The sequence below is a fragment of the Neomonachus schauinslandi genome, chromosome 6 (genome assembly GCF_002201575.2).
Source record: "Neomonachus schauinslandi chromosome 6, ASM220157v2, whole genome shotgun sequence".
In the NCBI taxonomy this organism is placed as follows: Eukaryota; Metazoa; Chordata; class Mammalia; order Carnivora; family Phocidae; genus Neomonachus; species Neomonachus schauinslandi.
Genome location: NC_058408.1, coordinates 117,715,307 through 117,859,485, shown reverse-complemented (window position 1 = coordinate 117,859,485; position 144,179 = coordinate 117,715,307). Strand labels below are relative to the sequence as shown.

The following is a 144,179-nucleotide window of genomic DNA, read 5'->3' as shown; positions in this document are numbered from 1 at the left end:
ATTAATACATGTAAAGGGTTGTAGTGAGCTTGAAGATATGTCAATAAAGCCCCATCAAGCAATGGGTCCTTAAAAATAGTTGTCATTTCAGAGTCTCTTATGAGACTTCCTGAAAATTACCTCATAAGAATTTAGGCAAAGATATATTATCAAGTGAGAAAAAAATTTTTATAATTAAAAATAAAATAATAACATAACCCCCAATTACATGAAGCAAAAATGGGTAGAATTGAAGAGAGAAATAGAAAATTCAACAATAGTTGGAGATTTCAATATCCCTCGTCCCATAGTGCATAGAACAATTAGAAGATCAACAAGAAAATAGAAGACCTGAACAACACTATAAACCAAGCAGACTTAACAGACATCTATAAAACACTCCATCTATAAAACACAGGAAGACACTGTAAGACACAGCAGCAGAATGCACCTTCTCCTTCAGAACACATGAAGCCATCTCCAGGATGGACCGCATGCTAGGCCGTTCATCCAGCCTTATTAAGTTTACAAATATTGAAATCATTCTAGTTATGTTCTCTGATGACAGTGGAGTTAAATTAGATATCAATCATAAAAGAAATTTGGGGAATTCACAAATACATGAAAATTAATACACTCCTAAACAATCAGTGCGTCAAAGAAAAAATTACAAAGGAACTCAGAAAATGCTTTGAGATCAATGACAGTGGCAATACAGCCTGTCAAAACTTTATTGGAGGCAGTTGAAGTTGTGCTTAGGGGGAAATTTATGGCTGTAAATATTATTTGTCTATAAAAAGGTGAAGTACGGATGTCTATGATGACATGGACAAACTTTGAAAATATTATGCGGAGTGAAAGAAGACAGTCACAAAAGACCATATGTTCTATGATCCCATTTATATAAAATGTCCAAAATAGGCAAATCTATAGAGACAGAAAGTAGATTAGTGGTTTCCTAGGGCTAGGGATTTGGGAGAAATGAAGAGTTGCTGCTAACAAATATGAGGGTTCTTTTTTTGGGTGATGAAAAATTGATTGAGGTGATGGTTGTACAACTCAACTAGAAATCTTTGAGTTATACACTTTTTTTAAGATTTATATTTATTTGGGAGAGAGCGAGAGCAAGCGCAAGCAGAGGACAGGACAGAGGGAGAGGGAGAATCTCAAGCAGACTCCCCACTGAGCATGGAGCCTGACATGGGACTCGATCCCACAACCCATGAGATCATGACCTGAGCCAAAACCAACCAGCTCAACCGACTGAGCCATCAAGGTGTCCCAAGTTATATACTTTAAAACGCATATGAATTATATTTCAGTAAAACCGTTTTTCAAAAGCAAGTTAAATTTAAAGATTGAAAAAAATCCTTCGAATATTGGACAAAAGTGAAAATGTGTATGTTAATAATTGGATGTTCTTTTTTTAACTTTACTGGTGTCATTTTTAATTTTGTAACATAGTCTACTGTTGTTTTGCTTTTCCACCTTCTTTTCCCTGTACATTTCTTGAATGATCACATTTTTAGACACAATCGCCAAGTGCATTTAGTCAAATTTGTGTGGCCCAAAGTTGACGTGGTGACAGTAGGGACACTGTGATATAAAGGCACATAGCCTCAGCCCCAGTTGTGTAAATTGCTAGGTGTTTGTTTGTTAAACAAATGGATTTCCTTTTTAATTTTTGCAGTTGCAGCTTAAGGAGAGTTTTAAATTTGCCCTCAGGTCATAAAGCAACATGAAAAAAATTGGACCTTTTTTAATATATTGCACTTTCTCTTCTCTCTTCTCATCCCTCCTTCACTCAGTTCAATGAGATTTACTGTTGCTATTTTAGCCAAGTTCGGCATCTGAAGAATTTATGTCATTTGGCTGCCATGACATGGCTAATGAATTATGTCTATTTTAGCACATGCTGTAAGTGAGACAGGTGGATCTTGTGTGTCTTTAAGAGATCTTCTTGTGTATCTTTAAGAGATACCTAAATTTTACTTTTAAAGAAAACTATAAATTCTAAAATAATTGTTTTCCATTAACCACTCAAGTTTATTTACCCTGACATAGTATGTTTTCATAATACGTACTCAGACTGTGTTTTCTAGACTGTTTTCTAGCATTTATGTTGTGTGTGTGTGTGTGCGTGTGTGTGTTGTATATGTGGTGTATGGGGGAAGAGACCCCAAGTTAATCAAACAAGTAATGGATCTGGAGTTCATATTAAAACTGTAATTTTGGCAGAGTATATTTTTTAATTAGATATCTGAATAGTTTGTCAAGTGACACATTATTTTAAATATAGACCAAGAGTGCTTTGTATTGAGCTCCAGAAGTGTGTGGGTTGAAATTAGGCAAGTTATATGCGATTGTGAATTTTAAACAGGAACAGTTTTAAGCATTCTCCTTTGGAGTTTGATTACTATTTATATTGGATTGATAAATTGTCACTCCTGTCTATCTGTTTGTGTGCCAGTGTCAACATTGAATTTATCAAGTAGTTATTTGTGCCATGTTTAGCCAGGCAAAACGGAATGGAGAAAGGAGGCAATTATCTGTAGATCCTACCCACACAACTTACAGCAACTTTGGCAAAAACTGTTTGGTTGTCCAGAACAATTGAGTTTTGTTGGCTCTGCCCTGAACATTTAGTGGATTACACAATTCTTCCTGTCCTTTAGCCTGTGTCTACGGTCCAAGTCCGACCTCCGTTGTTTTGGCAGTCACAGTGATGATGGTGAATTAAGCATGAGGTCTTGTGTGGGCACAATCAGGCTGTAAGGATCTCTGTCCATTATAAAGCTTGTTCTCAGAGATCCCTAAGGGCCATTTCATCTGTGGCATAATCTGTCTTGGTGGCCATTGTGAAAGATGGCTACCAAGAAGTAGCCTCACTTGGATATAAGAAATTAACCTTTTTGAAATGGTAGATGGCATTTAGATTGCTTTTAAAAAGGAAACACCAAACTGCCTAGTTTTGGGATGCCGAGCAAATTCTAAATACGCTGGCATGCAAACTCTAAGATCTAGAGACTTATAAACTTATTATATAATGTTAATTACTGATTAATTACTACTCATGTTCCAATGTCAGCCTGTACTCATTGATTCAGTGCTGCAAAAGAGCTTTAGTGGATGCACTAAGTCTTGCCTTTCAACGCAGGAGAAGTGAACTTTGATCACTCAAATGGTAAATTGCAAAACTATGCTAAAGGCCTTGCCCAAAGCAAGGTTACCAAGTATGAGAAGGGGAATTTAGGCTTTCCACTGTCATTCTAATTTAAAAATTCCTAAGTAAATGCTAAGCAACTGTTTAAAAATATCCCTCAGAAAGGTGCCAGATCATGAGCCTTCTTTGAACTCCCTTAAACTCTTGCAAGGTTCTGACCTGGCTCCAAATGAAGAGGGCGGACTTGGAGCAGAGATGATCTTTAACACCCTCCAAACCTGAGCTTCTGTGATTCGGAGCGCGGGGCACTGGGACTGCCCTTTACAAAGCTATCACATGGGAATAAAAGGTGTTTACGTGGAAAAGAGCTCCTAACAATGACAGCGCTGACAGATGAAGCCTTCCGTGTGCTTGATGCTCCTGCACCCTCCTTGAACCCACCCAGACAGTGAAGGAGGTGGGAGTTCCTACCTTCATTTACCAGGAGAAAAGACCAAGGCTCAAAGAGAAGAGGTAAAGGAACACATCCCTGATCTCGTGCCAATAATCAAGAATCCTGAAACGGCCTTTTGGGGAAACTCAAGGTTTCTTTGGGTCCGAATGATCCAGATGTTTGCTTCCATTCTCCAAAAGGGACTGTGTATAAAGGTAAAGGCCTGACCGTGCAACTCTCCCTCTTACAGTTCATATCATTGAAATTTCTTCACAATTTCACATTGGCTGGTCTGAGGTCCTGGCTCAGGTGCCTTCCTTCCTTGTTGTTCAGTTAATATTAACATTCTTCCGTTTGGCCTTCTCTCTTTTTTCCTTCTTCAGACTTCCAACACGTTCTCCACCAAAAGTGATGCCAGACCTGTACGTTCTAGAGTACTTATAAAAGAAACAACAGGGGTGCCTCGGTGGCTCAGTCGGTTAAGTATCTGCCTTCAGCTCAGGTCATGATCCCAGGGTCCTGGGATCGAGCCGCGCATCGGGCTCCCTGCTCAGTGGGGAGCCTGCTTCTCCCTCTCCCTCTGCCGCTCCCCCTGCCTGTGCTCTCTCTTTCTGACAAATAAATAAATAAAATCTTAAAGAAAAACAAACAACAAACAAAAAAATGTGTTGACTAAACTTCTATGTGGTTAAACTATGTATTTCACCTTGTCCAAGAAAAAATACTTGACTCTACAAAATACTGACCTGTCAATGCGAAGACCCATGCCAAAATTATTTTTGAAAAATGGAATGATTATTGATTTCTGTGTCAATTTTCTCTCTTATGAATTGAAATAGATATTTACTATTTTATTCAATAACTTGGATTTCTTAGCTCTAATGTTACTTTTGAATATTTATATTTTTCATAAAAATCAGTTCATCTTGATGTGATTTCTTTTTTTTTTTTAAAGATTTTATTTATTTATTTGCGAGAGAGAACAAGAGACAGAGAGCACGAGAGGGAAGAGGGTCAGAGGGAGAAGCAGACCCCCCGCTGAGCAGGGAGCCCGATGCGGTACTCGATCCCGGGACTCCAGGATCATGACCTGAGCCGAAGGCAGTCACTTAACCGACTGAGCCACCCAGGCGCCCAAGTGATTTCTTTTTTTTTAACTAATCTTTCCATTATAAGTTTTGGGAGAGAGGTATATAGAAATTATGGTATTTGATTTTTAGTATTTCTCATTAGATTTAAATTTTTGAGTGGTGATGCAATTTTTAGTTTCAGTGAGTAAACCTCTTTTCAATAGCTAATTAATTTTTTAAATGACCTATCATTTTGTCATGATTACAATTTATGTTATAAAGACCTTGTCTTCTAAATGTATTCCCATCCTTAAAAATAGTTTAAAAAAATTTTTTTATTGAATTATGTTTACTCCTGTTCTTTTTTTTTTTTTGGTCCCTAGAAATGATGTAGGCCAAAGATAGTTTTCCTTTTGTAAATCAAATTCTTTGTTCTCAGAACTTAACCCAGCGCAACTGCTTAAGTTATAGTAGCATCTCAGATGTCAGATAGCTTTTACTAAAGAAGATGCGTATAATACAGAGTATCTTAAAGTGTGGTATAAGCCAATAGGACTCAGAATAACCTGGAGAGTTTGCTTAAAGGCCTGTTTGGGGACCGCTCCCAAGACCTTCTAAATCCAAATGTCTGGGAGTGAGGTCCCAGAATGCTTTTTTTTAAGATTTTATTTATTTATTTGAGAGAGAGAGAGAGAGAGCAAGCATGGGGGGAGGGGGAGAGGGAGAGGGAGAAGCAGACTCCCCACTGAGCAGGAAGCCCAACTCCGCTGGATCCCAGGACCAGGAGATCACAACCTGAGCTGAAGACAGATGCTTAACCGACTGAGCCACCCAGACGCCCCCAAGAATGCATTTTTAAAGATCTTATTTATTCATTTGACGGAGAGAGAGAACAAAAGCAAGGGGAGTGGCAGGCAGAGGGAGACGGAGCTCCCTGAACAGGACACTTAACTGACTGAGCCACCCAGGCACCCCCAGAATGCATTTTGAAAAATCTCCTCAGATGACCCTTAAATGCTTAAAATTTGAGAATCACTGTACTAATGGTTATATTGCTACAAGCATTAAAAATGATTTGCACACTTTGCGCAAACCTTCCTGATTCTCTGGCAGGTCACACCCAATTGTGAACACAGTGTCCATCTTGTCAGTTCACACAGAAAAACTAAGACTAGAGGCCGTACAGGCCAAGGAACACACAGGTCTAGGCTCAAGGGAGAGGAATGTCTGCTTACCATTCAAAGGAATCTATAAGACAAGCAGTTAATCAGCACTACCCTAAGGATATAATCACCAGATGTAAAATAAAGATACTGTTCAAATTCCAAGCATTTTGAGATGGAACAGGCCTCCAGGAAACCAGACTAAGTGGCATCAGAAGTTATAAGTAACATCTGCTCACATGACCTCGTGGGCCTCCCATCAACAGGGCCACCTGCTCAGGAGACCCCTGCCCCAAATTTTACCCTTGAAAACCCCCACTGGCGAGCCATTGAGGAGTTCGGTACTTTTGTGTTCCCTTTGTTCTCCTGAGTGGCGCCACACCAATAAATAGCCTATCTTTCTTCACCGCAAAAGCTCAGTGTCTGTTTTTATTGGCCTGCTGCACGTTGGGCGGGTGAACTCCCGTTTGGTTGGGTTACAATTGCCGGAAAGCAGCATTGTTGGATGGCCAACTGCTGATTAAACACACCCAACTGCTGTCTCAATGTTCAAAAAGATGGCACCACCTCAGTGAACCGTGGCTTCTGCGTGATGACCAGCGCTGTGGCAAACAGTACACAAACGTGTCCCCCGCACGATGTGGAAACAGACTTTGCCAGCACACTTGGGTACTCCAGTTTTCACCTTCTGTTCCACTCCCACACTTTTCTAATACCTCCTTTGGCCTCAGAAGGGAATGTCCTCAGTTTAGTGTGCAAGGGAGAAGGAATCTCTTAGCTGGGCAGTTACTCGGCTTCAGATCAAAGTTCACCTTGGACGAGCCGGTACACTCTCTCCAGCTACCGCAGCGACAAAAGACACCTCCACAAGGTCCGCCTGCCCTTAGCGCTGCTATTGTCTCTGATGACTCAGACGTTTGGCATGTTCTAAGCCCTCTGCAAACACCCTGGAAATTTTAGGGACAAGTTGTGTGGAAACTTAAAGATTCCATTTTTTCCCCAAAAAGACCGTTGTCCTGAATCGCAGAGGCAGTGTTGTGGTCTAATTATTTTCGGCTGTGGGAAAACAGCAATCACCTCCTGCAATCATGCAGTCACCCAGGGATCCTCCAAATTTTCTCCAACAACAACAGAAAGAAAAATGATGACCAAAAACTCAGTTTTCTAACAAAGAGCATGTTTGTAAAGGTTCGCATGACAGAAGTTAGGCGAATTCCTGTTTGTTAATCACCATTCCACAAAAGGACTATTAAATTCAACAAGTATTTATTAATCGCTTCTCGTGAGCCAGGCGCTGAGTTTAGTCCCAAAGCTCATCTCTGGGTTGGCACAATCCAAAGATTGAGAGGTATTTTTCCATCTTCTCCAAATTTAAACATAAAAGTAATTGAAATTCATTTCTTTTTTTTAAATAAGTAAGCCACTGTGGAAGACAGTATGGAGGTTCCTCAAAAAATTAAAAATAGAACTACCATATGATCCAGTAATTCCACTACTGGGTATTTACCCAAAGAATATGAAAACACTAATTCGAAAGGATACATGCCCCCTATGTTTATTGCAGTGTTATTTACAATGGCCAAATTATGGAAGCAGCCCAAGTGTCCATCAATAGATGAATGGATAAAAAAGATGTATTATATATATATATATATATATATATATACAATAGAATATTATTCAGCCATAAAAAAGATGAAATCTTGCCAATTGTAACAACATGGATGGCACTGAAGAGTATAGTACAAAGCAAAATAAATCAGTCAGAAAAAGACAAATGCCATATGATTTCACTCCAATATGGAATTTAAGAAACAAAACAAATGAACAAAAAACATATTGTCTTCAACTCTTACTATGAAATTGCTAAAATTTTTCTCCCCAGGGTCTTTTAATTTATCTAGAACTAGAGACATGTGTTGTTTTTTTTTTCTCACTGAGGTGAGGTGATAATGAAGTGAAAATAACAAGAAAATAGAGCCTACTTTTTGTTTTTAGTCTGTAAATGTATGCTGTATTATTCTGAAAGCATAAGTTCCATCATTTTGAAAGCTTAAGCTATATGAAATCATTTCACAGCAAAGACACATACATGTATCTACATCTAGGTTGACATAGCTGTTTCCTGGACTTACAGTGTGAGTTTATAGAGTGCTATCATATCTTATCATTAATAAACATTTACATTATATTAAAAACTTTATTCAAAGTCAGCTTTCCTTAATTGTTGCATTTCATGCAATTATGATCTCCTAAAGCTTCCTTGTTGCACTTCATTCAAGAGTTAACAAAGGGGATTCAAAATCGCAAATGATTTTTGACAATGAACCAATTACATCACTGAAGCCAAGCCTCATTGTTCTTTAGAACCCCTCCCCTTCCTGCTAAGTAGAGGCATTTGTTAAGACTTTTGAGGCACATATTCTGCTTCCAGAAATTTCTCTCCCTTCCTCCCTCCCTCCCTCCTCCCTCTCTCTCTGTCTCACTAGCTTTTTTGTTTGTTTCTTCTCTCTCCCCTCCATTTCTTTATTTCCAGTTATACTTTCCTGAAGGTACTGATACAGAGAATGGGGTATAAGACAGAGACCACTTCTTTCAAAAACGTTTCAAGTTAGTATTTTATTCAATCAAAGGTAGAGACTATAAAGAACATTCTAATCATAGGACTACACCACATTTTGCTGCTTAAATCAAATTGGGGTTATGCTGGTGATTAATAACACACATTGACTAAAAAAGTCAACTGGCGTGATTACAGAAGACAAACTTTTCTGTTTTAGTGAAGAAACAGAATAAGCATATAATTGACCTTGACATTCCATCCTACTGGAAAAGGCTTCCTAGCCTTTAAAAAAAAAAATTATTTCGCTTAGCATAATACCCTCTAGTTCCATCCACATTGCTGCAAATACGCAAACAATGAATCATGGAACACTACATCAAAAACTAATGATGTAATGTATGGTGATTAACATAACATAATAAAATAAAATTTAAAAAAATCTTTATACTTCTGCTACACATCGAATTTGAAAGCTTATGCTTTAAAAATATGCTATTAGCAAAAGTTCATCTTGGCAGCTGGTTCACATATTTATTGAAGAATACGGAGCACTTGGCGTCGCTCCTGATTGAAAACAGATGGTGGCAGGACCCTGGCACTGTGAGTGAATCACCCAAGTAGTCTGAATTTCCTTAACATTTTGCTGCTTTGAAGTTTGAGGGGACATAATTTACCCTCTTTTACTCCATCCTTTGGAGCTCAAAGAAGGTTTAGAATGCCAGCTTGGAAATGACGACTGTGAAGGTGTGTACAGCTGCTCAGGGGGGTGAGGGGAAGTGGCCAATACCCTCAGGATGTTTGCCCCGCCCCCCCCCCCGCCCGGTTCTCCCCCCCCCCTCCCCCCCCCCCCCCCCCCCCGCCCCCGGCCCCTTCCCCTTCTGGCTCACTCACTCTGTCCTCTTGTGGGGACATTATCTTCAGCTTTTGGGTCTTTGGATGTTTAGGAGAGAATTCATTTTCCTCATTAGAGAAGAGTAAGCAAAGGATAGAGGACTGTATAAAGGCAAAATACGTGTTGCCACCATTTCTCTCCACACCTCAGCCATGAAACACCAAAAAGTCCTAATCTTGCTAGAATCTTAATGACTCTAGGGTTCAGCACTGGGTCAGGCACAGAGTAAGTCCTCAGTAAATCTTGCACAAGTGAGTCCTTCCTCCAGTTAGACTTTCCTCAGCTTTTTTGGGCTCCCTGGTAATTTTTGTTATTTGTTCAATATTCCTTCTCCATCCATTCAGCCAAAAGGTATTTCCCAAGAGCCTTCTAAGTGCCCGTGACAATGCAAGGAATTTGACAAGTATTTTGCCTAGACATTTGATTTCTACCCACAAGATTTTATTATAAAAATACACATCATTCAATTTTTCTTTTTTTTTAAGATTTTATTTATTTATTTGTCAGAGAGAGACACAGCGAGAGAGGGAACACAAGCAGAGGGAGAGGGAGAAGCAGGCTTCCCGCAGAGCAGGGAGCCCGATGCGGGACTCTATCCCAGGACCCTGGGATCATGACCTGAGCTGAAGGCAGACGCTTAACTGATTGAGCCACCCAGGCGCCCTAGAACAGCTTTAGATTTAGAGAAAATAAAATGGGAAGATAGGACAGGGCTCCCAAATATAGTGTACTGGTTTTCTCTCTGTTAACATCTTACATTAGCAGGATATATTTGTTACAATAATGAACCAATATTATTAACTAATACTTTATTCAGAGTTGATAGTTTTACTTAATGTTCTTTTTCTGTTCCAGGATCCCATCCAGGATACTACCTTACAGTTTGTTATCATGTCTCCTTAGGCTCTTCTTGGTTGGGACAGATGCCTTGTTTTTGATGACCTTGACAGTTTTAAGTACTGGACAAGCATTATGTACAATGTCCTTTGGTTGGGATTTGTCTGGTGTTTTCCCATGATCGAGCTAGGGTGATGGATTTGGGGAAGACCACAGAGGTAAAGTGCTATTCTTATCACATTATATCACATTATATCAACATGACATTTTATCAACATGACATCACTAATGAGGTTGGCCTCGGTCACCTGGCTCATTGTCAACAGTCTTGGATTAACAGTGGTGTTATTTCTATTTGTTTTCAGTTACATTTAATGTTAGGCATCAAGAAAGATACCTTATTGAGTAAGATCATGAATCAAGACTTACACTGTTCTTAATTTATACTAGGATATTACCACCTCTAACTTTAGCAGAGGATATCTATCAGGAGCTGTTATAGCTTGAAGTGTGTGTGTGTGTGTGTTAAGATTTTATTTATTTATTTGAGAGTGAAATGCACAAGTTGGGGGGAGGGGCAGAGGGGTCATGACCTGAGCCAACTGCAGAAGCTTAACTGACTGAGCCACCCAGGTGCCCCGTAAATTGCTTCTTTTTTTTTTTTAAGATTTTATTTATTTATTTGACAGAGAGAGGCACAGCGAGAGAAGGAACACAAGCAGGGGGAGTGGGAGAAGGAGAAGCAGGCTTCCTGCTGAGCAGAGAGCCCGATGTGGGGCTCGATCCCAGGACCCTGAGATCATGACCTGAGCCAAAGGCAGACGCTTAATGACTGCGCCACCCAGGTGCCCGGTAAATTGCTTTTTAAAAACAGCTTTACTGGGGGCACCTGGGTGGCTCAGTCGGTTGAGCAGCTGCCTTCGGCTCAGGTCGTGATCTCAGGGTCCTTGGATCCAGTCCCATATTGGGCTCCCTGCTCAGTGGGGAGCCTGCTTCTCCCTTTTCCCCTGCTCATGAGCTCTCTCTCACTCACTCACTCACTCACTCTTTCTCTCAAATAAATAAATAAAATCTTTAAAAAAATTTAAAAATAAAAACAGCTTTATTGAGGGTGCCTGGGTGGCTCAGTCGTTAAGCATCTGCTTTTGGCTCAGGTCATGATCCCAGGGTCCCGGGATTGAGTCCCACATCAGACTCCCTACTTGGTGGGGAGCCTGCTTCTCCCTCTCCCGCTCCTCCTGCTTCTGCATGCTCTCTCTCTGTGTCAAATAAATAAATAAAATCTTTAAAAAAATCTTAAAATAAAAAGAGCTTTATTGAGACATAATTTACCAACCATACAGTTTGCCCATTTAAAGTGTGCAATTCAATGGGTGCCTGCCTGGCTCAGTTGGAAGAACATTCAACCCATGATCTTGGAGTCATGAGTTCGAGCCCCATGTCAGTGGTAGAGATTACTTAAATAAATAAGTATATATAAATAAAGAAAGTGTGCGATTCAATGGCTTTTAGTATAATCACAGAGTTGTGTGACCATTATTACAGTCAATTTTAGAACATTTTCATCACGCCCCCTCAAAAACCCATACTATCAACAGTCACTCGCCATTTGTCTCCGACCCCTCTCCTAAGCTCTAGGTAACTGCTAGTTTACTTTCTGTCTCTGTGGAGCTGCCTGTTCTGGACATTTCGTATAAATGGAATCACACAACATGTGGTCCTGTGACTGGCTTTCACATAACATACTGTTTTCAGGATTTGTCCATGTTGTGCCATGATATGACATAGTATTTCATTTTGTTGTTGTTGCTGAATAATATTCCATTGTATGGATGTACCACCTTTTGTTGATCTATATATTATACGATAAACATTTGGGTTCTCTTCACTTTTCCATTATGGTGGATAATGCCGCCATAGACATTCTTGTGCAAGTTTTTTTTTTTAAAAGATTTTATTTATTTATTTGACAGAGAGAGAGAGAGTACAAGCAGGGGAAGCAGCAGGGAGAGGGAGAAGCAGGCTCCCACTGAGCAGACAGCCTGATATGGGGCTCGATCCCAGGACTCTGGGATCATGACCTAAGCCGAAGGCAGATGCTTAACCAACTGAGCCACCCAGGCGCCCCTCTTGTTCAAGTTTTTGTGTGTTCCTGTGCATTTAAGTTACCGACACTATATACCTGTATTATTCTGTGCTATTCTGTATTCTAGCTGTCACATCCGCGGCAATTCTACCATAGGCTTAAGCTATTTTATCTTTGAACGTGATTATGACTATTTACTTGTTGAAACATTCTATATTATAAATTACTGTCTTTTTGTTACTTTGCATTAATTTTAGGGTATTATATAGGGCATTCAGGTTGATTCTTTTAAAATTCTGTTAGGTAAGTTACATCTAAGAATTTTATTTCAGGATGGCCAAAAGTGCATTATAGTTTATTTCTTATTAGGAAGGGGTGTTGGATTTAATAAGACTGGGAACACTGGTCCTTTTCTTTCTCCTAATCAGACTTAGGGATTCCTTACCCTGAGCACCCCTGTATATATTGTCACTAAAGAAAATCATGTGACCATATGATCGTTGTTAACAGATTAGTTCTTCAAAGACTTGAGCCCTTTGTGAGCAAGAATATTGTCTTTTATTTTTATTTTATATTTCCAAGGTTTGGACAGTTTCTGGCCCTCAGTAAATATTTGCTGCGTGATGAATAATGGGGAATAAATGAGATGACCACCCAAAGGCAGCAAGGCAGAAAAAATACTAGGTGGGAAGAAGGAATGACTATTGTGTGCTGACATCCAAGCCTGGGCTCTGCTCCCTCACTTGTGATCTAATTCTCTAAGTTGGCCTGCCCACATCTGGGCTCTGAATCCACCAGGTGGAACTCCCCCAAGCCACCGCCCTTCACCGTCACTTGCCCCAGCTCTGGCTGGCCAGGACTCCACAGTTTGCCCCTCCACCTCTCAGCAATGTGGTGTAGTGGGAGTTCACTTCCAGCCGATGGCCTTGTGCCCTCTAGGTGAGTGCTGCCTTTCGGGATATTAGTGCCTGGATCTCACTGCTAGAACAGGCATCAGCGAGATGCGCGCTGCTGCATTTGCTGGGTTTCATGGCAGCATGTTTAAATTAAAACTGAGGTTCTCCACACCTGTGTGTTGGTTTCCATCAAGCTCCAGCTCTGGAAACTTTCCCAGGGGTCTTTGCTGCATGGCGCCCTGCCTCACCCGCCCCCCCGAAGTGTTGTGCCCTTCTCACCTCCCGTTGACTAGAGCAATCTTCTTTCCTCTCCCTTGTGCCACTTATCACAGTCCACATTCTACTATTGTTATTTGCATGTACGACGCTTCACCACTAAATTGCAACTTTTAAGGACAGAAACTGGGTTACACACCTTCACATTCTCATAACACCTGGAGCATTGCCTCAGTCCACAAATGACAGAACAAATATGGTTTATTATAAGTTTTGTGTAAATACAGCTATTACAAATTAATATGTTTCATACATGTATTTTACTAAAAATACATCTTAATGAAGTGAAATTCACATAACAAAATTAACCATTTTATTTTTTTTTAAGATTTTATTTATTTATTTGACAGAGAGAGACACAGCGAGAGAGGGAACACAAGCAGGGGGAGTGGGAGAGGGAGAAGCAGGCTTCCTGTGGAGCAGGGAGCCAGATGTGGGGCTCAATCCCAGGACCCTGGGACCATGACCTGAGCTGAAGGGAGACGCTTAACATCTGAGCCACCCAGGTGCCCCAAAATTAACCATTTTAAAGCAAGCAATTCAGTGACATTTAGTACACTCACCACCTTATGCATCAACTATCTAGTTCCAAAACATTTTCATCACCCCAAAGGAAAACCCTCTGCCTGCTGTGGGATTACTGCCCATTCTTCCTTTCCCCTAGCCCCAGGCAGGCACTCATCTGTTTTCTGTCTCTATGGATTTACCTATTCCGGATATTTCATATAAATGCAATCATACAGTATGTTGCCTTTAGTGTCTGGGTTCTTTCACTTACCACAACATTTTCAAGATGCATCCATGATGTAGCACTTATCAGTATTTCATTCCTTTTTATGGCTGAATAAATTCTGTATATTTTATTTGCAATTTATTGCAGGTATGTGATATTACCACTAGATAGCACTACTTTCCTAGCAATTTCCTGCTGGTGGTTCATACAAGTTAGTGAAATTATCAAAACAGAAATTATATCAATTCAAGGACTGATTTCATTGCAAAGCCTGATGAATTCGCTATTATGGCTGCTCTGACCATATATCATTCAAAATGTTATGGATCTAGCCATTATATGTTGTTATAAGCAACAGCGGCTTCCACCAAAGTAGATACTACTTTCCAGATCTGTTTAAAGTATCTGTTTCTTATTGAATTATCATAACATAAATCCTTTTATTAAGCTGTCAATGAATAATAATGTCTCTGTCAAGAGTGGAATAACACAATACTATAGAGAAGTTTGAATATCATTGTAAAATCTGTATGATATTTGGCTTGGTTTAGACTCTGGCTCTACCTATTAACTCAAGGATCATGAGCAAACCTTCCTGGGCGTACTTAATCTCCCAGAAAGAAATGAAAGTAAATTAACACCTTCTTTCAGGGGTTTATGAGTATCACATGAAATTCATCTGTGAAAATGCCCCCCCATCTGGGAAGCATTATGCTAATTGTTACTAATTTTGAAGATTTAAAAATTCACACTCATTAGTATTTACATCACACATGAAAATGTTACTCTTTTTCAGGTAGTGTAATTAAGCTCAGAGCTTATCAAGAATTTTAAGAATTTGGGGGTGCCTGGCTGGTTCAGTCGGTAGAGCGTGTGATTTTTTATCTCGGTGTCCTGAGTTCGAGCCCCATGGTGGGTGTAGAGATTACTTTAAAAAAAAAAAAAGAAAAAAAAAGGAATTTTAACAATTTAAAAAGCAATTCCATTTTGAGCATTTCTCTGAGACTACCATCAGAGAGAGTGGTTTGAGATTCTATGAGGTAACTACAGCAATTTTAAGTAAGTGACCTCTGTACTGGAAATTCCTAGTGTGTTTAGTTTGTTTAGATGAGGTAACTTTGACTTGACTAACAATATTTCTTAGTACGAGAAGCATTTGTCCTATCTGGTGATAACAGTTCAAAGCTTCTTTCTACCGTTAGTTTAGTGCCCAACAGAGTTTGACATACAACAAGCCTTAAGTATATAATGGTAAACAAATACATGAGTTCTAGCCCCTATATTTCTCTCTTATTTGACTAGGATTCTTTCCTTCTTTTCTTTCTGTCTTTCTTTCCTTCCTTCCTTCTTTCTTTCTTTCCTCCCTCCCTCTCTCCCCCTTCTTTCCCTCCCTCCCTCCCTCTCTCTCTCTTTCTTCATTTTAAAGTAATCTCTACACCCAACGTGGGGCTGGAGCTCACAACCTTGAGATCAAGATGCTCTACCAACTGAGCCAGCCAGGCACCTGGGCTACAAATTTCTTTAAGGTAACAAGTGTTTTATTTATTGGATTCTCATGACCAAATAGTGCCTGGCCTTCAAATAAAAAATAAAATGAACAAACACGAAGTGTTTATTGAATGCATAAGTGAATAAATACATTAGTACTAAAATGCATAAAATACAAGTTTAAAACAGTTATGTTTTTAAATTATTAAAGGTCTATTTCAAAGTTAGAAATTCTCCCCTAGTTGATCTAGTGGCTTAGTTAAAAGCTACACAAGCAGTTAACATCTATAATCATCTTTTGGCAGATAAAACCAAAGCAAGCCAGTGGTGTTCATAGGTAGGTTTGCAAGTGATTCATGTGACCTGAATTTCTTAAAATGTAAGTAATACGGAGTTCTTTGCATGTGTAGGAAACACTGGGATCTTGAAAGCAGACTGGGTGGAGGTGTGGGGCAAATGGATTCAAAGAGATTAAATCCACTCAAAGCATTCAACTCCATACCTGGCTCAGAGCCCCTTTGTGCTAATTAGGTAAGCACCTCTCTGGGCAGATGCAGCTCAGCGGACCCACAGGGTGACAAGCTGAGGGGGAATTGGATTTCTGTCCCCAGGCTTCTTTGGGGGGGGGCATCCTTGCACGATGAACACTCTGTAGAGGTATTTTTAGGGGCCTCAGGGCTAGCTGTGGTCATTAAGAGATGGCATGACCGAGCAGTCAGCCGGTGTCCCCCATTTTACCTGTGGATGGTTAGGAACAGAGTAATCTTTCCATGCCCTGGTTGCTGACTTGTAAAGTGAGACGATGTTACTACTCACCTCACTGGGTCCTTTTGCAGAGGAAATTCGTCCATGTTCCCCTGCAGAATCAACACTTCTGTAGGATCCGTTGTCTTCATGTCCTCATGTCACCTCAGTTCCAGATGCTCCTCCTATATTCCTTGTGGTAAACTATGCCAACATCTTCACAAAGACTGAGTGATTGGCAGGTGACCTTCCATCTTTCTTCCTTAAAAACCACAGTGATGTCGGGGCGCCTGGGTGGCTCAGTCGTTAAGCATCTGCCTTCGGCTCAGGTCATGATCCCAGGGTCCTGGGATCGAGCCCCGCATCGGGCTCCCTGCTCAGCGGAGAGCCTGCTTCTCCCTCTCCCACTCCCCCTGCTTGTGTTCCCTCTCTCGCTGTGTCTCTCTCTGTCAAATAAAAAAAAAAAACAAACCACAGTGATGTCAAGCAATGTAAGTACAGTATGGAAAGTTGTTCTATAAATCTCTTATGGATGATACTTATTTCTCAAGGAGTTTGGAAAATTATACCAAATGCAGTTCCTAATCCACATGTGTCCAATTTACAGCTTGGTGTCGTTTTGGATTTAGATAAATCTGGATTCAAATCCTGGCTCTGGGTGGTAGAATGTAAGTTGTTTAACCTGTCTCATTTTATCTTTCTTACAATTAAAGGTAAGAATCATAATATCTAATTTGTAGGATTGCTGGAAGATAATGAATAATGACCAATGATAATGTGTCTAATTCAGTTCAACGCCTGGCACCTAGTGCCCCTTCACAATTGTACCATAGGCCAGCATGCAAGCAAGTGTTACAGTCTGGGTTGGTATTATTAAAATGAGTGATTACTGGGGTGCCTGGGTGGCTCAGTCGGTTAAGCGTCTGCCTTCAGCTCAGGTCATGATCCCAGGGTCCTGGGATCGAGCCCCGCATCGGGCTCCTTGCTCAGCAGGGGACCTACTTGTCCCTCTCCCTCTTCCTGCCGCTCCCCCTGCTCATGCTCTCTCTCTCTCTGACAAATAAATAAATAAAATCTTAAAAAAAGTAAAATAAAAAATGAGTGATAACTGATATTATTTATTCATTCAACAAACATTGTCTATCTTAATGATCTATTATGACCACATGGGTATTTATGCATTGAAGATATTGAAAGGAAAAAAGAGAGAAAGCTTCTTGCTCTGGAGAAGCTTGTTTTCTAGCATGTCAGGCAGATAAATAAAGCCACGAGCTAGGACGCAGGGATGGAAGGAGGACAGGACAGAGTTTGCACAAGGTGTCAAGGTATCCTGAAGGGATGCTTGCCTAATCAGGGTGGGGGAGGCTTTCCAGGGCAGGCCACGATGAAGCTTGACTTGATGTGGGAAGGAGTCCGCCTAGATAAGCAAAGAAGGCACGGAAGGCTGAGTGAGTACAATCTATTTGCAGAACTGTAAATGGCTGTGTACAAGGGAGTAACATTGCTTGGGCAGCCGTAGGAGATGAATCCAAGAGGTAATTTCAGCCGACATCATTGTGTGGCGTATACTTTGCCTTGGCCTGACCCCACCTCATTTCCTACAACTCCCTCCCTGTTCCAATCCCACTGGCCTCCTTGCCTTTCCTCCAAGACACCAAACACACTCCAAACTCCAGGTCTGTTCCTTGGTCGCAGGCTCCTTTGGGATGCTGTCCCTGCAGATAGGCACAGGCCACTCCCTCATCTCCTTCCAGTTTCTGCCTAAGCGCCACTTCCCTGACCATCCTGTCAGCCATTTTCCCTGTGCTGTCTCCCGCCGTGGCACTCATTACTCCCTGACATACTGTATACTTGTTATCTGCCTGTTGCTTATCTCTGCGGCTCTACCCCCAGGGATGGGAACAGAGCCTGTCATGTGCCAGGCAACTCACATATTTTATTTTTAAATGAGTGCCACATCATTGCTGTTAATTTGAAGTTATGACAATACATCTCATTGATACTTTCATTCATGTTTGTACATTTGTTTTCGCTGTATAGTCATGTCGAAACTAAAGACATACGGAGTTCTTACCTGACCTCTTCCTGTGTACTGAAGCAGCCAGCACTACGATCAAAATGATTTAAGTTGCTCCTAAAAGATGCTCAACATCACTCATCATCAGGGAAATACAAATTGAAACCACAACGAGATACCACCTCACACCAGTCAGAATGGCTAAAATTAATGCAGAAAACAACAGGTGTTGGCGAGGATGCGGAGAAAGGGGGACTCTCGTGCCCTGTTGGTGGGAATGCAAGCTGGTGCAGCCACTCTGGAAAACAGTATGGAGCTTCCTGAAAAAGTTAAAATTAGAACTACCCTACCATCCAGCAGCTGCACTACTAGGTATTTACCCAAAGAATACAGAAATATTAATTCAAAAGGGTCCATGCACCCTCATGTTTATAGCGGCATTATCTACAATAGCCAAATTATGGAACCAGCCCAAATGAACATTGACTGTGAATGGATAAAGATGTGGCATAGATATACAATGGAATATTACTCAGCCATCAAAAAGAATGAAATCTTGCCATTTGCAAAGATGTGGATGGAGCTAGAGAGTATTATGCTAAGTGAAATAAATCAGAGAAAGACAAATACCATACGACTTGACTCATAAGTGGAATTTAAGAAACAAAAGAAATGAGCAAAGAGGGGGAAAAAGAGAGGCAAACCAAGAAACAGACTTTTTTTTTTTTAAAAGATTTATTTATTTGACAGAGACACAGCGAGAGAGGGAACACAAGCAGGGGGAGGGGGAGAGGGAGAAGCAGGCTGGAGCCCGATGCAGGACTTGATCCCAGGACTTTGGGATCATGACCTGAGCTGAAGGCAGACGCTTAACTGACTGAGCCACCCAGGCGCCCTGAAACAGACTCTTAACTATAGAGAACACACTGATGGTTACCAGAGGGGAGATGGGCGGGAGTGGGGGCATGGGGGAAATAGGTGATGGGAATTAAGGAGTGCACTTTTGGTGATGAGAACCTGCTGTTGTATGAAGTGTCGAATCACTATATTGTACACCTGAAACTAATATAACGCAGTATGCTAACTACCTGGAATTTATTTTTTTTTAAGAATTTTTTTTAAGATTTTATTTATTTGACACAGAGAGAGTGAGAGCACAAGGCGGGAGACAGAGGGAGAGGGAGAAGCAGGCTCCCCGCTGAGCAGGGAGCCCGATGCGGGACTCCATCCCAGGACCCTGAGATCGTGACCAGAGCCGAAGGCAGACGCCCAACCGACTGAACCACTCAGGCGCCCCAACTAACTGGAATTTAAATAAAAACTTTTAAAAAGAATTTAAGTTGATCCTGGGAAGTAGTGATGGAGAAATCTGTGAGAATTTTTTATTCCTTTAAAAGGAGTTCACACATACCTCATATTTGGGGAACACTGTTATGCTATCTTGGGTTGTTTATGATTTTTTTTTTCAATGAGGAATATAAGAGTTAAACATTAAACATCTTAGTACCACCCCCTACAAGCTCTCTGTTCTTGTGAAAATTATTTATCTGCGAACCGCCTGTGCATAGATTTTGAGAGGATTAGATGAGCTAATGCATGAGGACTGTTTAGCACAGCACCTGAGCGTAGAAGGCTCTCAGTAAATTGAGTTATGTTATGCTAATTATCTTAGGAGGTGGGAAATAAAGCTGAATCATTTTCAAAGAACGACAGCCTTTCCTCCAGAATATGTATTTGAAATACAAATTCCATATGTATTTGAAAGATGAACATTGCCGCCACGAGATCTCCGGAGCTGCGTGGGGTTTGCTCATTATCGCTCGCTAGCACCTTGCCCTGTGCCTGGTTTGCCAAAGTGTTGACGGTCTCTCAGGTGTCGGCGTGGAAAGGCCATGTAAGTTCCAGCAGTGAACACAAGGGGGCAGTGTTGTGTCGCTTAGCCCCACCCTGGCTCGGTTCAGAAAACTTGCTTGAGGAAAATGCACTTTTTAAGCCTACTTTTAGTCAAGGAAGCAAGTTCTTCATTTCTTTAAGGCTCAGGCTCTCGGTTTTTGCTTCATTACTGCCTGGAATATATACCTATTCTTTCCATAGAAATTAAAATAAAATCTAAAAGCTTGACCGTGTTTGTACCCAAGACTTTGAGAGTTTAAACGACAAAAGATTTAAATCAAAGCAATTTAAACTGGTTATCCCTCTCTATTGGGTAACATAAAATATAATGATATTGCAATTAAGGTGATTATGTTGGCCCTCTGAAACACTAGTTTGCTCGGTTAATCACTGTGGACACTTTCCAAAGGTAATTGCTAACCCTGAATACTTCATTTTACAAATATTTACTGAGTGCCTTGTAGGTGCTAGGGATTTTTTCTAGTTTCTGGGGAATTAAGTGAGGAAGACAGATAATAATTGTATCTTTGTGTTTAGCCTGGGGGATATTCTGTCAGGACAGGGAGAGAGGGATGTACCTGTTTGCAGAGGCTCAACACCCTTGAAAGAATATCTTAGAAATATCTAGATGTATTTAGAGGGACAGGGATTTAGAGATTATCTTGTGGAAATTCAGATGCCTAGAGGGGCCAGACAGATACTATAAATACATAAAATGGGCCAGGTGGGAACTGGCATTAAATGAAGAGCAGCATCCAATTTAAAGACCACTCCCTCCCCATCAGCTCGAGCTAGAATTTTCTTCTCTCTCTCTCTCTTTTTTTTTTTTACAACCAAAACCCCACTCCCCTCAGCGCACACCCTTTTCGTCGGGTCAGCTAACAGAAAGAACAGCTCTCAGAAGAGTGGATTCCAAGAACCCAGGAACAGGGCGTGCACACCATCATCTTCAGGTGCTACAGAAGAGGAATGAGCTGGGCGAGCTGGGCCTTCCTATTTGTGAATGTGAGAAGCAAGCGAGACGGGGAAGGGAGTCGCTGAGGCCAGAATTTTCCAGGGAAGTCAGATTTGGATTTTGCAAAAGAAACCACGAATCTGGAATTTCATGGGAAATTGTCCAATTTTAGAAGGGTGCCTATGAATGAAATTTTTTTTAATGCTGTGAGGGCCAATCCAAGAGCTCAGCTGAGAGCTAAATTTGCCTCACTGCCCAGGAGTTTAATCTCCAACCTAATTCAATCCTCTAATTTCAAGGAGCAAATAACAGACTCAGAAATTAATGATTTGCCCAACATCCCTATTCTTTCCATTCAGTAGTAAAACATGAAAAAAGTGGAGGAAATGCCTGACAACTATGGGAGAACGCCTGTCAACTTTAAATAAGTTGGGCTTGAAAGGAGCCATGCTACTTGGCAATGTTGGTGCTGGGACGATGCAGAGTGTGATCTATCCTAACGATGAACATAGTACCTAATGTGGAAAATGATGATTATCGCCGAGGGGCTAGTACGAAAGCAAAAGATGCGCTCCAGTGGTTGCCATGGGTTCCAATGGGCACCCTGATGGTGCTGTCAGACCTAACACGAGCATAGCCACGTATGGGAGGCCAGCTGCCGGGTAACATATCGAGAAATTCTGGGTAAGTCGGCCGTTGTATGATTTCACAAAACAGTAAGAGAAGTGCATATGGAGTTTACTATTAAATTAAGAAAGCAATCTCCGTATCACACAGGGAACACAAGGGTCTGGTGAGAACCCATGTGGGTCTGGTGAGGAGCTTGAAGAAACATTCAGAAGGCAGCTGGGGCTTCAAATCCTGGGGCCATTTCCAATGCATTAGGGGGTTGTTTCATGGAAACAGGAACTAAAAATATTTTGGTACCATTCAAGAAAGTTCCATTTTTTTGATTGTTCACTCCACATGGCTAATTCTTGTGTCTTGATAATCCGAGGCGAGAGCCAAGTGCTGACATCATCCTCTAGTTTTGCTAAATCTTGTTCACCTCCTATTTTTTCTGGTAGGGCAGAGTGGATGTCTAAATGCTCACTGTCATATTCCCAGCATGGTTTCTGGTGCTCAGGGGGCCCTCAATAACCGTTTGTTTAGTCGGGCTGAATCGGCTTAGGTGGAACTGAGAAATCAGAAGCACTCGGAAAGGACCTTAGAGCTGGTTCTCGTGGTCCCCACCCTCTGCCACCCCTCCGAGTGTGATAAAGCTCTCTCTCCTCATGCATCCATTTCCATCAGTGGTGGGAAATGCAGTGTGTGCTTGCACCATACTTGGCAAGCAGCCAAATCTAACTGCTCTAGACCCTCCCCAGATGATGATGTTTAACTCCAAAATAGATTGTCATAATGTTCTTGGCCAAATGCCCATAGTTTTAAAATGAGACTTCATGTGATTCATGGGTTTTAATAACCATAATAAGTATTATTCACACATGCTGTGTAATCAGTTGGCATTCTCCCACAAAGAGCTCTAACTCCTCTTATTTCTTATTGTGATTATCTTTGTACTTACAGATGAACATTAATGAATCTCTCTTCATAAGGGGCAAAACAAGCTTTTAGCTTCATGGAAGTTTCCCCGACAACAACATGATCTAGCTCCACTAGTCTGGAAGAGCAAAAGGCTTGGGAATTTTTTTTTTAATTTTATTTTTAAGTAATGTCCACACCCAACGTGGGGCTCAAACTCACAACCCTGAGATCAAAAGTTGCCCGCTTTACCAAATGAATCAGCCAGGCATCCTATGGGCTTGGGAATTTTAGGCACTGAGATAACTGCAGAATGGCATTTAATTTATGAATGCACACTCACCCCATCCAAAATGAAAGTTTCTAACTTGTCTAAATCAGGGACTTCTGCACCTTGAAAACTTTGGGTCCTTTTATCCATTCATTCAATAATTAAGTTCCTAATATATGCCAGGCACCATGGTAAGCATGATGCCAGAGACACATGGTGAGCATGATGGACAGGGTTCCTGTTCACATTGAGCTTTTAGTTTAGAACCGAACAAAATGAAAACAAACAGCAACAAAAAACTCAAGTTGCAAAAAAAAATATGAAGGAAAAAATATGCTAAGATGGAGAATAATGGAGAATCAGGGAGATTGAGTTTAAATAGAATGGTCTCGGAAGACCTTTGGGGAGATGGCACTTAAGCTGAGGTCTTTGCAGAACAAGATGCAGAGCTTTACAGGCAGAAGCAAGAGGAAATGCAAAGGCCTCTTACTTCCTTGGCTTGATGCTGAGAAAAAAACCCAGTGTGGCCACAGTTATAGCGAGACATGGGAGGTGGCACCAGATGACGTGCGGGGTCAGACACCCTCACGGGCCATGTTCGGAGGAGCCCGGATTTTGTTTTAGGGCTTTGGGAGCCACAAAAGGATTTTCAGCTACAAGGCAATGTGATCTCACTTAAAGTTTTGAGAAAAATATTCTTGGTGCTCTAATGGGACTGGCCCGGAGGAGGCTAAGAGCAGACACAAGTAGATGGGTTAGGAGGAGTAGAAGACCAGATGGCAGGCTGGGTTGGGCTGTGGGCAGTGCAGGAAACAAGTGAGGCAGATTGGGTGTTATGTTTTGATGAGGTGATTGGCAGGACTTGGTGATGGATTGATGGGGGAGGTGAGGGATGGCTTGGCCTGATAAATGGAATGCATGGAATCCCAATACAATAATACCATAAATAGAGCTGCTCCACTTAAGGAGGAAGAAAAGACAAAGGGACCGGCTGGGCCCAGTCTGCTGGGGTGCCTTCCTCCTTTCCAACCGCCCTTGGGTCTCCCTAGGGTACCCACGTATGGTTTTCAGTTTTTACGGTGCTGAGCCACTTGGAAAGCTTGTTAAATACTGGTTCCTCTGTGTAGGGTTCCTGGATCAGAACACTTAGAGCAGATACAGATCGAGATGGTTAATAGGGATGTGTCTGCTGATAAGAACTACATAGCCACTGCTTTCAACCAACCTGCAGATTGTCGGGTAGAAATACTTTAAAGCAACTGGCAAGCAGTTTGCTGGCAGACTTCTGGCTCCTTTTTGTAAGCTTTTTCTTTTTTTAAAGGAGCGCTTTTTTTTTTTTGACTTTGTGCTTTTCTGTTCTTCACACTCTACTGAAATACAATAGAACCAAAGGCTGTTATTTATATTCCTAGAATCTCTACCAGTGGTTCTTCCACTGGTTGGGATGAATTGTACTTTCTTTTTTTCTTTCCTTTTTTTTTTTTTTTTTTTAAGGTAGTCTGCACACCCAGCATGGGGCTTGAACTCACGACCCGAGATCAAGAGTCGCATGGTCTACCGACAGAGCCCGCCAGGTGCCCCTGAATTGTACTTTCTTAACTTAATGATGTTATCATAGCATCATCCATAACCACAAGATCCCTGATGGTCTAGTGGTTAGGATTCAGCGCTCTCATCCGTAACCACAAGAAGTAAGTAATATGGCTGTGTAAATACGTGTTTCTGCTGAAGGCCGTAGATACAACAGTACCCCAAAGTGCAGCTTATAGAACATTGCAGATATACTTACAGCATATAAAAAACTAAAAAGAAACTTAAAAAGGATCTGGCCACTGTTTGTTTCCCTTGATACTTTATTTTGTTGGATTGGCTTTATCCCCATCAAATATGTTCTTCAATTGACACTTGCTGAATTTATTAAAATGAATAAAGGTGAAGCAGAAACATGCTAATTAATCCATTAAGAAGATCAACACAGAGGGTCAAAAAGGGTAAATCAGCCCCAAACAAAGCTGGATGGTTTTTGTTTTCTGTTGTGTGGTTTTGGTTTTGGTTTTGGTTTTTGCAAATAAGTGTAATCAGTCTCTACTGTGTTTCTGTTGTTAGCAGGTGAGCTGTCCAGCCAGAACCATGCATCCCTCCAAATTACTTAGCAGAAGCCGCGCGGTCCCATTATCACTCATTCTTCTCTTGGAAGAGAACGTTTCCGCTCTGCTGGTGTGTATCTCTGTCCCTTCTCTGAATGGTTATCACACTTCTATGACTTCTCTGGTACTTGTTACATCCTGCTTAGCGGTCAGCTGTACATCTTTCTTATCTCCCCTCCTAGACATTGCGGACATTCCCCGAGATCCAGTCCTTGCCCTTCTGCTCTGGTTTCACCTTGGCTTGCTTGCACTGAAGACTTTCAAGCCATATCTCTAATTTTGACCTTTCCCCTTGGCCCCTGACCTGAATTTTCAACAGCCTGCTGAACATTTCACTCCCGCCTCAAGCTCCGCATCTAATATGGAAGAGTTCACCAGCTGCTACCTCCTAACTTCTGTCTCTGTTAATGATCACCATCCTCCTGGCTGGAGACACACACACTCCTCACGTCTCTTCCACTTCGTATCTCATCAGGCACTTTGTCCTATTGATTTTCTCTGCTCTCATCAAAAGGACTTATTTACTCTCTGCCAAATACACCTTGCACTTTCCCTTTGCTAATATTATTACCTGTCGTTGCGCCTACCAAGACAGCCCTCCTCGCTGCTTATTGAAAGGCTCCCAGAAAGAGTTCCAGCCCCACCTGTAAAGTCAGCCCCCACCTAGGCAGTTCTCTGCCAAGCCTTCCACTTCTGAGTTCTAGCAAGTGTTGACTTCCTTTTTCAAAATGATCATGCTCTTTTCTTTCTGAGATATAAGGTTGTGGTACAGCGTTCTCGAAATCTTTTATTGTTATTCAGTTTCTTTCATTTCATAGCTACTACTCGTAAATTCCTTGAAGACAGGAACCATGTCTTAAAACGTTACTGTACTGTGCTTAGTGCCTATAAAGACCAGACATTCAAAACTACTGGTGGGTTTGTTTGCACAGGATTTGTCTGATGATAGAAATGAAGGAGAGACACCCACTGTGGTTCTGTTTGCAATTTAGTCGCTCATTCAATTGACCCACTAACCGCAAATTATTTCTTTTCAAGTGTATTGCTCACAACGTGTTTTTCCTCCTTGAGTAATTGAAAAGAACAAAATAGCATGATAAAAACTCGGGGAGAAAGGACTTCTGATAGATATGTTTGCAAAACCGGATACCTTCATGCTATTGGCAGGTACATACAAGATCTGCCGGCATTGTGAATTTATATTGTTCCTTGGTTAAATGATGCTGCGTGACAAACAACCACAACACCTCAGTGGCTACGACGGTAAGCCTTTATTTTTGTGTATGAGTGTGTGGGTTGGCTGGGCAGTTCGGCTGATCTGAGCTGTTCTCGGTGGGCTCCCTAGTGCACCTGAAGCCAGCTGCGGGGATAGTAGCCAGTTTTGCTGATCTTGGCTTGGCTCTCCTTGTGTCTGGGGCCTTGGCTAAGGTGGCTGAACTGTATTCTCCCATCATCCTGCAGGCTAGCCCAGGCTTGTTCTTGTGGCCATGCAGTGTTGAGAGAGAGAGAGAGAGTGCCAGGAGGGGGCATGGCTCCTTAAGACTCAGAAATGGCCCCAGGGCGTCCGGGTGGCTTGGTTGAGTGGTTGCCTTCAGCTCCGATCATGATCTCAGGGTCCTGGGATCAAGCCCCACATTGGGCTCCCTGCTCAGCGGGGGAGTCTGCCCCTCTCCACCCCAACTCATTCTCTCTCTCTCTCAAATAAACAAATAAAATCTTTAAAAAGAGAGAGAGAGAGAGAGATTCAGAAGAAGGCACTGCTATTCCTCTTTCCCACTGGCTAAAACAATCATCAGACTAGCCCTGATTCAAGGGCTGGGGCAACAGGGATGGGGAAGACACAAATTCACATCACAAAGGGTATGGAAACAGGTGGAGAGAGAGACAGCTGTTTTTGTATCGAGTCTTAGACCAGGTTCCGCAGACCAGCGCGGCTTCCTAGTTGCACGATATTGGGCAATTCGTTTAACCACCGTGTAGGGGCTGAGGGCAGGCTGCCCAGAGATGAGCTGCTCCGGTATGAAGATTATTTTGAGCTAAAGGCAATTCTAGACCCTACAGGCTTGAGACACTTTTGCCCCTCTGTTAACTGCATAGAAGAATGTAAATTGGGGGTGGGTGGGGGAGGGTCTTTCCCAGAATAAGGGTTATTGGCAGAGGTAAATTTTATCTACGTGACCATCTGTATGGCAGGGCAAACATTGACATACCAAACATCTGCTCTTCTTCTTATTTCCCTGTGACTTGCATTCCTTGTCTCTGAAGCTCCAGATCCCTACCCCTTCTCCTCAGTGCAGGAAGACAAATATATCTCATCTTGCCTGACTGTCTTCAGAATTTCCATGTCTGTGTGGATTCCCCAGAAGTACACTAATACATTTGATTTTCTCTTGTTAATCTGTCTCATGTTGATTTGATTCTTAGTCCAGCTAGAAGGACCGAGAGAAGGTTACAGGAATTCTTGCTCCCCAAAACTCTGAGCCACTTTCTCTCACTTGGAAAATTGGCACTGTAAGAATGAACGAAAAAACACAGGGCCTGGAGCCCTGGAGGAATTCAGTAAATCCCTCCCACTCTCCCTCCAGCCATGCAGAGGTGGGAAAGAATTGTATACCAGCTGTGAACATTATGGACATTAAATAATTTTATTTAAATTTAATTTGGAGAACCAAAATGCTAAAACCAAACACATCCTTTGGGCAAAAATGACACAAAAGTTCAGCAATAACTTGAAAGATTTTGAATAAATTCACTGAGAAACAAAGCTCAATATTACTAAAATCAGTAGGGCCTTGTGCTACTCAGTGGAAGCAAGAAAGGGTAGGTCATGACGTCTGTGGGCCAGGTCCTGGGGAATTTCTCACCCCCTTTTTTCCATACTCCACATCTGGTTGGGTGCCAAAACCAGTAGCTTTTCTCTCCTCCGTATTCTTTATGGAAACGCATTTCCATCCAGATGTGTTCCCTGAAGGAGTCTTAGCTGCGTCAGAGAACACTCGCATTGCACACACAGCAGCTCTGAGCCAGGGAGACTGTTGATGTCATGGAGAAAGGATTGGGTTAAGTCTGAGGCTATCAAATAGACTGAGGCTATCAACCACTGCCCATGGTTGCTGACTTTGTTCAGAGTAAATGCTTTATAAATAGTAATTGAATGAATCTACCGGAGGAAGAACAGCAGAGGTAAACAAACAAGGTAATGCATAGCTACCTTCACTCATTCTGCAAAGATTTCTTGAAATTCCTACTCTGCTAGCATGAGACAGGCTTCCTGCCACCAAAGAGCCCACCCTCTATGTGCTTAAGGGAGGAGTGTTTGTTATTTTCAGCTAACACCTATCTTAATTTCCCCCCAGCTTTACTGAGGTATGATTGACAAATAAAAATTGATCTAATGTGAACAACATGATGATGTGATATATGCATACTTTATGAAATGATTACCACAATCAAGCTAATAAAACATCCATCATATCAAGTTGTTACCTTTCTTGTATGTGGTGAGAACACTTAAGATCTACTCGCTCAGCAAATTCTAATATATAATAGAGTACTATTAACTATCGTGGCCATGCTGTACATTGGATTCCCAGAGCTTACTCATAAGCAAAAGTTTATATTCATTTCTTCCACCACTGACAATGGCAACCACCATTCTACTCTCTGCTTCTGTGAGTTTGAATGTTCTAGATTCTACATGTAAGTGAGATCAGACAGTAATTGTCTTTCTGTGTCTGGCTTATTTCACATAGCATGATGTCCTCCGGGTTCATCCATGTTGTTCCAAATGGCAGGATCTCGTTCCCTTTTTATGGCTGAATAATATTCCATTTTATAAATACATACCACATTTTCTTTATCCATTCTCACTGACAGATACTCAGGTGGTTTCCATACCTGCCTACTGTGAACAGTTCCACGAACCTTTATTAAGTCCTCGCTGTGGGTCAGTTCCTGGGCTATAGGCACCACAGAAGTGTATGTCTCATTTAACTGCGGCAACAGTCCCACACGGAAGGTGTTCTTATATCGTTTTATAGGTGAAGAGGCTGAAGTTTTGCATTCGTGTGTGACCCGCCCAAGGTCACTCAGCCAGCAAGAGGTGGAGCTGGCTCTGAATTCAGATCTACCTAACAGCAGAGCCTAAATCCTTTTTTTTCTTTTTTTAGATTTTATTTATTTATTTGACACAGAGAGGGAGAGAGAGAGCACAAGTAGGCAGAGAGGAAGGCAGAGGGAGGGGGAGAGGCAGGCTCTCCACGGAGCAGGGAGCCCGATGCGGGGCTCGATCCCAGGACCCTGGGATCATGACCTGAGCAGAAGGCAGCCACTTACCTGAGCCACCCAGGTGCCCCAGCAGAGCCTAAATCCTAAATCACTATGGGCTAGAGTTAGATGGGAAGGCTTTAATATGTTTGTTTTATATTTTTATTTTATCCCATTTATTTTTATTAGGACAATTTTCAAACAGAGAAAAAGTTGAAAAATTATACATCTGCTGCTTCCTAGATTCTAGACGAACACTTAACTAAATTGCTTTATCACCTGACTCTCCAACTCTCTCTCTCCCTCCATCCAACGTTTCACCTATCTTTTTTTTTTTTTTGATGCCTTTCAAAGGAAGTTATGAACATCAGTAGAAGTTGGAATTTGAATGGAACCTTGAAGGATGTTATCAAGTCTATAAAGGCAGCAGAGAAAGAGAGAGAGAGAGAGAGAGGAAGCAAAAATCCAGGTATGAGGAAAAGTGTGGGTGAAAGAACAGGGGGCAGGAATGTGCATGATGACCTGACAGAACAAGAAGGAGGCTATGACACAGAGTGACAGGTGCGGGGCATGATGATGAAGGATGGATAGGAAGGCTGGATAGAAGAGAACTTTGGCCAACCAACAGAGGAGTTCCATTTCAGTGAAAGTAAATAAGGGAAACAGGAACTACCAGAGTTCCAGCAGAAAGAATGTAGGGCATGAACGGTATCGGGAAGGCTAGTTGTCCAGATGGGCAGGAGTTAGGGAATACTAAACTAATGGAAGTCTAGTAATTCTAGTGAGCTATGCATAAGGGAATCGAGTCTGGAGATCAGTAAGAATAGATAGGGAGAGAACAAAATTATTAAGAAAACCTAATGTAAGAAATTTGTTTTATTGTTGCTTAAATTCAAAAACGGTATTTGCTAGGATGGAATAAGAATGTAGAACAACACAATCTAAATTAATTTTTTTCTGAAAATGTTTTTCAACTGTGATCTTCAGAAAATACCTCCACTTGACAGAGCTCCATGAATGAGTGGCTATCCATGTTCTGCTGATGTTGACCTGGTCAGGCTCTGTGCTGGCTGCCCTCATGCCCATTGTCCCATGGAATCCTCACAGACCCAGAGAGAATGGCACTTCTGCTCCTCCCAGAATTCCTTTAACCCAGGGTTGCTAACAGGAGGTGATTTTGTCCCTGCCCAGGGGACACGTGGCAATGTCTGCAGACAACTGGGATTGCCATGACCAGAGGGTTACTGCTGGCATCTAATGGGTAAAGACCAGGGATGCTGCTAAACATCTTACAATGCACAGAGCATCCTCACGATGACTTATCAGGTCCAAAATGTAATTAATGCAGAGGGTGAGAATCTAACCTGATCAGCACAGAGCCTGGGATAAATAGCTGCTCAAGACATATTTTTTGAAAGGTACTGTTGGTCTAATTTTATAGATGAGAAACACGAGGCTTAAGAAATTTCCTAAGTTCATCCTACCAAGGAGCGGCAAAAATGGGGTTTTTACTTTGGTTTTTTGATTCCAAATTCAGTGTCTTTCAGTTATACGATGACTCCATGAAGAAGAAAGAGGGGTTAAAATCATTCCGTTGTTTCAAGTCACAGGAAATGGGAGAATTTTAGCACCAAAGACCAAGGTGGTGATATCAAAGAAGAGAAAATAGAAAGTCTGGGGGGAGGCTAACCACAGAGTGCACTGATAACTTCAGTTCCTGATAGGTTAACATTTGAAGCGATGGGGTGGGGAGATGTTAAATGACAATGTCAACTGAGGATCTGGTGAGAAGCCCTGGAGAGAAGTCAGAACCAGAAAAGCGCCTCTGACAGGCTGGTGTTATAGCCGCAGGCATGACAGGAGGGGCATGGGATATGGGTTAAGAAAAGAGAGCAGAGAATTAGGGGTTGAATTCTAAGAGAATGTTCGTAAGAAAAGAAATGCTGAAAAAGGAACCGAGGATGACAAGAAAGTGGGATCCCAAAGCTGCCCACAGGATGTGATTTTATTAAAGAAGCCAGAAGAATAGGAATTTGAGAAGGTCATTCAGAAATCTACGTTTCTTGGCATACCAGGAAGAATTTCCCTGTTTCCCATTCCACATATTGCCCTGATTTGTATAACTGACAGCAGACAATACTCGCATCTTTTTTTATGCTGTTTGCAGTTATTCTGAGACTCTTTATTAGTCATGAAAATAAACTTTCAAATTCTATTTAGGCAAAAGCCTCAAATTGCCGGCCCCAGCCCCCCAGCTTCTGGTAGCTTCCGGTCTGATGTGGACATCCCCCAGTATTACTTATCTGGAGCCAATGTTCTCATTTCTCTCTGCTGAGTCCACACATCCTTGTTTGACCAAATAACAGGAACAAATAATTCCTTCCATAATGTACCCTAAGGTGTCACGCTTCCGAGAATCTCAACTGAAAATTGATTCCCCTGAACTATGGTACAATATGACTTTAGTTAACACACTTCCTATTTATTGGACCCAAATGGTAGGGATTTGAGCAAGTATGCTGAGCCGCCAGGCCAGAACAGTACAGGTAGTGCTCAGCTCTGCGCAGGGAGGAGGAGGGGAGGGGAGGGGTTGGAGCAGAGCTATAAATGGTAACTGCAGGAGGAGAGCAGCTGAACCACGTCAGCGAAAGTCTATTTAACTAATAATGATGTAACTGTAGGACTATGTCCCCCCAACAACTTTTCTTTACAGCAAAATGACTATTAATGCTTATACTGGTAAGATTTTTTGCACGTTTACTCTATGCAGGGAATTACATTCAGTGCATCCTATGGATTAGCCCATTCTGACCCTCACGAGGACCCAGTAACCTCGGTTTAATGATCAGTTCCTCCACCCAACTTAGGACAGCTGAGGTCCTGACAAGGATTTGGAAAAGCTGGAATACTGGGGCTCACTTCCTCATCCAAATCCTGGCCTCGAAGCCACACTTTCTGTGATGAAGGAAATGTTTTATATGCCGCCCAGTACGGTGGCTACTAGCCCCACGCTGGGATGGAGCATGGCCACAGACTAGCGCTAAACACAAACACACACAAAAAACCCCTGAGTTTTCATTAAAATATAAACGTAAATAGCCACATTTCGTAGCCCTATGGACTGCACAAATGCAGAACATTTCCACCCTTGAAGGCTGTTCTATGGGGTAGCACTCTTTAGGAGAAATGTTGCCTTTTCCCCTTCCTCCCTGGTTGGATTCCAGGGCAAGCAGAAGGATCTTTCTCATCCCCTTCTCAGCTCCTCCAAACCTCCAGCCTCTGAGAACGGAGATTCCTCTCCTCTAACCATCTTCCTCTACTCCATGTCCACACAGCCCATCCGCATGGCATCAGCTTGTGCAACAGCCTTGGGTAGGCAGATGGAAATGACCTTTCCAACTCAGGCACTGCCAGGCAACATTACCCTCCTCTTCCTCAACAATCTGCAATTACTCCGCTCACACAAGACGGAAATCATTCTGCCAGAGCTACAATCATGCAAACTAAATCTGGACATTCCAAGAATCAAAGACAAACACAAAACCCAAACACACAGCATTTAATGAAATAAACAAAGTACATGCTTTGGGCTTTGCTAGAGCCTCTGGGAGTGATGACTTCAGTTAGACAGAAGGAAGCCTGTGAGCTTTCTTTCTCTTCTCCAAAACTTTTTTCTTTTTCAAAACTTTTTAAAAGAACTGGTTGTCCTATGTTATTTAAATGGAGAATGGACCTTATTTGCCACCCAAAACAATGTTCTGAAATGCAAAAGTATTCAAGCCTTGAACCTAAGGACCTTCACAGGTGAGTGCTCAGGACTCTCCAAGGCTCTAGTTTATGAATCCATTTTCAATGCTAATGAATTCTTTTACAAGCCATATTTGCTAATTCTTTTGTGTGTTTTAGACATGGATTCACTAATCATTACTTAGATGCAACGCAGAGGTTTTTGCAGTGAAAATAGGACGTAAATCCAGATTTATAAAGAGCAGGAGGTTAGGGGGAGGACAAGAAACAAAACAGCCAGAGGGTAAAATGAGGAAGGGCTTTACTCGTCTATTTTTTAAAAACCCTGAAGTACAGTATGACTGCTGCTTAGTAACTTTTCAGTCCCCTCTTCAAATTTTCCAAGAAATCCAACTCTTACTGAAACTTTGATAAACCACTGACTAAATCACCTATAGATTCTTGTTAAGATGCAGATTATGATTTAAAGGTGCTGGGGGTGGGCCCCAGATTTCGCATTTCTAGCAAGCTCCCACATGACAACGATGCTGATGAATAGCAAGGGTGTAGCCCCCAAGAAGCCGGAATCAGACAGGCAGTTCGGAGAACCTGCTTCTGACGGAGTGGTTTACAGGAACGTTAGCCTTACGTGGGGCACCTCTGGGCAAACCCGGGAGGCTGCGTCTGGCGGTCATTGAGACCGCCGCCGCCTTTAAGGCAACATCTGAGGAATGGGGACGAACCTCAGCACAATCAACAGCACTAACGTCTACGGGGGGGCGTGGTGCATACCCCGCGCCGCACTTTCCTTCCTTGTGTCCTCTCGGCAAACACCTGAAGTGGACTATTATTCTCGTTTCACAGGTGAAGAAACTGAGGCTCAGGGACTTAACTCGCTCAAGGTCACAAGCTTTTCAGGAGAGTTGGATCCAGGCGCATCTAATTCCCAGAGACAACGCTTTTAACTAACACTTCGGGGCCTCAGTTTCCTGTGCTGTGACCTGGGAAGCGCTGGCTGGCAGAAGACACGTCCCTGGCAGATACGCCTCAGGGAGTCCTTGAATTCCTTCTCCAGACCTTGCTCGTGGACCCTGCAGGGAAAAGTTCTTTTGGAGAACACCGGGCCGCCTCCGCTCGCCTGGGTCAGGGGCGCGCACGGCTGAGAAGGGTCACGGCGGACCCCCGGGAGGGGAGGGCGGTCGCGGATCGAGCTGGCTCGGCACACGGCCGCCCGACCCATTACATAACCGCGAGGTGTCCCTCCGCCCCCCGCGCCAAGCCTCGGCACGCAGAGCGGATCCCAGTGACAAACCCCTTTCGGCCACCGCGCAGAGCCCACGGCGGAGCCGGCGGGGCGGGGGCTGAACCTGCCGGCGCGTTTCGGAGGCCGGGCGCTGGGCTCCTCCCGGCGACTCTCTCCTCCTCCCGCGCTGCCCGCGGGGCCCCCCGGCCCCAGCCCCGCCGGCGCCTCCGCCCCGTGCGCTCCCCGCCCCCTCGGAAGCGCGGACCGCGGCGGCTGGGGCCCGGGAAGGGGCCACGGCGCAGGGAGGCGGCCCGGTGGGTGCGCCCCGGGGGGACATGTCCGCGCGCCAGCGCCCGGGATACGGCGGTCCACGCGAGGTGAGGACGCGGCGGCGCCGGGCCGGGGCCGGGAGAAAGGGGGGCTGTGCGCCCGGGGCGGGCTGCGGGGCGTGGGCACCGGCCCGGCGGGGCTGCCCCGGGCGCAGCCTCCCGCGGGCGGCTGTCCCTCTCCCCGTTCCCCGGCGGCGTGGGGGCTCAGGGGACCCGGGGGTAGGCTGCGCGGCGGGGCGGCGGGGCTCTCGGGCTGGGCGTGGTGGAGCTGGCGGAGGGCGCTCGGTGGCTCCCGCGGCCCCCAGAGCCGCCACCCCAACCCGGGTCCCTCGGGGCGCCTGTGGGGGTTCGGTTAGGGGACAGACATGTGCCCCCTCGTCCTGTCGGTGTCGGGCCCGCGCTCCAGCGGTTTCTGGGCAGGTGGCTGAAGAGGAAGCGGCTTTGATCTCCATCTCCTGTGCTTTCCAAAGGCAGATTTCCCGGTGTTACAGGGACCGCTTTTCTGCTGGATTGGGCTTTCCGTGACTTTTTTTTTTCTTTCTTAATCTTCTTCTGCCTCAGGTAATATTTATTTCTCGCGTGTGGTGTGCTAACAACACACCAGCCTTCAAAACCCTCAACTGACTGAATTTAATTTCTCAGCTGTTTCTTGTGCTCAAGGAAGGCCGTGATCCCTGCCGTGCAAACTCAGGGAGAAGTGTTGGCAAGCAAAATTTTAAAGCACGATTCCAGTAAGTCCTGGGGCTATTTGGTTAGCCTTCCGTTTTTACAATTCGGCTGTCTGACCATCTTACAACTTTTTTTTTTTTTAATGTTGAGTCGTATGGAACCTACCAGAATACTGGTTAAACCATTCCGTTCTGATGGGACTCTAATTCGTTCATCCTATTCGTTTCTTTGCTGAGAGCTGGACACTCTGAAGGCGCAGCCGGCTTAACCCAGGGAGACAGACAAGGCCTGACAAATTTAGAAACACACCGTCTCCACAGGTATCTGAGATCACTAGCTTTTAAAACCATCAACGGACCCTGCAGTTTGTCTCGCCCCTCCCCCACCAGTGTCATATGCCATACTAGGGTAATGGTGCCTGCCCCTCCTGAGGTGCCCAACGTCTCTGTGTTAAAGAAATTAATGATGAAAATAAGGAGTAGTAATTAAGTGACTGGATTTGGTCACATAATCACAGGATCTTGGAAACTGAAAAGGGTTTTAGAGATCATCTATTCAAACCCTTCACCTGGCCGGCCAGGAAGCTCAAATTCCTGATAGCAAGGATTGGCTAAACTCCTACTGTTTATTGGTGATGGAACCAACACCACCATCCAGGCCTCCTCTTTCCCACTTAGTGACACTTTCCAAGCATATTGCTGCTAGGCATTTTGAACAAAAACGATGGAACTAGAATCACCTATATCATTTTCCTGTTCTTATTTTTTATTTATTTTAACTGGTGGAGTTTTGAAATAAATGAGTGGTTGATTTAGCCAAACCACCTCTGTAGTACAATTAAAAAGATATGAACCCTTAATTTTAAATAAGTTACATTCTTCTTGAACAGTGATGAATATGCAGATATATCCTAGGTGAACATCCAGAGAAGAAAAGTAATCAAAACGGGTGAACTAAATTTACCCCCATCTCTCCCTGGAATCTCAGCTCCCTATGGTGATGATTGGTTAGAGTAAAAGGTATAATGTATGACTTTGGAGCCAACTTGAGAAAAGGAGTTTATATGAGGAGCGTTTGCGTATTGTGATGAACACCATGACCTTATAACAGAGCTAAGAAGGGGACTTTAAGCTGACTTCTTTAGCATTTTACGCATTGCCCATTTTTTATGTTTTTCAATTTAGTTCAATTTAACAGAGATCTTTTTTTACCTACTATATTATATAGTCCCCACCCTGTGCCTGGTGCTGCTGTTCTGGGCATTTGGGATCTATCGGTGAACACAGCAAAGAGATTTGTTCCTGTGGAGCTCAAGTTACATTCATTCATTAGAATGTTCCTGGATTTTGTTTGGCAGATAGAAGAGAATTTCGGTTTTGCCTAAAGTAGGGAAATGAGTGTAAATATTCCAAATGATCTTCCTTCCAATCCCCTGATCCTGCTGATTTTATAATCATTGAAAACAAAGAAGGGAATTTAGATGAATTACTTTGACTTCTATGAACTGATACCCTCCTGTACACGAAGAGCAGGTCCCACATTTGGTTATTTTATATGTTGTTAATTCGGAGTCCCTTAAATTACATTTCCTTTAGTGCAGGCACATCACTGTGGTGACGTTAAACTTAATGAAGCACGGGGGGATTCGTTTTCTCAGTAGTGTTAGCGCTCTCGTGGTGGTGTGGTATACTGTGATTGTACCAGTGTGTGAGATGTAGCTGCTTATTTATTTATGCAGATGGTGTTCTGCTCTCATTTTTTTCTCACTTTACATGTCGTCCCCCACTCCCCTCCATATTCCTAGGCCTTACAGTGTTGTGACTTCTTGGTAAATCCGTTACCACGGAAGGTTTTATTCAGACATTCCAGTTCTAAGTATTTTCTAATTCCCTCAACTGCTTTTTCTTCAAAACGGCATGGTTTGCAAGCTTAGGCATGTTTATTGTTTTTAACAAAGGCTTATCAAAATGAACTTGGCAGTTTTTCAGGCACATACAGCCAAAAAAAGTATTCAGTGCAGCTTTTGGTGGTGTTCATGCATTCTTTACCTACCCTATTGCTTTGCTTTTAAAAATCGCTAATTTGGAAGCTATTTGCTTTTGAGAACCTTTGCAGGATATCTCAAAACTCACCCATTAAAGTGGCATAGCATAATAATTTAATTGAGGAAAAGCCAAATCCACATTTGATATTGGGAGATGTTGAGTACAAAGATTTTCTGTCTGTTTTTAATTTATTCTACATCAAAGGACATCAGGAAGTGTCACGATCTAACAATGTCCTATTTGAAAGTGGTCTCTGTGAAGCACTTGGAGGAGAGTCACGATTTCTGACGGCTGCTAGGCACCCAGATTCGTTGATTTTCTTCAGTTGCCCCCCACTTCACCCCATCAGAGGCTCATCTCTCCTTTCCTTCTTTGACTCCACATTGACGAATGGAGTGAGTTGTTGTAGCCAGGTAGGAAGTTACACGTCTAAATAAATTAATTATTTAATGTGCTCCTTCTTTACTTAATAAATAATAAATAGTGAACTTCTCCTTATTAAATATTGGTATAAAGATTGGGTTTTGAGCACCTCTTTTTCTGTGCTGATGGAAGCAGGGGATGCAAAGACCTAGAACCTGCCTCTAAAATAGCTTTCAGCCTGGTATGGAAAAAAAAGATGTTATATGACTGGCTATCATTAAGGGTTATGAGCTCCATGAGGTAGATAAGTACTCTGGAAATTAAAGGGGAGGAGAGAATGCATGCAGGCACTATGAGTAATCAAGATTTAGGGAAGACTTTATAGAAGAGGACATGTTTGAGCTTCTCCTTTACAGACAGGTAGGATGGTAATGCTTTATAGAAGCAGAAGGGTATATCTATCTTTATAGTAACATATCTCTGCTTTTTTTTTTTTTTTGAAGACCTATAGAAGACTTCCTTTTGGGGGCCAGGTATGGCCCCCATTGTGTAATGAATACCATTTCTACACTCTGCATGCTTCCCCCTCCATCTTGGATAATGGAGTACTGACCCACATTAAAACAACTCAGGGTTGGGGCGCCCGGGTGGCTCAGTTGGTTAAGTGGTCAACCCTTGGTTTTGGCTCAAGTCATGATCTTGGGGTGGTGGGGTTGAGCCCCACCTTGAGCCCCACCCTGTGTCGGGCTCCATGCTCAGCGGGGAGTCTGCTTCAGGATTCTCTCTCCCTCTTCTCTGACTCTCTCTCTAAAATAAATGAATAAATCTTAAAAAAAACCCAACTCAGGGTTAGCCATTACTCTCCTTCCCTCTGGCACCCCTCCTGGTTGTTGCTCAGAGCACAGAGGCCACTGTGGGAAATAGCTATCATCACAATAAATTGGTGTATTTTGCTTTTATCAACTCAGGTGCATGCTTATATTAGTATTTGCTCATAGTCCTATTTATTCGACTAGTACTTGCTATTGTCATTTTGCACTTTAATGGAATATTACATAAAGTGATATAATGTAAATGCCAAAGAATGCTTTTTCTATAAAAACTAAATTGTCATATAGGCACATAAAAGTAAGTCATTTCTAAAAACAATGTCAACACATGCTACAACATAGATGAACCATGAAAACATTATGCTGAGTGAGAGAAGCCAGGTGCGAAAGACCACATATTGTGTGATAAGTCCACAATAGGCAAATCCACGGAGACAAAAAGTAGATCCGTGGTTGGCCTGGTATGGGGGTGGGGAAAGTTGAGAGTGACTAACAATGGGTACATGGTTTCTTTTTGGGATGATAGCTTTGTTCTAGAATTAGGTGGTGGTGATGACTTTATAACATGTGAGTACACTAAAAATCACTGAATTGTAGCCTTTAAAATGATTAAAATAGTAAATTTTATTTCAACCCCCCCCCCCCAAAGACAGTGAAGCTAAAAAGAGAAAGAGCAACATCAACAAACAGACTACTACTACTTAGATGTGGAATGGACAGCTATAAAAGATTGGAAAACTCTAATAAAACGAATCTAGAAAGATTTTGCACTCAGGCTTTTCCACAAGAAACTCTAAGATACAAGTGCTTTTACTGTCTTTGAGAAAATGTGGTAAGGTGATAGACAAGTGAAAAACACTGATCTAGTGGACTTCTTAGAAGTGATCTTCATTTTTGTTGTTTTTAAGATTTTATTTGACAGAGAGAGTGTGCACAAGCAGGGGGAGCGGCAGACAGAGGGAGAAGTAGGCTCCCCGCTGAGCAAGGACCTTGGGATCATGACCTGAGCCAAAGGCAGTTGCTTAACCAAATGAGCCACCCAGGTGTCCCAGAACTGATCTTATTTTTAATGACATTTGTTCTTATTTTACTTTTAATAGTAGTGGGAATTCTCACCCACTGTTACCAGTTAGCTGTCCCCAAATGTGTTTTCACTGTTAATTTTGGTATTAAAAGTAGCACTTTCATGGGTCTTGACCAGTCTGAACTGTGTTTTGCAGATTTCTGTGGGTTTCAAGGAGTCTCAGGGGATGTTAGGGGCATGGGGACAGTGTGGGGAAAGATGTCCTATATCCAGCTTGGTTTCCTTTTGGTGATCTCTTCTGCAACCTGAGCAGGTGTGCTATTCCTGATTTCACATTTTGGGTTTCCAAGTAAGATTTTATCTGAACAAGGGATTTCTTGGTGAAAACAAGTTTGTAAATGATTAGGCCACGTGTTTATAAGTTTCTGCTTCCATTTCTCTGCCAAATTTGGTTTATGTCATTCTGGTAGCTCCTAATTGTTTCAAAATACTACTGTACACCTGTGTTGAAAAAGCATGGGACGACATTGGTCTTATTAACTTTCTATCCTCTATGCCTGTGCAGAGAGAGAGTCAAATGAGTAGTTAGATATTCTGGGCAAGAAGCATAGATTGGGAGTTATTTGCATAGAGACTCAGTTTAAGTCTTGTGTGTATGGAAGTAATCACCCAAGGAGAGTGTTGATAGACGTGGGAGGTGGGTCAAAGATAAGATCCTGAGGAATGGCTGTGCTGGGTCAGGTACCCTCTGTACTCACACTTTGGTCAATGAAATTCCCTCTGTAGTTTGCTATTTCCCTGCATATGCTCGGGCATAACTGTCAAAGGAATTGGAGCATGAGTGTATATGTGGGTGGGTGGGGGTATGAGGTAGGTGGGGTCAGAGCGTGGGCTGTGGGAACCAGCCAAGGAAGTTTTCTCTTTCTTTGAATTACCCTACATCCTAGAGGGCTCCTTCTATATGTGTACTGATGTATAGAATGAGAAGATAAACTTGAGTGTTTGCCTCATGGATTTGGTAGTGAGAGAGCCATTGCGGTATTTTTGACCTGCAGTGATTTGTTAAGAAGCATTACGGTTTCTTGATTTTTAAAATCCAGACATCCCTGGACCCCATGTCTTCATTCTCCCTTGTGGGACTTGAGTGGTGACTACTAGGTTCTGGGTATGGTCCCAGTGAGACCCCAGGTAAGTCCCCATGCCACAGGGGTCTGAAGCTTTATTTTGTTTCATTGACACAGACCCTGCCTTCAGTGCTGGCCAGCTGTTTGGCAAATCTGTTACAAGTCTCAGCAGGCAACAGTGTAGTAACATAATTTATAAACTCATAAACCCTCTTAGAAAAAGTCAAAGTACCATGGTAAAGAATAAATAAATGCTCATAAGTAAGACGCTGGCAAAAATATTTTACTGAATAGTTAGGGGGTTCTAATGATAAGGGGATTTGTCATTGTATCAAAAACTTAAGCAACACACATTTTTTTCCTCTCATTTTTACTTCTTTCAGTTGACTTCTTCCACATTCAGAAAAGAAAAATTATAGACAACTGTATATTCTAATTTTATTAGGGATGAAGGTGTAATTAAAATTTTTTGTAAAGATTTTTTATTTATTCATTTGAGACACAGAGATACAGAGAGAGAGTGAGAGAGCATGAGCAGGGGGAGAGCAGAGGGAGAGGGAGAAGCAGGCTCCCCGCTGAGGCAGGAGCCCGATGTGGTGCTTGATCCCAGGACTCTGGGATCATGACCTGAGCCGAAGGCAGACACTTAACCATCTGAGCCACCTAGGCGTCCCTGTAATTAAAATTTCAAATGACATCGGGGGGTACCTGGGTGGCTCAGTCAAACATCTTCACTCACATCTCAGGGTGGTGAGTTCAAACCCTGTGTTGGGCTCCATGCCCAGTGTAGAGCCTACTTAATAAATCAATAAATAAAATCTTCAAAAATCAAAAGAAATTTCAAATGACATTGAATAGCTGATGCATCCAAATTGGCATCTCAGAATCGTTCTGGCACATTCTGCTTTCTTTATAAATTCTTGCATGATCATATACCTATTTGGCTGCAAATACAGGCTACATCAAGTTAAAGTTTCAGTTTTTTTTTAAAGTTTTAATAGTTTTAAGGTGGGAAGAGACTTTTGAATTAGATGGAATAGAATTAATTACTTTTAAAGCCCCTAATAAAAACATATTGAGATTAAGCAATGTTAAAATAACTCAGTGAGTTTGCCTCTTCATCAGGCAAATGTTTGCTGAGTACCCAGCATGTGCTAGACACTGTGTCAGGTGCTGGAGGCGCACAGAGAATAGATAGGGTCTTACCCGAAGGCTTACAATCTCCTAGGGGAGGCAGATGTGTGGACAAGTAATCAGGGCATGATGATGAGTCCCTTAAGTGACCACCTGCTTTGGTTCAGGGCCAGAGGGACTAAATGCTGCCTTTGTTGCTCAGGCCATTAAGGAAGTGTAGAAACTTATGAGGTGCACACGCTGAGGAAGCGAATTCTAAGCAGCAGGCACAATGCATACAAAGTGTCCGAGGTGGGGAAGTAGCACTAGACTGGGAGACCTGTGTGGTTCTCCAGGGCAGTCAGGGCTGGCCGACCTGCAGGGTGTGTATGTGGCTGGATGCCAGGTAGGACCAGAAGAACCGGCAGGAGCAAGATCATTTAGGGTCTTCGTGTACTGCACTAAAGAGTTTCAGTTTTGCTTTAGCTGCTAAGAGTACTCCTTGAAGGCTTTTAAACAGAGGAGTGGGGGGTGGGATGGGGGCTTTGGTGATAAAATTAGCTTGTGTTTCAAACCTACATCTCTTAATGAGGCTTGAAGAAAGGTCCAAGAGGGTGACAAACTAGGGGTCTGTTGAAATGGTACAGGTGGGAAGTAAGGTTCACGCCTTATGGTAAGACTTCTGCTTTATTCATATTTATATTCTTGGTGCTTGGTGCCCTATAGGGTACATGGTGGAGATGTCTGGTAGGCAATTAGATATTCTGGGCAAGCAATCCAAAATGTGGGCATTATCAGCTAATAGGCTCAGTTGAACATGACAGGATTGGATGAACAAGACATAATTGGATGTAATTACCCAAGGAGCATGTAAAGAATGAAGTGTGAAATGGGTCAAAAAATTGTGGAGAATAACTAGGGTGTGTTCATATTATACCCAGGGCACATCTTAGTCATTGTACCCTTCTTTTTCCACTCTAGTTACATGCTGATCTTTTTCTAGAACAACTGTGAGGGCAGGGACTATGTCTTATTTATGGTGTCACTGCGATTGTTCACAGCTTAAGTCCTGTGTTTGGAAATAATCACCCAAGGAGAGTGTTTATAAAGAGATGTGAGATGGGTCAGAGATAAAATCCTTGCACAATTCCAGAAAGCGCCACTCATACATCTGAGTAGTTGGGTCTCACTGTGAATGGTGCCTCTCGGAGTTGTGCTCCAGCTGTCCCTGCTCAACTGGTCGCAGCAGCTATCATGGTACCTGAGATATGGTGAGTGTTCAGCATGTTTGTTGAATGAATGAGTAAATGACACAACATCTAATGAGTGGCCAGAGAAAGAAAGATCTAGCAAAAGAAAGTAAGAAGTATAGGTCTCTAGGGAAAAAGGATAAACCGGGGGGACTCTGGTCATGGAAATGCAAGGAAGAAAGAGTTTCAATAATGAGAGAGAGTGCCAAATGCTACAGAGAGGTCAATTAATTAGGGATGGCAGAGTCACCACTGGCAATTAGGAGTCATTGGTGTCTAAAATAGCTTGAGCGGTGTGTAGGGGAGGCAGGGGGCAAATTCCATTCCACTCAGGTGGGAATGAGAAAAGGGATGAGGAGACAGTCAGTGTAGACAGGTCCTTAAGAGGCTGGGTTTGTGAAGGGAAGAAAGTAATCGGGGACAGCTGGGAGGGCGGCAGGGGTGAAGGGGGTTTTCTTCCCTTGTCTTCAGTTCTCTTCCTTTCTTTCCTCTCTCACATTCCTCCTTCCTGCTTTCAAGGTGACAGATACTTGAGGAAATTTATAGGCTAAAGGTCTAGGTTCAAAATATAGAATCTAGGAGAGGGGAGGCTAACCTGAGAAATTAAATATGAAAAGAAGCGTCTTTCTCTGCCAAAGGAACAAAAGGAATGAAAGATGCATGTGGATAGGAATGGACCGGAGGAATGAGCTGAAGGGAAAAAATGGAATAAAAACAGCTCACATTTTCTCTATAAAATAGAACTGGCATTTCGGGGGCACTTTTTATGTTCTAAGCATCATTAAAACTACTTTCATATGTTAACTCTCTGAGTTCTAGCAACAGTCATGTGAGGATGGAGTTATTATCCTAATGTTATAAACAAGGCCACGGCAGCCCAAACGGACAAAGCATCTTGCTGAGGTTGAACAGCTGCTCAGGGGCAGGACCAGGATGCCTTTAAAGCTGTTCACCAGCTGGTGCGGGGTACATAGAGGACTTAAGATTTTGAAGAAGCAATATGCAATGGAACAGTACAAATATTATTGCTGAGTCACTCCAAGCACTTAGTTTGTGCTGGAAATCATAATTGTGCCATTAATTTGCAAGGTTGAGAGATCTGCTGTAGCAAAACTTGCCTTACCAGTTACAGGAACGGAAATGTTTGAATGGTCTGGATTGATTCAAAATTGGGGATTGGTGGCTTGGAAGGAGTGGGGGTGTCAGAAAGAGAGCAAGTGATATGATGGAGAAGGAGCTGTAGCCTCTAAAAAGGAGGCAAGCTGAGGGAATGGGAGAAAATGGAGAGGCCAGGGGCCTGGGAGCTCAGGGAGGTTGGAAACCAGGGGCAGGAGGAGTTAGGGAATTGTGGAGGATAGAAGGTTGGGGTTTGGGAGGGATACTGACATCTCACAACAACCCTAGATTTCAGAAGTGAGGATTGGCATGGGTGAGGATTGGCACGGGTGATGATTGGTTGATGGCTTTGGACGCACGTGGCTGAAATTGAATGGAGGTGAATCTTATGGGATGTGATGAGGTCAAGGTTGAGGCTGAGATTGGCAGAGATGTTGGCACATGTTGACTAGACCCTGTCTCTTGTTGGAGGATGGTGCCCGGTAGCCCTAAGGACTGGTCTGGACTTTAGAAAGCTACAACCCAAGTCTGGTATGGGTCTATCTAGGGAAAGATACAAAAGGTTAGCTGATCTCAGTAGAACATTGTCAGAAAAATGGTTGGATAGCTTCTATTTTGCACTGTAGTTTTTGAAGAAATAACTTACAAATATCAGTTGGCAAAACAACAGTTTTCACAAGCAACTTCAGATGCTTTAACCAAATCGTCTTTATCGGCCTGGAAAGAAAGGATTTTGTGCTCTGATGAAACCTCCTCTCCCTCTTTCCTCTCCCTCCTCTTTCTCTTCTCTGGGAGTGTCCAGCACTCTGTGGGCGGAGAAGCAACTGAGGATCATCAGGCTTCCAGCTGTTGAGCTTTGTTGTGATTTGTGGGGGTGGGGGTCATGGGAGAGGGGCCAGAAACTTGAGTGGGGCTCAGTGTGGTGTCTTTGCTTCTATAGTTAGCCATGTGATGGGAACCAGCAATACGCGCTCCCTTTGTACAGCTGTGCATACCACGGTCGGCTTTGCTCTTCTGCCCACTCAGGGTTTTAGGAAGTCAAAATGAGATCTGAGGTGAGCTTAGAAGCTGCACATGTGAAGATATGGAGCTTCGGCCCAGGGACAGAATGTGTGTCCCAGGCCTACGCAAGTGGCCCATGCAGATAATGAATCAGGTAGGCTGTTCTGGGGTGTAAGGAACAGAAACTCCAACCTGGACTGGCTTCACTGGTGAGGAAAAGGATTTCTTCATTTAGCAGAATGTCCCGGGCTCTGGCTTTACTTCTCTGTGATTCTCTTGGCTCTGTCCCTACCATGTGTTCTTTTCATTCTCAACCTGATTGCCCTCCTGGTCCCCAGATGGCTACGGTTGTTCGAAGGGTCCCACGGAGATAGGAAACATCTAGTGGAGGGAGAGAAGCGGTGTCTTCGTGTCTTCTCAGTAGTGAGCCAATCTTTCCCAGAAGCTTCTGGAAGACTTCCTTGTCCTTGGCAAAGATGGGATCACTGCCCTTTCCTTAAATCAGTCCATGACTGGCAGGCCCAACAGGCTTGCTGTAATTCTTGATTAAGCAATTGGGGTGGACTGGATGTTGGGAATCACGTCCATGATAGAGAGAAGGCTCGAGGCCATTGTTATAAAATTCCAGGCTTTTCAAGGGGAAGGAGCCTCGGATGGCGGCGGTCAAGCCCCACTCCTGCATGTGCTAGCACTATGAACTCGGACACATTACCAACTTCGGTGAGCTTCGGTTTTCTCTGAGAGGATCATCGTGAGAGTTGAAAACACTATATAAACTTTAAGGAGCTAATTTTTCATTTAATAATGGTGATGATGATGATACGAATAAGAGTTCCATTTACTGAGCACTTACGTGTTCCAGACACTTGTTATAGGCTTTAATGCATTTTCTGTATTACTCACTAAACACATATTAAGCAACCATCATACTCGAGGCATTCTACTAAATGCTTTATTTCTGATCTCTACTAAGCTGCGATCTGGAACAGTAAGGCTAGAGACAGAGAAGGAGGTGGTGCTCGGGTTCACCTATGGGTTTCAGGGGTTTGGGCCATGTGACTGGGTAGAGGCAGTTGGCTGTGGGGCCTCTGCCAATGGCTCGTGGTCTGCCTCCGATGGTCTTTCGCTAACTAACTATTGCAGGGCTCACTGCACTAGGGATTTGCAACCCACACGTGTACACGTACTTTTAGAATACTTGATGCTTTTCTTCTCCCTGTTCCTTTATTTCCCAAATACAAGATTTTTGCATATTTATGCTTTTGAAATAGTAGAGGGATTTACAAATGTTTATTGGATGCTTGTCTGTATTGTCTCCCCTGAGCCCCATGAAGAAGTCAGGCCTGAATTTGCATCTGTATTGAGGCTTAGTGGTCATGAGGTCCATCAGGTAAAGAAGGTGGGTGGTAGGGGGTGGGGGTGTCTTTTTTTTTTTCTTTTGATGTTGCAAATTGCCCTGCTTTGCACATCCTTGTGAAGTGAACTTCTCCCATATTTTGGTTTCTATCCGTAAGATAGTTTCCCTGAAGGAGAATCTAGGTCAAAGTGTTTGAAACTTTTTATATGGATTGCCTGATTGGCTCCTGGAAGGTTTTTGGATGGTGAAAAGGACACGCTTGTAGTGTTATTTGGGGATTAGGCGTTTTCTCATTCAATGGTGTTTTATCTGCCTGGGATCATAAAATATTTCCAGAAAACCTGAACTGTTCTAATACCATCTAACTTACATTTTCCCAGGTCCCCCTTGCAATTATAATAAAAACAGTGTTTCTGTGGCTCAGCCTATATCATTTCTTCCCCTTAGTTCATAAAGTCCTGGGGAGAAACTAAACTTGTCCATCTTGATTCATCCTTTCCTTAGTGTGAGTTACTGCTCTTGAGGCTTCTTGGTCTGCATGCAAATAAACTCCTCAAAGGTCTATCTTTGATACACATCTGCTTTTTATTCATAGTTCTGGCCCTCATGCTGGGACCTCTGCTCTACTCTTAGACAGTATGCAAGGGGCCCCTGGGTGGCTCGGTTGGCTAAGCAACTGCCTTCAGCTCAGATCATGATCCCAAGGTCCTGGGATCGAGCCTGGCATTGGGCTCCCTGTTCCCAGGGGAGCCTGCTTCTCCCTCTCCCTCCGTCTGCCACTCCCCCGCTTGTGCTCTCATTCTCTCTCTCTGTCAAATAAATAAATAAAATCTTAAAAAAAAAAAAAAGACAATACGCAAGTAAGTTGATGGGGACAATGAAGGGAGGTATGCTGGGTTTTTTGCTGATGCAGTACGAATATGTAGTATCTGTTTTGGCGTTGTGGTGGAAATACAAAGACTTGCATTCATATGACTTGACTTCCCGTGTAATTCTCTCAACAGTTCCTAAAAAATACTTCTCCCCAATTCTTCCGACCCCACCAGATATATTGATGAATGAAGCTATGTGAGCAATAGAAAGAGGAAGGAACTGTCACTATTCTTAAATGGATTTTTTAAAAATGGTAGTTGCAACCATAGCGTATACAATACAAATTATGTTTATGTTTTGTCCTTTGTACATTTCCTCAGCAAATTTTAAACACAGGTGTGTCAAGTGGGCTAATAGGAAAAAGCAAGAGTGGGACCCTGGAGGGGACCATCAACAGACCACACAGTGTGACCAGGACTGGGGGTGGGGGGACACAGTGCTGTGGCCACAGCTAAATTGTTTGGGGGAGGGCCCAGTACCACCCGGTGCAGCAGGTAGGAACTGGAGACCCCCGAGGCCACTCCTGCTGGGTTACACAGCAAGTCAGTGGGAAAGCCTGTATTTCTACCCAGGTCTTTCTACATTCGAATGGCACCTTCTTTATTTGCTTCTTTTTCCAGATTTGAATGTTTCAAAATTACCTCTAAAATAATCAGACTTTATAGAAGGGAACAAAAGGGCCTACTGTTTCCCCCACTTTCTCTCACATCTGAGGTTTACATTATTTTTTTTAATAAGAGGTTTTTTTTTAAGATTTTATTTGCTTATTTGACAGACAGGGAACACAAGCAGGCAGAGGGAGAGGGAGATGCAGGCTTCCCGCCGAGCAGGGAGCCCGATGCGGGGCTCGATCCCAGGACCCTGGGACCATGACCTGAGCCGAAGGCAGACGCTCAACCAGCTGAGCCACCCAGGCGCCCTTACATTATTTTTTAATATTTTATTTTAATTCCAGTATAGTTAACATACAGTGTCATATTAGTTTCAGGTGTACAGTATGGTGATTCAACGCTTCCGTACCTGGTGCTCATCCTCCTGAAGCCCCATCACCTATGCCCCCATCCCGCCACCCCCTGCCCTCTGGTGACCATCAGTGTGTTCTCTAGAGTTAACAGTCTGTTTCTTAGCTTGCCTCTCCCCTTTTTTCCCCTTGTTGTCCTTTGTTTTGTTTCTTAAATTCTATATGTGAGTCAATCAGGTTTACATTTTATATCATCTCTCCCTTCTACCAATAGGATTTTTGTTTTGAATTTCTAAAAAATGGCTCTTAAATATTTGAAGTTTTCTTGAATTAGGCCTTGGCAAAAACCGTTTGCCTATCATGGATTCAGAGGCTTCCTGACCCTTATTGGAAATGTCAGATTGGCCACAAAACTCTTGTAACTTGGACAGAATGTTAACCCAAAAGAAGGGCTACAATTCAAATGGGAAACTACAGTGCCACTTAGTTCCTGTGGGTTGCTGAACAACATGAGGGGACTTGAAACAATCACTCCCCATCTTCCTGTCCAGGTGGAGTTCAGTTTGGAGAGCCTCCCAATGGTGAAGGCTAGGCACTGAGCTAAAATTTCCCTTTCCAGCTTGAATCAACCAATTTGCCCTGATAACAAGTTTAAAGGAGTTTATAATCGAGTAGGAAACAAGGTAGGCATTCACCTTGCCAGGTTAAAGCAGGGTGCTAAGCAAATAACTTGTGGAAACAAGATCACAGAGAGAATACATATATGCCTACAAGAAATCTTAATCAGTTATTTACAGTCTCCATTTACAAGTAAATGATCGGTCATGGCACTTATACCAGGGGTTTGCAAAATCCCCTGTCTTGGGGAGCTCAAGCGTGAAGTGGCCGAGTTGTGATCTAATAGGGAGGGACCGGGCTCTTGCCAGATTGAGAACATTCTGTCACCATTGGACAGATAACTTCGATTCTTTTTTTTTTTTTTTTTAAGATTTTTATTTATTTGACAGAGACAGCGAGAGAGGAAACACAAGCAGGGGGAGTGGGAGAGGGAGAAGCAGGCTCCCCGCTGCGCAGGGAGCCCGATGCGGGGCTCAATCCCAGGACCCTGGGTTCATGACCTGAGCCGAAGGCAGCCACTCAACTGACTGAGGCACCCAGGCGCCCCTTCGATTCTGTTTTTAGTGCCAGGGATGCATCAGCTGACAGAACCAACAAAAATCCCTGCCCTCCTGGCGTTTACAGTCTGATTTGTCGCTGCCTTGGAAAACAAATGACTAAGCCAGTTAGAATGATCTGTAGAGCAAAAGTAGATGAGTCAGACACACTGGTGTATTCCTGTAATAAATTGCACAGATTTCCCAACTTTGTTCGTTTTGAGGCCTTTTTCACATAGCCAGTGTTTCCGGGTAAGTGAGAGGACTATAATTACAATATAAGTTGAGGTGGCTTCTTTTTGGCATTCTGCTGGTTTTGTTGCCTTAATTTGCCAAATAACCTTAATTATAAAATATTATTGGCCCTACAGGGCAGCCCCTGTAAATAAACCCCCTGGTTTATTTCATTCTAGTTTTGCTGTTTTATGGAAAATAGAGCATTGCGAACAATTCCATCTGTCCTTGTGCTGATTGTGACGACTAATTGATGATGACTTGGCGCAGATTCTGAGCACCCCAGCGGACGGGTTCCCTGGCTCGGGGGCTCCCCTGGGCTGGGAGCTCCCCCCCACCCCCGAGCCCCCTCCCCCATGGAGCAGTGCTCTTGCGGGCCTGCTTGTCTGTCCAGCAGTGTGACTCTGATGAGGTCACTAGAATAACAAGCCTGGGAGCTTGGACCTAGGAAGCCATGTGCCTTTTCTTTGAGCTTCTTGTGGGAAAATGGGGATCGGAAGCATCTGTGACTGCACTTATCTCATTTTCGCAAACAGGATTTCTGCTGGGCCTGCAAAGTGAGGCCAAATTGATAGTTTTGAAGAAAGAAAATGCTGGCCACTGGCTGGGATTAGACTCCTCTGTTCTGTTCAGCCTTCAGCGCCTGGGAGACTGTCTTTAGCAACTGAACGGGTATTGGGGATGTGAATGTTGGTGGCCCGGATTCCTGTCTCGGGAGATGCTTGGCGTGTGTATGCCCAGAGCTCCTGCTTCTCTTGCACATCAGAGGTGCTGCGCTGAGCCGGGAGGCAGAGATCTGCCCAGCCAGGGTCTCAGCATTCCCGACCTGGGGCATTTTCCCCTGGAAGGACCTGTGAGTCTTGATGGCCACACGTCTTACAGAAGTGTCTTGGGTGGTCCTAGTGAATCTGTGCGCCCTCAAGGGAACACATCACCCACTGAAATTGTGGCCAAACATCTCATGGACACCTCTACATCTACACAAAGTCCAGTGGGCACTCTAGGAGCCCCGTGTTTGTGTCTCCCCTTCATATGCTGAAGCTCCAACCTGCAGCGGGGCGTTATTAGAAGGTGGGGCTTTTGAGGTTCAAGTTTAAATGAGGTTATGAGGGTGGAGCCCCATGATGGGACCTTAGAGGAAGAGGAAGAGAGAGAAGAGCTGAGGAGAGGCCTTGTGAGCACACAGCCAGAAGGTGGTCCTCCGCAAGTCATGGAGACAGCCCTCACCAGCACCCCACTGGGCTGGCACTCTGATCCCCCCCTTCCAACTTCCAGAATTGCAGTAAAATAAATGCCTATTGTTTCAGCCACCTCAGACTGTGGTATTTTGTTAGGATAGCCCGAGTGGACTAGGACAGGCTTAGTGCCTCTTCTTAGGGTCTTACCTGATCTGTCAGTAGGGTTGATAATGTTGTTCCTTTCTTTTTTGACCTCTGACCCCGTGCTCGCCTGGATTTACCTTTACCTTTCTCAAGTTCCTTGCAGCCTCTGCTTCTTCTACCCCTCCCTGAAAGATTAGGATTCCTCCAAGTCCTACTCTCTCTTCTCTTCCGCCCACTGTCAGAACACCTGGCTCCTCTCATTGGGGTCTGCGGACCAACAGAGGCCTCCCTTGTGAGTTTATCAGAAATTCGCCTCTCAGGCCCTACCGCAGACCTGCTGAATCTGAATCTGCCATTAACGGGTCACCCACAGAAGGCTGAAAGGCCTATTCTTCAACATCTCAGTGGCCAGTGGTGTGCCCTGACACCAAATGTAGGTCCCGATACCAGATCTCTCTCCTGGGCTCTAGACCAGTTTATCCAACAGAGCCCCTGGTCTGGCAACTTCAGGGTCCCACAGGGATATCGAACTTTGCCAGGTCTAGAGTTTTATTCCTTTTTTTCCAAATACGCTCCTCTTCCTTTGGGCAACCAATAGAAGATAGGGGTTCTCCAGAAACTTCTACTTTAGAACTCCCATTTAACCTCGTACTCCTGGTTAAATGGTTTCTTTGGGGTTAGGAGAGCTAACAGCCAGGTAGTATGCTCCAATCTGGCTGACCTATTGTTTAGCTCGCCTCTCTTCTGACTGATCGGTGCCGCTAATCACCTTTTGTTAAATATTTTGAATATTGTTCATGGTGTCATGTTCAATTAGTAACTTGTCGAACTTTTTTCCTCTGTAGTAAGTTTGAAAGTACACAGGTACTAAATAAATATTTTAAATTAGTATCATTCATTATATTTGTTATTAACTATAATATATTAAAGGTACTAGCACTTAATAAATATTTTTGATGGTGAGCAAGTAAGAGGTTCTTTGCCTGAAGTGCAAGATTTTCAGCATATTTGTGAATGACCATTGCTATCCCAAAGGAAGGTGCACTGGGAATGTAGTGTGACCTGATGTGTCACATGATTGAATCCTACAACATCTGTGCAACAACAGAGGATTGGTGACATCAATTATAGCTCATTCATATAAACGCTTTGCAGCTATTAGAATGATCAGAGTACATTTACTAACATTCATGGTATCAACCTAAATGAAAAGAACAAATTACAGAAAAAAGTGATTATAGTTTGGGATTTTTTTGAAGTGTGGTGAAATATATATAAGGTGCAATTTACCATTTTAACCATTTTAAGAGTTACTTTCTTCCTAGTCTGTGAATTACATATTCTGTAATTTTCCAAAGAATTTCAAGGCTCATTCATCACAAGAGTCTGGGACATTAAGTACATTCGTATTGTTGTGCAACTATCCCCACCATTCCTCTCCAGCACTTTTTTTTTTATCATTTCAAACTGAAACTCCATACCCATTGAACAATAATTCCCCATTCTTTGTCCATCCAGCTCCTGGCAACCACCATTCTTTCTGTTTCTATGAATTTGACTATTCTAAATACCTCACATAAGTGGAAGCATATAAAATTTGTCCCTTTGTGGCTGGCTTATTTCACTTAGCATAATGTTTGCAGGTTCATCCATGCTGAAATGTGTCAGAACTTCCTTCCTTTTTAAGGCTGAATAATATTCCATTGTGTATATATACCACATCTTATTTCTTCATTCATCTGGACACTTGAGTTGCTTCTACCTTCTGGCTATTGTGAATAATGCTGCTATGAATATGGACGTATAAATATCTGTTTGAATCCCTGCTTTCACTTCTTTGGGGTATACACCCAGCAGTGGGATTGGTCGATCACATGATAATTCTATTTTAAATTTTTTGTAGAACCACCGTATCATTTTCCTGTGGAGGCTGCACCATTTTACATTCCCACCAGCAACACACAAGTGTTCAGTTTCTCTGCATCCTGGCTAGCACTTGTTATTCTCTGGTTTTGTTTTTTTTGTTTTTTATGATAATCATTGTGATGGATGTGAAGTCTCAGTTTTGTTTTTAAAAAGATGTATTTACATACATATATGATATAAAAAACATTTCTTCAAAGGATTTACTCCAAATAAAAGCAGTGCCTTTTGGGTGGCAGGATGTAGATGATTTTTATTACTGTCCTTTTGCTCTATTCTCTCCTTTTTCTGCATTGAGGATGTATGATATGTGTATTTAAAAATGCCTGAAGCTCAGTCAAGCTATATGAATTCAGGTGTTGGCTGTAACTCCTGTTTGCCTCCGGCTGTGCGGCCTTCACGTGGGCCTCCTACTTGCTGATTTTGGACTTGGCATCGCCGCTGTCATGCGGCCACTCTTCACGTTGAGGCCGTCCACGGACGCTCCCACGCTCGAGGCCTGGCTGCCCCTCGTTCCTTTGCCCGGTGAAGCAGCACCAGGCTCTCTTGGCAGGAAACTATTACAACCAGGTCTCAGCATATGGCTTTCTGCTGCCCTAGACCACCTTCCTCCCCCAGTTGGATTTTTAGCACAAAGAAATCTCCTTTTTGGGTTATGTTTGCTCAGCAAGATTTTGGCTGGTCGTCTTAGTTGATTACAAATGAAAGGGAAAGTTACTTTCTTCCTAGTCTGTGAATTACATATTCTGTAATTTTCCAAAGAATTTCAAGGCTCATTCATCAGGAGAGTCTGTGTCAGCTTCAAAAGCAGTAAGGACTGCCTATGAACCAGTTCAGAAGGAGCCAAAAGAAATCCTTTCACGGAGCAAATGACTACATTTATGCAAAGAAGAGTTGTCCAGTTTACAGTAATAGAATTCATTCCTTTCTTTTTTAAATTACTATATTGAGTCATGTGCAGGCTGAAAGGGTGGCTTTTCTGCTTGTTTTTGAGGGATTGGGAGGGCACAGGAGACAGGTGTTAAGGGGAGGCTTCAGCGAAGGCTCTCTGTACTTGTGATTGGGTGTTTTAATCAATTATCTGCGACCGTTGGTGGGAACCTTTTCTTGGTGGTTTTGTTTTGACGTGATGATTCTAGCTGCCTAGTCTGAAGCAAAGTGAAGAGACTGTGGAACGGTCCAAACTTGAGCCGTGAGCCTGGGCGCTGGTTTCGTGCACATGTGAGAAAGACTGGTAAGATCTGACGACTAAGGCTGGGGCCTCGGAGACATGGAAGGAGTTGGAGCCGAGGACAAATCATGTATCGGGAGGCAGAAGAGCAATTCCACGTCCTCATCCTGTTCCTTCTGGAGAAGGCATCACGGTTCCTTTTGTCTCAATGTTTCTTTCTGCGCCCAGATTTCTCACGGACGTCTCAAAAGAGAAGCAGTCAATGGCTTTGGGTTTGGCTTCGGCCCCCTTCCTCCCTCATTTCCGGCCTCCCAGCACGCAGGCTCCACCTCCTCCGGGCCCGGGCCCGCTATTGCTTTCTGTCCTCGTAGCCCCACCCGGCACAGGCCTCGGCGGCCCACCTCGCCTGGGGACAGCTGCAGACTCTGCTGCAGGTGCTCTTCCTGCCCGCAGTCTGACTGTGGGCCCAGCTTCTCGGGTTGCACTGAGCACGCCCACCCCCGACACTTCCGGCCCCGTGGTCTTACCCAGTGACTGCCTCTGACTCATCCGCTTGTGCCTCTTCCTTCTTCAGGCATGCACTGGTAGTTCCCTCCCGTCTTTCCCCGCAGGGTCCCACCACCTCCTGTCCAGTCTGTTCATCACCATGTGCCTCGGCTCAGAGAAGGCAGCCAGCCATTGGGAGAGGTCCTTCACAGGCTGGGGTGGGGGGACGGGGAGGGGACTTTACAGGGAGCTGTTATCATTCTAGGTGGCACTGGGATGGCAACTATGGATGTGAGAGGACGTTCCATTAGCGGTTCGTTGAGTTTTCTCCTTACCAAAGTGAGTCACCACCTCATTTTAAAATCTTCTTCAAATAATAACAAGGCCATATTTACATAATGAGGTTGATCAAGGACCTACCACTTCTGTAAGACATAGTTAATATAAAAAGAAAGTAATGGAAAAAAAAGGCCAGTTACATGAGAAATAAGTCATTTTGACGTATTTGTAATTTAGTAAGGTTTGTTATTCAAAGAGAGGGTTGCATGATCCTTTTTTTTTTTTTTTTTAATCCTTTTTAAAGCCTGTTGTTTTGAATGATGTGGGGCTGCTTTTGAGAACATTCACTGGAGAGAAATGAACTTAGTGCTTGTCTGTTTTGACAAGGTACTTCTTACCGAATAGGAACCCCTTGACCCTGACCTCAGATTGTAATTTTGATTGTGGGTAGAACACGCGTTTCCTCTGAGCTTTGCCAGGCACTGTTTCTCATTTTTTAAATTTTTGCTGCAGAGGTAAGCGAGAGTTGACTGTGGCTTCTTTGGACAGATGGAGGTCTTAATGGATATGAAGTTGGGGAATTCCTGATCCTCTGCCAAATTAATATTTATAAGCATTGTGTTGGTCTCAGTCTGTGGCAACCAATGTGATTTGGCAGCTGGAAACTTAAATGTATGCTCTTTATGGAATGGGTATTGACTTTATTGATGCCTGGCAAAGGCATAGCCAAGATGAGTGATGTTTATTTGCTTCTGTAATCCCAAGGGCTCAAGGCACTTGACACATTTTTGATAGCCCTCCAGTGCCTGGCTCCAAAATACTGCAAACCCCTGGGTAAGATGCTGAATTCTCAGGAGCATTGCCCGTCAGCTGGTGAACGCATGCAGGATCCAGTTCTCAGTCGTACCAGGAATATTTCTGCGGGCGTCCCTCCTGTCTGAATTCCAGCATCAGATGGTGGTTGTGCGGCCTGTATACTCCCCTCACTCCTCTCATGCAGGGCTTTTCAGCAGTTGTGAATCTGTGAGTGGCCAACCTATATAACTGAAATGAAAAGCACCACTGTAAGGATCAAATTGTCTTCTATTTATGAGACAATCTTTCATTTTCAATAAATATTTGTTGGGGGCTTGCTAAATGTTAAACTCTTCTAGGTTCTGGGAACCCAGCAGCATTTAAATAAAATAGGCAAGATTCCCTCCCTCATGGAGCTTATAGCTTTGTCATGAAGGCAAATAATAAACAATTAAATTAATAAATGAGACTTCAAATAGTGGTAGCTATAAGGAAATGAAAAAGCCTAATTAGTTAGTTACTAAGGGGTTGGGGAGGTTAGCGGACATCGTAAATTATTATGGTGGGGAAAGGCTATCTTAGAAAGAGGCATCTGACCTTAGATCTGAATGACAAGAAGGAGCCATCTATGTGAAGATGCGGAATGAGGGGGCTCTCTAAGCATGAAGGGGCTTTCAAGGCATGAAGGGGCAAGTGCAAAGGCCATGAGGCAGAAATGAATTTGGCAAGTTCAGAGAACAGAAAGAAGGCATAGGACGCTACTTCTCCATGACTGAGGGGAGGAGTAGTAGACGGTAACATTTGAAGATTTGAAAAGGGTCATATCATTCAAGGTCTTATGAATTATAAGGAGGTTAGGTTGTAGTCTCAGGGCATGGGGGAAACCATTAGAGAGTTTTAAGCAGGGGAGTGATATGATCTGATAAATAGTGCTGCCTACTACCCGACTTTGCATTTCTAGTCCATAGTCTTTCCTTTTTGTATCCTGACTTTTTAATATATAACATTCTAGAGGTTTTATAAATATATTATATATATTTGGTAAAAATGGGGTAGGTCATGCTTAGTTTTATAACTTAATTCATTCACATATCTATATATCTGGAATAACTTTCCTTGTCAGTAATTATACTTCAGCCCATTGTATATAAATGAGAGATCATAGCTAATGTAATTAACCTCAATCAACTGAACTAGTAAATGTTATGGTCTTTATTTTTACTGTTATAAAAGTAATGCTTGTTTCTTGTTATATTTTTTGTTTGTTTTTTTGTTTTTGTTTTTTTTGTTATATTTTTAAGTAGTACAGAATTAGATAAAATAAAAAATTGTACCTCTTTCTAACTTTATCTTATGTAATCTGAGTGCCCTTATAATTTACAATTTGGAGAGAATAAATACATAGTTAACATGCGTACATAAAGTATGGTTTTGACCTCAATAAGAAAATGTTATTTTATATATTATTAGAAAGGGTGTTCTTTAATTAAGAGAAACATGCTCTTTTTTTTTTAAGATTTTATTTATTTATTTGAGAGAGAGAGAGATCGGGGGGAGGGGCAGGGGGAGGGGGAGAAGCAGACTCCCTGCTGAGTGTGCAGCCTGTGGGGCTCAATCCCACAACCCCAAGATCACGACCAGAGTCAAAGTCAGACGCTCAAGCGATTGAATCACCCAGGCACCCCAAGAGAAACATGCTCTTAATGAAATCATTTTGGGTTTTCTTTTTCTTTCTGATGTCTATACCTTCTAATTCTTACATCAGTAATTGCACACAGGATAGCAATAGCATGTAGTAGGATGCATGCTAGATTAAGAGTCAGGAGATCTGAATTTCATTCCACTCTGCTTCTAACCAATTGTGTGTGCTTGGGGAGACTGGGGCTCCTAGTCTAGGCCCCGATCTAGTGCTCTTTCCCCTGCACCATGTGGAATTCTCCCCCTGTGCTTGCCACTACCCTTGTTGCACTGATGTGCTTTCCAACTTCAGCTAAAAAGACCTGGTCTTTGAGTTTTCAGAAATTTGATACAAAAATGTAATATACAATAGTTTGATTTCAAATAATATACATTTCTTATTAGTATAGTTACATGTTAACTTCTGAATTTCTTTGTTTTTACCTGTGTTCTTTAAGAGTACGTACATAAAAGCAAAGAAGGTGGATATTCTCCTTGACCCAAGGAGAGCGTGTTTATCGATGTGGCACATGACCAGATAGGATGATTCTGAGTAGACACAGCACGTGGATCTAGTAGTCCCCCTGTGTCCTTGGGGGATGCATTCCAAGATCCCCAGCAGATGCCTGAAACCAGGGATAATACTGAACCCTATTTATACTATGTATAAGGTGCCCCTCTCATATTTTTAATTCCAAGAGGTTTTTTTTAGTTTCCGAATGTTTCTTTATTATAGCCTCCTTTTCCCATTTCATTTATGAGCTGTCTTTTCTTTATGTCTCTGAGGATAATAACTATAGTGGTTTTAAAAATTTTTTCTTTAGGGGCTCCTGGGTGGCTCAGTCGGTTGTGCATCTGCCTTTGGCTCAGGTCATGATCCCAGGGTCCTGGGATTGAGCCCCGCATTGGGCTCTATGTTCAGCTGGGAGCCTGCTTCTCCCTCCCCCTCTGCTAGTCCCCCTGCTTGTGCTTTCTCTCTCTCTGTCAAGTAAATAAATAAAAATCTTTAAAAAATTTTTTTTTCTTTCATGTCCTTGTCTTTTTCTTTTATGCTCTGAATTGTCCTTATTGCCTCTGAGTTCATTACCCCCCCTCTGCTCCTGAATCCTCCATCCCAGCTCTTATATTAGAGGCTTTTAATTAGCTGGTGATCTTTGCTTGTCTATTCATTTAGGAATGAGACACTAGGAAGCTGATTAGGAGGGGAGGACTTGTGAATTGTCAGCTGCATTGTGATGAGCAGTTTTGTTGGATTAGTTCCTGCATCTCCCAAGTGACAATGCCTTTTTTCTCAATGTGGTCAGTTCCTCCAAGGATATATCTTCGTCTTCTGCCTGGAGGTTAGAAGACTGGCTGCTAGTCAAATGGGGCCAGGGTGTTTTACCATTCAGCATGATTTTTATTTAATCTGCTTGTGTTCATGTGGTGCCCCCCCATTCTAACTCTATCTGCTATCCCCAGTAACGTAGTGTGCAGCGTTTCCACAGAGTAAAATCTAGTTTTTTTCCAGAGAGGGGATGGCTAATGGTCTAGGGGGCAAGAACTTTTAAAGACTTTCCTTTCCATTAATGCTCTATTTTTAACCCCATCCCATACTCACTGCCTTTAGAAACCTCTGTTCCTTCATTCCTGACACTTACTGGGATTCTGAGGTTGGCTTACTTCTTACTGTATTCCTTCCCTGTTGGATTAACTTTCAGTTCCCTGTGTGCTGCATTGTATACCGTCTGTCCGTTCACTTTCAGCTTCCCAAACGTGGCTTGCATCTTTTACCTGCTGCCCCCTTCTCTCCTATGCCCTTTATTTTTGTGGCTTCTTTCTTTTTTGTTTCTTCACGATTAGTGGTGTTTTAGGAGAGAGTAGATATAAGCATGTATGTTCAATCTGCTATATTAAATTGGAAGCTGAATGTACCACAACTTATCCAACTGATTCTCTGCTAATGAAATCTTATTCCAGTGTGTTTTCAGTTCTAACTAATGCTGATGTGCCCTTATACAAACATATCTGCGCATATGGGGGGGGGGGGCGTTGCTGTATGACATGCCTAAAGTTCAGTTCAGTTAAACTTTTGATAGATACTGCCTACTATGACTCAAAAAAATTGAATTAACAAATACTATTAACAGTGTGAGACTGAACACATGTTTTTATTCATGAACCATTTCTGTGTCCTCCTTGATCCTTGACTGACAGACTTCTTTGTTGGATGGAAAACATTCTACTTAATAATTTTGGCAGACTTTCATATTAGATAAGTGAAAATTTCACTTACCTACGAAAAATCGTATTGTGTGGGTGGTTTATTACCCACAGGAATGGAGCCAATATGATTACTTGGGTTTTCTTTATTTCACTATGTTCTTGTGGTTCATAGTACTTCAGTCTCATAGGCTTCCAGAATTTTAAGCACTAAGGGAACTGATGATTGATGTGGTAATAGTCTGCTTTGACAAAATTGCTTTAGTGAGAACCCTTCATTTGTCTGTTTCACGTTATAAATTCATTCTCCTGATTCTTCTACTTCTGACGTGGCTGCTAGCCCATCTGATTACATGAGTGTTTGTGCAAAAGGAGATAAAAATGTGTTTGTTTAGGCCTGTAGAACACGGGTAGTATAAGTATGTGGGATGGAGAGCCAACTGAGGAATTTGGAAGAATTTGAGAATTGGGAAGAACCACAGATGGGGAGTTTGACAGCTTTGGGTTTGCACCCTGCCTCAGCCACAAATTCCTGCGTGATCTTGGAAAATCATCTAGGTTCTGAGCCATGAATAACAATGATTACAAAAACTAGATATGATTTTTGGGTGCAAGTGACAGAAATCAAATGCAACATGACCAAAAACAAAAAATGAATTCATCGGTATACTTAACAGAGAACCCCAGGGGCAGAATTCAGACATAGCCGAATTCAAATGTTTACACAATTTCAGAAATATGTATTTCTCTCTCACTCCTTCTCTTTCCTGGGTTGACTTCATTTTAGGTGGGGGTCCCTCCAAGTAGAGATATAAACAGCTACCAGCAAACTCTATAGATCCATTCTGGGACTTGGGAACCCTATGTAAAGAAAGCACTCTTTCCCAGTTGTTTCAGCAAATGACCCATGGCTGACTTACTAGTCGAACTTGGCTCACAAGTCTCTGGATAAATCAGTGTCTCCAATTGGCCAGGCCTCTCCAGGAGCATGTAGGTTCCCAAGGCATGTGAACTGAGAAGGGATAGGATGCCCAAGGAGATCTACTGTTGCCCAGAGGAAGGGCCATGGGTGCTGGGCAAAAAGAGAAGCAAGAGCTGACCATTACCCTTCTCTGTTTTTCTCACTAGAGGGTCGGAGGCTGAAATACAGTAATATTTTGAATTATAAGCTCCACAGTGCTATATAACCAATGTAAGGTATACTTTTTATTCCATTTTATGGATACTCAACTATGACTAAGTAGTACAGATTAACCCACACAAATTATTTGTAGGTAATTTTTGCAAGTTCTTTTAGGTCTGGATGGGTTGTCCTCATACTTGTTCCTAAACTGGTCTTGTCTCAGGCTACATGAGCTGAAGGATAACTTCAAGGGAAGATCAATAATAACCTTTAGTGGATAGTCTGTGTACGTTTATCATCATTTATATAGAGTCTTGTTTAAAATGCCTTGGTCAATGAAATAATGATCATGATAAATTATTCTGTCTTGGTATATAACAGTTATGGCCAATGAGGATACACACAGTTTTAAAACAGTGAAATTGATCTTTTGTTTGCTCATAAGTATGACACCAGAAACAAAAGAAGCCAGTGGGAAGACATGGTTATCATGTTAGCACAAAATGTGACAGCATTGTCCAAATAGTCCCTTTTTCTCTTGGCAAGCCATTTTGATATTATCCATGAATTGGTCTAAACTTTTCTTGAATCTGTTTATACTTAAATTGGTATTGCCTCTGGAGATGAGTTCCATAACTTTTTTGTAGGTCCTATCAATATGCCTCATTTTCTGTAGATGGTATGTGGAATGAGCACTACTTACAGAATGTAATAAAGCTGCAATTTTATTTTTCATCTCCTATTTTGCTTTAGAACTTGTTCAGTGCGGAATAGCCCTCTGCCATCTCTGAATGAAAACCTGGACAGGTACCATGGCTTTCCATTCATTCTTGGGTTACGGGTGGCCCCTTGGTCACCCCAAGTCACAAACACAGTCTTGATTCAGAAATTAGAATAGCTAACTCGTGCAAATAATAAGAATATAGAATTTAATTTAATGCCAATCCTCACCTTCTCCCCCAGGCAGGGCCACTAAAAAGTTGGCTGTTTGGAGTGGGAGAAGGGGGGCATGATTCTTTCCCCTTTGCCAGCCTAATGTTTCTTCCTTACTAGGTTGTTGTAATTTTTTTTTTTTTTAGCTCCTCTAGAGCCTGGCTCAAGTAGAAGAGGGGATTAGGAGAATAGGGCACAATCTTACACTTGTCAACTCTTTATCTAGTGGGTGAAGTTTGGTTTTTTTTTGGTTCTTGTTTTTTTGTTTTTTGGGTTTGTTTGTTGTTGTTGTTTGGTTGGTTGGTTGGTTTTTTGCTCAACCCTTCTAGGCCAACACCTATGAGGCATGTAGTACTTCTCTTCTGGCTGGTTGCAACCTCCTTGGCTCCTGGTTCTCCAGCAGTTATGGACCTTTGGTTTTAGAGAAGCACCCCACCCCCATCCCAGCAGGAAGCCCTCCTGGACAGGACTATAATGGCTCCAGACAGCTCTTTCCTCAGCAGGGTCTGTGTCTGGCCCAGGGGAAACTCTGCTGCACTTGTTGAGTCATCTTGAGAGAGGGGGGAGTGCCACTCTCCTTTGTGCCAAGGTCAAAGCCGAGTATTATCAGCCACTCTTCTGATTCCCTGGGCTTGGAGTCGGATCCCCCTCCACTGTGTTTTCAAATGCAGAGTCCCAAGTAGGCCCCCCAGTGGTTTCACTGACACCTTTTTTTTTTTTTTTAAAGATTTTATTTATTTATTCATGAGAGACAGAGAGAGAGAGAGAAGCAGGCTCCCAAGGAGCAGGGAGCCCGATGCGGGACTTGATCCCAGGACCCTAGGATCATGACCTGAGCCGAAGGCAGACGCTTAACCATCTGAGCCACCCAGGCGCCCCTGACACCTTTTTCTAAGCTTGAGGCAGGGTGGGGGCATCCCCCCATCTCTAAAAAAAAAAAAATTGTCTTTTAAAAAAAAAATCCTCTTTTTGATTTCCACTCTCTCATCTCTTTTGTATTTTCAAAGCTGGGTGAGGAGCCCAAGAGCTGTGCAATGAGAATTTTGGGGGGTAAATTCTGGAGATAGTCATCTAGCCTGTCACAGTAGAATTTCACATTTGTTTTACCTGGATGTTTCAGATGAGACTTCAACATTAACATACTTGTGGTATGATAAAAAAATATATTTGGTCTTTTTCCTGGCCCCTGGCACAGCACTCCTAAAACTCTTGGAATTTCCTGAGTGATAGGAGAATGTCTTTTGTTCTTCATAAGGAACCCCTTTTGAGCATACCTGAGTTTGTGCTGATGAGGTAGCTTAGGGTGGGGCCCCTGGTATCCTCAGGATGGGTCTAGTCACTAGAACATCATGTGATTTGGACTTTCAGCCCTACTCACTGATATTCTGGGAGGGGAGAGAAGTGGGCTGGAGATTAGGCTCTAAAACAACTCTTGAACAACAAGATTTGGAGAGCTTCCAGGTTGTTGAACACATTCACATGCATGCACCTGCCAGGAAGGTGGCTCACCCCAACTCCATAGACAGAAGCTCCCAACTCAGGACCCTTCTGGACCTTGCCCTAAATACCTTTCCTTCTGGTGGTTCATCTGTATCCTTTATAATAAACCAGTAAACATAAATAAAGTGTTTTCCTGAGTTCCGTGAGCCATTCTAGCAAGTTATCAAACCTGAAGAGGGGGTTGGGGGAACCCCAGTTTCTAGCTGATCGGTCAGGAGTACAGGTGGCCCAGAACTTGAGATGGCATCTGGAGTGGGGGCAGTCTTGTAGACTATGCCCTTTAACTTGTGGGGTCTGATGCTGACTCCGGGTTGATAGTATCAGAATTGAAATGTGGACCTGCCATTGTGGAGGATTGTTGGAGAGTTTGAGAATCAGAGAATATTGTTTCATGTATAAGCCACCGCAATCTCTTTTGGACTTCAGGAATTGCCAGCAGGTTCTGAGATATGTTGCAAGTCCAGATTCATCATACCTACTCATCATGATATTGTAATATTCGAGCCCATCAACCTTTGATCTATTTCTTTGCCTGTTGAAGAAGAGCCCTACTTTTAAATTCCTCTTCCTATGAAGACTCTTCATGTCTTGAGACACTGTAGTCATCTACCTCTGACCCTTCTGAAATTGTTGTCTTTTTCTTGGTTTTCAGATGAACAGAGCTGTAGCATTATGGATGCTGATGTTTGATACAAAGGGAATTATATTTTTTAGTTTGTTCCTATTTCCCCTTGGTGATGACCAGCAATTATATTGACTCTCTTGATCATAGGAGCGCATTGAACTGATACCTTTCTAGTCAACAATAACTTTTATACCAGTGACTAGTCAACAATTACTTTTACACCTTTTTTTCATCATTTCTGAAATAATAAACCTTATTATATGTTCACCTGTTTAAATACATGTAATCCAATGTTGACTCAAAAGGAAATATATATCTGAATGATTAATATCATTTTCCTCTTAAAAGCAGCCACAGTAGGAATTTTTAAGGTCAACCTATCATTGTTCACAATATTTTGGAGCCTCGTTTTTTGAAACTACTTTAAGCCATTAGCATATTCTTTTGAATGTCATCCACAGTGGCTATTCACTCTAAGAAAGTGACTGTGATTTTTGGAAACACCAAACACTCATTGGGAGCCACGTCTGGAGTGTGATATTGATGATCACATTGAGCAGTACTGTTTTGGTCAAAATAGTGTGTCTATAAAGGGGTGGGCCTGGTTTCCTTATTTAAATGAAAACAATACCAAGATTAATTTTAAGGGTTTGACAATGATCATGCCACTGATATTAATATGCCCACATTTTCTAGAGATGACTATTTAAAAGTAAAAAGCACCATCATTCTTTCTTTCCTCATGAAAGACTCCTTCTGTGAGGCTGAACAGTATCCAGTGCTGACAGGGATGAAAGCCACTCCCTAGTCACTTTTCTGACATGGCCATTTTCATTTTGACTCTTGTCACATCAAAGCTTCTACTTATCCTGATACTGTGCAGAATAATCTCAACCAGACTTTGCTGTCTCTGTCTCAGAGCCTGTATCTTGGTTCCCCGTGAGCTCTCTGTGTCCTAGGCCATAGCCTTCCTCCTTATTTCTTTTACAAGAGGGAGGTGGTCCTTTGGGAATCCATACTGCTCAGAGAAGAAACATCTCTGGATTTCTAAGGCATCTGGTGGGAAACTGTCACCCTGGTTGGTTTGTTGGTGCTCCTATCCAAGGCATATGCATTACAATGACCAAATTAATTAAAACTAGATTATTTTATTTTATTATTTTTAAAGTTATTTATTTATTTATTTATTTATTTGACAGAGAGAGTGCACAAGGAGGGGGGGTGTGGGAGAGGGAGAAGCAGCCTCCCCGAGGAGCAGAGAGCCCGATGCGGGGCTTGATCCCAAGACCCCAGGATCATGACCAGAGCCGAAGGCAGCCGCCTTACTGACTGAGCCACCCAAGTGCCCCAAAGCTAGATTATTTTAAAACTTCACTGAACCTCTCCCACAGTCTATCAATTTGTGGGAGAGAGGGTTTCACTGCCAAGCTCTTATTAGCACTTCTATAGGCACAGAATCAATTTGGGAAGGAAAGTGAAATTCTGCTAACCAAAATCATGGTACCATGATGCAGAGCTCCACCAACAATGAAGAGCAGGTACCCAGATCCTCTTCTGAAAGACCATCATGTATGTGAGTCCCTGAGCGCAGTGCCTGGCCCGTAGATCAATGCTCACAAAACAGTAGCTGTTGCTATTATGATGATATTCATCTACAGAATTAAAATGTTGAGTTGTCTTTTTCTGCCCCACCATTCTGGGCATTTCCTTTAAATACCCAATTAGTCAAATGTTATTTCCCCTTAGAGAAGCCTGGTTGCCTTGCCCAGGATGGCCATGCTCGTTCGGAGGAATCTGACCCCTCGTACAGATTGCACAGAGTCTGTGGCCTCCTTCCCAGCCAGCTGTGAAGGGGATTCGTGGTGGCCCCCACCAGCTATCTGAAGCACTGCCCACTGGCAGTGAAAGGGTCTGTGTGTCACCCCGTTCTTCCAGATTTCATCCTTGAGTGTCTTTTGCCCTGCAGGGGTCGATTCTCTACCAGCAAGCACACACATCTCTTCTGGAACACTGTGTATTTACTGTTTTCTGACCTAGGACCTTTGACCTACCAACTGCAAAAGTAACTTTTCCTGAGTCACATTATCCATATGAGAAGCAAAGCTGAGGAAAAGAGAAATAAGGGATCGAGGAGGCCTCTGTTTCTGTAACACTCATTTCCTTTTCCCTCTGTTTTTAGACTTGTTTCTATTTATTTCATGTCACAGTCACATAATTTACATATGTAAATCACAAATTGCATTTGACTCTGGCTTTGACAATTTTTCTTCCCCAGAGAGATTTAATGATTTTTCTTTTGAATCCTGAGCCTCCTTCTTTGACTGAGGTGAGGGGATGCCCATTTCTCAGTCTTTGTGGACTTTTTCTTTTTTCATATATAGAAGGAAACTATATGGGGCTCTTACATGCAACCCCAGACACTCCTCGTTGCCAGGCCATGAGGGGCTGTCCACCAGCCCTGCAAGACACGCATCATCCATCTTCGGAGACCCAAACAGCTCCTTAAGAACTCTTTCAGCTGATGGCCACAAATGCTAGAGATTTCAGCCTCTGCTCTGGTTTATTTAATAAGATGACTCCAAGCTTTTGAATTTTCTGAGTCTTGTCTTTTTTTTTTTTTAATCTTTCTCTCTCTTTATTTCTTTTTGTCTAGGTTGTCTCTATTGCTCCTAGACCCATAGCAATGATCTCACCCTTGGTTACAGATTTATCTGTGATACCATCCCCTCTGCCCTGCACTGTGACTACTGCTTATCATTGGTGGGCCTGAAACCCATAGCTTGTTCATGTAGAATGCACGGTAAAAATACACTGGCCTTTGGAATGTGGACTTCGGCCAATCATCAGCCTTTTTTGCTGTGTTCTTAATTGGCTGTGTTTTTGAGAAATGAGAAGTCCAATAAATTGAATTTATATTATTTAACACTTGATTCTCAGTGAGAAATACTGGTTTAACACATGAGTGATTAAGTAGACACAAAGCTATACTTTTCAATCTTATAGATGATTTGTTGAAATCAAAATGTTTATTTTCTCTCTTCAGATTATTCTTGTTCCAAGATTCTAAAACTATCCAATATAACTCAAGCCTTTATTTATTCTTATCCTGAAGACGTTAATTCCTTTTCCCCTTGCCCCCAGTGAGGACAATTTTGTCATAGTCAGCATTCTCTCAAAAACTTTGTCAGGGGCACCTGGGTGGCTCAGTCATTAAGCGTCTGCCTTCGGCTCAGGTCATGATCCCAGGATCCCATGATCCCGCATCGGGCTCCCTACTCAGCAGGAAGCCTTCTTCTCCCTCTCCCACTCCCCCTGCTTATGTTCCCTCTCTCGCTGTGTCTCTCTCTGTCAAATAAATAAATAAATCTTAAAAAAAAGTTTATCAAAGAAGAGGGAATGATATTCTCATGTGAACCTAAAATGCCGTAAGAATGTCACATTCTCATTCCATCCAGTACAATTGTCCTAAGGTGGACTTTTTCATTCCCTGTTACTTACCCATCAAATATTGCAACACTTTCTAAGAGGAAAACAAACTTGAAAATTGTAGTAAAAGACCATGCTGGAATAAATATCTTTATTTTACACACATACACACACACACACACACACACACTATACCACACATATATGAAAACAATAAAAACTAAATTCTGTCAATTGAATCTTTCCATAGACAACCTTAAAATATGATTAGAAAGGTTTTCTTTCCACAGGTAGATTTCTTGTTTTCGCCCTGTTGGGAAGAAAAGACGTGAGGGGTGACCTTTAATTCATGTGTGAGGAGTGGTTCCAAAGCAAAGCCTCCTCAAGTATTCCTGGGAGGATAAAATCTTGACAAGCTGGAATAAAGACAGCAAACATGACAAATGTATTCAATGTGAAATGTCACCTCTGTCAACTATATAAGAAAGCCTATATAAACTGATGGAAAAAAACCGCAAGTCCACACTTAGTTACAAGTCTGTAAAAATGATTTTATTACTTTTTATAAGAAGGCTTGAGTCTCCCAAGAAATTCAGAAAAGAGCATTCATAATCCTACTTTCTTCACACAACTACCTTCTATTTTTGTGCATTGCCTTCTCATCTTGTCTTTATGCATATGTATTTTCTGTAGTTGTATTCATAGCACGTACATTTTGTGTTCTGATTGTGAGTTAGCCCAGCATCAGTGTGGATTTGGTGTCGCTACAGTCCTCATGACCATCCCTGGGAAGGGTTTTATTGGAATCCACAGCTGGGATGTGCCATCCGTGTATCTCTTAGGAAAAGTCATCAAAAGGGAAGAGAATGTGGATACAGATATTCGGTGTACAGATAATTGCCTGCAAAGAATTTCAGTGTGCATTTCAGTGTGCACTGCAAAGAAGTGAAAATTGGTTTAAATGGTCAAAAACCGTGGTATTTCTTGGAATTTTTCTTTGTCATTTTCTCTGCCACTCTCTGCCCATTATTGACCTCTTTTGTATTGTCTCTAGATCATAAGAGAAAGTTGACATAGCAATATAAAGTCATTGGGTGTTTCCTGGCCTTTTTTCCCTTTGGATGCTCTAGGAAGAGAAATATGGGTGCTTTCAGCTATGATGAAGATATTCATTTATTAATAATTTGATAATCATGTCACTATTTGAACTAGTAGCTGGCATAAGTTTAACTTAGGTAAGCATGTTTTGAGTGTGGACTGTGTTAATACGAGAATATTTTAATAGGAGGGAGGTGCTTTTACATGTACTTTGCCCTTTACTCCTCATGAAAGCCCTATTAGAGAGGAATTTTGAGCTCAGATGTCCACGGCAGGAGTCTGGGATTCAGAAAGCTAGGCCCTGAGTCAAGGTCATTCAGCCAGTGGTTGTGTGAGCTGAGTTTCCAAGCCAGACATGTCTGAGCCACCCCAGGTGCACTGGTGTGTGTGCTTAACAATGTGATGCAGTGTTCATACTTGTGGCAGGTTTTTTAAAAAGATTTTTATTTATTCATTTGTCAGAGAGAGAGAAAGGGAGCCCAAGCAGGGGGAACGGCAGGCAGAGGGAGAAGCAGGCTCCCCACTGAGCAAGGAGCCCGACATGGGGCTTGATCCCAGGACCCCGGGATCATGACCTGAGCCGAAGGCAGATGCTTAACTCACTGAGCCACCCAGGCACCCCTCATTTTTCTTTTAAAAATTTTTTTCTAGCTGGATTATGTTACTATTTACAACAGCATCATGGCTTAAGGGCCTCTTGTAAGCCTCCTTTTCGGAGAACTCTCTCAGAACATTTTTCATACCCAGCCTCCGAACACACATACTGCTCCAGGGTGAAGTCCCTGGACAGAGAAATGTGATACGTCTTCTTTTGCAGTTTATAAAGTTTTACTTGATATAACTGTTACTTTCCCAGGCTATCTCGATATAAAAAATTATAATAATCATAGAATATTGAAATCTTAAATTCCTCACCCCTCTCCTAATGTTCATAGAGGCAGTCTATAACAACGAGAGTGATAATAGCTAACATTTATTTGAATGCTTATGCTGTGGGGAGATCCTGTGCTTCGTGATATAATATGGATTACCTCATTTCATTTTCCAAATAACTCCATGAGGCAGGAATGGGATTTGAAATGATCAATAAAAAACACTCATCTTTTCCCTAAGTTCAAAACCAATGTAGAGGCAGAAACAGGTATCCAACCAATGAAGATCAAAATGCCACCTTCAGTGCTCATGATACTGAGAATTGGGGAATGAGGCTTAGGATTACCAGCCAAGGAGGATTGCAATACTTTTCCCATAAAAAATACAGATTTACCCAATCGCAATCCCTGCCAGCCCCCAAACAACCACAGGCTGACTTGCAAGGACACCTGCCCCTACTTCATCTGTAGCATGGAAGACCTGAGAAGGATGAGCCCTCTCTACTAACAGCAGATCCCAAGGGAGCAGGGGAACACAAGGAAGAGAAGGGCTGAACTGACCAAAAGTGCAGCCATATCTGTTTCTCCCAAAGTCACAAATCAGATAACCGCTTTCCTCCTGTGGAGAAAAGTCAGCGAGGAGGTCGAGAAAGGCCAGCGGCGTCACATCTACCAGGGTGCCTGACACCTGGAATCAATGCAAAGGAGGTCTTTGTCTCCAGTTGGAGGTATTGTCCACAGGTCTGTCCTGCAGATAAGGGAACTGAGGCACTGAGACACTCAATAAGAGCTTGCAGTTTGTGAGTAGCAGAGAAGTCTGAATAGGGTCACTCTGTCAGGGACAGATGGAGCTGGGCCCGCTGTGGCAGCCTCCGACTTGGGTCAGGTACAAGACAAAGGGAAATGAAAGCGGGAAGGCGGGTGTGAGAGGCACACAAGCGGAAGTGGTCAGAGTTGGCCTCACTTGTTATGAGACCTGGGGAATTGTCAAGGGGACTCAAGAGAGTTCTAGTATGCCTAGTTGGAAAATGCTAAAAGCATTACACACGCACACACACACACACACACACATTGTGTTTCCAGGGGAGAAGAGCCTGGGCTTTTTTTGGACATGTGCGTTTGAGGCACCTTGTAGGCTCTTGGAAACTTGAGGAAGGTTGGCAGCAGAAACACAGGTGTGGCATTGTCCCTTTAAAAGTGATTGCTGGCTGAAATTAAGGGAGTACGAAAGTAAGAGCAGCAAAAGAGGAGGTCAGTGTCACAACTGAGTTTTGTATTTGAAATAAGCCAGAAGATTTGAGTTGATAACTCTTGTGACTTGATCTTGTTCAAAGGCAAGCCCACAATGGCTCAGGAATTGACCTCATCTTTCAATCATAGCCCTGGTGCACGACACAAGCTTGCAGCCCACACTCGTGTGCAGGATGCTTCCATCTGTCCCTCTAAGTCCACTGTCCATCCATTTCTCCCCTGGGAGACTGACATGCAGGAGCTGCAGCCCCTGGGTCCCCCTTGGGTCCAGCCACCGAGAGGACTCAGAAGGCATCAGGAGTGCGAGGCTGGTGTATTTATTTCCTTGGCTCTTTTACTGTCTGATCCTTGTACACTGGCTGCTTTCCTTTGCCCAAGATTTTCTACGGTTAACTTTATAGAAGGTTCCAGTAGTTGCTCTCTCCCTCTGCCCTTCAGGCCCAGAGGTGGTAATATCTTCCACTGTTACTAGCCCCGGGGGATTCTACTGACCTTTGTTAGAGTTTATGAACACAGCTCACATCTTTATAAATGTCTTTGTTGAGGTCTCCCCAACTTCCTGGCCCCTACTAGGATAAATAATACACCTAGTAAACCAGAAGGAATTTATGTTCTCTAAGGCACTAGCCCTACCCATAATAAACAGAGGGGAGCTTCTAATCTGGGGGGTCTCCGACCTGGAAAGAGATGAGAGAATTAGTACAGAGTGTGCAAATCCACAGTACATGCAACACCGCCCGTGAACAGAATAACATCTTACTCAGTTGTCAGGCTTAGTCAAATGTTTGTAAGTGCCTTAGGGATTTATAAAATAAAATAAAATGTATTTGCAAATACCGTGAAATTCATTTTAACAGATGTCTTTAAAAAATTTTTTTTTTCAAAAGATTTTATTTATTTATTTCTCAGAGAGAGAGAACACAAACAGGGGGAGCGGCAGGCAGAAGGAGAAGCAGGGTCCCTGCTGAAGCAGGAAGCCAGATGCGGGACTCGATCTCAGGACCCTGGGATCATGACCTGAGCCGAAGGCAGACGCTTAACTGACTGAGCCACCAGGCGCCCCTTTATATATTTTCTTAATCAACAAATAACACTAAAAATATAACTGTTGGCATGTTTGGCTAAGGAAATATTTTCTTTTATTTATTTACTTTTAGGAAATATTTAAAAACGTATAGAGTGAACTCACACGTGAAAAAGTTGGTTGAGAACTACTTCCAAGGCCTTTGTTGTGAAAGTTCACCAACCTTTTCTCTGGGTCCCAAACTAGGAGGGAGTTAGAATGACTGGTTCAGTTCTAACTATTTCTATCAGGATGGAGACAAAGACGACCGCCCACATCTTGAAAGAATTTTTGTATAATCATTTCGAAGTTTTTCATTTCCAGAAAGAAATTCTGGTTCTCGGTCTCGCACTAAAGAGTACACCACATTCTCAGCCTTGGCAACACCTTGTCCTTTGTGTGACCTACCATGGCTCAAGCAGTGAGCAGAGTCTACAGAGCGCAAAAATAAACATCTCTAAGGGCCTGTGGAATTTGATGGCTTGTGCAGTGTGGGGCAGACAGTGGGCCGAGTGCCAGGCTCTGTAGGTGAGCCCTCCAGCAACCCGCGTGCATTTTTAGCCACTCTCTTGGTCACCAGAAAGGCCAAGCCGTGATTAGAAGCTTGGGATTTTCAGCCCCACGTCCCCCTCCCTTTTTCCGAGAGAGGAGAGGCACTGAAAATGGAGTTAATAACTGATCACGTTTATGTGAGGAAGCCTCCATAAAATCCCAGTAGTGTGGGGCTCGGGGAGCTTCCAGGTTGGTGAACACATGGAGGTGTGAGGAAAGTGTCATCCCCGGACAGGGCACGGAAGTCCTGTGGCCCTGCTCACATACCTTGCCCTACATGTCTCTGGCATCTAGATGTTCATCTGTATCTTTATCATAGCCTTTCATAGTAAACTGGTAAACATGAGTAAGTGTTTCCCTGAGTTCTGTGAGCCGTTCTAGCAAATTAGTGGAACCCAAGGAAGAGGTCATTGGCACTGCTGAACTATTGTTTGTTTGTCAGAAGCTCAGATGATACCCTTGGCATGTGACTGCTGTCTGAAGGTGGAGGGTGAGGGACGGTCTTCTGGGACTGAGCCCTTAAACTGTGGGATCTGACACTTTCTCTGGGTAGAAGTCAGAATTGAGTCAAATTCTTGGACACCCTGCTGGTGTTCAAGAATTGCTTCTTGGTGTGCGGGTGACTTGAAGTGTCAGACGTGAAGTGTTTTGTGTGAGCAGTAAAGGAGACTCACGGGAGAGAAACACATAGTAGGGAAGAACTGGATTTTCCCTCCACAGGAAGGAAAAATCCGAGTTTTTCCATTACACTGGCAGTGAAGTTATGTTTGCAGGTTTGGCCTGGTCTGGGGGCAGGGCCTGGTCTGGGGGCAGGGCCTGGCCATGCTGGTGTTCTCAGTGAGTTATGTTCACTTAAGGCTCTGTTACCCAGATGCTGGGAAAGCTGGTTAATCTGGTTTGATAGTGGATAAAAAGAACAAAGAATGGATGGGTAATTTCTTGCCCCCATCCCTCAAGCTCCCCGTACCCCTTCCCCATGTGATTTGAGAAAACGTCCAGAACTCGAGAATTGGGGATGTTTGTTCCCTAAATGTCTATTGAGTGCCTGTTCTCTTCCAGGCAGTGTCTGAGGCACTGAAGCATCAAGGGTCCCCCACTCTTAGGGAGCTCACAGTCCGTGCAGACCTGAGTTCTGCCTGCGGTGGCTTTCAAACACCAGTTCTCCACAACGCTGCATGACTCGAGGGGTTAACTTCTAGCCGACTGAAATATCTGACTGGTTGCCTTCCCATTCCAACAACATAGCGGTAGCCGTGATTACAGAGTGTGGAAAATGTTGTGGTATAAACAGCCAGCACTGTTCTTCAATAAAAGGCTCTCTGTGAACTAACAGAAAGATTCTGTGCGATGCATCTCAAGCCCCAAGCTTCTCCTCTGCAGCCGAGAGGCCTCTGATAGAACATATTCTGACCTAATAATTCCATACGCTGTAAGTGCAAAATTAGAATTCAAGACTTCTGCAAGCCCACAGAGTTAGACACAAGAATTTATTCACTGAGCCACACCAGCTTTATACCAGACACTGTTCCAGGCGCAGGCATCACTGACTGCATGTTATACTTTTTATCAGAGAGGGCTAGAGCTCAGGCCTATTGCTTCTTCTACGTGCACTTCCAAAGAGGAGAGACAAGAACTCCAGCACTGCAGAGAACGGTAATTGGGGGCAAGCACCTGGTTTTGAATTGCACCGTCAACAAACTATTAGACGCAGAAGTAAGCATTTTTCTGATGTTGCCTAGAATCAGCAGCTCTGTGGGGTAGCAGCTGGGCAGGGAGGGAAAGAAGGTGCTTTCTACTCTCTGCGTCTTACATGAATCACAGGTTGTACCCTTTTCTCCCTCTCTGTAGACCATATAAATTGCTCTGCTGTTTATTCTAGGTCTTATGTAAAGTATTCCTGTCCCCAAAGTCTCACACCCAGTGTAGGAACTCGGGCGGCTTCATTACTGGAAGTCAGTGTTTCAGTTTAATGCTCAAAGGTGTCCAACAGACACCCCCAAAATTTCTGGGTGAAGTCAGTAGTTATTTATTCCCCTGTTACCAGGATCCGTGGGAGGACTAAGCAGAGAGAAGCAGAAAGGAGAGGGGAAAAAAGCAAATCACTAGTTTTTCTTTACTAAGAGCAATATTATTTTTCATAGCACATGTGTAATACCATTGAGCAACAAAAATAAATCCATATGCAATAGAAGGCATCCCTAAGACCCAGAGACTCCAAATGGAAAAAATAGCTGGCTCCCTGGGCCAGAGACTGTTCAAACCCAAGCCGCCAGAGGAGTTTCTTTAACTTCCCTCCACACTGGGTCCTTTTCAGATCGTGTGCTCGCCCCAGGCTACAAGTCTGTAAGAACACCGCTCCGCTGCTCTGAAGGCCATGCGGAAAAGTGTTGGAATCCTCCTAGCAGACTTGGAAGATGGCCCTGTGGTGCACATGGTGTCCTCTGTGATTCCCAGCCATTGAAAGTATCAATCAACTTGGACAGATTCGACATCTTCCATGGAATGAACAGGGTATCTCTCTCTTTCTCTCTTAGGCATTTATAAATTTCTCTTAGCACTGTCTTGTAGTTTTTAGTGGAAAAGTAATGCAAATATTATGCTAAGTTTATTCCTGGGCATTTCATGGTTTGGGATGCTACCATAAAGTGGTATTTTTAAATTTTAATATGTAATCGCTCGCCACTAATATATAGAAATACATTTGATGGCTACACAAGAAAAAATAACAAATTCCAGTTTATCAAAATTAATAGCTTCTGCTCTTCCGAACATACCATTAAGAAATGAATGGGCAAGCCACAGAATGGGAGAAATTATTTGTAATACATATGTCTACAAAGGACTTGTATTGACAATATACAATGAATTTTTATATCTCAATAAAAAGACAAACAACCCCCCCAAAATGTGCATGATATTTGAATAGACAAAAGAAGATGTATGAATAGTTAATAAGTACATGAAAAAAATGGTTAACATTCTTAGTCATCAGGGAAGCACGAATTAAAACTACAATGAAAATCCATTACACGCTGGAACAACTGGACTTCTAATATATTACTCATAATATTGTGTAGCCATTTTGAAAAACAGTCTGGGAGTTTCTTCTAAAGTCAAATATATACTTACAATATGACTCAGCAATTTCATTCCTACATACTTACTCAAGAGAATGAAAATAGATGTCCACGTAAAGACATATATATGGATGTCACAGAAGCTTTGTTCATAATGGTCTGAAACTGGAAACAACCCTAATGTCCATCAACAGTTGAATACATAAATTGCAGTATATCCATAATACAGATTACTATTCAGCAATAAAAAGGAATCTACAGATACAACATCCTAGATGAATCTTAAAACATTATCATGAGTGAAAGAATCTGGAAACAAAATGGTCCATATTGTGTGATTCCATTTTTACGGAATTTTTGGCTGACAAAACTAATCTATATTGGATAGAAAGCAAACCAGTGGTAGCGTGGTGCTGAGGTTGGTGGATATTGACTGCAAAGGAGCATGAGGGAGTATTTGGGGTGAGGAAAATATTCTCTCTTTTGGTTGTGGTGGTTGTGGTTATGTGAGTGTATACATTGTCAAAAGTCATCAAAACATAGACTTAAAAATGGGTGTGTGTAAGTTATATCTAAATTTTGAAAAGTTTCCAGCAGTCTTTGCCAGTTTAAAGTACTTGCTTTCATCTTAGCTCAGTTGTTTTGGATCAATATTTAGTTAAATCCAAGGTTAATCTCTAAGTAAGTGTTGTTTCTCCTTTCTGTGGTGTTTATCCCTCTGTCTCCTTTCTGCCTGTCTGGCTTAGGGGAGAACTCATGTGTCCTCATAGTAATGGTGGATGAGGTGGTTGGCATGTAGGTCCCTGAGTTCTCATTGGCCTAAGCAGAGCTTTCCTCGGTATTGGTGTCTAGGCATTCTGCGGGTGACACTCATCTTGCTGGTCTCCAGGTATTGGCTTCTGTCCTCACTGTGTCCTGTAGAAGACTACCCAGAGAGGAAGGGCGAAAGGTTTTTTAAAAGGAAGAGTGATGAGCTGCCTAGGATTTTCAGGGCTGCACTTCCAATTCTCTTAAGTCTTGACCAGGGGTAGATAAGTGGTATGGTGAGAAATTAGGAAACTACTTTCCCTTTGTGCAGTAGAAACTTCCCCATCAGCACAAGCCTATGATTCCTTATTTATGGATGAATTTATTATGGATGGGACTCGTCTTCTTGTTTCTTACAGCAATAAACTTCTTGGCTTAGCCTTAATAAGAGAAGGGGGCCAGGGAGAAAAAACCAGCTTGCCAACAAAAGGTAATAAATACCTCAAGAGATATTCCAAAAATACTATCTAGAGTACAGGAATATTTTAGAAATGCCTCAAAAATGAGAGAGACTGGCAAATTTCATGATTCTTAAGTAAAAACAAAGAGTAGAACCATCGGTTTACTGAGAGTGCCTGGTTGACCAGGTAACTCAACCATGAGGGAAGAGATACCTAATAATCAGTCACCTGGTTTGAAGGATAAACAGTAATTCAACTCCCTGGTTTTAGAGATTAGGAAATGGTAGGAGAGAGGAAGTGATTTGCACAGGGTCATACAACTACGTCATGTCACTTAGACCCAATGGTCTTAATTCTCGCCCTTGATATCTCTCCCCCACATACCTTTATCTGTTTTGTGGCTGCAAAGCAATTTATAAAGAAGGGTACAGCTAAAGGTTAAGGCACTGGAAGTAAAAGGGAATGGAGGAAGGAAAGAGCAAGAAAGATAGTGTTGGGAGCCCTAACAAAACAAGTGGTTCCGGGACCACTGTCAATTTTTCTGTAGCAGCACACTGACCGTAAGAGGTACGTAAGTCTTCTACGGACAGAAGAGATCACTTCAGAAAACTTTACGGAGGACAATATGAAGGATTTGCCCCACAAATGCAATGCTTTCCTGGAAAGTTATTGATTGTTAGCAAGAATTCTTTGCAAATGGTTAGATTTTTTTAAAAAGATTTTATTTATTTATTTGAGAGAGAGAAAGCATGAGCAGTGGGGAGGGACAGAGTGCAGAGAGAGAAGCAGATGCCCCACTGAACAGGGAGCCTGATCCCAGGACCCTGAGATCATAGACCTGAGCTGAGATCAAGAGTTGGATGCTTAGCCAACTGAGCTACCCAGACACCCCAGAAATAATATCGTATTTATAGAAAAGTTGTAAGAATAGTACAAAAACTTTTTTAAAAGATTTTATTTATTTGAGAGAGAGCGAGTGAGAGAGAAAGCACAAATGGGGGGAGGGGCAGAGAGAGAGGGAGAAGCAGACTCCCCACTGAGTGGGTAGTCAACACAGGGCTTGATCCCAGGACCCCAAGGTCATTACCTGAACCCAAAGCAGATGCTTAACCAACTGAGCCACTCAGGCACCCTTGAAAATCGTTAGATTTTTTTAAAGCAAGGAGGAGGATGTGAAAATGAGCATATATCCTAATTTGTACTATTAAGGAGTAATCTTAGAAGAACATCATGATATAGAGTCTCTCTTGTTCCAAAAAGGTTTTTCTGAAACCAGAATGAGATGCAGAATGCAATTATACTTTAGTGGTTGGATGTCAAATGAAATAAATTGGAGGCTGATTAGTAAAATGAAGAATCACCTGATGGTAACATGAAACGTTTCCTTTGCATATAGTTTTCGGTGTACTATTAACTCAGTAAAGGACTTTTTTCTTATATTTGTGCCATATCAGGGCAGTTAATTATTTATAAGAATGTGCAGGCTAATATCCTAGGGGAAGTGCAGGCTGCTCCAAAGTCTCCATGAAACTACGTTAGCCTTGTCTAACCTGTGCTTTTCTTTTGAATACATAGAAATCTATTAAATGACCTGTTTTGAAAGAAACACGAGTGGTTTTTTGGTCAGTATACCCTTGTGTTAGCCTGTGGGCTTCCTCCCCCTTTCTTCTGTCATGATCATTCACACGAATGGGTGCTCAAGTTTTACCATTGTTTGTATGGCTTGTTGAGAGTAGTGCCCAATAGCCGTTTGGAAATCTGGAGGGTGGATGGGCAAGCGCACTGTCCAAAATCTGTGAGGGTCTCTCGTCTCCACCTGTATGTACATGTAGCACTGCCAGGTGAGTCCCTTCACTCCTCTGGGCTTCAGCTTCATCCTCACGAACGGGAGAAAACAGCGCCTGTCTCTGAGGCTTGTGAGGCTCAAGTGGGCCTGTTCATGAGGAATTATGAATCGTGGTACCGCCTACCAATGCTTTCAAAGCTGCTTCTCCCCACCCTGGAACCCTGTGAGAATGTTCCCGGTTCTGTGGTTTTACCCAGGTCGACTTTAACTTACAACAGACCTCTGTTCACGGTGCCGTCAGCCCAGCGCTGCTTGGGCATGTTACTCACCTCCCTCATTTGGATTCTTGCAATTGAATTTTTTTGGGAGATCCTCACAAATTGGTTCTTAACTCATAAAATGTGGGAATGCCAAAGAGCGGTTGCTCAACTAAAACAAATGAAAATGGAATCATCTGGAGACACAAGAGGCAAAGGAAAAGTTAATGATGCTTAAGATTTTTGTAATGAGACGGAACATTTCATTTTGCTGGGGCTTGTTACGTACATCACGTCCTCTACTGAACAATCACCTAATTTTCACTGTGTTGTTTCAATAAGTGATACGGTTCTTTCTAGTCCTTGAGACACTATACAAAGGAAATGTCTGTGCTCGTATTTTTTTCATCGTAGGAGTAGACCTGATCTAAGAAAACTACATATAAAATGGTATTGAATACAATTTTGAAAATGATTCCTAACAATTATACCAGCTGTATACCTTTTTGCATCATCTTTGCAACTGTATACCTTTTTTGCATATCCTTCTATTCTTTGCGATAGTTGCAAATATACAACTTCTACATAAGTTTTACCTAGCTTCTCCTCACACAGTTTTAGAGACTTCTTTTTGCCTTAACATGACATCATAGATGTTTTCCCATATTACAATATTATCTTCTTGTTTATGGTTTTAAAGGATTGGATACTGTTCCATTTGTTCATGTGTCATAACTCTTGAAACACTTCCCAGTCGTTGGGCACTTAAGTTGTCTCTGTTTTATATATTATTCATAATGCAACTATTATTTTCCACCCCTAGTGTCCATCTTCTCTTAAATTGTTTTCTTAGGATAACTTCCCAGCAATGAGATTACTATTCAAAGAATTTGAATAACTTTCTAATTCTTGGTCTATTGCAGTACATTTCACTGCCTGTTTCAGCATTCTTTTTTTTTTTAAAGATTTTATTTATTTGACACAGAGAGAGAGAGAGGGAAAGAGCACAAGCAGGGGGAGTGGCAGAGGGAGAGGGAGAAGCAGGCTCCCCACTGAGCAGGGATCCCAAAGAGGGACTCAATCCCAGGACCCTGAGATCATGACCTGAGCCGAAGACAGATGCATAACCGACTGAGCCACCCAGGCACCCCTGTTTCAGCATTCCTGAACAGCACTGGGCTGCACTGACTGAGGATGGTCCAGATACTGGACATTTACATGTTGGTGGATTTACAGTCTTCAGTTGGAAAACAGCTTAATCTTGGGGTTATTTTAAAGGAAAAACTATGAAGAGGCTAGAACTAAACCAAGGCAGAGGTTTCTGAGCTTTGGCTGTTTTACTCGTACAATTGATTCTGCCATTTCGTGACACTTGGCACCTATTTATGTCTAAGCAGTGAGTTATTTCAGTGTGTGTGTGCGTGTGTGTGTGCGCGCACGTGAGTGTGCGTGCGCACGCAGGTGTGGGTAGAATTTGAAGGCTGGTCACATTGAAATTGTGAGAGGGAGCGCAAGACATAACGCATCCCATGAATGTGACTCACAGCTGGCCGTTCAAGGAACTCTGACTTACGGTAACGTGGTATTGGCAAAAGTAGAGAAGCTGTTGCTTGCAGGGGCCTGTCAGGTGTTGTGTGTGAGTGAGACTGCGGGGTAGGACAGGACAGGAGGTCAGGGACAGGGTGAAGTGGGGAAGACAGGCCTTATCCAGGAATGTGCTTCTCCTTCACTCCCTCTGATAGCTGCCACAAAGGAATGCCTGACTGGTATCTCTAGCACTTACAATTTCTCAAGAGAATTGGGAGATCTAAAGTTTTAGGGGTCTTTGTCCATTTAAGCTACTATAACGAAACTACTCTCGACTGAATGGCTTGGAGAGCAAACCTTTATTTCTCACAGTTCTGGAGGTGGGAAGTTCAAGATCAAGGTGCTGGCGGAATTGTTTTGGGTGAGAGCCCATCTCCTTTCTCCTAGACAGCCTTCTTTATGATGTGTCCTCATGTGGCAGAAGGGGTAAAGGAGCTCTCAGGGCCTCTCTTATGAGGGAATGAATCCCATTCACTGTCTTTGCTCTGTATTTGCTCTCTGAACTCACAGGCTGCCAGTTTGTTCTGGTGGCTTTAAAGATTGCAAGATTCTACTGTGAGCCTTTTCTTGAAAAAAATTTGTATTCATGGGGCTCAGTCGGTTGGGCATCTGCCTTTGGCTTGGGTCATGATCTCCAGGTCTTGGGATCAAGCCCCGCATCAGGTTCCCTGCTCGGCAGAGAGCCTGCTTCTCCCTCTCGCTCTGCCTCTCCCCCTGCTTGTGCTCTGTCTCTCTCTCAAATGAATAAATAAAATCCTTAAAAAATTTTTAAAAATTTGTATTCATTTGGTTTGCCCATAATTTGCCAAGTGGTACATAGGCTGTGTTCCAAATAATGCATGCTTTGTCATATTTGAAATGATGTTTCATTGAATTAATATTACCTTGGATTTCGTCTGGTGATCATAATCAAATTATACCAACAACTGAGTAATTTGCTCCATCCAGTGGAAAAAGGATCTGTCAAACTCTTATTTTTGTCTCTCAAACAATTCATCCCTAACTATAATTCAGAAGCCTGTTTGACATGCTAAAGAATACTTTAAGAAGCACCTTATATCACAGTTTCTGTGGGACCAGAATCCAGGATGGCTTAACAGGGTGCTCGGCTCAGCGTGTCACAGGCTACAGTAAAAATGTCGGCCAAGCTGTGTTCTCAACTGGAGGCTTACCAGGAAAAAATCTGCTTCCAAGCTCACTTGGGATGTTGTGGAAGAATTTGTTTCTTTTTTGTTGTAGGACTGAGAACTTCAGCTTTTTGCTGTCTCCTGGAGGCTGTCCTTGGCTCCCACAAGCTGCCCACAGTCCTTTCCACGTGGCCCCCTCCATAGGCAGTGTGCAATATGGCAGCTTGTTCTTCAAGGCCACCAGGAGAGTGAGAGCAAGTTTTCTAGCAAGACTGAGTCTTACACAACATGAGATTCATGTCCTGTCACCTGTGCCCTACTCTGGTTAATAGCAAGTCACAGGTCCCACCCTCACTCAAGGGGAGGGATTATATACAGTCAAGAACAACAGGAGGCATGGGTGGCTCAGTCGTTAAGCATCTGCCTTCAGCTCAGGTCATGATCTCCGGGTCCTGGGATCTAGCCCCGCATCAGGCTCCTTGCTCAGCGGGGAGTCTGCTTCTCCTTCTCCCTCTGCCCCACCCCCTCCCACTTGTGCATGCTCTCTCTCTCTCTGTCAAATAAATAAATAAATAAATAAATCTTTAAAAAAAAAAGAACAACAGGAGATGGGACTATAGGAGTACCTTAGAGTCTGCCCACCATAAGGATTCCCAGTGCCCTGAAATACTGCCTGGCACCTAGTAGATGCTCAGTGAGTGTTGGTGGTTGAATGAATGAATGTTGTAGATATTACTTCTTTGAACCATGTATTGCTAATTTTTTTTTTTGCAAGTCTATGGTTTATCATTTGGCTTTATTTATTACATCTTATGATATGTAGAAATGTTAAATTTTAATTTAGATAAATCAACCAAAATTTCCTCTGAGTTTGTTACATTACTTTACGTCTCAGGGAGTCCTTCTTCTTCTATCTAGATATCAGATAAATATTTGCCTATATTTTCACCTAGATTTTTAATGATTTTTTTTTTTTTGCATTTAACATTGACCTATCTAGAAGGTTAAGAACTAGAGGGAGAGTTGTAACATGATATAGTGAGTAATCTTTTTATCTCCACCAGTCTCTGCTACCTTATTCAGTTATATTGAATTATTATGTACTTGCTGCTGGGCTCTCTATTCTGATTCATTTATTTGTCATTCTCTTCTTGCCTTAATTACACACTTTTAAAAAATAATAGCATTGAAGAAAAAATTATAAAAATAAAAAAATAAAAATTATAGCATTGCTAGTCAGAAATGCCAAAGAAGTTACTATCAGACTCATTTGGTGTTATAAGTAGGACATGGTCTAAGCTGTTGTAACAGAGAGATGCCAAAACACAGAGGCTCAAATAAAACGGAAGCTTTTTGGTATTTTGTGTAATGGTGTAGAGGTCTGTGAAGTCCAGAGCTGGAGAGGCAGCCCTTCTCCACCATCATCTGGGGACCCAGGCTCCTTCTACCCTGTAGCTCTGCCAGCCCCCAGGGAGCCGTCCTGGTCTGTGTGGGTGAAGCTGTCTCACCCCCACATCCATGCTCGTCTATGGGGAAGGGGGTGGTGGAAGTCCTAGGAAAGTGCTTTTGCCTTTGAGCTCATGAACTAGAAATGGTGCATCACTTTTTCTTCCATCCCTTTTATTTAGACTAAATCTACCACAAGAGAAGCCACATCGGCCTTCAAGAGAAGCTAGGAAATATGGTATCAAACTGGGTGGACATGGATTTGGCTAAATTTTGGGAGGCTCTCTTAATAAAAAGAAGAAGAATGGGTACCAAGAACAACTAATGGTCTTTGCCTCAGTCCAGCATTCATAATTACAAATAATCATATTTAACAGGAAAGTAATGATCATTTTTGTCAAGTGAAAAATCAACCTTTGGGTATGAAAATAAAATACAAATATATCCTGATTTTTGGTTTTAGATGGCCAATAACCTATGTGCCAGGTAGCATTCCATGCCAATCTTGAATGCCAAGAGGAAGTCACTGGACAGCAAATCTCTTCCAGGATCAGAACTGGGCTATTGGAGTAACCCAAGAAAGAAGAAAAAATAATTGAAGCCATGACCAAAGGAACTAGAGTTCGGTCTACCTCTCCTCCCGATGGAGGCTGGGGCTGGATGATCGTGGCTGGCTGTTTCCTTGTTACCATCTGCACCCGGGCAGTCACCAGGTAGGTGGGATTCTCTTCATCATTGATTAAGATGATCTGGCTTGTCTTTTCTTCTAAGTCTGCTTCATTCTATTTCTGAACCTGTCATTGTGAAAATATGTGTGTGTGTGCATGGTGTGTGTGTGTGTTTCCTTTGGATGTCTTTTTCTTTGCCAGGAATGGGATTTTCTGACACTTGCAAGTCCTGGATAGTGGTGTCTTCTGTAACATCTGGCACAGAAACCTGGAGCATTAGGGCATTTTTAGATTAAATGTTATGGCTGTTTCAGCCATTTGTTTTCATAAGCAGCTCATCCCAGAAAAGAAAAATACATAAGGTCCAAACAATCCTTGAAAACCTCTTGACTCACCAGATGCTGAGCCGTTGGAAGCTTCAAACCTAGAATTTAAATTCTTCTGCTTCATTTTACACTTGACCATGGTGCTGGAGGCTAAGTTCTAGATTGAACGAAAGTAACAGTAGAAGTACAGGCTTCTCTTATTCTCACTTGTTCATTTCTTCTCTCTCTCTTTTATCCAAGGGTGTAGTGTTGAATATGCTTGAGTTACACCTGTATATGTTGGGACTCATTCATCTCATCTTTATATTTGGAATAAGTGCATGCTTGAAATCTGCATATGCTAGCTCTTTCTTCTGCATGTGCTTTCATTCAAGTAGAACTCCTTGTTCTTTTCTGACAATGCACCTTCAGCAGTGAAACAAAGTAATTTGCCCTAAAAATTTTATTTGATGACATCCTTCATAAAAGCATCGGTGTTTCCCCCCATAACAATATATAATGCAGGAAAGAAGCAGGATATTTGTTTTTATTACAATAAAGGTTGGTTGATTATGTATCATTTAAAAAATTATAGATTCATTTAAAATGATGTGATTGGTATTGAGTCTGAATTTTCTTCCATCTATATCACGGATCTTGTGTTCTGGGTGTAGGAGTCTTAGAGTTAAAAAGGAATCTCTTAGGGGGGCGCCTGGGTGGCTCAGTTGGTTAAGCAACTGCCTTCGGCTCAGGTCATGATCCTGGAGTCCCAGGATCGAGTCCCGCATCGGGCTCCCTGCTCAGCATGGAGTCTGCTTCTCCCTCTGACCCTCCTCCCTCTCATGCTCTCTCTCTCTATCATTCTCTCTCTCTCTCTCAATAAATAAATAAATAAATCTTTAAAAAAAAAAAAAAAAAAAAAAAAAAAAGGAATCTCTTAGTTTTTACATGTGGAAGCTTCCATCATTTCCATGACAGGAAAGTTCTGGAAGTGAGTTCAGCGCTTTATAAGGAGGGCTCAGGTCGATATCTTTCGGGTAGTGGAGTCTTCATGACGCAGTTTAGGCAGAATAGGCTTATTTACCCCCATGTCATAGATTAGGACCCTGGTGTTCAGAAAGGTTAAGTGACTTACCCACAGTTTTGGTCTGCTGGGACAGAACTGGACTGGATTTCTAGTCTTTTTTTTTTTTTTAACTTCTTATCTTGTGTATTTGCTATTGTATGTGCGCACATAATCCATCGACTCCTTCCAACACAAACCAGGTGTTTTCCTATCCTCTTATTTCTTATACACACACCATACTTCTGCCTGATCTTCCATATGCATGTGTATATCCACACACATGTCCTTTCTCGGTGCCTTTGCATTTCGAGAAGTGACTTTGCTTCAGTATTCACCTTCGTCCTGCTCCAAGATGTAGGCACTTTGAGGAAGCTCCGTGGTCAGTTCCTTGCCCCCTCAAACACTCTGCACCTTCTCCTCTTGAACAGCATAGTCTTACCAGACATAGGTTTTTTAAAAATTGCCTTGGTGATGGCATCATTGTCTTAAGGTAAGCTACTTCCTAATCTCCACAGGGTTGTCATGTCCAGTAATGAGAAGTCATGGGGCCAGGGGACAGTTGCTTCTAAATTCTTCTGACAGAGGCTCTCTACTCTCCCTGTCCTGTTGCTAACTAGTCATGAGAGTGGTCATCCTCAAGTCATGTACAAACAACTACACATTAAGGCTGGGAGATATGTGGATTCTTTGAGTGTTGTCCTCTGGAACTATGGAAATAACTTGGGGTAGGTGTCTGTCGAAAACTGAGGACTTAGAGCAAAGACACTAATTTACTGATGTTCTTTAATGCTCGTTTAGCATCTTGTGTGGCTTGTCTTGTTTGGCAGGACACTGAATCTCAGTTTTTTCTCAGTCACAGTGGATTTGCCAGTGGAACCCGTGACTGTCACCAAGGGCTGAAAGTCTTGCATTTTTTTTTAGGTTGTACCCTTAAGTTTTCAACTTTGATTTAATAGAAATCAGGCTCACTAATATATAACTATACATTCACTGAGGACAAGGCTCTATCTAGGCGCTTCCGAAAACACAAAGATGTTGGAACACCACCCCATAGACTCAGGCACAAATAACTGAAATACAAATCAAAATGTGCTAAATATACATCAGGTAAAAACAGAGTGTAAAATAACACTGGTGAGAGAGGGGTTCATTCTGACCGGCAGTTCAGGGCAGGCTTTCTAGAGAAGTTGTCCCTGTAGTGAAGTCTTGAAGAATGGGTAGCATTTGGGCAGGAAGAAATGACAAGAGAAAGAGGTTTCCAGCTGCATCAGGTCCATGCACTTCATCTGCTACTCACTTTGTGATCACAGTGGGCAGCCCCCGTTCCTGACCTGCTACAGGTTTAGCCAGAAACCAGGAGAGGGTTGTGGCTGGTGGCGAAGACCTCTTATCAGACGTTAATGGGAGAGGCTGAGAGGGGCATAGCTGAGCAGAATTAAGCTCAGAGGAGAAAAGTGTGAAGACACAGCCAGCATTGGAACTCAATGTCATGAACACGCAGCAGCCAAGAGGACTGGCGATCGGGCCAAGGAAAGCAACTGCAAGGGTGATTTGTCAATGCAGAGGATCAGTGCCTATTAGGCAATTAAGTCTTTTTTTTTCCTATTTAAACTGTATACTTAAAAATTAAACCATACTGGGGGCGGCGGGGGGGGAACCTGGGTGGCTCAGCTAATTAAGCATCTGCCTTCGGCGCAGGTCATGATCTCGGGGTCCTGGGAATAAGGCTCTGAGCTCAGCAGGGAGTCTCCTTGTCCTGCTCCCACCCCCTCTGCTCATCCTCTGGCTCTCTTTCTCTCTCCCTCTTTCTAAAATAAATGAATAAATATTTTTTTAAAAGATTTTATTTATTTATTTGACAGAGAGAGTTGCAAACACAAGCAGGGGGAGCGGCAGGCAGAGGGAGAAGCAGGCTCCCCGAGGAGCAGGGAGCCCATTGCGGGGGCTCGAGCACAGGATGTTTAACCGACTGAGCCACCCAGGCGCCGCTAAATGAATAAATCTTTTTTTTTTTTTTAAGATTTTATTCATTCATTTGACAGAGAGAGACAAAGTGAGAGAAGGAACACAAGCAGGGGGAGTGGGAGAGGGAGAAGCAGGCTTCCCGCTGAGCAGGGAGCCCAATGCGGGGCTCGATCCCAGGACCCTGGGATCATGACCTGAGCCGAAGGCAGATGCTTAACGACTGAGCCACCCAGGCCCCCTAAATCTTAAAAAACAATTAAGCCATACATCCAGATGGTAAAAATTTGAATACAGAGATGTATAAAATAGTCTTTTTCTCCTCACTTCCTGAATGCCAGTTTCACTGCCCAAAGTTAACCTTGTTAATCGTTTCTTCAGACCTGCCCCCCCCAAATTTTTAAGAACTTATATCCATATATAAAGCATATTCTTTTCATATTATACATACTGTTTTGAACTATGTTTTGCTTAATAATATCTCTTGGAAATTTTCCATATCAGCATATGCAGTTCTACCGCACTGAAAAATAAATGCTTAAAATTCCATCACGAGGATGTGAGCATAATTTATTTAACACATTTTTATTGAAGGACTTTTGTATTGTTCCCTGGTTTTTGCTTTATGAACGATGCTACCATCATGACCCAGGCCACTTTAAAATCATATTTCAGCTCTTGCCTTGTAACTGATGATGCTGCCTTCCATGTGAAATTTACATAAAGCTTAAATTGTCCAGGCCATTAAAGCTGTCCTTCTTATTTCTTTTCTCTCTCTGTTCATTAGTGTGTGTTGATTACTTATGTTTTTCTTCAAGATATTTTATTAGCAAACACATTCTCTATTTTAAGAATCATGTTTCATTGTGAAATTACATGACATTCTATTTGTAAACTGACAGCTTGAGTTGGAGTTGACTTGAAAAACAATAGTTGATTTAAATGTTCAAAGAAAGCCTCCAGCTATAAGACCTATTATTTGCAATAGATGTCTACAGTCCTGTGGGATTGGGGAGCTCTTTTAACAACAGCTGAATTCCTGTTAGTAATAGCTAATGTTAGCCGAGTCCTTGCTCTGTGCTGGTTAACATTGTTCCAAGCACTCTTCATTCATTAAATCATTTAGTCCTTGGAACAACACACAGAGGTCAAATGATATGCCAAAGTCACATGGTTATCCTGAAGCCAACATTGCACTGTATGTTAACTAAAATTTAAATAAAAATCAGAAGAAAACCATACAAATAATACACATTTACTTTAATAAGAAAAATTAAAGAGCTGCAAAAACAAAAAATAAAGTCACATGGTGAGTGAGTAGTAATTCTTTCAACTATTAGGCTGCACTGTCCAGTGGATCACCTCCTGCACTGATGTAGTGGACAACTGCATCAATCAGAGGAAAGTCTTGACCAACCAGATGTTGTCAGCATCCAGCTCTTTAGAAGCCAAAGAAGAATTTTATAGCAGAGTGGCAAGGTGGAGACAGTAGGCATGTTGGCCCCTTGAGAGAAAGTGTCTTTGAGAATGTTATTTCATACCAGATGACACTTGGGTGATATTTTGTTTCTTTTTTTTTTTTAAGATTTTATTTATTTGAGAGAGAGAGAGTGATGGAGAGAGAAAGCACAAGCTGGGGAGGGGTGGAGGGCAAGGGAGGAGCAGACTCCCCACTGAGTAGAGAGTGGGACTCCATCCCAGGACCCTGAGATCATGACCTGAGCCGAAGGCAGACACTTAACCGACTGAGCCATCCCGGCGCCCCAATAATTTGTTCCTCATTCTTAGGAATAGAGCCTATCAACCCCTGAAGGCTGTTAGGAGTTGTTTGCTACTGCAGCCTGATCTAATGCATTATGGCTGATCCAGTTATGTTTATCAAACTGCTTATTTAATAGATGGGGAAGCGTTATCAAAATTCTCAGTTACGGGCACCTGGGTGGCTCAGTTGGTTAAGCGACTGCCTTCGGCTCAGGTCATGATCCTGGAGTCCCAGGATCGAGTCCCACATCCGGCTCCCTGCTTAGCAGGGAGTCTGCTTCTCCCTCTGACCCTCCCCTGTCTCATGCTCTCTCTCTCTATCTCATTCTCTCTCTCAAATAAATAAATAAAATCTTTAAAAAAAAAAAATTCTCAGTTAGTGTGAGGATCAGAGATCAGGACCCAGCTTTCCTGACATGTCAGATGCACAAATTTTCCAAAGGACAATAAAAATTCTTTCTGGAATGAAAAGCCCATGTGCTCCTGATAACATTTGTTTTCTTTAAGGCTGCACCTATGTTTAGAAGCCATAAATCATGAACTTTTACCATTTGAAAAGTACTTTCCCTTTTGAGAACAAATAAGAAGTTATACAATATTCTTCCTGTATTTTATGAAAGTCACAGTCCATCAGAAGCATGTTCGTGGTTACTAAATTTTACCTCTGGCAAACCAGCTGACATGTTTAGATAAGAATCTCGGGTGTTATTTTTGAATTTTACATACCTAACGTTTGACTGATATGACTAGTCAAGTCAGTTAAGAAAACCATCAAGCAGAAAACAAAACAGCAATAAAACAAGGTAACAAAAAAGCCACAAGAGACAAACATAGTCGCACAAATATTAAATCCCTCAGAATGATTTGGTGATGAGAAGAGACTGATTTACAATCCCAAAGTGTCATCATCATCTGGGACCCTTTTTTCTTAGGCTGCTGCTTCTCCAGCTTCTGCATTTCCTTCCTACTGATTCGAATGTCTTACGAACTCAGATTCTTCACATCTCTACTCTACTTTTTGTAGCTACACCTTCCTGGGTAGCCACCATCCAGTCTTCCTCCTCCTTTTCCCTCATTTATGTCCTTGAAGTTGCTACTCAACCTTTTTTACTTCCTCAGCTTCCAGTCACTTCTTTACCAATGCTAATCCTTCCTTCCTTCTTTCTTTCCTTCAATACCTCGAACCTTGAACAATATTTAATGAGTGCCCAGTACATGAAAGGTGGTGTACTGGATATTTGGGATTAAGTGCAAGACAAGACAGACATGGCCTTTGCTGTCACAGAGCAGCAGTCTAGTGGAGAATGCAAACACATGCAAAGGGGATTGCTATATGCCTGTCATGTGGTAAGTGCCCCGCGTGTCGTGTAAACATTTAAGAGAGGCATCAAACCCAGACTCAGGCATCAAACCTCCTCAGCCTTCCTGGAGGAGTTGACTGTTATCTTGAGACTAAAAGAATGAGGGAGGCTGAGGGAGCATCCTAGGAAAGAAGAAAAATTTTGATGCTCAGAGGTGTGAAAGAGTTTGGGGGTGTGTGGAGAGTCATGGAAAGCATTCAGTCTGACTGAAGTGAGTAATGCATAGTGGTGGGGAGCCGGGGGAGACACTGAGAAGGGCCAGCTCATGCAGGATCTCAGAAGTCGTGTTAAAAAGTTTGAAGCATCAGGATACATTTCGTGTTCTAGTAACTCTGACCACTGAGTGTAAAATGTACCCAAGGCAGCCATGTGGGTTCAGGGAGAATAGTTGGGAGGGTTTGGGCTGCAGTCCAGGAGAGAGGTATTGGCATGAATTACGAATAAGGGGAATGCAGAGATGTGGAGGCATTTGAGAGATATGTATAAGGTAGAATAAGTAAAACTTGACCACAGAGTAGATTCTCAACCAGGCTGATTTTGGTTTCCAACGGACATTTGTCAATGTTTGGAGGCATTTGGGCTAAAGGCCAGGGATGCTGCTAAACTCTATTTGATGCACAGGACAATATGACTAAAATGTCAGCAGTACTTGCATTGAGAAGCCTGGGCTAAGGATGACTTAACAATTTTGATAATGAGGCTCTATCCAAGAGGCACCTGAGTGGCTTAGTCGGTTGAGCTCCCAACTCTTGATTTTGGCTCAGATCATGATCTTGGGGTGTGGGATCGAGCCCTGCACTGGGCTCTACACTCAGAGCAGAGTCTGCTTGGGTTTCTCTCTCTTTCCCTCTGCCTATCCCTCCTGCCCCCGCTCACGCTCACGCTCTCTCTCTCTAGATAAATAAATAAAATCTTTTTTAAAAAATGAGGCTATATCCAAGAAGTTATTATTCTCTTTAATTGAAGTCCTTGTGGTTAGGAGAAAATAATAGACATTTTAGTGCTGGTCAAGAATCTTTAAGATGTTAAGAAACATGGGGTGTCTGGGTGGCTGTTAGTTAAGCATCTGACTCTTGATTTTGGCTCAGGTCATGATCTCAGGGTTGTGAAAACGAGCCCCACATAGGGCTCCACGCTCAATGGGGAGTCTGCTTGAGATTCTCTCCCTCCCCCCTCCTACCCCCTCAGACGCCCTCTCTCTCTCAGATAAATAAATACATCTTTTACAAAAAGATTTTAAGAAACATCACAGAGTTTTTTGTTGCTGTTGCACTGAATTAAAACTAGATTAAGGCTGTTGCTGTTAATTCATACTTTTAAAAAAGCTCTGCAATATTTTAATTAAATCGAAATGCAAATGATCAGCCCGGTAGTTTATGTCACTATTCTGCATATCATTACCTATGACTGTGTTGCAGTACTCCAAACACTGATCTAATGATTCATCTAGCATCAGATCCACTGAAGCATGTTGTCTGGCTTCTTAAATCAGTAGATGCAGAAGGGCTACTTTTTACACCCCGTGACAGATAATCACCTACGGTACTCAGGGCGGTGATCACAGAGGTGTGCCTCTCAGACAGCGTCAGCAGCAGCGTGTCCATCAGCAGACCACCTGCAGCTGTCAGTGCCCATGGGCTCCCCCTCACCCGCGGGAGGGCTACCTCTCCCGAGAGCACGCCTTTCCAGGGACACCCACATACCGGGATGGATCAAGGGAGATGCACAGAGCCTCTGGGATTGGGGAGGATTTGTCAGTCCTGCATCACAACTTGGCCTCTCCCTCTGCCTCATCCAGCTTCCATCCCCTCCTTCCACAAGTGTGGGCTACTCTGTACTCTGTGCATCAGACTGCAGTCCAGTGTTTGCTGGGACTTAGTACTTAGCACCCCCTACTGCCCCTTTTCCCTTTCCCATCCCCAGGACCCGCAACATAACTGCAGGGCCCAGTGCAAAATGAAAATGCAGGTCCCTTTGTTCGAAAGGTAAGAAAATAGTGCTGTTAGAAGTGCTGAAGTAGAGGGGCGCCTGGGTGGCTCAGTTGTTAAGCAGCGTCTACCTTCAGCTCAGGTCACATCCCAGGGTCCTGGGATCGAGCTCCGCATCGAGCCCCGCATCGAGCCCCGCATCGAGCCCCGCATCAGGCTCCCAGCTCAGCAGGAAACCTGCTTCTGCCTCTCCCACTCCCCCTGCTTGTGTTCCTGCTCTCGCTGTGTGTCTCTATCAAATAAATACATAAAATCTTTTTTAAAAAAGTGCTGAAGTAGAAAGTTTTTCCTTTCTTCATTGGTCCCCCTCAATTTTTCGTGGAGTTCTTAATTTGCTGTTCAAAGTTGTTCTTAGGAAAGAAAAATGGAAATATTAATTTGCTAGCATGAATTTACCATTCAGCTTTATATCCTGCCATACTAGTTTTGCACGCAAATGTGAGTATTTAACTCCTGTGTGGAATCACTGGAGCTCGTGCCTGCATAGGTAGTTCATTTTCACCAGAATCGGGGGAACCCTGCACAAAAAACTCTACTGATTTTACTTCACTTCTTGATACATGTACTTTCTCCCCCCCCATTTTTATTTAAATTCTAGTTAGTTAACATGCAGTGCAATGTTGGTTTCAGGAGTAGAACTCAGTGATTCATCACTTACATACAACACCCGGTGTTCGTCACAAGTGCCCTCCTTAATGCCCATCCCCCATCTCCCATCCCCCACCTCCCTCCCTCCATCAACCCTCAGTTTGTTCTGGGCCATTAAGAGTCTCTTACGGTTTTGTTTCCCTCTCTCTTTTTTCTTTTTTATCCCCCTCCCATATGTTCATCTGTTTTGTTTCTTAAATTCCACAGATGAGTGAAATCATATGGTATTTGCCTTTCTCTGACTGCCTTATTTCACTTAGCATAATACATTCTAATTCCACCCACATATATACCCAATGGACTATTACTCAGCCATCAGAAACAATGAAATCTTGCCATTCACAACAACGTGGGTGCATGCACTTTCTATCAACGTTCTGTATCTTCCACTTCCTGGTGAGTAAGGAAAGACGGAAAAGGAAAGGAACTGTGGGTAGCCTTCCCTTTCCCTTTCCCTCCGTGCCATCATTTTCAATATAAGTGGTTGGCTAGTAAAATACTGAGGCATAACCTGAGTAGGAAAGGATATAGGAATCCTCCTTTGTGTTTCTTAGAGCACCATTGCCTTCTTTCTGTATTTGAAGCAAGTTTTGGTTTGAAAAAAGCGTGGCCTCTCTACCCCCACCCTGACTCAGTTACAGATGTACCTTTCCCTGTGCTCACTCTGAGTCTCACCAAACTCCCACACATTGGGAGTCTACCAGAGTTTGTGTCTCTAATACTACACGTGTCAATGGAAAGGCAAAGAATTGCAAACACACCTTGTGTGTGTATCTCTTCTGGTCCTGTGCATGCCCCATTGTTCCTTTGGACTTTGCTTACAAAACACAAATTCAAAGATAAAATTGTTAGGAATTTTAAGACCACGACAGCTGAAATTCTATACTTCTGAGTACCAGATTCTGTGCAAATGCAGAGGATGCAAGCTGGTAAAGCCGGACCTGCCTAACACAGTTGTCCTGGTTATACCTGATTCTCTTCCTTCTTTTTCTCCATCACCCACCTTCACATCCAGCAGCAACTGGAGAGGGGAGGAAGAGTGAAGTAACAGGTTACCGTGGGCTGCTGAAGCATGATGAGTTAGACTGTGGTCCTCCCCAAAGAGACTGATGACCTCCTATCTCATCCCCATCAAGGCCTGATTCACCCTTGCTGTCACCGAGTACTGAAACCTCCTGCCCTGAGTTGGGAAACTTGCTGATCTGTATGACATTCATTTCAAGTTGTACAGTGGTACAGACTCTCGCTCCTGAATCACTTATGTCTTTTTTCCCTAAGTAATTAACAATTTTCCACATGAAGTTTCTCTGTCTCTGTATGTCTGTCTCTCTCTCTCTCTAGAGTGATCATTTATAATCTCACCATTCACATATAATGACAGAGTACTTTTGGTTTATATGCTTTGGCCTTTTTCTATTTATATGAACTATGTTTTTTAAATCAAAATAAGCCTGATTATATAAACTCCTGTGTAACTTACTTTCTTACTTAACATTGTATTATGAATTTATTCTCAAATCAATAAATACATATCAAATCATCCTTTCTAACACTTAAAATATTTCATTTTATTGATAAGTCAAAATTTATTTAGCCAGTCCCTTATTGATGGGCAAATAGGTTCGTTAGGATATTTGGTTATTACAAATAGTTCTCCAGCATACATCCTTTTATGTGTGTCTATTATTGCTATTATTATCATCATTTGATTATTACCTTTTGTTGAAACCTAGAACTGAAATTGCTGGGTGATGTATAACTCTTAATTGTCAAATTTTAACTTGTATAACAACCTCTTAGAAGTTACAGTTGTTAGTAAAATATTAAGATAAATGAGAACCCATGTTTTTGACCTGCCATCATTTCCATAAAACCTTTCCTACAGCAGTGATCCTTATATCCACTTGGCTTCAGAAGCCCTTCCAGTGCATGAACATTGGTTTTATCCTTTAGACGGCCCAACAGCTTCTGACTTCCCACTTACTATGGTCTGGCAATATACCACTGAAAACCAGTTAAAGCCTACGGAGATTCAAACAGCTGACCCGGAATTTGAAGCTGTGGTTTAGATCCATGTTCATTCTTTTTTTTTTTTTTTTTTTTTGTATAAAATGCTTGCATTGTATTTTTCAGATGTATTTCAATTTTTTTTGTGGAGTTCCAGACATACTTCACTCAGGATTATGCACAAACGGCTTGGATTCATTCCATTGTAGATTGTGTGACCATGCTCTGTGGTGAGTATCACTTACCAGGGATAGACTGGTTACTCTTGAACTGTACATGACAATGACCTTCCACTGCTTTTGCTTACCAGTTTTTTTCTGAGTAGGAAGGCTTTGCTAAAAATTGGCTAAGACTATTGCTTCTCAGCCTTTTGGCTAAGATCAAGTATAAAAATTGGCTAAGACTATATAAAAAGAAAAGACCAATCCTACTTTTAGCCAAACCCAACCAGACATGCTCTTGGAATTAATGGTCTTGGCTGATGGCAGATGGAACAGGTAGTTAATACTCCCAAAAAGACACATATTATTTGGTTCTCCCATAATGAGATAGGGTGTTGGGCATCACAGGACTCCTCCTGATTTGGGAAGCAGTTAACCATACAGTATATGCTTGGCTTCCCTCTTCTAAATGCTATGGTCCCCTCATTCTCCAGTCATGTAAACAGTCATTGGATAGCACTGTGAGCCATTTCTATGCAGTCTCCTTAAACAAGTGCCAACAATATGTGCATCCCATCTCAAGGCTTGTTTTCATTCTGTTCCCTTCCCAAAGGTTCAAAATTGGGCTCATGGATTTCATTTTTCATGCATAAACCTTCATTCTTAGAAAAGTATGAGGGAAGGTAGGATGGTGCAGTCATGAGAGAAGCGCACTCACCATGGTTATAATTTCATTCAAGAAACCCCAAGGGTACAAATAGGGTGTATAGAGTAGTCTCAAAACTCATGGAATCTCTCAATCCCCCTATATAATAGAGGATAACTAACCTTGAGATTTTTCTTTTTGAACATTTTAAACCAATGTTATTATATTAATGTCTTAGAGAATTTCTGAGATTGGGATCCAGTTGAAATGATCTATATGCAGTCTAGGCCCATTTAATCATTTCATTTAGATGAATCCTTAGTATTAAAAAAAAAACACTGTTATCTCTTCAGGCCATGTCTTGATGGCAGAAGGGAAATACTATATTATTCAATAACTCATAAATAAATCAACTGATTCCATTCTAGGTACTGATTCATATTTATTTTTAGAAAAAATGTACATACTCAGGAATCAGTTGAATTGCACTGAAATGTATTTCCTTTGTTGGGAGGAATTTGAGAGCAAGTCTAGGACTAAAAGCAGGTTTCATGAGAAGGCTAAGTTGACTCTGGCTACTGATAACACTGGAAGGTCTTAAGGGATCAAAAAATAATATCTTTGTGTTTTCTAGTCTTTTTTTTTTTTTAAATCAGTTAGACAGTCACTTTGTTTTCAGGGTCACGTTATTAGTCACAGCCTTTGTATGAACATGCCAAGTGGGTGAGCCATGTTTATCTTTCTCAGAGGACACAGGTGACTCATTTCCCTCACTGTTATCTTTTGGAGAATATTTATAATCCCCAGAAGAGGAATAAATGGCCTTTGGTGACCAACATGATCACAGTGACTGTGTGATAAAGCAGGGTCATGTTAGATGTAGCATTTTTAAATTCAAGGACTTGAGGCCCTGCGAGGGGTCAGGCCTGTTGTATCCAATTATCCTGTACCCACTTGCTCACCTGGCAACATTAGTTGAGTTCAGGAGATAGACAAAAGCCGGCAGAGTCATATATAGGACACTCACTGGGGGCACTTTGCCCTCTGATAAACAGAGAAGTAAACATTTTTCACTGAGGGCGCCTGAGTGGCTCAGTTGGTTAAGCGACTGCCTTCGGCTCAGGTCATGATCCTGGAGTCCCTGGATCAAGTCCCGCATCGGGCTCCCTGCTCGGCAGGGAGTCTGCTTCTCCCTCTGACCCTCCCGACCCTCCCCCCTCTCATGCTCTCTCTCTCAAATAAATAAATAAAATCTTTAAAAAAAAAACGAAAACAAAAAAACATTTTTCATTGAGTTTGGTCTAAATTTTGTCACTTTCCGATAGAATATATATATTCTCAGGAGGTTCGCTCCTTCCTGTTTTCCAGAGGTTATACATACAGCCAGCCACTGTGTTAACTAGACAGGAGACATCAGGCTGATGACGGTTCCATCACGTACATTTGAGTCAAGGCCCCAGTTTCAACCTGATCAATACAAAATTATACTCCACGGATACCCAGAGAACTTGCTCTTCTGATCTTGTTACTAGGAGTACTGCTATCAGCATGTTCCATTGAAAGAATTCACATACTTTCCCCACCCACCTCCCCTGCCATCAGTCTGGGAGGCCCAAGGAGACAGAGTAAGAGGGTGAAATAGCGCTGCACTTGGTGTCAAGTGCCCCAAGCGGTACTTCTTGGTGATCTTGGACATGCCGTATTCCCCTGAACTTCAGTTTCTCCTCAATATGTCCCAGCTTTAATTAATATTCTATAAGCCTGGCAGTCGGCACAGTTCTGACACATTGTTAAACCACAAGCAGAGTGAGGCCAACCAAAATATCACCATGGACGGGAAACATTTGTTTTGATTTCTCATCCACAGGGTTTCCTAAAGCCTGAAACCAGTACCAGATTGTGAAATTTGTCTGTGGTCTCTTTCCCTGGCCTTTCCTGCATAAAGCTGCTGGCCACACAGGGTTGCCCACTTTGCTTCCCCACCAGCTAACTGTCATAATTATTGCTAATGGTGCATGATCAATACCATATAAAACATACAAGGCACATCCCGGTGCAAGTGATAAGTAATTTAAATAAGGAGCTGATTCACTGTTTAAAAAGCACCCTAGAGCCCTGGGATTATGACTGTAATAGAATGGAGAAGTGGGAGGGGCAGCGAAATGCAAGTCAGCAGACTCGAGCCTAATTCCAGCTTTGCTACCTGTTCTCTGTGTGACCGTGGACAAGTCGTTTCCTCTCTCCTCAGTTTCCAAATGTGTAGAGTGAGCAGGACAGGCTTGTTGCTGTAAAGGCCCATCCTTCTCAGCTCTGCCAATGCAGCAGCATAGTTTTTTTCACAGTGCCCTCAAGGTGTTTCTGTTGAACCTATTTATTATTGCTTTCGAAGCTCCTCTTGGGAGTGTTGTCAGTAACCACTTATCCTGTCAAGTGGGAATCATGCTGGGTGGCTTGCTTGCATCTACTGGTCTCATCCTGGGCTCATTTGCCACCAGTCTGAAGCATCTCTACCTCACTCTGGGAGTTCTTACAGGTAAGGACACTTTGTACCCCTTGTCTCACCCCACCCCATTCAGGTTTTGTCAAGCACATCAACAGAATCATAATCCATAAAATATTCACCTCATTAGATGAATCATTTAGCTGACCCAGCTTATGCCTACCTACCTAGCAGTTAAAAGAGCTGGAAATACAATTGATTGTACTGCTGTAATAAAAATGTATCACTGCTTGAATTCGGCCGCAGGATAGAAGTAACTGCTAGCTTTCCCTTCGGCAGCTGTGCATGGCTGAGATTCTGTACTCAGAAGCAATGAGGTATTAGTCAGGGCAACATATATTTTCAGCAGTGATCATTCTCCCAACATCTTTGCCAAGACATAAAAATAATATCTGTGGTCAACCTGAGTTGCCCCTGCTTTATAGTGACGATCACTGTCCAATAAATGAGGGTTTATAATTTTAAAAAGCCAGCCCCTTATTGTGAATATTCTTGTGTTGTACATTCTCTCAATGTTATGGAAGTATACTTTAGAGAATTATAATGAACCCTGTGGGAAGAGAAGTAATCTATGTGCATTCCATAAATCACACCCTAAGGGGACTTCTTAGCATCAAGGTGGGATCGGGTTGGTGGCAATGGAGTGGCAATTTGCCCCATCACTCAGAGGGATGTGGAGTAGTGCTAACCTGCGGTCTGGGCACCGTGCCATAGGGGTAGCATGATCTGGCCAATAAAGAACATAATCTCGTAGTGGTTTTATAAATCTGGCTCCACTAGCAAAGAAAAGGTATCTGTCCCATATAACCCAAAGGGTCCAAATGCTAGGATGTGTCCAGTCATCGCAGTTTACCAAGAAGCGCCCTGGTCTTAGCACTGAAAATCTCTCATCTGGGAAACTTATCTGTCCAGGCAAATCAGGATCATTGGTCACCCTACAGTATGGATGGAAACAGGAGCTGACGGTGGTTCTGTTTTTCCCTTTAGATGCCATGAATCCCAGGTTTTACACCCTTGAGATTTTCTTGACTTAAAAGGAATAGAAGCTGAAAATCTTTAAGAGGCTCTCTGCTGACTTTAAGGCATATTTTCAGGTTACTTTGTGTATATGCTATGTTCATGTATAAAGTTGGCACAGAGTTTCCCAATTATGTGAAATTACCCTGGAACTTTCATGGGGCCATATATGCTATTTAAACCCAAATTCCAGAGTGGTCCAGATGATCAGAGTTGTGTTTTCATAGGCAGTGAAGAGTTGAGGTAATTCTCTGGATAATTTAAGATAAAAAGAGGTGTTGGTGGGAAGAGTAAGTTTCTTAGGTCAGCGTTATCCTGATTTTCTAGCTAATTCAAATTCAGTTTGTGTAATAGTTTTTAAGTTCTTCATTTCATTTTAAGAAGTCATATTTTTTAAGGGTTTCTTCCCAAGAAGAAAGTCATATATATGCTATATTTTCCCAACTGTGGATGACTGGTTGGGGGAGACTCATCTTCAGCTTGGGGTAGAAAATAGTTTTAAAAGGGTTTGACAGACGGCCAGATTCTCCTTCATCCGAATAACTGAGATGTTTTCTTTCACCGGCTGTTCACGGAGTACCAGCACTCATAGACTTCTCTCTATCCTCCAGGCCTTGGGTTTGCACTGTGTTACTCCCCAGCGATTGCAATGGTCGGCAAGTATTTCAGCAGACGGAAAGCCCTGGCTTATGGGATCGCCATGTCCGGAAGCGGCATTGGCACCTTCATTCTGGCTCCTGTGGTTCAGCTCCTTATTGAACAGTTTTCCTGGCGGGGAGCCTTACTCATCCTCGGGGGCTTCGTTCTGAATCTCTGTGTTTGCGGTGCCTTGATGCGGCCTATTACTCTGAAAGAGGACCAGACAACCCCAGAGCAGAACCACATCGGTAGAACTCAGAAACAAGACTTTAAGCGAGTGTCTCCCTGCTCCACTTTGACTAAAAAATGGGTGCATACCTGCCTCGGTTGCTCTTTGCAGCAGGAATACAGCTTTTTACTGATGTCGGACTTCGTCGTGTTAGCCATCTCTGTTCTCTTTATGGCTTATGGCTGCAGTCCCCTCTTTGTGTACTTGGTACCTTACGCTCTGAGTGTCGGAGTGAGTCACCAGCAAGCCGCTTTCCTTATGTCCATACTTGGGGTGATTGACATTATTGGCAATATCACGTTTGGATGGCTAACTGACAGAAGGTAAAATCCGCTGGGACCACAGCTGGGTCCCTACCAGGGGGCTCTGAGCTTTGAGTTCCCCTCATCCCCTTACCCTGTAGAAAATCTACTTCAGAGAGATGTTAACAAGTCTGCAGTACCTGAAAGCAACTCCCTTGCTGGTTCTTCTAGTCAGAGGTCGGCAAACTTTTTCTGTAAAAGGGATAGATAGTTAACATTTTTGGCTCTGTGGGTCACGTGGTCACAGTCACTCAACTCCGCCGTTGTGGCACAAACCAGCTGTAGACAACACGCAGACTAATGCGAGTGGTTGTATGCCGGTCGGACTCTACTTATGGATACTGACATTTTAATTTCTCATATAACTTTTACATATCAAAATAATCTGGTTCTTTTGATTTTTTTCCAACCACTCAAAAATAGAAAACCATTCTTAGTTCACAGGTAGGGCAAAAAACAGGTGGTGGGCTGGATTTGGCCAGAGTTTGCCAACCTCTGTTCTAGATGGTTTAGGATGGTGGGTAGGTCTAAGCTGCAGAAACCTGTGGTAACTACAGGTTCTGGTGACAGATTTAATTCCACCCCAAGTCAAGTCAGTGCTCAGGCTGGGTGTTGTGGTTTTAGTTATTTTTTAATGACGGCAGAGACTGGCTGGTGATGGAGAGAGGAGCAGAATTCAGTCCAGGCAGGAAGATCAGGGGCAGTAATAGTACATTATCTGTAGGCACATATTTGTGTTTGACAAAACAAATAGCAAATACATTCATTATAATTTTAGGCTTAGAAATTACAGTTATCAGAAATCTACCAAGTAGTTTCTTCAGCTAATGCTTATTGTTAGGATTGAAGAGAGCAAGGTACTCATCTTCTCCTAAATGGACTCTTCACACTTGAGCTATGACCTGGGAGAGCAATCATCCTGTGGCTTCTTACATATTATGTCTTTGGTAATTAATCAGGGTTCCACTGCCATTCTCCAGTGCTATGAATATTTAAAATTAATTCCAAAAATGCAATGGTTAAGGAAAAGAGCGGAGAGCCGGGATATCTTTCTTGACAATCAACTCAATAAGAAGTAGCCCAGTGTAGGTTTGATGGCGGCATCTCTAGTTGGAGATATACAAGACCTAAGTACTTGTGCTGACTCTGCCCCTTATTATCCCTGTGACCTAGGGAAAATCACTAACCCTCAGATCCTTTAGGGCCTTCATCTGCAAAACAGGCCAGTGCCATATTTTTCTATTAACCTCTTAGCATTTTGTGAGACTCAAAGGAGATGGTAGGTTGAAAACTGTCTGTAAGGCATAAACTGCTGGTGCTGATATTATGCTGAGTCTTTGAAATAATGATGGTATCAATGCCATTTGCTATCAATGATGAGTTTGGAGCTATAGAGGGAAAGTGGAATGGAAGTACCACTGGGGAGGGCTCAAAATAAGACTTAGTCCTAGTACAAGACCTTCATAATCTCTGGCAAATCATTTTAATGTCTTCATATTCTAGCTTCTCCCTTTTATACCTGGGGGTTTTGAGCATATATGATGTACCAGATACCAGTGGATGACCTATCTGAAAGCATCTAATAGACTGCTAGAAAATGTTAGTCTCCTGATACTGTACATGTTATTTTATAACTATCCTTAGGGTAACCCTACAAGATAGGCAACATTCCCATTTTATAGCTAAAGAAATTGAGATTAGAGGTAAGCAGTTAGTAGGTGATAGAGCTAGATTCAAACTTCCATCTTTCTAACTTCAGAGTGTATATTATTTTCTGCCACACCATGTTTCCTGGGAAGATGACTTCTTGTGTTTTCATATACCAGAAGAAAGATAGGCAGACAACATAGATAATGCACCATGGGAAGCCTCTATAGGTAATAGCAATGCTTATTGCTTATTGTGGCCATGGTTCTAAAGCTCTTTGATAGAACCCGCGCATACTGCACTCATTCTTGATCTTCAAATCCACAGGTGCCTGAAGAATTACCGGTATGTCTGCTACCTCTTTGCCGTGGGACTAGATGGGCTCTGCTATCTCTGCCTCCCAATGCTTCAAAGTCTTCCCCTGCTCGTGCCTTTCTCTTGTACCTTTGGCTACTTCGATGGTGCCTATGTGACTCTGATCCCCGTAGTGACTGCAGAAATAGTGGGGACCACTTCTTTGTCCTCAGCGCTCGGTGTGGTATACTTCCTTCACGCAGTACCGTACCTGGTGAGCCCACCCATCGCAGGTAGGTTTCCAGAGAGATCCCCCAATCACCGCTTCTGTTTTTCATACTGATGTGAAAACAGTGAACTCACACATAGACAATGAGGATTGGAAGTTAAGTTGGGAAGAGTGAAAGAGAAAGGGATTCAAGAGCCATCAAAAAATCATGGTCTTACTTATATCCTTGTCTTATCATTTTCTTCCAGCCAATGGGGACCTTAGCCTGCTTGGAAAGAAAAAATCCAAAATTAGGGTCCTGATTCCATTCCACGCTAATGATGGGAGCAATGGAATGGAGCAGCTGTTCAAAACTTATAAATAAGTCAGGCACACGCAGAGGGAAGTCTAGAGGGAGTACAGGATTCCACTTGGGGATAGTGGGCAGGGAGGCTGAAATGGTAAGTGAGTGTGTCATAATCAGTGTCTTGAGTGCCAGCCAAAGGAGCCAAATGGGCCCTATATTCTTCAGAGACTATGGATAGTATTATAATTTTTGTGCAAAGGGGTAATATGGCAAAGAGTATATCTTAGAAAATGGGACCTAGCAATTGATCTGGTACTTTAGGGGAGAAGCAGTTAGGATTCCATTCTAATAGTTCAGGAGCAAACTGATAAAAGTCCTGAACTAGGGCCGCTGCAGCAAAATGGAAATGAACTCTGGGGGCAAAGAGGAGGTTTTGGAAAAAAAAATCAAGTGAATTTAGCATGTGGGGGTGAAGGAGGGGAAAACGCAAAGATAACCTAGAAAATAATGGCATGGTTGGAAGAAATATGGAAGTTGGAAAAAGTGCCTTTGCCAGAAAAAATAATGAATTAAAAGTTTAGAAATGTTCAGATATCTGAAATACCCGATAAAATGTCCAACAGAGCTGTTTAAGGATGAAATCTGAGCTTTAGAGGGAGGCCAGATTTGGATTTAAAGATTTGGGGATCATCAGATAAAGCATCTAGAATGTTTTGTAAACTGTCAAATGCTATAGAAATTGAAAGCGTGATTAAACAAGTAATTTGACAACCCTTTATTGTTTGTGTGCATCAACATTGCTTTTGGTGCTGCTATAGCAGCAGACAGGTCAGAGTCCCTCCCTCCTTCTTAGAGTATGTGGTCTAGACCAGTGTCTCTCAAAATGGAGGTCCTGGGACCCCCTGCGTCAAAACCCCCTGGGGCCCTTGTTACAAAATGCAGATTCCTTGATTTTTTCCTTGTGATCTGAATCTTTCCAGGAATGTACATTCTGAACCAGCCTTCTTGTGGTGCTCATGCACACTAAAGATTGAGAATAATTGGTTCTTTTTTTTGTTTAAGATTTTCTTTATTTATTTGAGAGAGAGTGCGCGAGCCCAAGAGCAGGGTGAAGGGCAGAGGGAGAAGCAGACTCCCCACTGAGCAGGGAACCCGATGCAGGGCTTGATCCCAGGACTCCTGGATCATGACCTGAGCCAAAGGCAGCCCCTTAACCGACTGAGCCACCCAGGCCCTGCCTAAACTAAACCAAGAGAGTGAAGGTCCCTGAAGATAGGCAAAAAAGAAATGAGCCAAACATTTGCTTAGAAGAAAGGAAGGGAATTTTTGAAGAAGGCAGGATTTCTTCTTTAGCTGATGTTGTAAATAAACAGTTTAGAATTATTTCCAAACCCTAGTGATTGCTAAAGCAGCAAACTAGGGGAAACTGTGGTTCCTTCATGGTTGTGGATAAAAAAATCCTGGTCAGTTTAAATTCGGTAATATAGGACTACATGTTTAGTGCTTCATTTTGGAAAACTGCCCCCAAAACGTCCCCACATCCTTCCTCAATAGCCAATTTTTGTGTTTACCAACCTTTAGGAGCAGTATAATTCTCTAATTCTGTAAAAAAGTCATAGTGCATCAATGAAATTGGGATTCCTGGATCTTTTTTCAATCCATGGCTTTACTTTGGCAAATCAGAGATTATACCTGTTGCCAGGCATTGGAGGATTAGGGTGTGAGGTTCTTACCATAATACTTCTCTTATTTAATTACCTTTAAAATGACAACTCTCTATTCAGTCTCTTCCGTTTGGTGCTACAGAAATGCATAAGTAAGTCACACAATAGCTAAAATATTTCAGAGTAGTTTGGATTGCAGGAAACTGTGGGGCTTATAACAATTTCTCCATACCATTTTTCACTAATGAATTGAAGTGGGTGAAAGGAAAAATCATATACTTTTCCAGTGGATTTAAGTTTAGAGGAATTTTTTTAAAGGATTTATTTTATTTATTTGAGAGAGAGAGAGAGAAAGCTGGGGGAGGGATAAGGGGACAGAATCTTCAAGTACACTCCTCACTGAGTGCAGAGCCTGATGTGGGGCTTGATCTCACGACCCTGAGATTGTGACCTAAGCCGAAACCAAGAGTCGGATGCTCAACCAACTGAGCCACGCAGGCACCCCAATTTAGAGGAGTTTTTAAAAAACTTTTTAATCCCAAAGTAATTGCCTGCCAAGGTCTAATTTGACCCCATTGATTTTCTGATCATCATGGCCTATGTTTTGCATATCATATGCCCTGGTTCTCCTCAAAATTTAGAGCTGGAATAGTTATTGAGATTAATTTGTCGCAAGAAGAAATAAAGGGGGAAAAGGCCATGACTGCAAAGTGATACCTGGTGAAGTTTACATTGGCAACTTCTACAATGGCCCAAAGTTCTGATTTTCAAACTGCAGTGGGTGCAACGACTGGTTCCAACTGAAAATTTGAATTCTGCTTTATCCAGAAGCATGTTATGTTACTCCAGATAGACAGTACATGGGTACTGGGAATACTAACATTCAGGACAATTATACTCTCTTGACAGCAGACATAAATGATCCCAACATCAGTACTTTGAAAGACACTATTTTATCTTTTCTACCACGTTTGCTGGTATTGATAATAATATTTGTTGTGTGATTACTAAGAATGGGACACTCTTCCAAGTACTTTACAGAACAACAATCCATTTTAGTTTTCCTAGGAAACAGAATGCGTTTTTCAGTTGCTGCACAATATTTTTAGATCTGCTTTTTGTGTCAAAATTACAACGGTGGCTCTAGCAATCTATTGTTTATCAGCCTTAGAAATTATTAGATTTGGGAGTAGGTACGTAATTGGATTTTCCACTCAACAGTGTAATTTTGCTGTTGCTTGTTACAGGACGGCTTGTCGACATGACCGGGAGCTACACTGCGGCATTTCTTCTCTGTGGATTTTCAATGATACTGAGTTCTGTGTTGCTTGGCTTCGCTAGACTTGTAAAGAAGATGAGAAAAACCCAGCTGCGGTTCCTTGCCGAAGAATCTGACCCTAAGCTGCAGCTATGGACCAACGGATCGGTGGCTTACTCTGTAGCAAGAGAGTTAGATCACAAAGATGAGCAATCCGTGGTTCTAACAGCACCTCGTTACAGCCCCACACGACAAATGGCTTGAGCCTGGGAACCTTCAGGGCTGAGAGAGGGGGGACCACTGTGTTGTACGTGTCTCGGAAGCGTTTAATTTTGACAGAAGCATTGCTTTCCAAAGAAATTATTTTTATTGTTTTATTAACATGTTTATAGGGGAAAGAGCAACAAAGCAAGCTGGACCAGCTCAGAGTTTCCTCATTTGGGATTTGTACTCACAATTGAACTATCTTTCAGGCAATGAGCATCATCTCTATGGAGAATGTTAGGACTCTGCTGCTATAATTAGCTGTAATTAGGGGTAATTACAAAGCATGACCAAAGCAGATGACGTTGGGAAGCTTTGTTGCAAACTCTCTGCCCCTCCATCTCACTCCCTCAGTTAGAATGTAAACAGAAACAGTGACATGTAGATTTGCTTACTTTATGCTTTTTTGGAGAAAGGGGTCTGTATTAATCACTGCCTTTTGAGAAATCTAAAGCATTCTTCCACAACTCCATGTAAAACCCTAATGAGAAACTCCACTATGAGACAGGTTTGGCATCTTCACCTTCCACCTCCACGGAAAGCTTTCTTCCTAAGGCTGAGCCCCTCACCTCTGATCAGGCACTCACCTCTGTTACTATCACATATAATACTGAATTTAACCGAATACACCAAGTCACAAGTGTGATTTCTAAATCTTACCTGAAATGTTAACACCAACACTTCCTTCTCCCTCTCTTTTTTTTTTTTTCATTAGAAACAAAGCTTTTATTTGAATTGTACACACATTCCTGCTAGGAACTGAAAAATGTTGGCAGTATTCCAACTGGGCAGGAATTGAATTCTTGAATCAGCAGGTCTCTGATGGGAGTTTTCTTTTCAGATCAGACATTTTGGTTCATCATTACCCAAAACAGAACTTGGGAGGTTAGCCTGAAAAATATTCTAAAGGTGAGATTCCTTTCTCCCTGTGTTAATTCTTGTTCCAATGTCCACTGCTCTTGACCTCTTTATGGATAATCATTAGAAACTTGATGGGCCTCTTCAGCTGAGTGAGAAGGCTTCAGGGGTTCAGCTCAGCATCAGAGCACTCTCATTAATTAGAGCTTTGGTCAGGGGAGAGAGAAGAGAAGGTTAAGAAGGCTACTGGTGTGATACTTTACAGTTCATAGAACTCTTTCACATACCTACACCCATTGGATTAGAATAGTTTACTCATTCTCAAGTACTCTGTTTTCCTATAGTTTGGAATAATTTCTGACTTTCCAGAGGGAGAACACGGGAGAGAAGAGAAAGGCCAGATCCCCCAGCTTGTCTCCAACCACTTTAAATCCGCAGAATGATAGTGCTACATCCCCAAATCATGTCATACCTGTAAATTAGGAGCAATTACACAATTGAAAGGGGATTTTAACTATTGAAAAATTTTAAATCTGAACCTTAAAGAAATATTTTGACCCTGAAAGCCATTTAACCCACTGTCCCTCGAGAGGCCTCACAAACAACAGCCCTGAAGAAGATCCTGGGTTGACTAAGCATGTGTAGCAAGAGTCTTTGCCTATAACTGGATTATTTCATAAAGTTACATATTAATACATTGCTTTCAGAATGAAATACTGACTTGATTTAATGGAAGAAAGCTGTAGTATTTCATAGTTGTTTTCCAAAGATAAATTTGAATGTTGCCTGTTATCTTTTTACTTAAAGACTTTAGTTTAAACCCATTTACTTTGTCACTTGCAATTTTAAGACAATATTTGGGAAAATATCTGTAAAAAGTCAAAGTTAAAATGAACTTATGTGTGTTTGGAACAGCACTTTACACTGAATGCCACTTCTTGAATCTTCAAGCCTAAAGACTTTTTGAAATATAGTTATAAATATTCTTATACATATTTTTTCCTAGTGATCACAGTAAAATTTTGTTTATCCAGTTCTGCAATATAATTTCTCTAAAGTATTATAAGTATTCATGAAAAATGGGTATAGAAGCCAGAGCTTTTAAAAATTTATATAAAATATTTTGGATATTTTTACTTTATACATGCATAAATTTATATTTTACTTTCCCTTTTGGAGCAGCATTTTTAGAAAACCAGCAAGGAAAATGTAGATCTTAGAGTCTACCATTGTCAACTTCACAAAATTTTACTGTTAAGGTTCCAAGTGCCTATACTGTTTATTTCAAAAGGGAGGAATTTGTAAGAATGATGCATTTTGTGGAATCAAGAACAAAATTGTGGTGTGATGATTCTACACCTTAAATATTACTTTGTATCACTGCAAGTTCTACTTTGAAATTGACTGACTAGAAAAGCAAAGAAACTAATTTCTATAGATACATTATACCATTGGGCCTTTTTTTCAGATTGTGATTTTACTAATAGATCAGATATTTATGCTAATATTTTCTTATTTCAAAAGCCTTATAATAAAGTGAGTTTATATTTGTGTTTGGAAAAACATTTTTCCCTGTACAGGGGGTTTGGATTGAATGGTGAGTGGGCTTGTCTGAATTATGCTAAAATGTAGCTAGCATACAAAGATGTGGTAAACAGGGGTGCCTGGGTGGCTCAGATGGTTAAGCATCTGCCTTCGGCTCAGGTCATGATCTCCAGGTCCTGGGATCGAGCCCCGCATCGGGCTCCCTGCTCCACGGAGAGTCTGCTTCTCCCTCTCCCTCTGCTTCTCCCCCTGCTTGTCTCTCTCTCTCTCTGTCAAATGAATAAATAAAATCTTAAAAACAAAAAAACAAAAAAACAAAGATGTGGTAAACAATCAATTTACAAAAGCCAAACCCATTCATTGAATACTTCCAATGTATCAGCTACTGTGCTAAGCACTTCCTATGCATTGTCTTATTTAATTCCCATAATAACCTATATTATCACCATTTGATAGATGTGGAAACTGGGGCACCAGGTGGCCACTGCCTTCCTCTGGCTCCAGTGAAATCCTGTAAAGCTAGGAAGGTGTCTGATGCTGGAACCTGCCTCCTTCCCTTTGTGCCTGCTTGGGTTTTTTTCTTATGTGGGTTCAAAAAGCCATTTGGAAACAGGCCCTCCTTTGGGAAGATAAAATCCTTTGGATTATGATTCACTCTCCCAATTCGTGTAGATGGAAAGATTCTAGAATGGAGATTTCCAGGAATTTTCCCAAGAGTCTGGTCCTATCAAGGCCACTACTTCCAGGCTAAGTGATTTAATTTGCTGTTTATTGATCCAGGCCTCTCTTTGGGAGCATTTATGTATGTGTTAGCAGAGAGAAGGTTGGGAAGCATACTTTGTCCCAAAAGAGAGTTCTATCTTCTGCATTACCAGAATCATGTTTTCTCAGTCAGGAGTTGAATTCTTTCTTAAGTGCCTGCACCATTGCCCAGTCATGACGAAGATGGTAATGTCTATCTGGTACTCACCTTCCTGGTCTCAATGGGTCTAATTCTGAAATTGTTTATTGAACTGAAGTAGTGTGAACTCAAGGTAGATATCTGTGTTTCTCTTCTCATACTTCAAAGTTCGAGTCTTTATTTTTTTCTAACTCCACCAAACAATAGATGTTTAAAGATTTTTTAAAGGATTTTACGTATTTATTTAAGAGAGAGAGAGCAAGCACGAGTGGGGAGGGGGGCAAAGGGAGAAGGAGAAGCAGACTCTCCGCTGAGCATGGAGGCCAATGCGGGGCTGGATCCCAGGACCCCGGGATCACGACCTGAGCTGAAGGCAGACGCTTAACCAACTGAGTCCCCAGGTGCCCCAAACAATAGATTTTTATATCTGTTGCCAGAGCAGCTTCCAGTGAGACATGACTGGGGTTTTGTCCCATAACAGAGAAATATTTGGTAGAGGGATCTGGAAATACCAAATCACAATAAAAAGACTGACATTTAAAATAAAACATTTTATTATGGAAATTTTCAAACATGTACAAAAATAGAACAGTAAAATGAACTTGACATAATCATCCCATAGCATCTACAATTATCTGCCCTTTACCCTCCCCCATGGTGAAGCTGTTTGAAATATATGAACATGCTGACAGGACAGGTCTTCCTTCAGCTGTCAAGGAATAACTGAACCTGGCAAGAATAATTTATTCATGCAAGCAGAGGGTATGGGTGGTTGGTATCACCTGTTAATGAACCACATCATTACGAAGCTGATTGGGTCCCCTTTCTTTCTGCGGACTTTGGGTGTCTGAATTACAGGTTAAAACTCTTCTTCCTTCTCTCCCCAGCCCTGATGTGATCTATCTTCCTGTAGCTTAAGGAGGTGTCAAATAACTGAAAAGTGCTTTTGAATTTTGGAAAAGAGTGATGATTATTACATTCATTATTATTCTTAATTATTTAAGCATCAGAGGCCTCTTTGAGGAGTCTAGACGTAGGGCTGATCTAAAATTAAATAAAAAGCATTTTATTTTTAAGGAGTTAATGTGTGATCAACTTAAGATTTGAATTGACATTTAAAAGCATTAAAGTTAACATTTTAAAATACGATCCTTTCAGTTTTCCCATAAAATTGTTTCTTTTGTGATGGTAAGTTAGGTTTTTGCCACTGACACAATGATGGAAGAATTAGAGGCCCCAGTCCTAGCAATGGTGAAGACATAGTCACATTCCCAGAGAGCTTGTTTCTACAACTGGGTCCTGAGCAGAGTCTGGGTGTGCTTCAGGGTGGGGAAGAAGATATGAATGAAGGGAAGGGATATGTGGTTACCTGAGATTCCAGCAGACTCTGAAAGCCTCTGGGTCTAAATTTGCCAATCCCTGCTCAAGCAGAGGGAAAAATTTGGACATCTGACTCTAGTTTCAAAGTTCAACAGGGGAGAGGAGAGCCTATTTTAGAATCACAAGTTACAGGTCTGGTATGAGCATTCAGTGCTGGAATATGGTCTACAAGGTCCAGCAGGGTGTAGCCCCTGCCTAACTTCCAAACCTCACGTTGGGCTGCACCCCTGCAGCTCGCTATACTGCAGTGCCCTTCTCTATAGGTTCCCCAGGTCATTTTGCGTATGCTGATCCTTCAGTGTGCTCATTTCTCAACTTTTGGGGCACAGTTTAAATGTCACTTTCTAGGGGCGCCTGGGTCGCTCAGTCGTTAAGCGTCTGCCTTCGGCTCAGGTCATGGTCCTCCCAGGGTCCTGGGATCGAGCCCTGCATCAGGCTCCCTGCTCCGCTGGAAGCCTGCTTCTCCCTCTCCCACTCCCCCTTCTTGTGTTCCCTCTCTCGCTGTGTCTCTCCCTGTCAAATAAATAAAATCTTTAAAAATAAATAAATAAATGTCACTTTCTAGAAAGCCCATCTTTAACCACTGCCCCATCTAAATTATATATCCCCACTATCACCTAATGGGTAAATTGAAACCATCACCATGAGAACAATACCATGAAGTTGTCAAACGCTGACCTGAAGCTAAGGGCACTGCATACTATGGAGGTTAGGAGAGGAGAGGAAGAATTCTTTAAGTGCTAGAGAAATTTGAGGCCATGTCAAGGAAATGTTCTGATGAGGGGATCTATAAGGGTGTCTGGGACTTTGGATATTGCTGAGATTTGGGGTTGCATTTGGTGTCTCTAAATTATATATAATTAAAATACACATATTTTAATTATAATTAATATTCATTTGTGTGTTTACTTTAAGATGTCATCTCCTCCACAAAACCACAAGCTTTCTGAGGCTAGGGATCATACTGACTATTCACCAGTCAGTCCAGTGCCTAAAATATAGTAGGCACTCTATAAATACTTGGTGAGTAAATGAATGAAAAAAAGAATGAATAAAAAAACCGCTAATGAGAATTGTAACACAGCGGGACTGGGGCTGATTGAAGGGTTGGGTTTGCTTGAAGTTGCTCTTGCACCCAGAATGGATGCAATGTGTTAGATATTTACAATTTGTGGGTCTAAATAAGACACCTGGTGAGAAGTGTCCCATGAATAGTAGGAGCTCCAGAGCACTGAGTATCATGGGACAGGTTTGGAAAAGCAAATAAAGGTAGCAAAAAGAAGAGTTGGTAGAAATATAGGAAATAACGAAAACTTTTGATTGAGGCCTGAAAGTAAAAATGATATGACTTGTGTTCAACCCAAACAGGCTTAATTAGAAAGCTCTGTTTTGTTCAAATTGAGTAGAAGGCCTAGGGGTGGGGGCTTCCACAGGAGCCCTGGGACATTAGGAAAAGGTGGAGCACCTGTGCCTCACGCATGATGAGCTGGGAGTTCAGGGACAGGTACCGCACAAGCTGCTTTTCCTTTACAGGAAAACTACACCACTATTTGGTCAGGAGCAGAAATCCCTGCCTGGAGTCTTTTGCCCAGTGCTACGGCCGGCCTCAAACTGAAACTTACTGAAAATTAGCATGCTGGCAAACATTCTTAAGAGTTGGTGAGAGGCTTTGATCAATTAATGACTATTAAGCACCTCATCAGAATCTGATATCATGTTTTTATGATAGGGAATTAAAAATACTGAGAGCACACCTTCCATGAATTCAAGTTAATTGCCTAATTGGTAAATTGAAACCATCACCATGAGAACAATACCATGAAGTTGTTAAATGCTTACCTGAAGCTAAGGGCACTGCATACTATGGAGGTTAGGAGAGGAAGAATTCTTTAAGTGCTGGAGAAATTTGAGGCCATTCCAAGGAACTCAGGTACTGGGCCGAATGGGCTGGAATCATCCTGTACTCTTCTTAGGGTAAGAAGCTGGGAGTAGGGGAAAGGGACGTGGGGCAGCCACTTTATGTAGCTAGCTGAGGTTCCAGCAGATACCCAAGGCCAATGGAGCACTAAACGCTAGTTAACACTAATAAATGTTCTGATGAGGGGATCCGTAAGGGTGTCTGGGACTTTGGATATTGCAGAGATTTGGGGTTGCATGTGGTGTCTCTAAATTGAAAACAGGAATTTTCAGGGAATGGGGTTATACTTCAATATTTACTTCTCAACTCTAAAAGGGAACCATTTAGGGGTGCCTGGCTGGCTCAGTTGGAAGAGCATGCAAACTTTTGATCTTGGGTTGTGAGTTTGAGCCCCACGTTGGGTGTAGAGATTAAATAAATAAAACTTTTTAAAAACCAAAAAAAGAATCATTTGTGAGTTTTCTCTCTTAGAGTCCAGAGCTTCAGGAAGGTTTGTTTTGTTTTGCTTTGTTTTAAATTGACGTGTTATACAGCACTGCCATCTGCTGGAATTAGTGAGACCACCTCCCAAAATTTGGTGACTCCTCCAATTACAGTTCAATTGGACAAGGCCAGCCTTAGAATAAACATGGAAGTTTGTTGTTTCCTTCTCTTCCAGCCCCCAGTGGTTTCAGAGCACCTTTTAACCCCAGCATCAAAGGCAGTTAATGAGGACAACTAGTTCTTTTTCGTAATTCCTTCTGGGAGTTTTGGGACCCTATGTAAAACAGTGTTGGGTGACCTATGATTGTAGAATGTCTGAGCTTGGTGTGATCCTCTGTAGCATTGTCCTACAGTCTCTGTAAAGATTGGTCCTATCTTCCCTTATTCCAAATTTTAATACTATTTCGAAAATACTGTATGGTGGTCAAATGTTAGATTCTAGAACCAGACATCTAGGGTTTGAGTCCCTTTTCCACTTCTTAGCTATGTGATCTTGGGCTTACTTAATTTCTCCAAATTTCAGTTTATTCATATGCAAAGGAAAGAGTAAAAATGATTATCTATAGGGATTTTGTGTGGATTTTGTAAGTTTAATACTTAAAACAGTCCCTGGTACGTAGTGTATTCTGTGTAGGAGTTAGCTATGGTTATTCATATGTCACCAGCATCTACAGATGCTAGCTAAACTAGCATTCCCTTTTTCTTAGGGCTTTGCTCCAAACTGCTGGTTAGTTAGAGATATGAAGAGAGGGAACCCCTCTATAGGCTGACTTCTGAACTCTTGCATGTTCATCTCTTTCTTTCTTTACCTTCACCCCCTTTTACCCCAGTTGTAGGAGTGTAATCAGCTTAGACAGAAATGGCTTTTTCTGAAGGACAGGCCAGTGTGTTGTCTTCAGTGTTCAAGTGACACCAATCCATGCTTGTCCTTCAGAGTTTATCCGTGAGGCATATCTGTCCTCTCATGAGATATGACTTTCCCAAAGCTTACACATCTCACCTTCATTATTTCATTGTTTATTCTGCCTAGGTGCCACCATGAAAGGAGATCTTGAGAATTCTAGTTCATCACTTATAGAGACTTCTAGGTTCAGAGCAAATATGGGAATATATACATGGCATTTCTGTGCATGTTTCTAGTAATTAGGCGCTGTTTTTTAATTCAATTATAGTGAAATACAACAAAATGCTTAATGAAAAATTTATTTTAGTAAATATGAAACTACCAGAGAAGGTGGGAGTTTTGTTTGGGGTCAGATGAGGTGTGTATGACTTAATCACAGGAAAAGAGGAAGCTACAGAGAAGAAAGCACATCTCAGTGATTCAGAGAACCTTGGCTAAGAAGAGAATTGGAGAGACACAAGAATCTTCGTCCTGGGAGAGAAGTGGGGAAGAGGAGAGGAGGAAGTGTCAGAGCAGAAAGTTACATGATAAAAGGTTGGCCATTAAATATAAAATAGTTCTGGGGCGCCTGGGTGGCTCAGTCGTTAAGCGTCTGCCTTCGGCTCAGGTCTTGATCCCAGGGTCCTGAGATTGAGTCCCACATCGGTCTTCCTGCTCAGCGGGAAGCCTGCTTCTCCCTCTCCCTCTGCTGCTGCCCTTAACTTGTGCTCTCTCTCGCTCTGTCAAATAGGTGAATGAAATCTTAAAAAAGAAAAAAGAGGTGATTATTTAAAAAATAAATAAATAAACTAGCTCTGTTGTTTTGTGGGGAGGGAAAGAGCAAGAAAGGTCAGGTTTGGGGGAGGAGGCTATCCCAGCCTGCAGTGGGTGCCCATGATGTGCTTATAATGCTATTGATCTATTTAATGTAGACTTTATTGATTTCCTGCTATGTTAAGAGAGGATTTAATTACTGAATGTAAAGAACTCTTATCCAATTCCCCCCAGCTTTGACAGTTAGGACTCAATTCTTAGTTACTTTATCAATTAGTTTTGTAATTTACAATAATATATTTAAACTTATTTGTTCTTCCATCAAGTTATAACTCAGTCTCTTGACTTCCTTTTTTATAAGATGAGGTCTTTTTTTGGTTTCTACCCTCCCTTAACCTCTTTCCCCCTTTCTTATCCAACTCAAATATTACAAGGTTGGAAAAATTATGTTCTGTTCTTTAACTATATTACTGATCCAAAAAGTCAAAAAACAATAAACGGCATTTAATATTATGTGAACATGATTTACCCTACAGCCAATTAGAATCATCTAATTGCATTTTTTTCACTAGGTGAGTTAATTTGACCTCCAAAAGCAGACACCAAAATAGGCCTGAATACAAGAACCTTATTAGGAGGGCACCTGAGTGGCTCAGTCATTAAGCGTCTGCCTTCAGCTCAGGTCATGATCCCAGGGTCCTGGGATCGAGCCCCGCATTGGGCTCCCTGCTTGGCGGGAAGCCTGCTTCTCCCTCTCCCACCCCCCCTGCTTTTGTTTCCTTTCTCATTGTCTCTCTGTCAAATAAATAAAATCTTTAAAAAAAAAAAAAGAAACTTATTAGGGAAAATTCTGTGAGAGAAAATGGACAGGAGCAGAGAGAGGCTGGGAAAGCCATGGGATTCAAGTCTGACTCCAAGTGCAGGAGAGAGAGGAGAAAAGTTGGATGGAAGCATCTTAGAGTTCAGTATAGTATTTTTTTTTTAAGTTTTTATTTTTAAGTAATCTTTATAACCCAACATGAGGCTCAAACTTACGATGCTGAAATTGAGTCACATGCTCCACTGACTGAGCCAGCCAGGTGCCCAAAAGTACAGTATAAAGTAAAATTTGGCAAGGCTGATGGGGAATCCTTGAGCCTAGGTCACCTGTCAAAGGAGTTGTACATCTCCCACGTCAGGGCCTGAGTTAGTGTCCCTACCATGCTGGGAAGAATGGCCTCAATGCAAATGCAATGATGGATGTCAGTATATAGCAGATGGGACCCTCAGTCAGTATAATCCTTGTAGCTGGAGATTATAGGGTTATAGTGTTATTGTCCCTGAACTACTCAAAGGAGACTATTCTAATTGTTAAGGCCAAATTGATTCTCATTTCTTAACATCCACCGATTATACAAAATCATGCTACATTTTAATTTGTTTTATATTTCTGTTATATTCTTTAATCTCAACAATAAACACATTCCATAAAAGAACCATCCTTGGGCCTGCTTGTGTTGTGGTTGATGTCATTTAGGCATAGTCACATCATGGCCAAACTGTCAATTAAAGTTTAATTGGCATAGGAATATTATTGATTATAGGTAGAAATTGTCAGTGAAGAGTACTGCTGAACCAGGAGCAAGGAGAAGAAATTATAGTCCATAAAGTAGATAGGAGATCTTACGTGACGTCACCAATCTGGGTCCCAACTTTCTTATTGATATATTTGGTTAGAGCAGGGTCCTCCTGGTTCTAAAGTTCCGTGGGTCTATGCAGTTTTTCTTGAACTGAGCTAATTTGCATCTTGGACTTCTAGAAAAAAATACTGATTGCTTATATTGTCCTTGAAAGTCGAGCAGATAGCATGTAATCAACTGCTAAGATCAGCTCTGCACCCAAAGAGGACAGAAAATGTTTAAAAGGTCCATTACTCTGAAGCCAGTTTTCCTGCCAGCTGATCCACTTGTTGAAAGGGTCCATCTCAGCTTTTGTGAGGCTGGCAGCATAGCTTCAGTGCTGAACAAAATAGCTTCCAAGAGGCTGAAAGAGGCGCTTCTGTTTTCTTGAAGGGGCAAATTACCTGAAGGGCAATCACAACCACTTTCTGAGCATATTTTTTGGTTTGTCTATTAGGCAAAGAAATAAACTCAGGCCTGATATCCTAGACTTTATCAGGCCATATGATGAGTTTAACTAGTCTGATTTGGACCCATTTTACAGGTTTTGAGTCAATTGGTAAGTCGGGCTTTCAGAGGTGGGGGCAGGATACTATGCAACTCAATTCAGGCAACTTTTGTTAGACTTATTATATAACAAGCATTGTGTTATATACTGAGAGATTCAAATAAAAACAAGATACTTGAGGAATTTAGGATCCCCTTACTTAAGCCTATTAGCCTAATTAATTTTATTCTCTGTTTATATTTTCCATGTCGTAGACCAGAGGCTCTCAAACTTTGCAGCACAACAGTTTCACCTAGGGAACTTAAAAATCATAATGTTGGGTGCCTACGTGGCTCAGTTGGTTAAGCATCTGACTTCGGCTTGGGTCATGATCTCAGGGTCCTGGGATCAAGCCCTGAGTTGGGCCCACGTGGAGTCTGCTTATCCCTCTCCCAGTCCCTATCTCTCTGTCTCTCCCCCTTCTCATGCTCGGTCTCTCTCTCTCTCTCAAGTAAATAAGTAAAATCTTTTTTAAAAAAAATCGTAATGCCAATTTAGTCAGCCTCTGAGGTGGGACCCAGACACCAGTTTTTTTTTAACTTCTCAGGTGATTCCAATGTGTAGCCAAATCTGAGAAGCAATGTTGTAGACTCTTACCTGAAGAACAGCAACATCATTATTACTTGGGAGCTTGTTTAAAGTGCAAAATCTCGGGCCCTCTGTGAAATCTACAAAATCAGAACCTACCTGTTAACAAGATTCCCAAGTGATTTGCATGCACATTAAAGTTTGATAAGTGTTGTGGTAGGCCATGTTTCCCAAAGACTTGTTCTGTGTATAAGGCGGCTCTTGTCTGCAGATTTCTAAAAACAAGTTAGTTGAGACAAATAATCTTTTTTATCCGACTGACTCACTATCTGAATGTCCCCTGAATGTGAGAGTTTTATGAATTAGGTGGCAAATGTTGGAGTTATTATGTACTTTAAGGTAAAGGAACAGGGTGGCTGTCTATAGTTCATACTGAGGTCCCAGAGAAAGGCCATGTGGAAGGGAGGGAGAGCTGAACCTGAAAATCCAATTTCGCAGTGTAAAGGGCTAAGGTATATGTGCACCTGAGAGAGAGAGAGGGAGGGAGGAAAACATTTTAGTGGGCAACTCTTTTGGATTTTGAGGAGACTCTTCATATAATTGATGAGGTGGAATTTGGGGAAGAGACTCAAGGTAATCCTGGGTTAGCTCATTCTACTTTAGTTGATGTGGCTCCGAAGTTGTGAGTCAGGCTGGCATTCTGAGGCAAGATCCTTCCCAAACCTGGTTCACCATTCTTGCTTTTTCCTTCAGTTATTTCCCCTCTTTATTTGGAGAGCTTGCACATAACAGATTGAAAATTCTGTGTCGAAATTTGGACTGTTGTTAACATTCACCTAACACACAGTTCCCCTGAGGATTTCTATTTGCAAATGGAATGCATAGGGTATAGAACAACAAGGCCACCCACCAATGGTATTATAGGCTCTAACAGTCATTTCCCTACCCGGCTAATCCTCAGAATTACCTTGGATGCTTTATAAATACGTAAACTTCCAGACTTGACCCCTAGAGGTTCTGGCTTAGTAGGTATGTGGTGGGACCTGGGAATTTGATTTTTAAAGAGCTTAACCAGTGACTCTAATTTAGGGTTAGGGTTCTGAACCATTGATACAATGGAGAGAGAGTGGACTATAAATTAGGTCAGATTTGGTTTTAAATCCTAGTCCCACCACTTAGTAGCTTAGTAGTCGTGTGATTTTCAGAATGTTACTTAACTTCTCTGAGCCTGGCTCTATTCACTTGCAGTGCTGAGATGGTTAAATAAGGTGACACACTAAAGTACCTAATATGGGGAATGCAAAGCAGTATTTTTACATGGGCCTTTGCCATCACAGAATACATATATATATAGGCTAACCACATGGGTAATCTGGTTTAGTCCTTCAATGTCCAGATCTTTCCATACCTACTTTTATCCTCTCTTCCGTCATCTTGAATTTGAACTAGTTCTGTTCAAGGCCTGGAGACCTCACAGCAGCTGGTTAATAAGCTGGTAATGGCTTTTTCAGGGGTTGCTCAGCTTTACTGGATGTAGGTCATTATTTCAGTTAACACAATCATCTTTGGTACTTCAGACACATTCACAGGCCATAATGCCTCTGGTTGTTTTATTTTCTGAAGTTGTCTGAATTACAGTCAGTAGCCATCACTACAATGTGAGTATGTCTTCTTCCCTCCCTCTATCTTCCATACACCAGGCTGCCCTCTATGAGGCTGAGGTGGAGAGCAGATCTGAAGGAATAAAAAAGAAGAAGAAGAGAACTAGACTAAGGAGACACAGCACCTGAAATCCCAACAAAAAAGTTTACCAGGGGCTTCAGTGTTAAGAATGACTCTAGCTCCTTTTTAAAATATTTTACTTGCTAAGGACAGCTGTATGGATGGGGGAAGAAGGTAATTTGAATCTATATACCCTTGGTGTTTTGGCTGTCAGTATCCAATACCAGTTTTCTTGATAATTTCACCCCTGCACCTTACAATCCTTGTGCTTCCAGGGAAGTCAATTTTCTCCCTATTCCTCGATTTCGGGGCCAGCTATGTGTATCAAGCCTAACTTAACGAGCATGATAACTTCCTCCCTGGCTGTGATGACTGATTGGAGAATGGCATGTAACCTCAGGTGGTCCCATCAGACAGCAAACTTGGACTTCTTAGGTGGCTGGAGGAGCAGAAATGCTCTTTTCCACTACATTGGGACAAGAGTACATGTGGCAGCTATCTTAGTATCACAAAGATGGAGCTTTCTCAGAATGGAGCCAAATTTGATCAGAGCTCAGTAGAGAGTGATTATGTCTTGGTCACACTGCTTAAATAAAATTAGGTCTTGCTTAAAAACAAGATTTATGGGGTGCCTGGGTGGCTCAGTCAGTTAAGTGTCTGACTTTGGCTCAGGTCACGATCCTGGATCCCTGGGATTGAGCCCGGCATCAGGCCCCCTGCTCAGTGGGGAGCCTGCTTCTCCCTCTCCCTCTGCCTCTCCTCTCCACTTGTTCTCTCAAAAAATAAAATAAAATAAAATCTTAAAAAACAAAACAAAAAAACCCCAAGATTTATTTTTGTTACTATTATAAAGACAACTTAAGTTAGGTTTTCCATTATCTGTGGTGTTATTTGCAATGATTAGCCTTTTATATACAAACTTTTTCTCAACTTCTTTAAGAGGTACAGGTTATCTGATTTGAAGTGCTGAATGCTACCAAGTGACATAAAACACTTTCAAAAGCCAAATGCTCAGGTATAGGATGTGGAAAACATGCCTTAAAATGGCATGTGTGGAAAAACCAACACATGAGTAGATACCAAGAAGAGATTTTGATTTTGGCTACATCAGAAGTATAGTTTATAGAAAAAAGAAAGGATCATTCTACCATAGTCCTAAAACCTCACTTTGGATATTAAGTTAACCTCTCAGCAAAAACCACTAGCCAAGGATAAAGACAATTTGGAGAGAACTAAAATTGACCATGATGAAGATGGGGATGGGGTGAAAGATAATAGCATGTTTAACTTAAAGAATTCTTGGGGGACATAGAGCAATTTTCTTCAAATACTTTTAAGACATGTATAGTAGACATTTGGTTTTTGGCTACTCAGTATCACTTGATTTACTAGCCACTGATATATATTTGATGACTCACTTATCTCTTCAAATTTATCCGAAACTAGTACTGCCTCTGGATTATTAAATTACAACAGCCACTACATTCCCATTTTTGCTTAGGTCAGTTTGAGCTGGGTTTTCTGCCATTTGCAACTAAGAGTTCTGATACAAAATGTCACCTCTCAAAAGGATTAGATCTTTAAGGTCCCTAAAGACAGCCCAAAATGTGTAAACTTCAGGCCAAAAGTCTTCAGTTAAATGAGAAGGAACAAATTTCTAAGAAGAAGGACTATCTGAAAATGAAATTATCATTTAGGAAGATAATTCAAGGTCTAAGTTTTGATGGCTAATTGATAAAGGACTCTGAGGTCTTTTTTAGACCCAAGACTCTATGAAATTATCTCTAAATAATTTTAAATTTTAGGAAGGCAAGCACAATTAGTGACAAAATTTGCAGTTATTATAAACATACTAATTTTAGTTCAGTATTTACTATAGAGTATTTTTCATATGCTGATTTTATACTTTTTTGGTATTTATGACTTCTTATATATTGGTATGTTATATCTAGCAAATTTTAAAGTCACTTAATAGACTTTAGTCTAAATATTTAAGTAGAGGCTTATAGCTGTATTGTTGTTTTGATATCATAACTGTATTATATTGCATGTGAATTTCCTACTTGGGAACACAACTTTAATTACAACATTATTCCCAATAGGGGAAAATGACTTGCTGCAAAATAAAGTATTTGCTGCAAAATGTGACAAGTGCTTCTACTGATAGGTCAGGACTTCAATCTTGAATTTCTGAAATACTTAAGTAAAAATCATTCCCTTCCCCATTCTTCCTTCTTGCATAAACAAATGAAATGAGCAAAATAAACAAAAACAGCAGGGACTTAAGTAAAACATTTTTAAAATTTAATTTATGAAATACATTGCAGTATGGATGTATGTTTGAATATGCACAGAAAAAATATCTAGAAGGATACATATTAAATTGTAAACAGGTTACCATGGGGGGTGTAGAATTAGGGAAGGGTGAGGGGGGTGCTCTTACTTTTAAACTCATATGCTTCTGTTATGTTTGAAATTTTACAATGAGAATTCATTACTTTTATAATAATCACAACAATAGAAAAAAAATTTTTTTTTTTAAAAGATTTTATTTATTTATTCATGAGAGACAGAGAGAGAGAGAGGCAGAGGGAGAAGCAGGCTCCCAAGGAGCAGGGAACCCGATGTGGGACTCGATCCCAGGACCCCGGGACCATGACCTGAGCCGAAGGCAGACGCTTAACCATCTGAGCCACCCAGGCGCCCTAGAAAAAATTTTTTTTAAAAAAAGTAACAAAAAGTAAAAAACAAACATGTATGTATACAGTAGTTTTAAGAGCTACATTAGAGGTATGGAAAATTAAATCACATGGCACACTTTTCCAATAATACTGTGGTGGTAGATATAATTGTGTAGTATATAATCAAAGAAACATTAGAGAAGCTACTTTTAGCAACATCCCAATTAAAAATGTCCCCTGGGATAAGAGCCCTTAAACAGTGACCCTTCAAGATGGATATTAAAACTGAAAGCAGAGCTTAACTATTCCTATAGGATCTATAGGAAAACATGTCAATCTGAAAACTTTAGACAAAAGAAAAAGCTTCACAGAAGTAACTTTGGAATACTAAAGGCCAGAAACTGGGAGTATGAGAACAATCCAGTCCAGACCCAAAACCAAATCATAGAAATCTTGGTAATCTAGGGATATAGGTTAGGGATACCTATTTTACCCATTTGTTTATCATTTCTCCCAATTTCTCAACTGGCCTGCTTTCTACCTCAATGAGTTTAACCTAAACATACTGGAATTTTAATGGGAAGGAATAAAATTAATTTCATCTAGATTAGTTTAGGTTCATTCTTGTTACAAAAGAACCAGAGAAACATAAGACATGGGATTTTCCATTATTCTTTTTTTTCTCACAACTATTTCTAGCTACTTAATGAACATTTTGGGAGATAATACTTGTGATTTTTCATGGGTCCCTTAAGTTCTGTATTTGAAGAAATCTTTTTTTTTCCTATTCTAGTTTTTTCTCCTTTTATTGAAGTCACCACAGATGACAAGCTTTTTATTATTATGAACTTTTTTCTTTCAACAAAGAGGATTCTTTAGGTGACTATCAGGTTGATGGTTAAATATTCTCATCAAAGTTAAAACATCTGTAACTGGAAGGGTCCATCTTTTGCAAGCTACATAGTTAAGAGCTTAACTAATACAATTTTGCACTCCTGAAAGAGTATTCCTGACCTAGCTGTCAGGGTTTATGCAGAATTATACTCACTGTGTAATATGGAAAATTTGACAAAATTTAATCAAAAATTATTATAAATGGCAGAGACAGAGTATAAAGTCATAATGGCCATACTATTTTTAAAAGTTACAATAGCTGAAATGTTCATTTCTCAATGGATTATATTAGTTTAATTTAAAAAAAAAGAAAACAGCAAAAGATTCATCATTATGTATATATGAAGTATTTAGGATGATGCTTGGTATATAACCATTCAAAAAATTGGCTCTATAATGAACAATGGATTAAAATAATAAACAAAAAAATATAATGACCCAAAATGGAGAGGAAAGCTTAGAACTAATTTCCTAGAGTATGTATTTAAATAGAAAGTCGAAGCTCACAGAGAGCAGTAAGGAATTCTTCATTTTCTGGGTCTACCTTTTGGGCCCTCTCATAGTACTCAGCAGCTTGCCTCTTTTCTCCTTCCAGCTTGTAAACAAACCCTAGGGCACTTAAACTCTGCACATCTGAAGCATTGTGGCTGAGTCTCTTGACAGCCAATTTCTTCAGAGCACTTGTCAATTTGGTGCGTAGGGATGACCGGTCTTTGACCTTTAAGGCTTCTAAATAATGGTGGATAGCAGTACTTTCTGATTTACGGTGAAATTCCTGAAAGCGGCCATAGTGATAATGGATCTGATGTTTGTGATCATCAGTTATGTTCTCCAGACGAAGGGCTTTCTGGAAAACGTCTTCAGCATGGCTATACTGGCCTCCCTCAGCATACATGTTGGCCAGATCCGTGTAGGCAAATGCAAACATAGAGTCCTTTTCCACAGCTGCTTTGAAATGAAATATAGCAGATGTAATCAGCTCATCAACTTTCAGTTTATCCTTTCCTTTAGGTCTGTTGCGTGTGGCCTTCTTGATTTGGATCATTTGTGCCCTATAGCAAAGTCCCATCTGGTGATGCAGGAAAGAAGAGGTTGGTGTCACCTCCAAGGCCTTTTTCAAAAGTTCCAGAGCTTTGTCCCAGGAATTTTTTCTCCTGTAGAATTTGGCTGCATAACGAAGGACATATGGTTGGGATGATATCTGGTCCAGGATTTCTTCAATATACCTTTCCCCTTCAGCTTCTGCATGTACATCTTGAAGCTTTAGTGCCAGAAAAACCTTAATGTAGGAGTTATCTGGGTTCAAGGTAACAGCTTTCCTCAGAGGACCGAGGGAAAAGCTCTTTATAGACCCTTCTCTGTCAGAATCATCCAGCCGATACACTGTGATGGCATAGCCGATGTTAAATTCTGGATTGTCAGGTTCAGCTTCCAAAGCCTTCTCAAAAGCCACTTTAGCCTTTTGGTAATACTTTCCTCCAAATTTCAAGAGTGCCCACCCTTTTTCACAGTCAATCTCAGGACGCTCCAACTTGTAGTTAGAAGGACTGGACAATTTCTTACAAACATTCCCTATCTTGTCTATATACTTCTGAGATTCTTTGAGCTGGTCCATGTGATAATATACCCAGGCATAGTTTCCCCAAGTGACCAGACTTCGTATTTCCTCTTTGTCTGAGTGTTCTTGACGGATTATTTCTTCTGCTTGTTCCAGGCACTCTAGAGCATCTTTATTTTGGCCTTTCAGGTGTTTCACATAGGCCAATAAGTTATAAAGAGTGAGTCTGGATTTTGTGGTAAGAAATTCAAGCTGTTGACCAATTGTATCTTCCACATCAAACAGATCAATGTCTTCCTTAAGTAAATTCCATGTAAAGTGACATTCTAACTCCAACAGAATGGCCTTCAAGGAGTCCTTAGGAATTTCACTGTCAAAGATAAAATCCCTTTTAATTTTGAAGAAATGAAGGAAATAATCAATCTTTAAATCTTATATACAGTTTTTTGTTTAACAACAATTCTATCTTTTATTTGATCTTACAGTTCAAGCACTAGTCCCCTATATCTTTATACTGGTTTCCTTGGTGTAGAGTTAAATTCTAGAAATATTCTCATTACTTATCGCAAAAGCAGTTCTGGAGAGATGACAGGGTTCTCTCTGTCACAGGGTATCTATTTCCTTTTGGTAGTCACTAAACCACAAGTACCTCCAATTTTTACAGAGGGGAATTTAAAATGTTTTATTTACTTGCCTTGAAAATTAAGAATAATATACACACAGTCAATAATTAATACAAAAATTCCATTTCTATATTATGAGTAGGAAGGGAGAGAAGAGGTGAAAAATAAGAAAAAGGAGTACACTGAAGAAGACACAGAAGCCACACCAATATATCATTTTTGCAGAGGAAGAAAGGAAGAGAAAGAAGAGAGGGAGGAAGGGAGAGAGAGGAAGAAAGAAAAGAAGGAAACCTCACACAGAGAAAAGACACAGAAACGGATAGTAACTGGAGCGCCTGGGTGGCTCAGTCGGTTAAGCGGCTGCCTTTGGCTCAGGTCATGATCCCAGGGTCCTGGGATCAAGCCCCATGTCGGACTGTCTGCTCAGCGGACAGCCTGCTTCTCCCTCTCCCTCTGCCTGCCGCTCTGCCTACGTGTGCTCTCTCTCTGTCAAATAAATAAAATCTTAAAAAACAAAGAAAAGAAAAGAAACGGATAGTAACTGGTATACCAAGAGATGGGGAAAAGCATTAAGTTTGAGAGATAAAAGGAGAGTAACAAATGTCCAGAGATGGGGAAAAGGCACAAGGAAATTTAGTAAGCTTAACAGATTTGATATAAGTGCCACATCCTTCTGACCTCTGGGGTTGTGGGCAACAATGGCTAATACCTATTATTACCTTACCATTGCTCTTAAAATTCACTTCACAAATATTTGTTGAGCTCCCTTTGTGCAAGGCACAGTGTAATCTCTACAGGGTACATTGGAAACACTATCTCTGAAACTAGGAAGATAAAGGGGGAAGGAAGGGCAAGGAAATATTTATTCATTACTGAGACCATTTTATGTGCAAGATCTTCTAAATAATCCTGGGTATGTAACTGTGAACAAGACACAGCCCTGCTTATACAGAGCTTGTAAGTAAACAATTAAAATTCAGCAGAAAGTTCCATGGAAGTGACCCAGGAAGTGTACATAGTCCAGTGCTGTGGACATCTGTGGTTTTTACTCGGTGAGGACCCCTTCTTTTGGTTTCCATTTCTGGAACATCCTCTCCCTCTACTCTTAGTCCATGCGATTTGAAATGGACTATCTACCGTTTAGTCTGGGAAGGCACATGATATTCTAGCCATTCCCTGGTCCCAGTGATTTATTCAGAGATAATCCAATTAAAATATATTTTTGCTGAAATGGGACTTTGATGGAACGATCTCCCTTCCTTCTAAAAATTTTAAGTTGGGGGGCGCCTGGGTGGCTCAGTCGTTAAGCGTCTGCCTTCGGCTCAGGTCATGATCCCAGGGTCCTGGGATCGAGCCCCGCATCGGGCTCCCTGCTCTGCGGGAAGCCTGCTTCTCCCTCTCCCACTCCCCCTGCTTGTGTTCCCTCTCTCGCTGTGTCTCTCTCTGTCAAATAAATAAATAAATAAAATCTTAAAAAAAAAAAATAAAATAAAATAAAATAAAAAATAAAAATTTTAAGTTGGTAGAATATAACCTTGGGTGTGCTGGTGGCCATCTTTCCAAACTTGGGGAGAGTCTGCCTGCCTGAGAAAGACTCTAATAGAGAGGAAAGCAGAGCTTAGGAAGAAAGATAACTGTTCACAATAGTGACTAAACAGTCTTGCCTGGATCACCTTGTCTACCCCTGGACTTCTATTTACTTAAAGAAATAACCTCTCTCTGTGTGTGCCTGCTTAAGCCACTCTAAATTAGGTTTCTAATGTCTCCAACTGACAAAATCCTAATTAACATTCCTGGTTTTATTTTTCTGTTTTGCTGATAGTGGTAGTGTGGCAGTCAATAAAGACTTTCTCAGGGGTGCCTGGGTGGCTCGGTTAAGCATCTGCCTCTGGCCCAGGACATGATCCCGGGGTCCTGGAATCAAGCCCCATGCTGGGATCCCTGCTCAGTGGGGGAGCCAGCTTCTCCCTCTCCCTCTGTCCCTCCACCCTGCTTGTGTTCTCTCTCTCTCAAATAAATAAAATCTTAAAAAAAAAAAAAAGACTTTCTCAATCTACGATTAACCATAATTAAGAAATGTACAGGAAAAAAAATTCTTTTTTTTTTTTTTTTATTTTTATTTCTTAGAGAGAGAGAGACAGCGAGAGAGGGAACACAAGCAGGGGGAGTGGGAGAGGGAGAAGCAGGCTTCCCGCGGAGCAGGGAGCCCGATGCGGGGCTCGATCCCAGGACCCTGGGATCATGACCTGAGCCAAAGGCAGTCGCTTAAACGACTGAGCCACCCAGGTGCCCCAGAAAAAAAATTCCTTAAGTCTTCTCTCAAAGAGGAAAATGCCCTAATTATGGGATGAACAGTATACAGAGCATGTGTGTGTGAATGTGTTTATTTCCCTTTCTGATGCACACAAAGCTCCCCACACCCTTGTATGTAAAATATAAATATATAGTTGTATAAATGTTTATGGGAACTATAGTAATAGTGCCATCGAAACATTTATTGACCTCCTCATGTCATATATGCCAGGCAATATCCTAGTTGTACTGGATATAGTAGTGAACAAATTAGAAAACGGCTCTTTCTTCATGGCAATTCCATTCTGGAAGAGGAAGGAACAAAAGGAGTTGATGGAAAACAAATATGTAAACAAATCAATATGAAAACAAATAGGCAACATAATTCCAGGTAGTAGTAAATGTTAAGGAAAAAAAAATCAGAGTAATGGGATTAAGGGTGGTGGTGGTTGGGGAGGTACTTTAGTTACAATTATGAAGGGATAGCTTTTGTAGAAAGGGGCAATTGAAGTAAGATCTCAACAACGAAATGGAGGCAATCATAAAAGATCTGAGGCAAAATGGTCTAAGCCACTGCTTCTCAACCGGTGTGCTTTTGCCCCCTAGGGGATATTTGGTAATGTCTGGAGATAATTTTGGTTGTCACCACTGGAGGAATGCTACTAGCATCTACTGGGTAAGGCCAGGGATGCTGCTAAATATCCTACAATGCACAGGTCAGTCCCAACAACAATGAATTATCCAGCCAGAAATGTCAATAATGTTGAGACTGAGGAACCCTGGTTTGGGCTGAGAGGCCAGGGAGTGCAAAGGCCCTGATGTGAGAACAAACTTGGTGTGTTCAGGGGACAAAAGGAAGGAAAGTGTGGCTGAAGCATAGTAAAGAGGAATAGCAGAAGATGAGGTGTAGTAGTAGGCAGGGACAGATGATGCAGGGTTTGGAAGTCCATGATAAGGAACATAAATTTTACCCTAATTGCAATGGGAAACCACTGGGGGAAACTTTTTAAGTAGGAAAATGACAGTGTTTGATATAAGTTTTAAAAAATCCCTCTGGCTGCTGTGAGGAGAATGGACAATCAAGGGTCAAAAGAGGAAGTCTGGAAACTGATAGGGAAACTATTTGTTCAAGATTTACTGAGAGGTACAATGCAGAGGGCACTGTTCTAAGTGTTGGGATACAGCAATGAACAAAACAGAAAAAACACCCTGATTTCATGTAGCTTATATTCTAATAGGGCAATGGGGTGTGCCAAGAGAAGATCAAAAAACCAAATGAAAATATAAGAGTATGTGAGATGGTAATAAAGAGAAAAATAAAGCAGAAAAGGAGAAAAAAATGGGAAGTTGGCAGGGGGTTTGAGAGGTGGTTAAAATATAAAGAGCATGACCAGAGCAAGTCTCCCTGAAAGAGACATGAAAGCAGCTGTCAAGGAAATCCAAGGAGAGATGATGCAAGCTTACGCTGTGGTTGTAGTGGAGGGTTGGTGAGGACTGGATTGGTTATATTTGAGGCAGAGCTGACAGGTCTTTCTGATGGATTAGTTGTGGGGAGGGCCATGAGGAAAAGAGAGAATCCAAGATGATTCCTATGCTTTTGACTTGAGGGAGTGGATAAATCAAGAGGCTTATTTGGAAATGTTAATTTTGAGATGTCTATTACACATTCAAGTGAAGATGCTAAGTATGAAGTTGGATATTAATGAATACAATACTGGGGACGAGGAGGAATGAAGTTAGAATGAAGGATATAAAATCGGGAGTGATAGACATGCAGATGGACTTTAAAACCACAAGATCTAGAATTAAATTACCTAAGGAGTGAGCATAGACAGAAAAGGTAAAAACTAAGCTGTAAGACACTCCCAAGTCAAGTAGACTAGAAGGACCAAGAAAGGAGGCAAAGAAAGAATAATCAGTGAGGAAGCTAGAAAACTAAGTATCAATGAAAGCCTAAGGAAGAAAATATTTCAAGAAAGAGAAACGAATATTCAATGTGTAAAATGATTCTAAGAGACTGAGTAATTGAGGACAGAGAAGAGATCACTGTTTTGGCAGGAGTAAAGCTGTGGGGGACCGTGATAAGTGTTTCACTAGAAAGGTAGGGATGAAAACATTACTGGAGGGCGCCTGGGTGGTTCAGTGGGTTAAGTGTCTGCCTTTGGCCCGGGTCATGACCTTGGGGTCCTGGAATCGAGCCCTAAGGCAGGCTCCCTGCTCAGCGGATGGTCTGCTTCTCATTCTCTCTCTGCTTGCCCCCTCCCACGCCGTGCTTAAAAAAAAAAAACACAAAAAAACCAACAAAAAAACATTACTGGGGTGGCTGAGGGGATAATGTGAGGTAAAGAAGTAGATATGAGGAATAGAGGCCACTCTCTCAAGGAATTTTGAAGGAAATAGAGAAATAGAGCTGTATCTGGAGGAAGGCTGAGGGAAATGTCAAAATAATTTTTAACCACATATTTTCAATAACCTAATGATATGCCAATAGGACTGTTCCAGTAATAAGGGAGAAAATGATGCTTGTGGGAGAGAGGCCGGGAAAACTGTAAGATGGAACATGAAGCTGAAGTGAAACTATACATTGTTATTAACATTCAAATCTTTTTTTTTTTTTAAGATTTTATTTATTTATTTGAGAGAGAGAGAATGAGAGAGAGAGCACGAGAGGGGGGAGGGTCAGAGGGAGAAGCAGACTCCCTGCCAAGCAAGGAGCCCAACGCGGGACTTGATCCAGGGACTCCAGGATCATGACCTGAGCCGAAGGCAGTTGCTTAACCAACTGAGCCACCCAGGCGCCCTAATATTCAAATCTTTATCTCCAGCTTCAAACTCCTAATCATGGTTGCTATGCCCGTGTCATCCAGCCCCTGTCTACTTCTCTAGCCTCATTTTGTACAACTTTCCTTTCACTTCCTGCACTCCAGCCATACAGGCCTTTAAAGAAATTGTTATTTCTTCTGCCAGGTATGTATCTACCTCAGGGCATCTGCATGGGCTTTTTATTCTCTCATTTTGTGAACTGTTCCTAAGAGAGTTCTAGGGCTTACTTATTCTCACAATTCTGGTCTTGGCTCAAATGTCAGCTCTTCAAAGAGGTGTACCCCTGACCACCTTAGCTAAAGCTGCACCCCACCTTGCCAGTCATCCTAAAGTCTAGTCTATCACATTTCCCTTTCTGATTAGCACTTACATCAATATTTGGTGGGAGTTGGGAAGGAGGAGAAGAGTGCTTTAAGTCAAATAGTAGATTGATGTTTTAAACTGAATTAGACAAGAGTTTTTCAGGAACTGGAAAGGGGCTGTCCTAATACCCAAAAGTTACAGAACTGAATTAATTGCACAATTAGTAGTAGTGATTAAAAAAATAAAAGCATTTCATATTTATAACCTTACCTCTGATCTAATCTCTATCTCTCCCCTGAATTCCAGACTTAATGAATTTTTATTTTTTATTTTTGTAAAGATTTTATTTATTTATTTGACAGAGAGACAGCGAGAGAGGGAACACAAGCAGGGGGAATGGGAAAGGGAGAAGCAGGCTTCCTCCAGAGCAGGGAGCCTGATGAGGGGCTTGATCCCAGGACCATGACCTGAGCCAAAGGCAGACGCTTAACGACTGACTGAGCCACCCAGGCGCCCTGACTTAATGAATTTTTAGCTCACACCTTCAGTTAGAAGTTCAATTGGCATCTCAAATAAACATATGCAATCCAGAAATCTGGATTCCTTGAGCTTTTTCCTCCCCCAGTCTTTTTTGGCACCTCTTAGTTCCACAGGCCAAATAATCCAGGAGTAATCTGATTCTTCTTCTCTCAACCTCTCATCCAATCCAATTGGAAGTCCTGTTAATCTAACACCCAGATAAATCTCAAATCCATCCACTTTCCTCCATTTCTATTGCTATTTTACTAGTTTAAACCACAATTATCTTTCCTTTGAGCTGGGGAAAATCTGGGCTCCCAGCTTTGGCTCTTGACCCCCTCAGAGTCCTACTAAACTTTTGAAAATGTAAACCAGATGATGTCTCCTGCTTAAAATCTCCCAATGGCTTCCCAACACCCTTAGATATTAATCCAGCTCTTGCCACGTCCTACAAGTCCCTAAAGAACTTGGCCTTATCTACCTGTCTAACCTTTTCTCCTCCTACTCTCCTCTTCATTCACTGTGTTTTGGACATACTGACTTTCCTATCTTGAACATATCAAGTTCAAGGACTTTAAACCTGTTGTTTTTACTCTGGGAATGTTCTGCTCCTAAATCTTGGCATGACTAGCTCTTTCCTGTAACTCAGCTCCAACATTCTCTACCCAGGAGGCCACCCACAGCAGAAATACCTAAAATAGCCCCCTCCATTCTAGGTCACTTTCTTAGGCCATTACATTATTTTCCTGGTAGCTCTTAATACTTCCTGAATTGTGTTATTTACTCAATTATCTATTGTTTATCTATTTCTCCCATTTAAATGTAAGCCCCGTAAGAATAGGGACCTTGTTCTGATTTTATATTTTTCAACACTGTGTCCCCAGCACTGTGTCCCTGGAATCTATTATTCTAGCCAGTCAATAGAAACTCAATAAATAAATATTTGTTGAATGAATGCAATTGTATACTGGCAGTTTCTGGCATGTCCAGCCCAGAGGTATAGGCTTAGCGTAAAAAGTACCTGGATTCCAGATGAGGGAATTCTTACTAGTTCTTTACCTCCTGCTAATGGCCCCAAACTTTCTCCCATTTCAGTTTTCCCTATCTCACTTGTCTTTATATCTTGGCATACTCTCTGTCTGGCTTCATGTTTGGATTTTGAAAATAAGTTTTGGACTGTTTCCCATGGTTCTGACTGGGAAGCCTGGTATGACTATCCCTTGGTAGTTGTTCTTTTCTCTGGTGTAACTGCACCAAAATCATGGGCAAGACATCCCCTTAACAGCCTGCCCAGATCCATGGCAAATGGGCTTACCAGCCCCCTGCCCATCCATAGAGTAAAATGAACATCTGTTTCTGTTGTGAAGGTTTACAGCAGCCCAGCTCAAGGACGGCTGCCTCAGGTACTATGAATGTGGTTGTGAGATCTCAAGGGGATATTCAGTCACTGAAGTGCCTTGCCCAGACTCTGGAATTTACGCCCAACTGGATGCCATGAGAAGTTTTATTTTTCAAACTTTGCTTAATTTTTAAACTCGGTCTCTGGGAAGCTGGCAGAGAGGCTATTGTGTCTGAAGAGGCAACACTTATCTTTAGGAAATTTGAGGGGTTTTGCCATGAAGAAGCAGTCTTTCATTGTCCTTGGGAGACAGTCCCCAAGTGGAGTCCACCCCTCTTCCAGCCCATCCTGCATACCATACATAGTGCACCCCCCTTTCCTTCCTCATTTCTTCAGGCACCTTCCTGATACCTCCTTCCCTTCTTACAGATGTTAGAAGCAAAGCACTTATTACATTTCTTTTTTACTTAAAATAATATAAACAACATTTGCAAATATTATGTACTAAGCAATCAACTAATCCCACAGTCCTAAGATCTGGAGGTCATTGATTTCTACGGATAAGAAACAGACTCACAGAGTTTAAGCAACTTTGCTTTGGGTCACCCAACTAGTAGGTGTTCCGAATCAGGAGCCCAAGATCTTACTCTCTCATCCCTCAGCTTACTAACTGCGGACGGTTCACTCATCACCACAGGGCAGGGTGCCAGCCCCTGCGGATACAAAGCGGGTGAGGAAAGGACCCCACTACCACAAGGCAGTAAAGGAGACAGAAGAGGACCCCCCCCCCAAAAAAAAATAGCGGACTGGGCGGAATAAGAAGAATCTGGATGCGGTACAAAGGCAGCTCACAAGAAGGGAAGAACTCAGACCCAGAAATCAGAAAGGCAAAATGGCAGTAGCCGCCGACCTAGGTGACAACTGCAGGGCTGCGGCCAAACCGTGTCTGCCCACATCGGGGGAATGGCAGCTGCCGCCCCAGGAAGGGGAGGAAGGCGACGGGCCTCAGGAGACCCGTGCCACGTAGAAGCCGCCCGAATGGCCCCGGGGGCGGCCGCCAACCGAACACTGTCGCCGCCGCCGCCGAGAAGAGCCGCAGGGAGGGGACAGGCTCCTGGGTCGCATCGCCGGCCACCCGGCCCCCACCCCCCCCCCCCGCCCGGCCGGCCCCCACCCCCCCCGCCCGGGGGGGTGGGGGCTCCGGGGAAGCGCGCGCTCGGCCACCCTCCCCGCCAGGCCCGACTCCAGACGCCCGGGACCGGGACAGGGCTCTCGAGGGGCGCCCCCAAACCCGACGCCCGGCTGCCGGGCGCGAGGGGCTCGGCCCCTTGAAGGGCGGCAGCGCTGTGCTGGCAACGGGATAAAAGAAAAACACCGGCTTGCAACAAAGGCCTACGCGGTCTAGGGGCAGAAGCGGGGAAAGCCCTTACCTCATGGTGGTTGGGCGCTGCCGGCAGTCCCCTCGGGCTTTCTCCTCAGGACTGGGATCCCCGCCTGCGGAGTGGCGGGGCGCGCGCGGGCGGGCGTGTGCGCGTGCGCGGGGAGTGCGGGTGGGCGGTGGGCGCTTCCCGCGGGGCGGCGGCGGCGCGAGGTCGCAGCCCAGGGGTTGGCTTTGTTAAACGCAGGACCAGAGCGGCAAAACGAAGCTGGAAAGTGAATCTGATCTCGGACTAGGCGGAGTCCAGCTCCAGGAAACGGAAACTTCTGCAAGAGCTGAGTGGGGCCCCGGCCCGGCTGAGAAGCCCCCGGGGGGCGGGGGGGTGCACGTTTACAGAGCTCTGGGTGGTTCTGTGTGGAATTTGCAGCTGGCCCTCTGGACTTTGGCCCGGGCTCTCACCTGTCTCGCTAAGCCTGCGTGGCGCTCGAGCAACCTCATTTATTTTTAAATAAAACGACAGGAGATTGTTTAGCGTTATTTTTGTTGTAAGGGTGGCAGCGATGCTCTTTCCAGCTTTCTGCATCCTAAGCTGAAACTGAAGTCCTGCTTCCCGTCTTCATTGAAAAAACAGGTACAGTGCTATACACTGGTGCCGTTATTTCTGTTGCGTAAATTTAAGGAAATTTTTGGGTCAAAATGTATATACATTTTAAAAGTTGATAGGTATTGCCGAATAGCTTTGAAAAGAGGTTGATACACTTCCACTCACAATAGTGCTTGTCTTCTGTGCCCTTGCCAACCGCACTCACCATAATAAGATTCTAGTAAGGATGGGGGTGGTATTGGGAAGCTAAGCAGAAAATGCCAAATATCAATAAACCTAGATTTTTGTTCCCCTTGCATTCAATCATTCATTCAGTCAACAAATTATATTGGACAACTGCTAAGAACCAGACATTGTTCAAGGCACTGTCAATATAGTAATGAGAAAACAGACAGAGGACCTACTTTTATGGAGTTATCTTCTAGTATGGGAGATAAAAATAATAAAGAACAAATGAAACATGTATCAGATGGTGCTATGGAGAAAAAGCACAGAGAGGCTTGGAGTGCAGTGTGTTTTGCTAGTATAAATCTGTTGGTAATAGCTGAATAGCTGGTTTCACTGAGAAAGTGGCAACTGAGCAAAAATCTGAAGTGGGTGAAAGAGTGAGCACTGTAGATATGAAACTAGGGAAGAAAGTTCCAGCATGGGAAACAGTAAGTGCAAACCCCTGGAGGTGGAGCATACTTGGCATGCATGGATGGTGTGGTTGGAATGGGAAGAGCAGGGGAAAAGTCGTAAGAATTGAGATCTGAGAGGTAATGTGGTGGGCCTGAAGGCTATCGAAATGTTTTTCTGAAGCAGGAAGCCACATTTTAGAAAAGGTACTGAATGGTTTAGTGTGGGGAGAAAAATAAACCCAGAATTTCCTCCTTACTAAGGCTTTAAAAAATTTGATAGTGCTCCAGTGTTTGAAAAAATTTTCAGTGTGTTTATCATGTTTTTTCTTCCTTGTTCCCACTTCTTTCCCTTCCTTTCTCTTAGCTGTATCTGGGCCAAGAGATTGTCTTTGCTTATTCAGGTTTAAATGAATAGCAACTAAGCAATCAGAGGTAAACATCGAAGGAAAAAGAAATCTTGGTTATCTACTTATATTGTTAAGAATTCAAATTCAGAAAGACAAAAACTATCTGTAAAGAATTTAAAGAATATACATTTTCAGGATTGAGGAAACGAAGACCTGTTGAGTGGGTGTTGAACATGTTGAAATCATTAGATGGAATTTATATATCAATCTTTCTTTTCACAGAAAGTTGGATTGAGTGCGTTCTTGGGAAAATCAGTAGTGCATTGTCTTTTGAATTTATTCTTTTTAAAAATATTTTATTTATTTATTTGACAGAGAGCGCGCACAAGAGCGCGCACAAGCAGGGGGAGTGGTAGGCAGAGGGAGAGGGAGAAGCAGGCTTTCTGCCAAGTGGGGAGCCTGATGCGGGGCTCAGTCCCAGGACCATGGGATCATGACCTGAGCTGAAGGGCAGACACTTAACCAACTGAGCCACCTAGGCGCCCCTTGAATTTATTCTTATCAAGATGTAAAACACAGCAACTAGAGAAAAAGGAAAGAGAAAGTGAAACATGGCAACTGATCTAAAATCTGCTTGAGAAACCGAAACTTAAGGGGCGCCTGGGTGGCTCCGTGGTTAAGCGTCTGCCTTCGGCTCAGGTCATGATCCCAGGGTCCTGGGATGTCATGATCCCAGGGTCCTGGGATCGAGCCCCGCATCAGACTCCCTGCTCTGTTCAGGGGGAAGCCTGCTTCTCCCTCTCCCACTCCCCCTGCTTGTGTTCCTGCTCTCGCTAGCTCTCTGTCAAATAAATAAATAAAATCTTTAAATTAAAAAAAAAGAGAAACTTTAGTAATAACTCCTCTAAGAAAGAGATGTGAGGCAGAGTTTCTCAACCTTGGCAACTATTGACATTTGGGCTGGATGATTCTTTGTTGTGGGAAGCGGACTAGTGATGTTTAAGAGGCATCCTTAATTATAACCACTAGATGTCAGCAGCACCCTGCAGTTGTGACAAAAAAAAAAATTATCTCCGTGTGTTGGCAAAAGTAACTTCTTTTTTTTTTTTTTGCTCTAAGGCCCCAAATCCTCTCCCCTTTTGTGCCCCTCCCCCAGGAATCACTGCTATAAATAATACCCTCATGTATATACCTAATTTATTTGAATTAGTTTTCAGAGCACAGCCTGAAAGACATAGGAGGTGGACTTCAGGTGGGAAAGGAATGGTTGAATACAGATAAAGGGCAGTTGGGGATGGTACTGGAGTTCAGGAGGAGACCTGTGTGAAAGGGTGGATATCAAGGGGAATGTCCCAGAAGGCCTCCTCCCTTCAGCATGGACTCCACAGTGGAGGTGGCTATATCACATTTGGCCTGGCTGGGGACAAGCTACAGAGCTGTGGACTCAGACTGAGGGTGAGTCATTCAAGCTGGGCAGGCCACAGGTAGGGGCCCTTAGTCCCAATGCGGTTCCAGTTCTCACATCATAATAGGAATGGAGACATTGGTGGCTAGGGTGATCTCCAAAGAGCTGGAGCCTGCAGTAGCGTGTAGACCGCAATTAGCAAAGACCTGGGCTGCAGTACTTAACAATAGTGAATGGCAGGCGCTGTAGCTTGGCCTGATTTAGGGGCACTTGGAGAAATTCTGGAGCGGGGGTAACTAAGGACACCAATGAGGTCCTGTCAGTCATTTGCATGGGAGTAACAAGCTCGTGAAGTTCAGCTGTCAGTTTAAAGAGACCACTTGTTAATGCCTGGAGATATTCATGTGTAAGGCTGGCAATAGCATTTTTTTTAAAAGATTTTATTTATTTAGGGGCGCCTGGGTGGCTCAGTTGGTTAAGCGACTGCCTTCGGCTCAGGTCATGATCCTGGAGTCCTGGGATCGAGTCCCGCATCGGACTCCCTGCTCAGCGGGGAGTCTGCTTCTCTCTCTGACCCTCCCCCCTCTCCTGCTCTCTGTCTCCCATTCTCTCTCTCAGATAAATAAATAAAAAATCTTTAAAAAAAAAAAAAAGATTTTATTTATTTATTTAGAGAGAGCACGTGAGTAGGGGGGGAGCAGAGGGAGAGAGAGAGATCCCACTCTGAGCGTAGAGCCCAACGCGGGGCCGGATCCCACGACCCCAAGATCATGACCCAAGCCGAAATCAAGACTTGGGCATTTAACCGACTAAGCCATCCAGGCACCTCTGGCAGTAGCAATTTCAATACTAAAGAGCATCTATTTTCCTAGATTTGCTGGTTGTTGTCGTTCTCTGCAGACATCCAAGCTGTCCCACACTTTAGCATTACTGAGCTCTGAGAAGTGCAGAGATCTCTCCCAGAGTAGGGAGGGATGGGATAGAGAGATGGTATTGGGTTATAAGACACTCAAGTAACCGTAATCTCTGGAGATTGTCGAACACACCTCACACCAAACATATCACATAATCCAGGGATTAATTTTCTGGGTGCAAGTGGTGTATAGCAATACCTGGGAAGAGTTGCCTAATAAAGAATTGACTAATTATCCAATGATTATGTACCTTCAATATTTCTCACTCTGGGAGAGTTGGCAGCGGTTAAACTCATTTTAGTGCCGCACAGCATGCTTCCCCAAACACAAGCACTAAAATATCATTCTTGTTAAATAAAATAGATCTCTTGTTTTAGTGATAAAGAAGTTGGGAAGATGGCTTCTACCTGACTCTGACGCCTGCCCTCAATGATATAAAGTTTGCTTCCCTGCAATTTCTGTAGAATTCCAGTAGAAATCCAAAACCCTACCAGATATTTCTGTTAATTCCTTGGGGATTTATAATCTTGTAGATTAGGGATCCCTACCAGGGAATGTAGGGAGCTTCTAGAAGCTGGAAAATGTACAAAAAGGATTGTCCCCTAGAGCCTCTGGAGGCAGTCTGGCTCTGCCAGCACCTTGATTTCAGGCCAGTGAAACCTGTTTCAGACTTCTGACCTCCAGAACTGTAAGATGATAAATTTGTATGGTTTTAGACTACCAAGTTTGTAGTAATTAGTTATAGCCACACTAAGAAATTAATACATCCTCCCCCAAATCAAATACAAAAATGAAAAAACAGTAACATTGTTTATTTTTTTCCTTTTAAAAATATTGCTTGGTGTGCAATGTCTTTTAATAAAATGTCATAATCAAAGGTGACTGCTACTGATGGTCTCTCAGATCATATAGCAACCTTTTCATGTTTCTTGATCAATACCAGCAAATGACTGAATTCATAGTGCTTCAAATCAAATGACATAAAACAAGAGAAATGCTTGGAACAGTTCGACAAATTAAATTCCAAGCTTCTTTTTGGAGAAAGCTGACTTTTAATTGACTGCATACTTGTTTTACTGTTTTTCTCACTGGATTATAAACTGCACGAGGTCTGGGGAAAATGCTTTCTTCACTGAAGTTAATTACCTCAGTCAACTTGATGTAGACCACATCTGTCCATTCCGAGTTCCTAGAAGAATGCGCTGGCTCTCCTGACATATGACCACAGTATAGTTTAGATCCATGTATTCATTTCCAAACCCAACAAATCAAGATTACCTAAATAACAAGAATCCCACTCCCTAAGTATACTGTAATTATAGAAGTAGGTAGTAAAACTCTCTAAGCAAAATGGGAGCATAGAAATGGAGAGTAGAACTACCTAAGGGAACAAAGGAAAGGGGACCATGGCCGGGCTGACCCACTATGGGAGCCTATGTTCACTTAAAGGGAAGAGGGGCTATTAGACAAACCCTGTTCTACATGGAGGTAAGCAAACCTAAGGCATTAGAGAGAACCTCTTAGGCCTGTTCCCTTGACAGAACTACCTGATGGTAGGGGATTCCTCAGACATAGACCATCTCACTTCTTAATAGGGCTGTGTGCTCTGCGTTGTACAAGAGGGTAAAGCTCCATCCCAGAACAATCCTTATTGCCAGATATGGGACGAATGAGACATTTTTTCCTGAGAGCCCCTTCGCTCCTCCCCAGCTTGGGCACAGTAAGAAATATTAAGACATTTCACCTTCATTTGCTTTTGTGCACACAAGACACAGTGGCAAAGAGCACGTGGAATCACACTGTCTGGTTTCAATATTGGACTTTGCCACTTACTGGCTGTGTAATCATGGGCTGGTTGGTTCACCTTTTTTTTTTTTTTTTAAGTTTATTTATTTATTTATTTTTAGTAATCTCCACACCCAACATGGGGCTCCAACTCATGACCCTGAAATCCGGAGTTGCATGCTCTTCTGACTGAGCCAGCCAGGTGCCCTGGTTCACCTTTCTAAGCCAAAATTTCTTACCTATGAAGTCAGGAGAATCATAGATCTTTCCTCATGGAGTTGTGGTGAAGTGAAATGGAATAACACATGGAAAGCCTGTCTCACTAAAGAGCATTCAGTAACTGTGGATGTTACTATCACTATTATGACAGGTCCCTCCATCTGTGCAGTGGGCAGTCTGCACTAACCTCCAGGAGGAGCCCTTCCCCATTATAATTTGGGGAATCATGTCATGTCTCTGACTGTGCAGCTTCTGAGGCAGGTGCTCTGCTGTGATCTTTAGGCCAGGGCAATCTAGATCTTCCCACCTTAGGACGCAAGTCAGGGAGCCCTGGACATGCCCACATATGGAGCCTGGTAAAGCCTCTTGGGCAGCAGGCATCCAGCCCTTCCCTTGGAGGGACTGACCTATGTGGGGGAGAAGAGATTTTGGAAAGGTGATCACTTCTCACTCACTCCTAGTTCTATATCAGATGGGATGCTTCTAGCAGACCAATTGAGTTTTCAGGTGAATACATTTTCTGCAAGGTACCAGCTCTAACCTAACTCTGAAATAAAGGGATGGAAATGTAAGCAAATACTGAAATAAAGGTTAGAAGTGCAGTATGTATGCACTAACAGCAATATGGCTTTGGAATTTTTGTGCATAAAATTATTGCATATAAAGTATTATTTTTTAATTGAAGTATAGTTGACATTAGTTTCAGGTGTAAACATAGTGATTCAACATTTATCTACATTATGTAATGATCACCACGGTGAGTCTATACCATCTGTCACCATACAAAGTTATTACAATATTATTAATTATATTCCCTATGCTTACTTTATATCTCCATAACTTCTTTATAACTGAAGGTTTTCACCTCTTAATCCTCTTCCCCTATTGACACCTAGTAACTGTGTCAGAGAAACAGAGCAAGTGTTTATCTTGTGATCACTATGAATTTGGCAGCAGTCCTGGTTCTGTGGGGCTCTGACTTAGCTGATTAAGTATGCAGAATCTTGACCACTGTGTCTTTGGCATAAACAGACCTGTGAACTCACAGGACAGCAGCATTAAGGAGAGAGGAAACAGCCAATATAGTGTGTAAATGTGTCTATGTGTATGCGTGTGTCTGTGTGTATTTACAAATAGGAAAGAACAATGAAAAGTAAAGAGGGAAACTCATTTTGAATGGACAGGGTTTTGATGTGAGGAAATGAAACTTGAGCATAGAACTATGAGTCCAGGGGCGCCTGGGTGGCTCAGTCGATTAGCGTCTGCCTTGGGCTCAGGTCGTGATCCCAGGGTCCTTGGATGGAGTCCCGCATAGGGCTCCCTGCTCCACAGGAAAACCGCTTCTCCGTCTCTCACTCCCCCTGCTTGTGTTCCCTCTCTCGCTGTGTCTCTCTCTGTCAAATAAATAAATAAAATCTTTTTTTTTATAAATAAAATCTTTAAAAAATAAATAGATAAATAGTAAAAGCTTTATTAAAGAAAAAAAAAAAGAACTATGAGTCCAATATCAGAATTCTAGGACCAGTTCTATGTTTGACAATCTAGATGAGTCAAACTCTATGAGTTGCCTTATCAGTTAAATAAAAGGGTAAGGCTTGCAGCCCTGGCTGCAAACTAGAAAATTCCTTGGGAATCTTTAAAAACAAACAAGCAAAAAAACCAAACCAAACCAAACCAAACAGAGAAACTGACACCTGAGTTAATCTCTAGTCCAGTGAATCAGAATCTCTGGTAGCGAGGCCTGGGCATCAGAATTATCAGTAATTGAAAGAAAGAAAGAAACCACAAGGTAATTTTATTGTGTAATCATGATTTTTTTTTAAAAAAAGATTTTATTGGGTGCCTGGGTGGCTCAGTTGGTTAAGCGACTGCCTTCGGCTCAGGTCATGATCCTGGAGTCCCGGGATCGAGTCCCGCATCGGGCTCCCTGCTCAGCGGGGAGTCTGCTTCTCCCTCTGACCCTCTCCCCTCTCATGCTCTCTCTCACTCTCTCAAATAAATAAATAAAATCTTTAAAAAAAAAAAAAAAAGATTTTATTTATTTATTTGACAGAGAGACGCAGCAAGAGAGGGAACACAAGCAAGGGGAGTGGAGGAGGGAGAAGCAGGCTTCCCACTGAGCAGGGAGCCCGATGTGGGGCTCGATCCCAGGACCCTGGGATCATGACCTGAGCCGAAGGCAGACGCTTAATGGTTGAGCCACCCAGGCGCCCCTGTAATCATGATTTAAAACCACTGCACTAGGGCGCCTGAGTGGCACAGTCGGTTAGGAGTCTGACTCTTGGTTTTGGCTCAGGTCATGATCTCAGGGTGATGAGATGGAGCCCTGCATCAGGCTCTGGGCTCAGGGAGGTGCCTGCTTGAGATTCTTTCTCTCCTTGTCCCCCTCCCCCTGGGACTACCAAACCAGATCTGTATGTCAAGTCACAATAATCCTGCAGAAGCAGATGAGAGAGGTGAAAGTGCCGGCTGACCACCAACTTGATATTCTAGAAATAGGAACTTCTATAATAAGGACCCAATATTTGGTATATGTCCTTAGTATCTGCTCAAGTATAAGTTTGTTTCAGGTGTTTTGGTAGTTGTACCTCCTGACGGTCATCGGTTGTTCAATGGCCTGTAGGTGAGATCTAGTCCCTTACTTTTCCAAAGCCAGGCAAATACCATCTAGGGACAGACCAGACTCAGAGAACCAGAGGTGCAGAGCTAGATCATACCCATTTCCTCTCAGGGGGTTGGCTGATCAGGTACCCTATTTGGTGCCAAAACTGGAAGCAAATTGGATGTTCTTCAGCAGGTGAAGGGCTAAATAAACTGTGGTACATCCATACAATGGAGTATTATTCAGCAGTTAAAACAAATGAGCTATCAAGCCATAAGGACATGAAGGAACATTAAATGCATATTGCTACATGAAAGACACATTTAAAAAGACTACATATTATATAATTCCAAGTATACGACATTCTGGAGAAGGCCAAGTTATAGAAATAATATTAACAGATCAGTCCTTGCCCGAGGTTTAGGGGGAATGGTATGGGGGAGCACAGGATACTTTTAGGACAGTGAAACTCTTCTTATGATACTATAATAGTAGATACCTAATATTATGTACAATACAAAGATGAACTGTACTGTGAACTCTGAACTTTAATTAGGAATAATATATCAATATTGGTTCATCAATGGGAACTAATATACCATACAAATGCAAGATGTTAGTGTAACAGCCCAGCAGCTGGTCCTAAGGGTTGACTTGCTTCAAGTTAACACACTCCTTACTTGGTGACCTAAGTCCCTTGACCTACAACAGACTGATTTACTTTCTTTGAGATTTGCAGACCACTGGCCTTGAGGAGTGAAGGACCAGAACTTTCCCAGGCCACAGAAGCCAGCAAGTCTGTTTGAAGCAGTCTCGGCCTCCTGATTAGCCCAGCAATTTTTTTTAGCAAAATGTTTTTCTTTTTTTTGGTCACACAAGTGATTTTACTGACCCCCCTTTGTATATCTGTAGATGTTGCCTTCCTTTGCAGAAAGAACAGAGTATTCCTACACATCACGGAACAAGAACCAGAACCCCCCTCACACAATTCCCTGGCACTAAGATAACTTTTGTAGCTGGTATCGTGGAGTCTGCACATAATCAAGGATTGTTGCAGGCCATTGCACTCCCTTTGCACTACCCTACACCCCTTAAGAAACCCCTAAGCCGGGCAGAACCCTTGGAGTTGGCTTTTGAACAAGAGTCCACCTCTGTCTCAGGTTGCCAGCTTCCTGAATAAAGCTCAAATTCCTTTCCAATCAAAAACTTGTCTCTTGAGTAATGGCTTTTCCAGGGACTGGCAGCCGAACTTGGGTTCCATAACATTAATAATAGGGAAACTGTAGGAGGGTTGAGGGTGTGGAGGAGGCAGGTATATTAGAACCTTGTACTTTCTGTGCATTTTTCCTATAAGCCTACAAGTGCTCTAAAAATAAAGTTTATTGAGTGAAAAAGAAAAAAACCTCTTGCAGTAAGGGAGGTGACTACTGCAATGGGAGAGGGTGACTATGGCCTTAGGGAAACAGCTCTGATCTTAAGATCTGCAAATGTCTGAAAGATTAATCACAAAAGTGTGTGTGTGTGTGTGTATTTATAAATAGGAAAGAGCTCACAGAGTAGGCAGTTAGGAGCCGGTGATAAATAGGTGACACATTAGAAGCCTGAGGGTACAACATCCTGACTTTGTGGCTTCAACAACCTGGCCTTAGGGCTTCCAGCACTCCAGGGCTGACAGACCCAGAGCCACAGGTGCAGAACATGCCTCTCCTCTTCAATCTCTGCCCCAGGGTAACCTATAGCTTCATTACGATTTATTTAAACTGTGGTTTCAAGACACCCACCCCTATGGGAGAAGGTGGCCAGGATAGTTGCAACAAGAACCTTGTAGGGCCAAAACTCCCCCTCCGAAGTGGTAGGAGGAGTCCCTTAGATGATTAGAAACAACCTCTGTTGGAGAGTGTTTTAACTGATGTGATTTTGGAATATAGTGAGGTTTGGTGGGGTGAGGTCCGGAGCCCACGACCAAGAAAGAATTCTTGAGACGCCTTTGGTGCAAAATAGTGGTTTATTAAAGCACAGGGACAGGACCCATGGGCAGAAAGAGCTGCTGCACCGGGGTTGTGAGGGGTGGCTGATTATATACTTGGGAGTTGGGGGCGGTAAGGAAAAGGGAGTTTTCAAAAGAACTTTCAAATGCTAAAGAGGATCTACAGGATACAGAAGGCCCTGCCACTGTCAAGCTACGGTTGTTTTTCCCTCTAGCAAGGCATTAACATTAAGATAGTTGGGAGCTTCCTGGAAGAATGTCACACATATGCCACCCAGGAGGTGGGAGGGTGGGTTGCAGGGTGTCAGCTTGTGCTTTGTCCTCAGTTAGCCTTCTGTTCCCTCATCACTATGACCCATAGCCTTCTTTTTATGTTATATCTTTTTATGTTTTATCTTTTCATGGATAAAAGAAAAGACATCCTTATCCCTGATGCAGTTACCACTTCTGGGCCTGCCCACTCTCCCTTCTCCACTGTCCTTAATAAACTGCTTTGGGCTTGCAACTTTCCTGCTGGCTGTTTTTATTGGAGCGTGGATCCTCACGTAAATCTTTTGTGGGTAATCCAATAATCAACACCTCCATTTACACA

The 144,179-nt window shown here is 42.3% G+C and overlaps 2 protein-coding genes across 2 annotated transcripts; one reads left to right on the top strand and one right to left on the bottom strand.

Annotated features, from left to right (window-relative positions):
* The first annotated feature begins 33,103 nt into the window (after positions 1-33,103).
* Positions 33,104-105,497, top strand: SLC16A12 (solute carrier family 16 member 12). Its single transcript, XM_021699973.1, has 7 exons — positions 33,104-33,200; positions 83,059-83,308; positions 94,488-94,591; positions 97,558-97,701; positions 99,297-99,876; positions 101,830-102,089; positions 105,223-105,497. Exons 2-7 carry the CDS (start codon positions 83,199-83,201, stop codon positions 105,495-105,497), a joined length of 1,473 nt encoding a protein of 490 aa, XP_021555648.1. The 5' UTR covers positions 33,104-33,200; positions 83,059-83,198.
* A 17,184-nt stretch (positions 105,498-122,681) lies between these two features.
* LOC110589308 (interferon-induced protein with tetratricopeptide repeats 5) lies at positions 122,682-133,248 on the bottom strand. The gene is made up of 2 exons (XM_021699854.1): positions 133,157-133,248; positions 122,682-124,197 (listed from the first exon to the last, which is right to left on the bottom strand). The coding sequence occupies exons 1-2, from the start codon at positions 133,159-133,161 to the stop codon at positions 122,754-122,756; spliced, it is 1,449 nt and encodes a 482-aa protein (XP_021555529.1). The 5' UTR covers positions 133,162-133,248; the 3' UTR covers positions 122,682-122,753.
* Between the last annotated feature and the right edge of the window lie 10,931 nt (positions 133,249-144,179).

Bases quoted from the DNA above. Each gene is read 5' to 3' on its own strand.
- SLC16A12 (XM_021699973.1), top strand. From the start codon at position 83,199: ATGACCAAAGGAACTAGAGTTCGGTCTACCTCTCCTCCCGATGGAGGC. The intron at 83,309-94,487 runs GTAGGTGGGATT...TGTATTTTTCAG, and splicing joins TGCACCCGGGCAGTCACCAG to ATGTATTTCAATTTTTTTTG. The intron at 99,877-101,829 runs GTAAAATCCGCT...TCAAATCCACAG, and splicing joins GGATGGCTAACTGACAGAAG to GTGCCTGAAGAATTACCGGT.